We start from the raw sequence: 144,179 nt of genomic DNA, 5'->3' as shown, positions 1-144,179 counted from the left end.
GATCAGTTATAACACTGGATTTGAAAATCCCGACCAATTATAAAACTAGATTTGAAAATCGGGACCTATTATAAAAACTGGATTTGAAAATCCCGACCAGTTATAAATCTGGATTTGAAAATCCCAACCAGTTATAAAACTAGATTTAAAAATCCCGACCAGTTATAGAAACAGCATTTGAAAATCCTGACTAGTTATAAAACTGGATTTGAAAATCCCGACCAGTTATAGAACCTGGATTTGAAAATCCCGACCAGTTATGACACTAGATTTTGAAATCACGACCAGTTATAGAAACTGGATTTGAAAATCCCAACCAGTTATAGAAACTGGATTTGAAAATCCCGACCAGTTATAGAAACTGGATTTGAAAATCCCGACCAGTTGTAAAAACTGAATTTTGAAAATCCCGACCAGTTATAAAAACTGGATTTGAAAATCCCGACCAGTTATAAAAACTAGATTTGAAAATCTCGACCAGTTATAGAAACTGGATTTGAAAATCCCGACCAGTTATAGAAACTGGATTTGAAAATCCCGACCAGTTATAGAAACTAGATTTGAAAATCCCAACCAGTTATAAAACTGGATTTGAAAATCCCGACCAGTTATAGAAACTGGATTTGAAAATCCCGACCAGTTATAAAAACTGGATTTGAAAATCCCGACCAGTTATAGAAACTGGATTTCAAAATACCGACCAGTTATAGAAACTGGATTTGAAAATCCCGACCAGTTATAGAAACTGGATTTGAAAATCCCGACCAGTTATAACACTGAATTTGAAAATCCCGACCAGTTATAAAACTAGATTTGAAAATCCCGACCAGTTATAGAAAATGGATTTGAAAATCCCGACCAGTTATAAAACTGGATTTGAAAATCCCGACCAGTTATAAAACTGGATTTGAAAATCCCGACCAGTTATAAAAACTAGATTTGAAAATCCCGACCAGTTATAAAAACTAGATTTGAAAATCCCGACCAGTTATAGAAACTGGATTTGAAAATCCCGACCAGTTATAGAAACTGGATTTGAAAATATCGACCAATTATAGAAACTAGATTTGAAAATCCCGACCAGTTATAAAAACTAGATTTGAAAATCCCGACCAGTTATAAAACTAGATTTGAAAATCCCGACCAGTTATAGAAACTGGATTTGAAAATCCCGACCAGTTATAGAAACTGGATTTGAAAATATCGACCAATTATAGAAACTAGATTTGAAAATCCCGACCAGTTATAAAACTGGATTTGAAAATCTCGACCAGTTATAGAAACTGGATTTGAAAATCCCGACCAGTTATAAAAACTGGATTTGAAAATCCCAACCAGTTATAGAAACTGGATTTCAAAATCCCGACCAGTTATAGAAACAGGAGTTGAAAATCCCGACCAGTTATAACACTGAATTTGAAAATCCCGACCAGTTATAAAAACTGGATTTGAAAATCCCAACCAGTTATAGAAACTGGATTTGAAAATTCTGACCAGTTATAGAAACTGAATTTGAAAATCCCGACCAGTTATTAAAACTGGATTTGAAAATCCCGACCAGTTATAAAACTGGATTTGAAAATCCCGACGAGTTATAGAAACTGAATTTGAAAATCCTGATCAGTTATAACACTGGATTTGAAAATCCCGACCAATTATAAAACTAGATTTGAAAATCCCGACAAGTTATAAAACTGGATTTGAAAATCCCGACCAGTTATAAAAACTAGAGTTGAAAATGCCGACCAGTTATAGAAACTGGATTTGAAAATCCCGACCAGTTATAGAAACTGGATTTGAAAATCTCGACCAGTTATAGAAACAGGATTTGAAAATCCCGACCAGTTATAGAAACTAGATTTGAAAATCCCGACCATTTATAAAATCTGGAATTGAAAATCCCGACCAGTTATAGAAACTGATTTCAAAATCCCGACCAGTTATAGAAACTGGATTTGAAAATCCCGACCAGTTATAGAAACTGGATTTGAAAATCTCGACCAGTTATAACACTGAATTTGAAAATACCGACCGGTTATAAAAACTGGATTTGAAAATCCCGACCAGTTATAGAATGTTGATTTGAAAATCCTGACCAGTTATAGAAACTGGATTTGAAAATCCCGACCAGTTATAAAAACTGGATTTGAAAATCTCGACCAGTTATAAAACTGGATTTGAAAATCCCGACCAGTTATAGAAATTAGATTTGAAAATCCCGACTAGTTATAAAACTGGATTTGAAAATATCGACCACTTTTAGAAACTAGATTTGAAAATCCCGACCAGTTATAAAACTGGATTTGAAAATCCCGACGAGTTATAGAAACTGAATTTGAAAATCCTGATCAGTTATAACACTGGATTTGAAAATCCCGACCAATTATAAAACTAGATTTGAAAATCCCGACCAGTTATAAAAACTGGATTTGAAAATCCCGACTAGTTATAAAACTGGATTTGAAAATCCTGACCAGTTATAGAAACTGAATTTGAAAATCCCGACCATTTATAAAAACTGGATTTGAAAATCCCGACTAGTTATAAAACTGGATTTGAAAATCCCGACCAGTTATAAAACTGGATTTGAAAATCCCGACAAGTTATAGAAACTGGATTTAAAAATCCTGACTAGTTATAAAAACTGGATTTGAAAATCCCAACCAGTTATAGAAACTGGATTTCAAAATCCCGACCAGTTATAGAAACTGGAGTTGAAAATCCCGACCAGTTATAAAACTGAATTTAAAAATCCCGACCAGTTATAAAAACTGAATTTGAAAATCCCGACCAGTTATAGAAACTGGATTTGAAAATACTGACCAGTTATAGAAACTGAATTTGAAAATCCCGACCAGTTATAAAAACTGGATTTGAAAATCCCGACTAGTTATAAAACTGGATTTGAAAATCCCGACTAGTTATAGAAATTGAATTTGAAAATCCTGATCAGTTATAACACTGGATTTTAAAATCCCGACCAGTTATAACACTGAATTTGAAAATCCCGACCAGTTATAAAAACTGGATTTGAAAATCCCAACCAGTTATAGAAACTGGATTTAAAAATCCCGACCAGTTATAAAACTGGATTTGAAAATCCCGACCAGTTATAGAAACTGGATTTAAAAATCCTGACTAGTTATAAAAACTGGATTTGAAAATCCCAACCAGTTATAAAAACTGGATTTGAAAATCCCGACTAGTTATAAAACTGGATTTGAAAATCCCGACGAGTTATAGAAACTGAATTTGAAAATCCTGATCAGTTATAACACTGGATTTGAAAATCCCGACCAGTTATAACACTGAATTTGAAAATCCCGACCAGTTATAAAAACTGGATTTGAAAATCCCAACCAGTTATAGAAACTGAATTTGAAAATCCCGACCAGTTATAAAAACTGGATTTGAAAATCCCGACTAGTTATAAAACTGGATTTGAAAATCCCGACGAGTTATAGAAACTGAATTTGAAAATCCTGATCAGTTATAACACTGGATTTGAAAATCCCGACCAATTATAAAACTAGATTTGAAAATCCAGACCAGTTATAAAAAATGGATTTGAAAATCCCGACCAGTTATAGAAACTGGAGTTGAAAATCCCGACCAGTTATAACACTGAATTTAAAAATCCCGACCAGTTATAAAAACTGGATTTGAAAATCCCAACCAGTTATAGAAACTGGATTTTAAAATCCCAACCAGTTATAAAAACTGAATTTGAAAATCCCGACCAGTTATTCAAACTGGATTTGAAAATCCCGACCAGTTATAGAAACTGGATTTAAAAATCCTGACTAGTTATAAAAACTGGATTTGAAAATCCCAACCAGTTATAAAAACTGGATTTGAAAATCCCGACTAGTTATAAAACTGGATTTGAAAATATCGACCACTTTTAGAAACTAGATTTGAAAATCCCGACCAGTTATAAAACTGGATTTGAAAATCCCGACGAGTTATAGAAACTGAATTTGAAAATCCTGATCAGTTATAACACTGGATTTGAAAATCCCGACCAATTATAAAACTAGATTTGAAAATCCCGACCAGTTATAAAAACTGGATTTGAAAATCCCGACTAGTTATAAAACTGGATTTGAAAATCCCGACCAGTTATAAAAACTGGATTTGAAAATCCCAACCAGTTATAGAAACTGGATTTCAAAATCCCGACCAGTTATAGAAACTGGAGTTGAAAATCCCGACCAGTTATAACACTGAATTTGAAAATCCCGACCAGTTATAAAAACTAGATTTGAAAATCCCAACCAGTTATAGAAACTGGATTTGAAAATATCGACCACTTTTAGAAACTAGATTTGAAAATCCCGACCAGTTATAGAAACTGGATTTAAAAATCCTGACTAGTTATAAAAACTGGATTTGAAAATCCCAACCAGTTATAGAAACTGGATTTCAAAATCTCGACCAGTTATAGAAACTGGAGTTGAAAATCCCGACCAGTTATAAAACTGAATTTAAAAATCCCGACCAGTTATAAAAACTGAATTTGAAAATCCCGACCAGTTATAGAAACAGGATTTGAAAATACTGACCAGTTATAGAAACTGAATTTGAAAATCCCGACCAGTTATAAAAACTGGATTTGAAAATCCCGACTAGTTATAAAACTGGATTTGAAAATCCCGACGAGTTATAGAAACTGAATTTGAAAATCCTGATCAGTTATAACACTGGATTTGAAAATCCCGACCAATTATAAAACTAGATTTGAAAATCCAGACCAGTTATAAAAAATGGATTTGAAAATCCCGACCAGTTATAAAACTGGATTTGAAAATCCCGACCAGTTATAACACTGAATTTGAAAATCCCGACCAGTTATAAAAACTGGATTTGAAAATCCCAACCAGTTATAGAAACTGGATTTGAAAATCCCAACCAGTTATAAAAACTGAATTTGAAAATCCCGACCAGTTATTCAAACTGGATTTGAAAATCCCGACCAGTTATAGAAACTGGATTTAAAAATCCCGACCAGTTATAGAAACTGGATTTAAAAATCCTGACTAGTTATAAAAACTGGATTTGAAAATCCCAACCAGTTATAAAAACTGGATTTGAAAATCCCGACTAGTTATAAAACTGGATTTGAAAATATCGACCACTTTTAGAAACTAGATTTGAAAATCCCGACCAGTTATAAAACTGGATTTGAAAATCCCGACGAGTTATAGAAACTGAATTTGAAAATCCTGATCAGTTATAACACTGGATTTGAAAATCCCGACCAATTATAAAACTAGATTTGAAAATCCCGACCAGTTATAAAAACTGGATTTGAAAATCCCGACTAGTTATAAAACTGGATTTGAAAATCTCGACCAGTTATAGAAACTGGATTTGAAAATCCCGACCAGTTATAAAAACTGGATTTGAAAATCCCAACCAGTTATAGAAACTGGATTTCAAAATCCCGACCAGTTATAGAAACTTGAGTTGAAAATCCCGACCAGTTATAACACTGAATTTGAAAATCCCGACCAGTTATAAAAACTAGATTTGAAAATCCCAACCAGTTATAGAAACTGGATTTGAAAATATCGACCACTTTTAGAAACTAGATTTGAAAATCCCGACCAGTTATAAAACTGGATTTGAAAATCCCGACCAGTTATAGAAACTGATTTAAAAATCCTGACTAGTTATAAAAACTAGATTTGAAAATCCCAACCAGTTATAGAAACTGGATTTCAAAATCTCGACCAGTTATAAAAACTGGAGTTGAAAATCCCGACCAGTTATAAAACTGAATTTAAAAATCCCGACCAGTTATAAAAACTGAATTTGAAAATCCCGACCAGTTATAGAAACTGGATTTGAAAATACTGACCAGTTATAGAAACTGAATTTGAAAATCCCGACTAGTTATAAAAACTGGATTTGAAAATCCCGACTAGTTATAAAACTGGATTTGAAAGTCCCGACGAGTTATAGAAACTGAATTTGAAAATCCTGATCAGTTATAACACTGGATTTGAAAATCCCGACCAATTATAAAACTAGATTTGAAAATCCAGACCAGTTATAAAAAAATGGATTTGAAAATCCCGACCAGTTATAAAACTGGATTTCAAAATCCCGACCAGTTATAACACTGAATTTGAAAATCCCGACCAGTTATAAAAACTGGATTTGAAAATCCCAACCAGTTATAGAAACTGGATTTGAAAATCCCAACCAGTTATAGAAACTGAATTTGAAAATCTCGACCAGTTATTCAAACTGGATTTGAAAATCCCGACCAGTTATAGAAACTGGATTTAAAAATCCTGACTAGTTATAAAAACTGGATTTGAAAATCCCAACCAGTTATAGAAACTGGATTTCAAAATCCCGACCAGTTATAGAAACTGGAGTTGAAAATCCCGACCAGTTATAAAACTGAATTTAAAAATCCCGACCAGTTATAAAAACTAGAGTTAAAAATGCCGACCAGTTATAGAAACTGGATTTGAAAATCCCGACCAGTTATAGAAACTGGATTTGAAAATCTCGACAAGTTATAGAAACAGGATTTGAAAATCTCGACCAGTTATAGAAACTAGATTTGAAAATCCCGACCATTTATAAAATCTGGAATTGAAAATCCCGACCAGTTATAGAAACTGATTTCAAAATCCCGACCAGTTATAGAAACTGGATTTGAAAATCCCGACCAGTTATAGAAACTGGATTTGAAAATCCCGACCAGTTATAACACTGAATTTGAAAATCCCGACCGGTTATAAAAACTGGATTTGAAAATCCCGACCAGTTATAGAATGTCGATTTGAAAATCCTGACCAGTTATAGAAACTGGATTTGAAAATCCCGACCAGTTATAAAAACTGGATTTGAAAATCTCGACCAGTTATAAAACTGGATTTGAAAATCCCGACAAGTTATAGAAATTAGATTTGAAAATCCTGATCAGTTATAACACTGGATTTGAAAATCCCGACCAATTATAAAACTAGATTTGAAAATCGGAACCTATTATAAAAACTGGATTTGAAAATCCCGACCAGTTATAAATCTGGATTTGAAAATCCCAACCAGTTATAAAACTAGATTTAAAAATCCCGACCAGTTATAGAAACAGCATTTGAAAATCCTGACCAGTTATAAAACTGGATTTGAAAACCCCGACCAGTTATAGAAATTGGATTTGAAAATCCCGACCAGTTATGACACTAGATTTTGAAATCACGACCAGTTATAGAAACTGGATTTGAAAATCCCAACCAGTTATAGAAACTGGATTTGAAAATCCCGACCAGTTATAGAAACTGGATTTGAAAATCCCGACCAGTTGTAAAAACTGAATTTTGAAAATCCCGACCAGTTACTAAAACTGGATTTGAAAATCCCGACCAGTTATAAAAACTAGATTTGAAAATCTCGACCAGTTATAGAAACAGGATTTGAAAATCCCGACCAGTTATAGAAACTGGATTTGAAAATCCCGACCAGTTATAGAAACTAGATTTGAAAATCCCAACCAGTTATAAAACTGGATTTGAAAATCCCGACCTGTTATAGAAACTGGATTTGAAAATCCCGACCAGTTATAAAAACTGGATTTGAAAATCCCGACCAGTTATAGAAACTGGATTTCAAAATATCGACCAGTTATAGAAACTGGATTTGAAAATCCCGACCAGTTATAGAAACTGGATTTGAAAATCCCGACCAGTTATAACACTGAATTTGAAAATCCCGACCAGTTATAAAACTAGATTTGAAAATCCCGACCAGTTATAGAAAATGGATTTGAAAATCCCGACCAGTTATAAAACTGGATTTGAAAATCCCGACCAGTTATAAAACTGGATTTGAAAATCCCGACCAGTTATAAAAACTAGATTTGAAAATCCCGACCAGTTATAAAAACTAGATTTGAAAATCCCGACCAGTTATAGAAACTGGATTTGAAAATCCCGACCAGTTATAGAAACTGGATTTGAAAATAGTGACCAATTATAGAAACTAGATTTGAAAATCCCGACCAGTTATAAAAACTAGATTTGAAAATCCCGACCAGTTATAAAAACTAGATTTGAAAATCCCGACCAGTTATAGAAACTGGATTTGAAAATCCCGACCAGTTATAGAAACTGGATTTGAAAATCCCGACCAGTTATAAAAACTAGAGTTGAAAATGCCGACCAATTATAGAAACTGGATTTGAAAATCCCGACCAGTTATAGAAACTGGATTTGAAAATCTCGACCAGTTATAGAAACAGGATTTGAAAATCCCGACCAGTTATAGAAACTAGATTTGAAAATCCCGACCATTTATAAAATCTGGAATAGAAAATCCTGACCAGTTATAGAAACTGATTTCAAAATCCCGACCAGTTATAGAAACTGGATTTGAAAATCCCGACCAGTTATAGAAACTGGATTTGAAAATCCCGACCAGTTATAACACTGAATTTGAAAATACCGACCGGTTATAAAAACTGGATTTGAAAATCCCGACCAGTTATAGAATGTTGATTTGAAAATCCTGACAAGTTATAGAAACTGGATTTGAAAATCCCGACCAGTTATAAAAACTGGATTTGAAAATCTCGACCAGTTATAAAACTGGATTTGAAAATCCCGACCAGTTATAGAAATTAGATTTGAAAATCCTGATCAGTTATAACACTGGATTTGAAAATCCCGACCAATTATAAAACTAGATTTGAAAATCGGGACCTATTATAAAAACTGGATTTGAAAATCCCGACCAGTTATAAATCTGGATTTGAAAATCCCAACCAGTTATAAAACTAGATTTAAAAATCCCGACCAGTTATAGAAACAGCATTTGAAAATCCTGACCAGTTATAAAACTGGATTTGAAAATCCCGACCAGTTATAGAAATTGGATTTGAAAATCCCGACCAGTTATGACACTAGATTTTGAAATCACGACCAGTTATAGAAACTGGATTTGAAAATCCCGACCAGTTGTAAAAACTGAATTTTGAAAATCCCGACCAGTTACAAAAACTGGATTTGAAAATCCCGACCAGTTATAAAAACTAGATTTGAAAATCTCGACCAGTTATAGAAACTGGATTTGAAAATCCCGACCAGTTATAGAAACTGGATTTGAAAATCCCGACCAGTTATAGAAACTAGATTTGAAAATCCCGACCAGTTATAAAACTGGATTTGAAAATCCCGACCAGTTATAGAAACTGGATTTAAAAATCCCAACCAGTTATAAAAACTGGATTTGAAAATCCCGACCAGTTATAGAAACTGGATTTGAAAATCCCGACCAGTTATAGAATCTGGATTTGAAAATCCCGACCAGTTATAGAAACTGGATTTGAAAATCCCGACCAGTTATAACACTGAATTTGAAAATCCCGACCAGTTATAGAAACTGGATTTGAAAATCCTGACCTGTTATAGAAACTGAATTTGAAAATCCTGACCAGTTATGAAAACTGGATTTGAAAATCCCGACCAGTTATAAAACTGGATTTGAAAATCCCGACGAGTTATAGAAACTAAATTTGAAAATCCTGATCAGTTATAACACTGGATTTGAAAATCCCGACCAATTATAAAACTAGATTTGAAAATCCCGACCAGTTATAGCAAATGGATTTGAAAATCCCGACCAGTTATTAAATTGGATTTGAAAATCCCGACCAGTTATGACACTAGATTTGAAAATCCCGACCAGTTATAGAAACTGGATTTGAAAATCCCGACCAGTTATAAAAACTAGATTTGAAAATTCAGACCAGTTATAGAAACTGGATTTGAAAATCCTGACCAGTTATACAAATTGGATTTTAAAATCCCGACCAATTATAGAAACTGGATTTGAAAATCCTGACCAATTATAGAAACTGGATTTGAAAATCCCGACCAGTTACAAAAACTAGATTTGAAAATCCCGATCAGTTATAGAAACTGGATTTGAAAATCCCGACCAGTTATAGAAACTGGATTTGAAAATATCGACCAGTTATAGAAACTAGATTTGAAAATCCCAACCAGTTATAAAACTGGATTTGAAAATCCCGACCAGTTATAGAAACTGGATTTGAAAATCCCGACCAGTTATAAAAACTGGATTTGAAAATGCCAACCAGTTATAGGAACTGGATTTTAAAATCCCTACCAGTTATAGAAACTGGAGTTGAAAATCCTGACCAGTTATAGAAACTGGAATTGAAAATCCCGACCAGTTATAAAACTGAATTTAAAAATCCCGACCAGTTATAAAAACTAGAGTTGAAAATGCCGACCAGTTATAGAAACTGGATTTGAAAATCCCGACCAGTTATAGAAACTGGATTTGAAAATCTCGACCAGTAATAGAAACAGGATTTGAAAATCCCGACCAGTTATAAAAACTAGATTTGAAAATCCCGACCATTTATAAAATCTGGAATTGAAAATCCCGACCAGTTATAGAAACTGATTTCAAAATCCCGACCAGTTATAGAAACTGGATTTGAAAATCCCGACCAGTTATAGAAACTGGATTTGAAAATCCCGACCAGTTATAACACTGAATTTGAAAATCCCGACCGGTTATAAAAACTGGATTTGAAAATCCCGACCAGTTATAGAATGTTGATTTGAAAATCCTGACCAGTTATAGAAACTGGATTTGAAAATCCCGACCAGTTATAAAAACTGGATTTGAAAATCTCGACCAGTTATAAAACTGGATTTGAAAATCCCGACCAGTTATAGAAATTAGATTTGAAAATCTTGATCAGTTATAACACTGGATTTGAAAATCCCGACCAATTATAAAACTAGATTTGAAAATCAGGACCTATTATAAAAACTGGATTTGAAAATCCCGACCAGTTATAAATCTGGATTTGAAAATCCCAACCAGTTATAAAACTAGATTTAAAAATCCCGACCAGTTATAGAAACAGCATTTGAAAATCCTGACCAGTTATAAAACTGGATTTGAAAATCCCGACCAGTTATAGAAATTGGATTTGAAAATCCCGACCAGTTATTACACTAGATTTTGAAATCACGACCAGTTATAGAAACTGGATTTGAAAATCCCAACCAGTTATAGAAACTGGATTTGAAAATCCCGACCAGTTATAGAAACTGGATTTGAAAATCCCGACCAGTTGTAAAAACTCAATTTTGAAAATCCCGACCAGTTACAAAAACTGGATTTGAAAATCCCGACCAGTTATAAAAACTAGATTTGAAAATCTCGACCAGTTATAGAAACTGGATTTGAAAATCCCGACCAGTTATAGAAACTGGATTTGAAAATCCCGACCAGTTATAGAAACTAGATTTGAAAATCCCAACCAGTTATAAAACTGGATTTGAAAATCCCGACCAGTTATAGAAACTGGATTTGAAAATCCCGACCAGTTATAAAAACTGGATTTGAAAATCCCGACCAGTTATAGAAACTGGATTTCAAAATACCGACCAGTTATAGAAACTGGATTTGAAAATCCCGACCAGTTATAGAAACTGGATTTGAAAATCCCGACCAGTTATAACACTGAATTTGAAAATCCCGACCAGTTATAAAACTAGATTTGAAAATCCCGACCAGTTATAGAAAATGGATTTGAAAATCCCGACCAGTTATAAAACTGGATTTGAAAATCCCGACCAGTTATAAAACTGGATTTGAAAATCCCGACCAGTTATAAAAACTAGATTTGAAAATCCCGACCAGTTATAAAAACTAGATTTGAAAATCCCGACCAGTTATAGAAACTGGATTTGAAAATCCCGACCAGTTATAGAAACTGGATTTGAAAATATCGACCAATTATAGAAACTAGATTTGAAAATCCCGACCAGTTATAAAAACTAGATTTGAAAATCCCGACCAGTTATAAAAACTAGATTTGAAAATCCCGACCAGTTATAGAAACTGGACTTGAAAATCCCGACCAGTTATAGAAACTGGATTTGAAAATCCTGACCAGTTATAAAAACTAGAGTTGAAAATGCCGACCAGTTATAGAAACTGGATTTGAAAATCCCGACCAGTTATAGAAACTGGATTAGAAAATCTCGACCAGTTATAGAAACAGGATTTGAAAATCCCGACCAGTTATAGAAACTAGATTTGAAAATCCCGACCATTTATAAAATCTGGAATTGAAAATCCCGACCAGTTATAGAAACTAGATTTGAAAATCCCGACCATTTATAAAATCTGGAATTGAAAATCCCGACCAGTTATAGAAACTGATTTCAAAATCCCGACCAGTTATAGAAACTGGATTTGAAAATCCCGACCAGTTATAGAAACTGGATTTGAAAATCCCGACCAGTTATAACACTGAATTTGAAAATCCCGACCGGTTATAAAAACTGGATTTGAAAATCCCGACCAGTTATAGAATGTTGATTTGAAAATCCTGACCAGTTATAAAAACTAGATTTGAAAATCTCGACCAGTTATAAAACTGGATTTGAAAATCCCGACCAGTTATAGAATGTTGATTTCAAAATCCCGACCAGTTATAAAAACTGGATTTGAAAATCTCGACCAATTATAAAACTAGATTTGAAAATCCCGACCAGTTATAGAAATTAGATTTGAAAATCCTGATCAGTTATAACACTGGATTTGAAAATCCCGACCAATTATAAAACTAGATTTGAAAATCGGGACCTATTATAAAAACTGGATTTGAAAATCCCGACCAGTTATAAATCTGGATTTGAAAATCCCAACCAGTTATAAAACTAGATTTAAAAATCCCGACCAGTTATAGAAACAGCATTTGAAAATCCTGACCAGTTATAAAACTGGATTTGAAAATTCCGACCAGTTATAGAAATTGGATTTGAAAATCCCGACCAGTTATGACATTAGATTTTGAAATCACGACCAGTTATAGAAACTGGATTTGAAAATCCCAACCAGTTATAGAAATTGGATTTGAAAATCCCGACCAGTTATAGAAACTGGATTTGAAAATCCCGACCAGTTGTAAAAACTGAATTTTGAAAATCCCGACCAGTTACAAAAACTGGATTTGAAAATCCCGACCAGTTATAAAAACTAGATTTGAAAATCTCGACCAGTTATAGAAACTGGATTTGAAAATCCCGACCAGTTATAGAAACTGGATTTAAAAATCCCGACCAGTTATAGAAACTAGATTTAAAAATCCCGACCAGTTATAAAACTGGATTTGAAAATCCCGACCAGTTATAGAAACTGGATTTAAAAATCCCAACCAGTTATAAAAACTGGATTTGAAAATACCGACCAGTTATAGAAACTGGATTTCAAAATACCGACCAGTTATAGAAACTGGATTTGAAAATCCCGACCAGTTATAGAAACTGGATTTGAAAATCCCGACCAGTTATAACACTGAATTTGAAAATCCCGACCAGTTATAAAAACTGGATTTGAAAATCCCGACCAGTTATAGAAACTGGATTTGAAAATCCTGACCTGTTATAGAAACTGAATTTGAAAATCCTGACCAGTTATGAAAACTGGATTTGAAAATCCCGACCAGTTATAAAACTGGATTTGAAAATCCCGACGAGTTATAGAAACTAAATTTGAAAATCCTGATCATTTATAACACTGGATTTGAAAATCCCGACCAATTATAAAACTAGATTTGAAAATCCCGACCAGTTATAGCAAATGGATTTGAAAATCCCGACCAGTTATAAAATTGGATTTGAAAATCCCGACCAGTTATGACACTAGATTTGAAAATCCCGACCAGTTATAGAAACTGGATTTGAAAATCCCGACCAGTTATAAAAACTAGATTTGAAAATTCAGACCAGTTATAGAAACTGGATTTGAAAATCCTGACCAGTTATACAAATTGGATTTTAAAATCCCGACCAATTATAGAAACTGGATTTGAAAATCCTGACCAGTTATAGAAACTGGATTTGAAAATCCCGACCAGTTATAAAAACTAGATTTGAAAATCCCGATCAGTTATAGAAACTGGATTTGAAAATCCCGACCAGTTATAGAAACTGGATTTGAAAATATCGACCAGTTATAGAAACTAGATTTGAAAATCCCAACCAGTTATAAAACTGGATTTGAAAATCCCGACCAGTTATAGAAACTGGATTTGAAAATCCCGACCAGTTATAAAAACTGGATTTGAAAATGCCAACCAGTTATAGAAACTGGATTTCAAAATCCCTACCAGTTATAGAAACTGGAGTTGAAAATCCCGACCAGTTATAAAAACTGGATTTGAAAATCCCGACCAGTTATAAAACTGGATTTGAAAATCCTGACTAGTTATAGAAACTGAATTTGAAAATCCTGACCAGTTATAAAAATTGGATTTGAAAGTCCCGACCAGTTATAAAAACTGGATTTGAAAATCCCGACCAGTTATAGAAACTGGATTTGAAAATCCTGACCAGTTATAGAAATTGAATTTCAAAATCCTGACCAGTTATGAAAACTGGATTTGAAAATCCCGACCAGGTATAAAACTGGATTTGAAAATCCCGACGAGTTATAGAAACTAAATTTGAAAATCCTGATTAGTTATAACACTGGATTTGAAAATTCCGACCAATTATAAAACTAGATTTGAAAATCCCGACCAGTTATAGCAAATGGATTTGAAAATCCCGACCAGTTATAGAAACTAGATTTGAAAATCCCGACCATTTATAAAATCTGGAATTGAAAATCCCGACCAGTTATAGAAACTGATTTCAAAATCCCGACCAGTTATAGAAACTGGATTTGAAAATCTCGACCAGTTATAGAAACTGGATTTGAAAATCCCGACCAGTTATAACACTGAATTTGAAAATCTCGACCGGTTATAAAAACTGGATTTGAAAATCCCGACCAGTTATAGAATGTTGATTTGAAAATCCTGACCAGTTATAGAAACTGGATTTGAAAATCCCGACCAGTTATAAAAACTGGATTTGAAAATCTCGACCAGTTATAAAACTGGATTTGAAAATCCCTACCAGTTATAGAAATTAGATTTGAAAATCCTGATCAGTTATAACACTGGATTTGAAAATCCCGACCAATTATAAAACTAGATTTGAAAATCGGGACCTATTATAAAAACTGGATTTGAAAATCCCGACCAGTTATAAATCTGGATTTGAAAATCCCAACCAGTTATAAAACTATATTTAAAAATCCCGACCAGTTATAGAAACAGGATTTGAAAATCCTGACCAGTTATAAAACTGGATTTGAAAATCCCGACCAGTTATAGAAATTGGATTTGAAAATCCCGACCAGTTATGACACTAGATTTTGAAATCACGACCAGTTATAGAAACTGGATTTGAAAATCCCAACCAGTTATAGAAACTGGATTTGAAAATCCCCACCAGTTATAGAAACTGGATTTGAAAATCCCGACCAGTTGTAAAAACTGAATTTTGAAAATCCCCACCAGTTATAAAAACTAGATTTGAAAATCTCGACCAGTTATAGAAACTGGATTTGAAAATCCCGACCAGTTATAGAAACTGGATTTGAAAATCCCGACCAGTTATAGAAACTAGATTTGAAAATCCCAACCAGTTATAAAACTGGATTTAAAAATCCCGACCAGTTATAGAAACTGGATTTGAAAATCCCGACCAGTTATAAAAAATGATTTGAAAATCCCGACCAGTTATAGAAACTGGATTTCAAAATACCGACAGTTATAGAAACTGGATTTGAAAATCCCGACCAGTTATAACACTGAATTTAAAAATCCCGACCAGTTATAAAACTAGATTTGAAAATCCCGACCAGTTATAGAAAATGGATTTGAAAATCCCGACCAGTTATAAAACTGGATTTGAAAATCCCGACCAGTTATAAAACTGGATTTGAAAATCCCGACCAGTTATAAAAACTAGATTTGAAAATCCCGACCAGTTATAAAAACTAGATTTGAAAATCCCGACCAGTTATAGAAACTGGATTTGAAAATCCCGACCAGTTATAGAAACTGGATTTGAAAATATCGACCAATTATAGAAACTAGATTTGAAAATCCCGACCAGTTATAAAAACTAGATTTGAAAATCCCGACCAGTTATAAAAACTAGATTTGAAAATCCCGACCAGTTATAGAAACTGGATTTGAAAATCCCAACCAGTTATAGAAACTGGATTTGAAAATCCCAACCAGTTATAAAAACTGAATTTGAAAATCCCGACCAGTTATTCAAACTGGATTTGAAAATCCCGACTAGTTATAGAAACTGGATTTAAAAATCCTGACTAGTTATAAAAACTGGATTTGAAAATCCCAACCAGTTATAGAAACTGGATTTCAAAATCCCGACCAGTTATAGAAACTGGAGTTGAAAATCCCGACCAGTTATAACACTGAATTTGAAAATCCCGACCAGTTATAAAAACTGGATTTGAAAATCCCAACCAGTTATAGAAACTGGATTTGAAAATCCTGACCAGTTATAGAAACTGAATTTGAAAATCCCGACCAGTTATTAAAACTGGATTTGAAAATCCCGACCAGTTATAAAACTGGATTTAAAAATCCCGACGAGTTATAGAAACTGAATTTGAAAATCCTGATCAGTTATAACACTGGATTTGAAAATCCCGACCAATTATAAAACTAGATTTGAAAATCCGGACCAGTTATAAAACTGGATTTGAAAATCCCGACCAGTTATAAAAACTAGAGTTGAAAATGCCGACCAGTTATAGAAACTGGATTTGAAAATCCCGACCAGTTATAGAAACTGGATTTAAAAATCTCGACCAGTTATAGAAACAGGATTTGAAAATCCCGACCAGTTATAGAAACTAGATTTGAAAATCCCGACCATTTATAAAATCTGGAATTGAAAATCCCGACCAGTTATAGAAACTGATTTCAAAATCCCGACCAGTTGTAGAAACTGGATTTGAAAATCCCGACCAGTTATAGAAACTGGATTTGAAAATCCCGACCAGTTATAACACTGAATTTGAAAATACCGGCCGGTTATAAAAACTGGATTTGAAAATCCCGACCAGTTATAGAATGTTGATTTGAAAATCCTGACCAGTTATAGAAACTGGATTTGAAAATCCCGACCAGTTATAAAAACTGGATTTGAAAATCTCGACCAGTTATAAAACTGGATTTGAAAATCCCGACCAGTTATAGAAATTAGATTTGAAAATCCCGACTAGTTATAAAAACTGGATTTGAAAATCCCAACCAGTTATAGAAACTGGATTTGAAAATCCCAACCAGTTATAAAAACTGAATTTGAAAATCCCGAACAGTTATTCAAACTAGATTTGAAAATCCCGACCAGTTATAGAAGCTGGATTTAAAAATCCTGACTAGTTATAAAAACTGGATTTGAAAATCCCAACCAGTTATAAAAACTGGATTTGAAAATCCCGACTAGTTATAAAACTGGATTTGAAAATATCGACCACTTTTAGAAACTAGATTTGAAAATCCCGACCAGTTATAAAACTGAATTTGAAAATCCCGACGAGTTATAGAAACTGAATTTGAAAATCCTGATCAGTTATAACACTGGATTTGAAAATCCCGACCAATTATAAAACTAGATTTGAAAATCCCGACCAGTTATAAAAACTGGATTTGAAAATCCCGACTAGTTATAAAACTGGATTTGAAAATCCTGACCAGTTATAGAAACTGAATTTGAAAATCCCGACCAGTTATAAAAACTGGATTTGAAAATCCCGACTAGTTATAAAACTGGATTTGAAAATATCGACCACTTTTAGAAACTAGATTTGAAAATCCCGACCAGTTATAAAACTGGATTTGAAAATCAAGACCAGTTATAGAAACTGGATTTAAAAATCTTGACTAGTTATAAAAACTGGATTTGAAAATCCCAACCAGTTATAGAAACTGGATTTCAAAATCCCGACCAGTTATAGAAACTGGAGTTGAAAATCCCGACCAGTTATAAAACTGAATTTAAAAATCCCGACCAGTTATAAAAACTGAATTTGAAAATCCCGACCAGTTATAGAAACTGGATTTGAAAATACTGACCAGTTATAGAAACTGAATTTGAAAATCCCGACCAGTTATAAAAACTGGATTTGAAAATCCCGACTAGTTATAAAACTGGATTTGAAAATCCCGACGAGTTATAGAAACTGAATTTGAAAATCCTGATCAGTTATAACACTGGATTTGAAAATCCCGACCAGTTATAACACTGAATTTGAAAATCCCGACCAGTTATAAAAACTGGATTTGAAAATCCCAACCAGTTATAGAAACTGGATTTGAAAATATCGACCACTTTTAGAAACTAGATTTGAAAATCCCGACCAGTTATAAAACTGGATTTGAAAATCCCGACCAGTTATAGAAACTGGATTTAAAAATCCTGACTAGTTATAAAAACTGGATTTGAAAATCCCAACCAGTTATAGAAACTGGATTTCAAAATCCCGACCAGTTATAAAACTAAATTTAAAAATCCCGACCAGTTATAAAAACTGAATTTGAAAATCCCGACCAATTATAGAAACTAGATTTGAAAATCCCGACCAGTTATAAAACTGGATTTGAATATCTCGACCAGTTATAGAAACTGGATTTGAAAATCCCGACCAGTTATAAAAACTGGATTTGAAAATCCCAACCAGTTATAGAAACTGGATTTCAAAATCCCGACCAGTTATAGAAACTGGAGTTGAAAATCCCGACCAGTTATAACACTGAATTTGAAAATCCCGACCAGTTATAAAAACTGAATTTGAAAATCCCAACCAGTTATAGAAACTGGATTTGAAAATATCGACCACTTTTAGAAACTAGATTTGAAAATCCCGACCAGTTATAAAACTGGATTTGAAAATCCCGACCAGTTATAGAAACTGGATTTAAAAATCCTGACTAGTTATAAAAACTGGATTTGAAAATCCCAACTAGTTATAGAAACTGGATTTCAAAATCCCGACCAGTTATAGAAACTGGAGTTGAAAATCCCGACCAGTTATAAAACTGAATTTAAAAATCCCGACCAGTTATAAAAACTGAATTTGAAAATCCCGACCAGCTATAGAAACTGGATTTGAAAATACTGACCAGTTATAGAAACTGAATTTGAAAATCCCGACCAGTTATAAAAACTGGATTTGAAAATCCCGACTAGTTATAAAACTGGATTTGAAAATCCCGACGAGTTATAGAAACTGAATTTGAAAATCCTGATCAGTTATAACACTGGATTTGAAAATCCCGACCAATTATAAAACTAGATTTGAAAATCCAGACTAGTTATAAAAAATGGATTTGAAAATCCCGACCAGTTATAGAAACTGGAGTTGAAAATCCCGACCAGTTATAACACTGAATTTGAAAATCCCGACCAGTTATAAAAACTGGATTTGAAAATCCCAACCAGTTATAGAAACTGGATTTGAAAATCCCAACCAGTTATAAAAACTGAATTTGAAAATCCCGAACAGTTATTCAAACTAGATTTGAAAATCCCGACCAGTTATAGAAACTGGATTTAAAAATCCTGACTAGTTATAAAAACTGGATTTGAAAATCCCAACCAGTTATAAAAACTGGATTTGAAAATCCCGACTAGTTATAAAACTGGATTTGAAAATATCGACCACTTTTAGAAACTAGATTTGAAAATCCCGACCAGTTATAAAACTGGATTTGAAAATCCCGACGAGTTATAGAAACTGAATTTGAAAATCCTGATCAGTTATAACACTGGATTTGAAAATCCCGACCAATTATAAAACTAGATTTGAAAATCCAGACCAGTTATAAAAAATGGATTTGAAAATCCCGACCAGTTATAAAACTGGATTTGAAAATCCCGACCAGTTATAACACTGAATTTGAAAATCCCGACCAGTTATAAAAACTGGATTTGAAAATCCCAACCAGTTATAGAAACTGGATTTGAAAATCCCAACCAGTTATAGAAACTGAATTTGAAAATCCCGACCAGTTATTCAAACTGGATTTGAAAATCCCGACCAGTTATAGAAACTGGATTTAAAAATCCTGACTAGTTATAAAAACTAGATTTGAAAATCCCAACCAGTTATAGAAACTGGATTTCAAAATCCCGACCAGTTATAGAAACTGGAGTTGAAAATCCCGACCAGTTATAAAACTGAATTTAAAAATCCCGACCAGTTATAAAAACTAGAGTTGAAAATGCCGACCAGTTATAGAAACTGGATTTGAAAATCTCGACCAGTTATAGAAACTGAATTTGAAAATCTCGACCAGTTATAGAAACAGGATTTGAAAATCCCGACCAGTTATAGAAACTAGATTTGAAAATCCCGACCATTTATAAAATCTGGAATTGAAAATCCCGACCAGTTATAGAAACTGATTTCAAAATCCCGACCAGTTATAGAAACTGGATTTGAAAATCCCGACCAGTTATAGAAACTGGATTTGAAAATCCCGACCAGTTATAACACTGAATTTGAAAATCCCGACCGGTTATAAAACTAGATTTGAAAATCGGGACCTATTATAAAAACTGGATTTGAAAATCCCGACCAGTTATAAATCTGGATTTGAAAATCCCAACCAGTTATAAAACTAGATTTAAAAATCCCGACCAGTTATAGAAACAACATTTGAAAATCCTGACCAGTTATAAAACTGGATTTGAAAATCCCGACCAGTTATAGAAATTGGATTTGAAAATCCCGACCAGTTATGACACTAGATTTTGAAATCACGACTAGTTATAGAAACTGGATTTGAAAATCCCAACCAGTTATAGAAATTGGATTTGAAAATCCCGACCAGTTATAGAAACTGGATTTGAAAATCCCGACCAGTTGTAAAAACTGAATTTTGAAAATCCCGACCAGTTACAAAAACTGGATTTGAAAATCTCGACCAGTTATAAAAACTAGATTTGAAAATCTCGACTAGTTATAGAAACTGGATTTGAAAATCCCGACCAGTTATAGAAACTGGATTTGAAAATCCCGACCAGTTATAGAAACTAGATTTGAAAATCCCAACCAGTTATAAAACTGGATTTGAAAATCCCGACCAGTTATAGAAACTAGATTTGAAAATCCCGACCAGTTATAAAAACTGGATTTGAAAATCCCGACCAGTTATAGAAACTGGATTTCAAAATACCGACCAGTTATAGAAACTGGATTTGAAAATCCCGACCAGTTATAACACTGAATTTGAAAATCCCGACCAGTTATAAAACTAGATTTGAAAATCCCGACCAGTTATAGAAAATGGATTTGAAAATCCCGACCAGTTATAAAACTGGATTTTAAAATCCCGACCAGTTATAAAACTGGATTTGAAAATCCCGACCAGTTATAAAAACTAGATTTGAAAATCCCGACCAGTTATAAAAACTAGATTTGAAAATCCCGACCAGTTATAGAAACTGAATTTGAAAATCCCGACCAGTTATAGAAACTAAATTTGAAAATATCGACCAATTATAGAAACTATATTTGAAAATCCCGACCAGTTATAAAAACTAGATTTGAAAATCCCGACCAGTTATAAAAACTAGATTTGAAAATCCCGACCAGTTATAGAAACTGGATTTGAAAATCCCGACCAGTTATAGAAACTGGATTTGAAAATCCCGACCAGTTATAAAAACTAGAGTTGAAAATGACGACCAGTTATAGAAACTGGATTTGAAAATCCCGACCAGTTATAGAAACTGGATTTGAAAATCTCGACCAGTTATAGAAACAGGATTTGAAAATCCCGACCAGTTATAGAAACTAGATTTGAAAATCCCGACCATTTATAAAATCTGGAATTGAAAATCCCGACCAGTTATAGAAACTGATTTCAAAATCCCGACCAGTTATAGAAACTGGATTTGAAAATACCGACCAGTTATAGAAACTGGATTTGAAAATCCCGACCAGTTATAACACTGAATTTGAAAATCCCGACCGGTTATAAAAACTGGATTTGAAAATCCCGACCAGTTATAGAATGTTGATTTGAAAATCCTGACCAGTTATAGAAACTGGATTTGAAAATCCCGACCAGTTATAAAAACTGGATTTGAAAATCTCGACTAGTTATAAAACTGGATTTGAAAATCCCGACCAGTTATAGAAATTAGATTTGAAAATCCTGATCAGTTATAACACTGGATTTGAAAATCCCGACCAATTATAAAACTAGATTTGAAAATCCCGACCTATTATAAAAACTGGATTTGAAAATCCCGACCAGTTATAAATCTGGATTTGAAAATCCCAACCAGTTATAAAACTAGATTTAAAAATCCCGACCAGTTATAGAAACAACATTTGAAAATCCTGACCAGTTATAAAACTGGATTTGAAAATCCCGACCAGTTATAGAAATTGGATTTGAAAATCCCGACCAGTTATGACACTAGATTTTGAAATCACGACCAGTTATAGAAACTGGATTTGAAAATCCCAACCAGTTATAGAAACTGGAATTGAAAATCCCGACCAGTTATAGAAACTGGATTTGAAAATCCCGACCAGTTGTAAAAACTGAATTTTGAAAATCCCGACCAGTTACAAAAACTAGATTTGAAAATCCCGACCAGTTATAAAAACTAGATTTGAAAATCTCGACCAGTTATAGAAACTGGATTTGAAAATCCCGACCAGTTATAGAAACTGGATTTGAAAATCCCGACCAGTTATAGAAACTAGATTTGAAAATCCCGACCAGTTATAAAACTGGATTTGAAAATCCCGACCAGTTATAGAAACTGGATTTAAAAATCCCAACCAGTTATAAAAACTGGATTTGAAAATCCCGACCAGTTATAGAAACTGGATTTCAAAATACCGACCAGTTATAGAAACTGGATTTGAAAATCCCGACCAGTTATAGAAACTGGATTTGAAAATCCCGACCAGTTATAACACTGAATTTGAAAATCCCGACCAGTTATAAAAACTGGATTTGAAAATCCCGACCAGTTATAGAAACTGGATTTGAAAATCCTGACCTGTTATAGAAACTGAATTTGAAAATCCTGACCAGTTATGAAAACTGGATTTGAAAATCCCGACAAGTTGTAAAACTGGATTTGAAAATCCCGACGAGTTATAGAAACTAAATTTGAAAATCCTGATCAGTTATAACACTGGATTTGAAAATCCCGACCAATTATAAAACTAGATTTCAAAATCCCGACCAGTTATAGCAAATGGATTTGAAAATCACGACGAGTTATAAAATTGGATTTGAAAATCCCGACCAGTTATGACACTAGATTTGAAAATCCCGACCAGTTATAGAAACTGGATTTGAAAATCCCGACCAGTTATAAAAACTAGATTTGAAAATTCAGACCAGTTATAGAAACTGGATTTGAAAATCCTGACCAGTTATACAAATTGGATTTTAAAATCCCGACCAATTATAGAAACTGGATTTGAAAATCCTGACCAGTTATAGAAACTGGATTTGAAAATTCCGACCAGTTATAAAAACTAGATTTGAAAATCCCGATCAGTTATAGAAACTGGATTTGAAAATATCGACCAGTTATAGAAACTGGATTTCAAAATACCGACCAGTTATAGAAACTGGATTTGAAAATCCCGACCAGTTATAGAAACTGGATTTGAAAATCCCGACCAGTTATAACACTGAATTTGAAAATCCCGACCAGTTATAAAAACTGGATTTGAAAATCCCGACCAGTTATAGAAACTGGATTTGAAAATCCTGACCTGTTATAGAAACTGAATTTGAAAATCCTGACCAGTTATGAAAACTGGATTTGAAAATCCCGACCAGTTATAAAACTGGATTTGAAAATCCCGACGAGTTATAGAAACTAAATTTGAAAATCCTGATCAGTTATAACACTGGATTTGAAAATCCCGACCAATTATAAAATTAGATTTGAAAATCCCGACCAGTTATAGCAAATGGATTTGAAAATCCCGACCAGTTATAAAATTGGATTTGAAAATCCCGACCAGTTATGACACTAGATTTGAAAATCCCGACCAGTTATAGAAACTGGATTTGAAAATCCCGACCAGTTATAAAAACTAGATTTGAAAATTCAGACCAGTTATAGAAACTGGATTTGAAAATCCTGACCAGTTATACAAATTGGATTTTAAAATCCCGACCAATTATAGAAACTGGATTTGAAAATCCTGACCAGTTATAGAAACTGGATTTGAAAATCCCGACCAGTTATAAAAACTAGATTTGAAAATCCCGATCAGTTATAGAAACTGGATTTGAAAATCCCGACCAGTTATAGAAACTGAATTTGAAAATATCGACCAGTTATAGAAACTAGATTTGAAAATCCCAACCAGTTATAAAACTGGATTTGAAAATCCCGACCAATTATAGAAACTGGATTTGAAAATCCCGACCAGTTATAAAAACTGGATTTGAAAATGCCAAACAGTTATAGAAACTGGATTTCAAAATCCCTACCAGTTATAGAAACTGGAGTTGAAAATCCCGACCAATTATAAAAACTGGATTTGAAAATCCCGACCATTTATAAAACTGGATTTGAAAATCCTGACTAGTTATAGAAACTGAATTTGAAAATCCTGACCAGTTATAAAAACTGGATTTGAAAGTCCTGACCAGTTATAAAAACTGGATTTGAAAATCCCGACCAGTTATAGAAACTGGATTTGAAAATCCTGACCAGTTATAGAAATTGAATTTGAAAATCCTGACCAGTTATGAAAACTGGATTTGAAAATCCCGACCAGTTATAAAACTGGATTTGAAAATCCCGACGAGTTATAGAAACTAAATTTGAAAATCCTGATTAGTTATTACACTGGATTTGAAAATTCCGACCAATTATAAAACTAGATTTGAAAATCCCGACCAGTTATAGCAAATGGATTTGAAAATCACGACCAGTTATAGAAACTAGATTTGAAAATCCCGACCATTTATAAAATCTGGAATTGAAAATCCCGACCAGTTATAGAAACTGATTTCAAAATCCCGACCAGTTATAGAAACTGGATTTGAAAATCCCGACCAGTTATAGAAACTGGATTTGAAAATCCCGACCAGTTATAACACTGAATTTGAAAATCTCGACCGGTTATAAAAACTGGATTTGAAAATCCCGACCAGTTATAGAATGTTGATTTGAAAATCCTGACCAGTTATAGAAACTGGATTTGAAAATCCCGACTAGTTATAAAAACTGGATTTGAAAATCTCGACCAGTTATAAAACTGGATTTGAAAATCCCGACCAGTTATAGAAATTAGATTTGAAAATCCTGATCAGTTATAACACTGGATTTGAAAATCCCGACCAATTATAAAACTAGATTTGAAAATCGGGACCTATTATAAAAACTGGATTTGAAAATTCCGACCAGTTATAAATCTGGATTTGAAAATCCCAACCAGTTATAAAACTAGATTTAAAAATCCCGACCAGTTATAGAAACAGCATTTGAAAATCCTGACCAGTTATAAAACTGGATTTGAAAATCCCGACCAGTTATAGAAATTGGATTTGAAAATCCCGACCAGTTATGACACTAGATTTTGAAATCACGACCAGTTATAGAAACTGGATTTGAAAATCCCAACCAGTTATAGAAACTGGATTTGAAAATCCCCACCAGTTATAGAAACTGGATTTGAAAATCCCGACTAGTTGTAAAAACTGAATTTTGAAAATCCCGACCAGTTACAAAAACTGGATTTGAAAATCCCGACCAGTTATAAAAACTAGATTTGAAAATCTCGACCAGTTATAGAAACTGGATTTGAAAATCCCGACCAGTTATAGAAACTGGATTTGAAAATCCCGACCAGTTATAAAAACTAGATTTGAAAATCCCAACCAGTTATAAAACTGGATTTGAAAATCCCGACCAGTTATAGAAACTGGATTTGAAAATCCCGACCAGTTATAAAAACTGGATTTGAAAATCCCGACCTGTTATAGAAACTGGATTTCAAAATACCGACCAGTTATAGAAACTCGATTTGAAAATCCCGACCAGTTATAGAAACTGGATTTGAAAATCCTGACCAGTTATAACACTGAATTTGAAAATCCCGACCAGTTATAAAACTAGATTTGAAAATCCTGACCAGTTATAAAACTGGATTTGAAAATCCCGACCAGTTATAAAACTGGATTTGAAAATCCCGACCAGTTATAAAACTGGATTTTGAAATCACGACCAGTTATAGAAACTGGATTTGAAAATCCCAACCAGTTATAGAAACTAGATTTGAAAATCCCGACCAGTTATAGAAACTGGATTTGAAAATCCCGACCAGTTGTAAAAACTGAATTTTGAAAATCCCGACCAGTTACAAAAACTGGATTTGAAAATCCCGACCAGTTATAAAAACTAGATTTGAAAATCTCGACCAGTTATAGAAACTGGATTTGAAAATCCCGACCAGTTATAGAAACTGGATTTGAAAATCCCGACTAGTTATAGAAACTTGATTTGAAAATCCCGACCAGTTATAAAACTGGATTTGAAAATCCCGACCAGTTATAGAAACTGGATTTAAAAATCCCGACCAGTTATAGAAACTGGATTTAAAAATCCCGACCAGTTATAAAAACTGGATTTGAAAATCCCAACCAGTTATAGAAACTGGATTTCAAAATCCCGACCAGCTATAGAAACTGGAGTTGAAAATCCCGACCAGTTATAACACTGAATTTGAAAATCCCGACCAGTTATAAAAACTGGATTTGAAAATCCCAACCAGTTATAGAAACTGGATTTGAAAATCCTGACCAGTTATAGAAACTGAATTTGAAAATCCCGACCAGTTATTAAAACTGGATTTGAAAATCCCGACCAGTTATAAAACTGGATTTGAAAATCCCGACGAGTTATAGAAACTGAATTTGAAAATCCTGATCAGTTATAACACTGGATTTGAAAATCCCGACCAATTATAAAACTAGATTTGAAAATCCCGACCAGTTATAAAACTGGATTTGAAAATCCCGACCAGTTATAAAAACTAGAGTTGAAAATGCCGACCAGTTATAGAAACTGGATTTGAAAATCCCGACCAGTTATAGAAACTGGATTTGAAAATCTCGACCAGTTATAGAAACAGGATTTGAAAATCCCGACCAGTTATAGAAACTAGATTTGAAAATCCCGACCATTTATAAAATCTGGAATTGAAAATCCCGACCAGTTATAGAAACTGATTTCAAAATCCCGACCAGTTATAGAAACTGGATTTGAAAATCCCGACCAGTTATAGAAACTGGATTTGAAAATCCCGACCAGTTATAACACTGAATTTGAAAATACCGACCGGTTATAAAAACTGGATTTGAAAATCCCGACCAGTTATAGAATGTTGATTTGAAAATCATGACCAGTTATAGAAACTGGATTTGAAAATCCCGACCAGTTATAAAAACTGGATTTGAAAATCTCGACCAGTTATAAAACTGGATTTGAAAATCCCGACCAGTTATAGAAATTAGATTTGAAAATCCTGATCAGTTATAACACTGGATTTGAAAATCCCGACCAATTATAAAACTAGATTTGAAAATCGGGACCTATTATAAAAACTGGATTTGAAAATCCCGACCAGTTATAAATCTGGATTTGAAAATCCCAACCAGTTATAAAACTAGATTTAAAAATCCCGACCAGTTATAGAAACAGCATTTGAAAATCCTGACCAGTTATAAAACTGGATTTGAAAATCCCGACCAGTTATAGAAATTGGATTTGAAAATCCCGACCAGTTATGACACTAGATTTTGAAATCACGACCAGTTATAGAAACTGGATTTGAAAATCCCAACCAGTTATAGAAACTGGATTTGAAAATCCCCACCAGTTATAGAAACTGGATTTGAAAATCCCGACCAGTTGTAAAAACTGAATTTTGAAAATCCCGACCAGTTACAAAAATTGGATTTGAAAATCCCGACCAGTTATAAAAACTAGATTTGAAAATCTCGACCAGTTATAGAAACTGGATTTGAAAATCCCGACCAGTTATAGAAACTGGATTTGAAAATCCCGACCAGTTATAGAAACTAGATTTGAAAATCCCAACCAGTTATAAAACTGGATTTGAAAATCCCGACCAGTTATAGAAACTGGATTTGAAAATCCCGACCAGTTATAAAAACTGGATTTGAAAATCCCGACCAGTTAGAGAAACTGGATTTCAAAATACCGACCAGTTATAGAAACTCGATTTGAAAATCCCGACCAGTTATAGAAACTGGATTTGAAAATCCTGACCAGTTATAACACTGAATTTGAAAATCCCGACCAGTTATAAAACTAGATTTGAAAATCCCGACCAGTTATAGAAAATGGATTTGAAAATCCCGACCAGTTATAAAACTGGATTTGAAAATCCCGACCAGTTATAAAACTGGATTTGAAAATCCCGACCAGTTATACAAACTAGATTTGAAAATCCCGACCAGTTATAAAAACTAGATTTGAAAATCCCGACCAGTTATAGAAACTGGATTTGAAAATCCCGACCAGTTATAGAAACTGGGTTTGAAAATATCGACCAATTATAGAAACTAGATTTGAAAATCCCGACCAGTTATAAAAACTAGATTTGAAAATCCCGACCAGTTATAAAAACTAGATTTGAAAATCCCGACCAGTTATAGAAACTGGATTTGAAAATCCCGACCAGATATAGAAACTGGATTTGAAAATATCGACCAATTATAGAAACTAGATTTGAAAATCCCGACCAGTTATAGAAACTGGATTTGAAAATCCCGACCAGATATAGAAACTGGATTTGAAAATATCGACCAATTATAGAAACTAGATTTGAAAATCCCGACCAGTTATAAAACTGGATTTGAAAATCTCGACCAGTTATAGAAACTGGATTTGAAAATCCCGACCAGTTATAAAAACTGGATTTGAAAATCCCAACCAGTTATAGAAACTGGATTTCAAAATCCCGACCAGTTATAGAAACTGGAGTTGAAAATCCCGACCAGTTATAACACTGAATTTGAAAATCCCGACCAGTTATAAAAACTGGATTTGAAAATCCCAACCAGTTATAGAAACTGGATTTGAAAATCCTGACCAGTTATAGAAACTGAATTTGAAAATCCCGACCAGTTATTAAAACTGGATTTGAAAATCCCGACCAGTTATAAAACTGGATTTGAAAATCCTGACGAGTTATAGAAACTGAATTTGAAAATCCTGATCAGTTATAACACTGGATTTGAAAATCCCGACCAATTATAAAACTAGATTTGAAAATCCCGACCAGTTATAAAACTGGATTTGAAAATCCCGACCAGTTATAAAAACTAGAGTTGAAAATGCCGACCAGTTATAGAAACTGGATTTGAAAATCCCGACCAGTTATAGAAACTGGATTTGAAAATCTCGACCAGTTATAGAAACAGGATTTGAAAATCCCGACCAGTTATAGAAACTAGATTTGAAAATCCCGACCATTTATAAAATCTGGAATTGAAAATCCCGACCAGTTATAGAAACTGATTTCAAAATCCCGACCAGTTATAGAAACTGGATTTGAAAATCCCGACCAGTTATAGAAACTGGATTTGAAAATCCCGACCAGTTATAACACTGAATTTGAAAATACCGACCGGTTATAAAAACTGGATTTGAAAATCCCGACCAGTTATAGAATGTTGATTTGAAAATCCTGACCAGTCATAGAAACTGGATTTGAAAATCCCGACCAGTTATAAAAATTGGATTTGAAAATCTCGACCAGTTATAAAACTGGATTTGAAAATCCCGACCAGTTATAGAAATTAGATTTGAAAATCCTGATCAGTTATAACACTGGATTTGAAAATCCCGACCAATTATAAAACTAGATTTGAAAATCGGGACCTATTATAAAAACTGGATTTGAAAATCCCGACCAGTTATAAATCTGGATTTGAAAATCCCAACCAGTTATAAAACTAGATTTAAAAATCCCGACCAGTTATAGAAACAGCATTTGAAAATCCTGACCAGTTATAAAACTGGATTTGAAAATCCCGACCAGTTATAGAAATTGGATTTGAAAATCCCGACCAGTTATGACACTAGATTTTGAAATCACGACCAGTTATAGAAACTGGATTTGAAAATCCCAACCAGTTATAGAAACTGGATTTGAAAATCCCGACCAGTTATAGAAACTGGATCTGAAAATCCCGACCAGTTGTAAAAACTGAATTTTGAAAATCCTGACCAGTTACAAAAACTGGATTTGAAAATCCCGACCAGTTATAAAAACTAGATTTGAAAATCTCGACCAGTTATAGAAACTGGATTTGAGAATCCCGACCAGTTATAGAAACTGGATTTGAAAATCCCGACCAGTTATAGAAACTAGATTTGAAAATCCCGACCAGTTATAAAACTGGATTTGAAAATACCGACCAGTTATAGAAACTGGATTTAAAAATCCCCACCAGTTATAAAAACTGGATTTGAAAATCCCGACCAGTTATAGAAACTGGATTTCAAAATACCGACCAGTTATAGAAACTGGATTTGAAAATCCCGACCAGTTATAGAAACTGGATTTGAAAATCCCGACCAGTTATAACATTGAATTTGAAAATCCCGACCAGTTATAAAAACTGGATTTGAAAATCCCGACCAGTTATAGAAACTGGATTTGAAAATCCTGACCTGTTATAGAAACTGAATTTGAAAATCCTGACCAGTTATGAAAACTGGATTTGAAAATCCCGACCAGTTATAAAACTGGATTTGAAAATCCCGACGAGTTATAGAAACTAAATTTTAAAATCCTGATCAGTTATAACACTTGATTTGACAATCCCGACCAATTATAAAACTAGATTTGAAAATCCCGACCAGTTATAGCAAATGGATTTGAAAATCCCGACCAGTTATAAAATTGGATTTGAAAATCCCGACCAGTTATAACACTGAATTTGAAAATACCGACCGGTTATAAAAACTGGATTTGAAAATCCCGACCAGTTATAGAATGTTGATTTGAAAATCCTGACCAGTTATAGAAACTGGATTTGAAAATCCCGACCAGTTATAAAAACTGGATTTGAAAATCTCGACCAGTTATAAAACTGGATTTGAAAATCCCGACCAGTTATAGAAATTAGATTTGAAAATCCTGATCAGTTATAACACTGGATTTGAAAATCCCGACCAATTATAAAACTAGATTTGAAAATCGGGACCTATTATAAAAACTGGATTTGAAAATCCCGACCAGTTATAAATCTGGATTTGAAAATCCCAACCAGTTATAAAACTAGATTTAAAAATCCCGACCAGTTATAGAAACAGCATTTGAAAATCCTGACCAGTTATAAAACTGGATTTGAAAATCCCGACCAGTTATAGAAATTGGATTTGAAAATCCCGACCAGTTATGACACTAGATTTTGAAATCACGACCAGTTATAGAAACTGGATTTGAAAATCCCAACCAGTTATAGAAACTGGATTTGAAAATCCCGACCAGTTATAGAAACTGGATCTGAAAATCCCGACCAGTTGTAAAAACTGAATTTTGAAAATCCTGACCAGTTACAAAAACTGGATTTGAAAATCCCGACCAGTTATAAAAACTAGATTTGAAAATCTCGACCAGTTATAGAAACTGGATTTGAGAATCCCGACCAGTTATAGAAACTGGATTTGAAAATCCCGACCAGTTATAGAAACTAGATTTGAAAATCCCGACCAGTTATAAAACTGGATTTGAAAATACCGACCAGTTATAGAAACTGGATTTAAAAATCCCCACCAGTTATAAAAACTGGATTTGAAAATCCCGACCAGTTATAGAAACTGGATTTCAAAATACCGACCAGTTATAGAAACTGGATTTGAAAATCCCGACCAGTTATAGAAACTGGATTTGAAAATCCCGACCAGTTATAACATTGAATTTGAAAATCCCGACCAGTTATAAAAACTGGATTTGAAAATCCCGACCAGTTATAGAAACTGGATTTGAAAATCCTGACCTGTTATAGAAACTGAATTTGAAAATCCTGACCAGTTATGAAAACTGGATTTGAAAATCCCGACCAGTTATAAAACTGGATTTGAAAATCCCGACGAGTTATAGAAACTAAATTTTAAAATCCTGATCAGTTATAACACTTGATTTGACAATCCCGACCAATTATAAAACTAGATTTGAAAATCCCGACCAGTTATAGCAAATGGATTTGAAAATCCCGACCAGTTATAAAATTGGATTTGAAAATCCCGACCAGTTATGACACTAGATTTAAAAATATCGACCAGTTATAGAAACTGGATTTGAAAATCCCGACCAGTTATAAAAACTAGATTTGAAAATTCAGACCAGTTATAGAAACTGGATTTGAAAATTCTGACCAGTTATAGAAATTGGATTTTAAAATCCCGACCAATTATAGAAACTGGATTTGAAAATCCTGACCAGTTATAGAAACTGGATTTGAAAATCCCGACCAGTTATAAAAACTAGATTTGAAAATCCCGATCAGTTATAGAAACTGGATTTGAAAATCCCGACCAGTTATAGAAACTGGATTTGAAAATATCGACCAGTTATAGAAACTAGATTTGAAAATCCCAACCAGTTATAAAACTGGATTTGAAAATCCCGACCAGTTATAGAAACTGGATTTGAAAATCCCGACCAGTTATAAAAACTGGATTTGAAAATGCCAACCAGTTATAGAAACTGGATTTCAAAATCCCTACCAGTTATAGAAACTGGAGTTGAAAATCCCGACCAGTTATAAAAACTGGATTTGAAAATCCCGACCAGTTATAAAACTGGATTTGAAAATCCTGACTAGTTATAGAAACTGGATTTGAAAATCCTGACCAGTTATAAAAACTGGATTTGAAAATCCCGACCAGTTATAGAAACTGGATTTGAAAATCCTGACCAGTTATAGAAATTGAATTTGAAAATCCTGACCAGTTATGAAAACTGGATTTGAAAATCCCGACCAGTTATAAAACTGGATTTGAAAATCCCGACGAGTTATAGAAACTAAATTTGAAAATCCTGATTAGTTATAACACTGGATTTGAAAATTCCGACCAATTATAAAACTAGATTTGAAAATCCCGACCAGTTATAGCAAATGGATTTGAAAATCCCGACCAGTTATAGAAACTAGATTTAAAAATCCCGACCATTTATAAAATCTGGAATTGAAAATCCCGACCAGTTATAGAAACTGATTTCAAAATCCCGACCAGTTATAGAAACTGGATTTGAAAATCCCGACCAGTTATAGAAACTGGATTTGAAAATCCCGACCAGTTATAACACTGAATTTGAAAATCTCGACCGGTTATAAAAACTGGATTTGAAAATCCCGACCAGTTATAGAATGTTGATTTGAAAATCCTGACCAGTTATAGAAACTGGATTTGAAAATCCCGACCAGTTATAAAAACTGGATTTGAAAATCTCGACCAGTTATAAAACTGGATTTGAAAATCCCGACCAGTTATAGAAATTAGATTTGAAAATCCTGATCAGTTATAACACTGGATTTTAAAATCCCGACCAATTATAAAACTAGATTTGAAAATCGGGACCTATTATAAAAACTGGATTTGAAAATCCCGACCAGTTATAAATCTGGATTTGAAAATCCCAACCAGTTATAAAACTAGATTTAAAAATCCCGACCAGTTATAAAAACAGCATTTGAAAATCCTGACCAGTTATAAAACTGGATTTGAAAATCCCGACCAGTTATAGAAATTGGATTTGAAAATCCCGACCAGTTATGACACTAGATTTTGAAATCACGACCAGTTATAGAAACTGGATTTGAAACTCCCAACCAGTTATAGAAACTGGATTTGAAAATCCCGACCAGTTATAGAAACTGGATTTGAAAATCCCGACCAGTTGTAAAAACTGAATTTTGAAAATCCCGACCAGTTACAAAAACTTGATTTGAAAATCCCGACCAGTTATAAAAACTAGATTTGAAAATCTCGACCAGTTATAGAAGCTGGATTTGAAAATCCCGACCAGTTATAGAAACTGGATTTGAAAATCCCGACCAGTTATAGAAACTAGATTTGAAAATCCCAACCAGTTATAAAACTGGATTTGAAAATCCCGACCAGTTATAGAAACTGGATTTGAAAATCCCGACCAGTTATAAAAACTGGATTTGAAAATCCCGACCAGTTATAGAAACTGGATTTCAAAATACCGACCAGTTATAGAAACTGGATTTGAAAATCCCGACCAGTTATAGAAACTGGATTTGAAAATCACGACCAGTTATAACACTGAATTTGAAAATCCCGACCAGTTATAAAACTAGATTTGAAAATCCCGACCAGTTATAGAAAATGGATTTGAAAATCCCGACCAGTTATAAAACTGGATTTGAAAATCCCGACCAGTTATAAAAACTAGATTTGAAAATCTCGACCAGTTATAGAAACTGGATTTGAAAATCCCGACCAGTTATAGAAACTGGATTTGAAAATATCGACCAATTATAGAAACTAGATTTGAAAATCCCGACCAGTTATAAAAACTAGATTTGAAAATCCCGACCAGTTATAAAAACTAGATTTGAAAATCCCGACCAGTTATAGAAACTGGATTTGAAAATCCCGACCAGTTATAGAAACTGGATTTGAAAATATCGACCAATTATAGAAACTAGATTTGAAAATCCCGACCAGTTATAAAAACTAGATTTGAATATCCCGACCAGTTATAAAAACTAGATTTGAAAATCCCGACCAGTTATAGAAACTGGATTTGAAAATCCCGACCAGTTATAGAAACTGGATTTGAAAATATCGACCAATTATAGAAACTAGATTTGAAAATCCCGACCAGTTATAAAACTGGATTTGAAAATCTCGACCAGTTATAGAAACTGGATTTGAAAATCCCGACCAGTTATAAAAACTGGATTTGAAAATCCCAACCAGTTATAGAAACTGGATTTCAAAATCCCGACCAGTTATAGAAACTGGAGTTGAAAATCCCGACCAATTATAACACTGAATTTGAAAATCCCGACCAGTTATAAAAACTGGATTTGAAAATCCCAACCAGTTATTGAAACTGGATTTGAAAATCCTGACCAGTTATAGAAACTGAATTTGAAAATCCCGACCAGTTATTAAAACTGGATTTGAAAATTCCGACCAGTTATAAAACTTGATTTGAAAATCCCGACGAGTTATAGAAACTGAATTTGAAAATCCTGATCAGTTATAACACTGGATTTGAAAATCCCGACCAATTATAAAACTAGATTTGAAAATCCCGACCAGTTATAAAACTGGATTTGAAAATCCCGACCAGTTATAAAAACTAGAGTTGAAAATGCCGACCAGTTATAGAAACTGGATTTGAAAATCCCGACCAGTTATAGAAACTGGATTTGAAAATCTCGACCAGTTATAGAAACAGGATTTGAAAATCCCGACCAGTTATAGAAACTAGATTTGAAAATCCCGACCATTTATAAAATCTGGAATTGAAAATCCCGACCAGTTATAGAAACTGATTTCAAAATCCCGACCAGTTATAGAAACTGGATTTGAAAATCCCGACCAGTTATAGAAACTGGATTTGAAAATCCCGAACAGTTATAACACTGAATTTGAAAATCCCGACCGGTTATAAAAACTGGATTTGAAAATCCCGACCAGTTATAGAATATTGATTTGAAAATCCTGACCAGTTATAAAAACTGGATTTGAAAATCCCGACCAGTTATAAAAACTGGATTTGAAAATCTCGACCAGTTATAAAACTGGATTTGAAAATAATCCCGACCAGTTATAGAAATTAGATTTGAAAATCCTGATCAGTTATAACACTGGATTTGAAAATCCCGACCAATTATAAAACTAGATTTGAAAATCGGGACCTATTATAAAAACTGGATTTGAAAATCCCGATCAGTTATAAATCTGGATTTGAAAATCCCAACCAGTTATAAAACTAGATTTAAAAATCCCGACCAGTTATAGAAACAGCATTTGAAAATCCTGACCAGTTATAAAACTGGATTTGAAAATCCCGACCAGTTATAGAAATTGGATTTGAAAATCCCGACCAGTTATGACACTAGAATTTCAAATCACGACCAGTTATAGAAACTGGATTTGAAAATCCCAACCAGTTATAGAAACTAGATTTGAAAATCCCGACCAGTTATAGAAACTGGATTTGAAAATCCCGACCAGTTGTAAAAACTGAATTTTGAAAATCCCGACCAGTTACAAAAACTGGATTTGAAAATCCCGACCAGTTATAAAAACTAGATTTGAAAATCTCGACCAGTTATAGAAACTGGATTTGAAAATCCCGACCAGTTATAGAAACTGGATTTGAAAATCCCGACTAGTTATAGAAACTTGATTTGAAAATCCCGACCAGTTATAAAACTGGATTTGAAAATCCCGACCAGTTATAGAAACTGGATTTAAAAATCCCGACCAGTTATAGAAACTGGATTTGAAAATCCCGACCTGTTATAGAAACTGGATTTGAAAATCCCGACCAGTTATAACACTGAATTTGAAAATCCCGACCAGTTATAAAAACTGGATTTGAAAATCCCGACCAGTTATAGAAACTGGATTTGAAAATCCTGACCTGTTATAGAAACTGAATTTGAAAATCCTGACCAGTTATGAAAACTAGATTTGAAAATCCCGACTAGTTATAAAACTGGATTTAAAAATCCCGACGAGTTATAGAAACTAAATTTGAAAATCCTGATCAGTTATAACACTGGATTTGAAAATCCCGACCAATTATAAAACTAGATTTGAAAATCCCGACCAGTTATAGCAAATGGATTTGAAAATCCGGACCAGTTATAAAATTGGATTTGAAAATCCCGACCAGTTATGACACTAGATTTGAAAATCCCGACCAGTTATAGAAACTGGATTTGAAAATCCCGACCAGTTATAAAAACTAGATTTGAAAATTCAGACCAGTTATAGAAACTGGATTTGAAAATCCTGACCAGTTATAGAAATTGGATTTTAAAATCCCGACCAATTATAGAAACTGGATTTGAAAATCCTGACCAGTTATAGAAACTGGATTTGAAAATCCCGACCAGTTATAAAAACTAGATTTGAAAATCCCGATCAGTTATAGAAACTGGATTTGAAAATCTCGACCAGTTATTGAAACTGGATTTGAAAATATCGACCAGTTATAGAAACTAGATTTGAAAATCCCAACCAGTTATAAAACTGGATTTGAAAATCCCGACCAGTTATAGAAACTGGATTTGAAAATCCCGACCAGTTATAAAAACTGGATTTGAAAATGCCAACCAGTTATAGAAACTGGATTTCAAAATCCCTACCAGTTATAGAAACTGGAGTTGAAAATCCCGACCAGTTATAAAAACTGGATTTGAAAATCTCGACCAGTTATAAAATTGGATTTGAAAATCCTGACTAGTTATAGAAACTGAATTTGAAAATCCTGACCAGTTATAAAAACTGGATTTGAAAGTCCCGACCAGTTATAAAAACTGGATTTGAAAATCCCGACCAGTTATAGAAACTGGATTTGAAAATCCTGACCAGTTATAGAAATTGAATTTGAAAATCCTGACCAGTTATGAAAACTGGATTTGAAAATCCCGACCAGTTATAAAACTGGATTTGAAAATCCCGACCAGTTATAGAAACTAGATTTGAAAATCCCAACCAGTTATAAAACTGGATTTGAAAATCCCGACCAGTTATAGAAACTGGATTTGAAAATCCCGACCAGTTATAAAAACTGGATTTGAAAATCCCGACCAGTTATAGAAACTGGATTTCAAAATACCGACCAGTTATAGAAACTGGATTTGAAAATCCCGACCAGTTATAGAAACTGGATTTGAAAATCACGACCAGTTATAACACTGAATTTGAAAATCCCGACCAGTTATAAAACTAGATTTGAAAATCCCGACCAGTTATAGAAAATGGATTTGAAAATCCCGACCAGTTATAAAACTGGATTTGAAAATCCCGACCAGTTATAAAAACTAGATTTGAAAATCTCGACCAGTTATAGAAACTGGATTTGAAAATCCCGACCAGTTATAGAAACTGGATTTGAAAATATCGACCAATTATAGAAACTAGATTTGAAAATCCCGACCAGTTATAAAAACTAGATTTGAAAATCCCGACCAGTTATAAAAACTAGATTTGAAAATCCCGACCAGTTATAGAAACTGGATTTGAAAATCCCGACCAGTTATAGAAACTGGATTTGAAAATATCGACCAATTATAGAAACTAGATTTGAAAATCCCGACCAGTTATAAAAACTAGATTTGAATATCCCGACCAGTTATAAAAACTAGATTTGAAAATCCCGACCAGTTATAGAAACTGGATTTGAAAATCCCGACCAGTTATAGAAACTGGATTTGAAAATATCGACCAATTATAGAAACTAGATTTGAAAATCCCGACCAGTTATAAAACTGGATTTGAAAATCTCGACCAGTTATAGAAACTGGATTTGAAAATCCCGACCAGTTATAAAAACTGGATTTGAAAATCCCAACCAGTTATAGAAACTGGATTTCAAAATCCCGACCAGTTATAGAAACTGGAGTTGAAAATCCCGACCAATTATAACACTGAATTTGAAAATCCCGACCAGTTATAAAAACTGGATTTGAAAATCCCAACCAGTTATTGAAACTGGATTTGAAAATCCTGACCAGTTATAGAAACTGAATTTGAAAATCCCGACCAGTTATTAAAACTGGATTTGAAAATTCCGACCAGTTATAAAACTTGATTTGAAAATCCCGACGAGTTATAGAAACTGAATTTGAAAATCCTGATCAGTTATAACACTGGATTTGAAAATCCCGACCAATTATAAAACTAGATTTGAAAATCCCGACCAGTTATAAAACTGGATTTGAAAATCCCGACCAGTTATAAAAACTAGAGTTGAAAATGCCGACCAGTTATAGAAACTGGATTTGAAAATCCCGACCAGTTATAGAAACTGGATTTGAAAATCTCGACCAGTTATAGAAACAGGATTTGAAAATCCCGACCAGTTATAGAAACTAGATTTGAAAATCCCGACCATTTATAAAATCTGGAATTGAAAATCCCGACCAGTTATAGAAACTGATTTCAAAATCCCGACCAGTTATAGAAACTGGATTTGAAAATCCCGACCAGTTATAGAAACTGGATTTGAAAATCCCGAACAGTTATAACACTGAATTTGAAAATCCCGACCGGTTATAAAAACTGGATTTGAAAATCCCGACCAGTTATAGAATGTTGATTTGAAAATCCTGACTAGTTATAAAAACTGGATTTGAAAATCCCGACCAGTTATAAAAACTGGATTTGAAAATCTCGACCAGTTATAAAACTGGATTTGAAAATAATCCCGACCAGTTATAGAAATTAGATTTGAAAATCCTGATCAGTTATAACACTGGATTTGAAAATCCCGACCAATTATAAAACTAGATTTGAAAATCGGGACCTATTATAAAAACTGGATTTGAAAATCCCGACCAGTTATAAATCTGGATTTGAAAATCCCAACCAGTTATAAAACTAGATTTAAAAATCCCGACCAGTTATAGAAACAGCATTTGAAAATCCTGACCAGTTATAAAACTGGATTTGAAAATCCCGACCAGTTATAGAAATTGGATTTGAAAATCCCGACCAGTTATGACACTAGATTTTGAAATCACGACCAGTTATAGAAACTGGATTTGAAAATCCCAACCAGTTATAGAAACTAGATTTGAAAATCCCGACCAGTTATAGAAACTGGATTTGAAAATCCCGACCAGTTGTAAAAACTGAATTTTGAAAATCTCGACCAGTTACAAAAACTGGATTTGAAAATCCCGACCAGTTATAAAAACTAGATTTGAAAATCTCGACCAGTTATAGAAACTAGATTTGAAAATCCCGACCAGTTATAGAAACTGGATTTGAAAATCCCGACTAGTTATAGAAACTTGATTTGAAAATCCCGACCAGTTATAAAACTGGATTTGAAAATCCCGACCAGTTATAGAAACTGGATTTAAAAATCCCGACCAGTTATAGAAACTGGATTTGAAAATCCCGACCTGTTATAGAAACTGGATTTGAAAATCCCGACCAGTTATAACACTGAATTTGAAAATCCCGACCAGTTATAAAAACTGGATTTGAAAATCCCGACCAGTTATAGAAACTGGATTTGAAAATCCTGACCTGTTATAGAAACTGAATTTGAAAATCCTGACCAGTTATGAAAACTGGATTTGAAAATCCCGACTAGTTATAAAACTGGATTTGAAAATCCCGACGAGTTATAGAAACTAAATTTGAAAATCCTGATCAGTTATAACACTGGATTTGAAAATCCCGACCAATTATAAAACTAGATTTGAAAATCCCGACCAGTTATAGCAAATGGATTTGAAAATCCGGACCAGTTATAAAATTGGATTTGAAAATCCCGACCAGTTATGACACTAGATTTGAAAATCCCGACCAGTTATAGAAACTGGATTTAAAAATCCCGACCAGTTATAAAAACTAGATTTGAAAATTCAGACCAGTTATAGAAACTGGATTTGAAAATCCTGACCAGTTATAGAAATTGGATTTTAAAATCCCGACCAATTATAGAAACTGGATTTGAAAATCCTGACCAGTTATAGAAACTGGATTTGAAAATCCCGACCAGTTATAAAAACTAGATTTGAAAATCCCGATCAGTTATAGAAACTGGATTTGAAAATCCCGACCAGTTATTGAAACTGGATTTGAAAATATCGACCAGTTATAGAAACTAGATTTGAAAATCCCAACCAGTTATAAAACTGGATTTGAAAATCCCGACCAGTTATAGAAACTGGATTTGAAAATCCCGACTAGTTATAAAAACTGGATTTGAAAATGCCAACCAGTTATAGAAACTGGATTTCAAAATCCCTACCAGTTATAGAAACTGGAGTTGAAAATCCCGACCAGTTATAAAAACTGGATTTGAAAATCCCGACCAGTTATAAAATTGGATTTGAAAATCCTGACTAGTTATAGAAACTGAATTTGAAAATCCTGACCAGTTATAAAAACTGGATTTGAAAGTCCCGACCAGTTATAAAAACTGGATTTGAAAATCCCGACCAGTTATAGAAACTGGATTTGAAAATCCTGACCAGTTATAGAAATTGAATTTGAAAATCCTGACCAGTTATGAAAACTGGATTTGAAAATCCCGACCAGTTATAAAACTGGATTTGAAAATCCCTACGAGTTATAGAAACTAAATTTGAAAATCCTGATCAGTTATAACACTGGATTTGAAAATTCCGACCAATTATAAAACTAGATTTGAAAATCCCGACCAGTTATAGCAAATGGATTTGAAAATCCCGACCAGTTATAAAACTGGATTTGAAAATCCCGACCAGTTATGACACTAGATTTGAAAATCCCGACCAACTATAAAAACTGGATTTGAAAATCCCGACCAGTTATAGAAACTGGATTTTAAAATCCCGACCAATTATAGAAACTGGATTTGAAAATCCTGACCAGTTATAGAAACTGGATTTGAAAATCCCGAGCAGTTATAAAAACTAGATTTGAAAATCCCGACCAGTTATAGAAACTGGATTTGAAAATCCCGACCAGTTATAGAAACTGGATTTGAAAATATCGACCAGTTATAGAAACTAGATTTGAAAATCCCGACCAGTTATAAAACTGGATTTGAAAATCTCGACCAGTTATAGAAACTGGATTTGAAAATCCCGACCAGTTATAAAAACTGGATTTGAAAATCTCAACCAGTTATAAAAACTGGATTTCAAAATCCCGACCAGTTATAGAAACTGGAGTTGAAAATCCCGACCAGTTATAACACTGAATTTGAAAATCTCGACCAGTTATAAAAACTGGATTTGAAATTCCCGACCAGTTATAGAAAGTGGATTTGAAAATCCTGACCAGTTATAAAAACTAGATTTGAAAATCCTGACCAGTTATAAAACTGAAATTGAAAATCCCGACCAGTTATAAAAACTAGAGTTGAAAATCCCGACCAGTTATAGAAACTGGATTTGAAAATCCCGACCAGTTATAGAAACTGGATTTGAAAATATCGACCAGTTATAGAAACAGGATTTGAAAATCCCGACCAGTTATAGAAACTGGATTTGAAAATCCCGACCAGTTATAAAATCTAGAATTGAAAATCCCGACCAGTTATATAAACTGGATTTTAAAATCCCGACCAGTTATAGAAACTGGATTTGAAAATCCCGACCAGTTATAGAAACTGGATTTAAAAATCCCGACCAGTTATAACACTGAATTTGAAAATCCCGACCGGTTATAAAAACTGGATTTGAAAATCCCGACCAGTTATAGAAACTTGATTTGAAAATCCTGACCAGTTATAGAAACTAGATTTGAAAATCCCGACCAGTTATAAAAACTGGATTTGAAAATCTCGACCAGTTATAAAACTGGATTTGAAAATCCCGACCAGTTATAGAAATTGGATTTGAAAATACTGATCAGTTATAACACTGGATTTGAAAATCCCGACCAATTATAAAACTGGATTTGAAAATCCCGACCAGTTATAAATCTGGATTTGAAAATCCCAACCAGTTATAAAACTAGATTTAAAAATCCCGACCAGTTATAGAAACAGCATTTGAAAATCCTGACCAGTTATAAAACTGGATTTGAAAATCCCGACCAGTTATAGAAATTGGATTTGAAAATCCCGACCAGTTATGACACTAGATTTTGAAATCACGACCAGTTATAGAAACTGGATTTGAAAATCCCAACCAGTTATAGAAACTGGATTTGAAAATCCCGACCAGTTATAGAAACTGGATCTGAAAATCCCGACCAGTTGTAAAAACTGAATTTTGAAAATCCTGACCAGTTACAAAAACTGGATTTGAAAATCCCGACCAGTTATAAAAACTAGATTTGAAAATCTCGACCAGTTATAGAAACTGGATTTGAGAATCCCGACCAGTTATAGAAACTGGATTTGAAAATCCCGACCAGTTATAGAAACTAGATTTGAAAATCCCGACCAGTTATAAAACTGGATTTGAAAATACCGACCAGTTATAGAAACTGGATTTAAAAATCCCCACCAGTTATAAAAACTGGATTTGAAAATCCCGACCAGTTATAGAAACTGGATTTTAAAATACCGACCAGTTATAGAAACTGGATTTGAAAATCCCGACCAGTTATAGAAACTGGATTTGAAAATCCCGACCAGTTATAACACTGAATTTGAAAATCCCGACCAGTTATAAAAACTGGATTTGAAAATCCCGACCAGTTATAGAAACTGGATTTGAAAATCCTGACCTGTTATAGAAACTGAATTTGAAAATCCTGACCAGTTATGAAAACTGGATTTGAAAATCCCGACCAGTTATAAAACTGGATTTGAAAATCCCGACGAGTTATAGAAACTAAATTTGAAAATCCTGATCAGTTATAACACTTGATTTGACAATCCCGACCAATTATAAAACTAGATTTGAAAATCCCGACCAGTTATAGCAAATGGATTTGAAAATCCCGACCAGTTATAAAATTGGATTTGAAAATCCCGACCAGTTATTACACTAGATTTGAAAATATCGACCAGTTATAGAAACTGGATTTGAAAATCCCGACCAGTTATAAAAACTAGATTTGAAAATTCAGACCAGTTATAGAAACTGGATTTGAAAATTCTGACCAGGTATAGAAATTGGATTTTAAAATCCCGACCAATTATAGAAACTGGATTTGAAAATCCTGACCAGTTATAGAAACTGGATTTGAAAATCCCGACCAGTTATAAAAACTAGATTTGAAAATCCCGATCAGTTATAGAAACTGGATTTGAAAATCCCGACCAGTTATAGAAACTGGATTTGAAAATATCGACCAGTTATAGAAACTAGATTTGAAAATCCCAACCAGTTATAAAACTGGATTTGAAAATCCCGACCAGTTATAGAAACTGGATTTGAAAATCCCGACCAGTTATAAAAACTGGATTTGAAAATGCCAACCAGTTATAGAAACTGGATTTCAAAATCCCTACCAGTTATAGAAACTGGAGTTGAAAATCCCGACCAGTTATAAAAACTGGATTTGAAAATCCCGACCAGTTATAAAACTGGATTTGAAAATCCTGACTAGTTATAGAAACTGAATTTGAAAATTCTGACCAGTTATAAAAACTGGATTTGAAAGTCCCGACCAGTTATAAAAACTGGATTTGAAAATCCCGACCAGTTATAGAAACTGGATTTGAAAATCCTGACCAGTTATAGAAATTGAATTTGAAAATCCTGACCAGTTATGAAAACTGGATTTGAAAATCCCGACCAGTTATAAAACTGGATTTGAAAATCCCGACGAGTTATAGAAACTAAATTTGAAAATCCTGATTAGTTATAACACTGGATTTGAAAATTCCTACCAATTATAAAACTAGATTTGAAAATCCCGACCAGTTATAGCAAATGGATTTGAAAATCCCGACCAGTTATAGAAACTAGATTTGAAAATCCCGACCATTTATAAAATCTGGAATTGAAAATCCCGACCAGTTATAGAAACTGATTTCAAAATCCCGACCAGTTATAGAAACTGGATTTGAAAATCCCGACCAGTTATAGAAACTGGATTTGAAAATCCCGACCAGTTATAACACTGAATTTGAAAATCTCGACCGGTTATAAAAACTGGATTTGAAAATCCCGACCAGTTATAGAATGTTGATTTGAAAATCCTGACCAGTTATAGAAACTGGATTTGAAAATCCCGACCAGTTATAAAAACTGGATTTGAAAATCTCGACCAGTTATAAAACTGGATTTGAAAATCCCGACCAGTTATAGAAATTAGATTTGAAAATCCTAATCAGTTATAACACTGGATTTGAAAATCCCGACCAATTATAAAACTAGATTTGAAAATCAGGACCTATTATAAAAACTGGATTTGAAAATCCCGACCAGTTATAAATCTGGATTTGAAAATACCAACCAGTTATAAAACTAGATTTAAAAATCCCGACCAGTTATAAAAACAACATTTGAAAATCCTGACCAGTTATAAAACTGGATTTGAAAATCCCGACCAGTTATAGAAATTGGATTTGAAAATCCCGACCAGTTATGACACTAGATTTTGAAATCACGACCAGTTGTAGAAACTGGATTTGAAACTCCCAACCAGTTATAGAAACTGGATTTGAAAATCCTGACCAGTTATAGAAACTGGATTTGAAAATCCCGACCAGTTGTAAAAACTGAATTTTGAAAATCCCGACCAGTTACAAAAACTGGATTTGAAAATCCCGACCAGTTATAAAAACTAGATTTGAAAATCTCGACCAGTTATAGAAACTGGATTTGAAAATCCCGACCAGTTATAAAAACTGGATTTGAAAATCCCGACCAGTTATAGAAACTAGATTTGAAAATCCCAACCAGTTATAAAACTGGATTTGAAAATCCCGACCAGTTATAGAAACTGGATTTGAAAATCCCGACCAGTTATAAAAACTGGATTTGAAAATCCCGACCAGTTATAGAAACTGGATTTCAAAATACCGACCAGTTATAGAAACTGGATTTGAAAATCCCGACCAGTTATAGAAACTGGATTTGAAAATCATGACACGTTATAACACTGAATTTGAAAATCCCGACCAGTTATAAAACTAGATTTGAAAATCCCGACCAGTTATAGAAAATGGATTTGAAAATCCCGACCAGTTATAAAACTGGATTTGAAAATCCCGACCAGTTATAAAAACTAGATTTGAAAATCTCGACCAGTTATAGAAACTGGATTTGAAAATCCCGACCAGTTATAGAAACTGGATTTGAAAATATCGACCAATTATAGAAACTAGATTTGAAAATCCCGACCAGTTATAAAAACTAGATTTGAAAATCCCGACCAGTTATAAAAACTAGATTTGAAAATCCCGACCAGTTATAGAAACTGGATTTGAAAATCCCGACCAGTTATAGAAACTGGATTTGAAAATATCGACCAATTATAGAAACTAGATTTGAAAATCCCGACCAGTTATAAAAACTAGATTTGAAAATCCCGACCAGTTATAAAAACTAGATTTGAAAATCCCGACCAGTTATAGAAACTGGATTTGAAAATCCCGACCAGTTATAGAAACTGGATTTGAAAATATCGACCAATTATAGAAACTAGATTTGAAAATCCCGACCAGTTATAAAACTGGATTTGAAAATCTCGACCAGTTATAGAAACTGGATTTGAAAATCCCGACCAGTTATAAAAACTGGATTTGAAAATCCCAACCAGTTATAGAAACTGGATTTCAAAATCTCGACCAGTTATAGAAACTGGAGTTGAAAATCCCGACCAATTATAACACTGAATTTGAAAATCCCGACCAGTTATAAAAACTGGATTTGAAAATCCCAACCAGTTATAGAAACTGGATTTGAAAATCCTGACCAGTTATAGAAACTGAATTTGAAAATCCCGACCAGTTATTAAAACTGGATTTGAAAATCCCGACCAGTTATAAAACTGGATTTGAAAATCCCGACGAGTTATAGAAACTGAATTTGAAAATCCTGATCAGTTATAACACTGGATTTGAAAATCCCGACCAATTATAAAACTAGATTTGAAAATCCCGACCAGTTATAAAACTGGATTTGAAAATCCCGACCAGTTATAAAAACTAGAGTTGAAAATGCCGACTAGTTATAGAAACTGGATTTGAAAATCCCGACCAGTTATACAAACTGGATTTGAAAATCTCGACCAGTTATAGAAACAGGATTTGAAAATCCCGACCAGTTATAGAAACTAGATTTGAAAATCCCGACCATTTATAAAATCTGGAATTGAAAATCCCGACCAGTTATAGAAACTGATTTCAAAATCCCGACCAGTTATAGAAACTGGATTTGAAAATCCCGACCAGTTATAGAAACTGGATTTGAAAATCCCGAACAGTTATAACACTGAATTTGAAAATCCCGACCGGTTATAAAAACTGGATTTGAAAATCCCGACCAGTTATAGAATGTTGATTTGAAAATCCTGACCAGTTATAAAAACTGGATTTGAAAATCCCGACCAGTTATAAAAACTGGATTTGAAAATCTCGACCAGTTATAAAACTGGATTTGAAAATAATCCCGACCAGTTATAGAAATTAGATTTGAAAATCCTGATCAGTTATAACACTGGATTTGAAAATCCCGACCAATTATAAAACTAGATTTGAAAATCGGGACCTATTATAAAAACTGGATTTGAAAATCCCGACCAGTTATAAATCTGGATTTGAAAATCCCAACCAGTTATAAAACTAGATTTAAAAATCCCGACCAGTTATAGAAACAGCATTTGAAAATCCTGACCAGTTATAAAACTGGATTTGAAAATCCCGACCAGTTATAGAAATTGGATTTGAAAATCCCGACCAGTTATGACACTAGATTTTGAAATCACGACCAGTTATAGAAACTGGATTTGAAAATCCCAACCAGTTATAGAAACTAGATTTGAAAATCCCGACCAGTTATAGAAACTGGATTTGAAAATCCCGACCAGTTGTAAAAACTGAATTTTGAAAATCCCGACCAGTTACAAAAACTGGATTTGAAAATCCCGACCAGTTATAAAAACTAGATTTGAAAATCTCGACCAGTTATAGAAACTGGATTTGAAAATCCCGACCAGTTATAGAAACTGGATTTGAAAATCCCGACCAGTTATAGAAACTAGATTTGAAAATCCCGACCAGTTATAAAACTGGATTTGAAAATCCCGACCAGTTATAGAAACTGGATTTAAAAATCCCGACCAGTTATGACACTAGATTTGAAAATTCCGACTTGTTATAGATACCTAATTTGAAAATCCCGACCCGTTATAAAAACTGGAGTTGAAAATCCCGACCAGTTATAGAAACTAGATTTGAAAATCCCAACTAGTTATAAAACTGGATTTGAAAATCCCGACCACTTATAGAAACTGGATTTGAAAATCCCGACCAGTTATAAAAACTGGATTTGAAAATCTCAACCATTTATAGAAACTAGATTTCAAAATCCAGACCAGTTATAGAAACTGGTGTTGAAAATCCCGACCAGTTATGACACTAGATTTGAAAATCCCGACCAGTTATAAAAACTGGATTTGAAAATCCCGACCAGTTATAGAAACTGGATTTTAAAATCCCGACCAATTATAGAAACTGGATTTGAAAATCCTGACCAGTTATAGAAACTAGATTTGAAAATCCCGACCAGTTATAAAAACTAGATTTGAAAATCCCGACCAGTTATAGAAACTGGATTTGAAAATCCCGACCAGTTATAGATACTGGATTTGAAAATATCGACCAGTTATAGAAACTAGATTTGAAAATCCCGACCAGTTATAAAACTGGATTTGAAAATCTCGACCAGTTATAGAAACTGGATTTGAAAATCCCGACTAGTTATAAAAACTGGATTTGAAAATCCCAACCAGTTATAGAAACTGGATTTCAAAATCCCGACCAGTTATAGAAACTGGAGTTGAAAATCCCGACTAGTTATAACACTGAATTTGAAAATCTCGACCAGTTATAAAAACTGGATTTGAAATTCCCGACCAGTTATAGAAACTGGATTTGAAAATCCTGACCAGTTATAAAAACTAGATTTGAAAATCCTGACCAGTTATAAAACTGGAATTGAAAATCCCGACCAGTTATAAAAACTAGAGTTGAAAATCCCGACCAGTTATAGAAACTGGATTTGAAAATCCTGACCAGTTATAGAAACTGGATTTGAAAATCTCGACCAGTTATAGAAACAGGATTTGAAAATCCCGACCAGTTATAGAAACTGGATTTGAAAATCCCGACCAGTTATAAAATCTGCAATTGAAAATCCCGACCGGTTATATAAACTGGATTTTAAAATCCCGACCAGTTATAGAAACTGGATTTGAAAATCCCGACCAGTTATAGAAACTGGATTTAAAAATCCCGACCAGTTATAACACTGAATTTGAAAATCCCGACCGGTTATAAAAACTGGATTTGAAAATCCCGACCAGTTATAGAAACTTGATTTGAAAATCCTGACCAGTTATAGAAACTGGATTTGAAAATCCCGACCAGTTATAAAAACTGGATTTGAAAATCTCGACCAGTTACAAAACTGGATTTGAAAATCCCGACCAGTTATAGAAATTGGATTTGAAAATACTGATGAGTTATAACACTGGATTTGAAAATCCCGACCAATTATAAAACTAGATTTGAAAATCCCGACCAGTTATAAATCTGGATTTGAAAATCACAACTAGTTATAAAACTAGATTTAAAAATCCCGACCAGTTATAGAAACAACATTTGAAAATCCTGACCAGTTATAAAACTGGATTTGAAAATCCCAACTAGTTATAAAACTGGATTTGAAAATCCCGACCAGTTATAGAAACTGGATTTGAAAATCCCGACCAGTTATAAAAACTGGATTTGAAAATCTCAACCAGTTATAGAAACTGGATTTCAAAATCCAGACCAGTTATAAAAACTGGATTTGAAAATCCCGACCAGTTATAGAAACTGGATTTTAAAATCCCGACCAATTATAGAAACTGGATTTGAAAATCCTGACCAGTTATAGAAACTGGATTTGAAAATCTCGACCAGTTATAAAAACTAGATTTGAAAATCCCGACCAGTTATAGAAACTGGATTTGAAAATCCCGACCAGTTATAGATACTGGATTTGAAAATATCGACCAGTTATAGAAACTAGATTTGAAAATCCCGACCAGTTATAAAACTGGATTTGAAAATCTCGACCAGTTATAGAAACTGGATTTGAAAATCCCGACCAGTTATAAAAACTGGATTTGAAAATCCCAACCAGTTATAGAAACTGGATTTCAAAATCCCGACCAGTTATAGAAACTGGAGTTGAAAATCCCGACTAGTTATAACACTGAATTTGAAAATCTCGACCAGTTATAAAAACTGGATTTGAAATTCCCGACCAGTTATAGAAACTGGATTTGAAAATCCTGACCAGTTATAAAAACTAGATTTGAAAATCCTGACCAATTATAAAACTGGAATTGAAAATCCCGACCAGTTATAAAAACTAGAGTTGAAAATCCCGACCAGTTATAGAAACTGGATTTGAAAATCCCGACCAGTTATAGAAACTGGATTTGAAAATCTCGACCAGTTATAGAAACAGGATTCGAAAATCCCGACCAGTTATAGAAACTGGATTTGAAAATCCCGACCAGTTATAAAATCTGCAATTGAAAATCCCGACCAGTTATATAAACTGGATTTTAAAATCCCGACCAGTTATAGAAACTGGATTTGAAAATCCCGACCAGTTATAGAAACTGGATTTAAAAATCCCGACCAGTTATAACACTGAATTTGAAAATCCCGACCGGTTATAAAAACTGGATTTGAAAATCCAGACCAGTTATAGAAACTTGATTTGAAAATCCTGACCAGTTATAGAAACTGGATTTGAAAATCCCGACCAGTTATAAAAACTGGATTTGAAAATCTCGACCAGTTATAAAACTGGATTTGAAAATCCCGACCAGTTATAGAAATTGGATTTGAAAATACTGATGAGTTATAACACTGGATTTGAAAATCCCGACCAATTATAAAACTAGATTTGAAAATCCCGACCAGTTATAAATCTGGATTTGAAAATCACAACCAGTTATAAAACTAGATTTAAAAATCCCGACCAGTTATAGAAACAGCATTTGACAATCCTGACAAGTTATAAAACTGGATTTGAAAATCCCGACCAGTTATAGAAATTGGATTTGAAAATCCCGACCAGTTATGACACTAGATTTTGAAATCACGAACAGTTATAGAAACTGGATTTGAAAATCCCAACCAGTTATAGAAACTGGATTTGAAAATCCCGACCAGTTATAGAAACTGGATTTGAAAATCCCGACCAGTTACAAAAACTGGATTTGAAAATCCCGACCAGTTATAAAAACTAGATTTGAAAATCTTGATCAGTTATAGAAACTGGATTTGAAAATCCCGACCAGTTACAGAAACTGGATTTGAAAATCCCGAGCAGTTATAGAAACTAGATTTGAAAATCCCGACAAGTTAAAAAACTGGATTTGAAAATCCCGACCAGTTATAGAAACTGGATTTCAAAATACCGACCAGTTATAGAAACTGGATTTGAAAATCCCGACCAGTTATAGAAACTGGATTTGAAAATCCCGACCAGTTGTAACACTGAATTTGAAAATCCCGACCAGTTATGAAAACTGGATTTGAAAATCCCGACCAGTTATAGAAAATGGATTTGAAAATCCTGACCTATAATAGAAACTGAATTTGAAAATCCTGACCAGTTATGAAAACTGGATCTGAAAATCCTGACCAGTTATAAAACTGGATTTGAAAATCCCGACGAGTTATAGAAACTAAATTTGAAAATCCTGATCAGTTATAACACTGGATTTGAAAATCCCGACCAATTATAAAACTAGATTTGAAAATCCCGACCAGTTATAGCAAATGGATTTAAAAATCTTGACCAGTTATAAAACTGGATTTGAAAATCCCGACCAGTTATGACACTAGATTTGAAAATCCCGACCAGTTATAGAAACTGGATTTGAAAATCCCGACCAGTTATAAAAACTAGATTTGAAAATCCCGACCAGTTATAAAAACTAGATTTGAAAATCCCCACCAGTTATAGAAACTGGATTTGAAAATCCTGACCAGTTATAGAAACTGGATTTGAAAATCCCGACCAGTTATAGAAACTGGATTTGAAAATCCCGACTAGTTATAAAAACTGGATTTGAAAATCCCGACCAGTTATAGAAACTGGATTTGAAAATCCTAACCAGTTATAGAAACTGAATTTGAAAATCCTGACCTGTTATGAAAACTGGATTTGAAAATCCCGACCAGTTATAAAACTGGATTTGAAAATCCCGACGAGTTATAGAAACTAAATTTGAAAATCCTGATCAGTTATAACACTGGATTTGAAAATCCCGACCAATTATAAAACTAGATTTGAAAATTCCGACCAGTTATAGAAACTGGATTTGAAAATCCCGACCAGTTATAAAAACTAGATTTGAAAATTCCGACCAGTTATAGAAACTGGATTTGAAAATCCTGACCAGTTATAGAAATTGGATTTTAAAATCCCGACCAATTATAGAAACTGGATTTGAAAATTCTGACCAGTTATAGAAACTGGATTTGAAAATCCCGACCAGTTATAAAAACTAGATTTGAAAATCCCGACCAGTTATAGAAACTGGATTTAAAAATCCCGACTAGTTATAGAAACTGGATTTGAAAATATCGACCAGTTATAGAAACTAGATTTGAAAATCCTAACCAGTTATAAAACTGGATTTGAAAATCCCGACCAGTTATAGAAACTGGATTTGAAAATCTCGACCAGTTATAAAAACTGGATTTGAAAATCTCAACCAGTTATAGAAACTGGATTTCAAAATCCCGACCAGTTATAGAAACTGGAGTTGAAAATCCCGACCAGTTATAACACTGAATTTGAAAATCCCGACCAGTTATAAAAATTGGATTTGAAAATCCTGACCAGTTATAGAAACTGGATTTGAAAATCCTGACCAGTTATAGAAACTGAATTTGAAAATCCCGACCAGTTATGAAAACTGGATTTGAAAATCCCGACCAGTTATAAAACTGGATTTGAAAATCACGACGAGTTATAGAAACTGAATTTGAAAATCCTGATCAGTTATAACACTGGATTTGAAAATCCCGACCAATTATAAAACTAGATTTGAAAATCCCGACCAGTTATAGAAAATAGATTTGAAAATCCCGACCAGTTATAAAAATGGATTTAAAAATCCCGACCAGTTATAGAAACTGGATTTGAAAATCCCGACCATTTATAAAACTGGATTTAAAAATCCCGACCAGTTATAGAAACTGGATTTGAAAATCCTGACCAGTTATAAAACTAGATTTGAAAATCCCGACCAGTTATAGAAACTGGATTTAAAAATCCCGACCAGTTATGACAGTAGATTTGAAAATTCCGACTTGTTATAGATACCTGATTTGAAAATCCCGACCCGTTATAAAAACTAGAGTTGAAAATCCCGACCAGTTATAGAAACTAGATTTGAAAATCCCAACTAGTTATAAAACTGGATTTGAAAATCCCGACCAGTTATAGAAACTGGATTTGAAAATCCCGACCAGTTATAAAAACTGGATTTGAAAATCTCAACCAGTTATAGAAACTGGATTTCAAAATCCAGACCAGTTATAGAAACTGGTGTTGAAAATCCCGACCAGTTATAACACTGAATTTGAAAATCCCGACCAGTTATAAAAACTGGATTTGAAAATCTCGACCAGTTGTAGAAACTGGATTTGAAAATCCTGACCAGTTATAAAAACTGAATTTGAAAATCCCGACCAGTTATTAAAACTGGATTTGAAAATCCCGACCAGTTATAAAACTGGATTTGAAAATCCCGACGAGTTATAGAAACTGAATTTGAAAATCCTGATCAGTTATAACACTGGATTTGAAAATCCCGACCAATTATAAAACTAGATTTGAAAATCCCGACCAGTTATAGAAAATGGATTTGAAAATCCCGACAAGTTATAAAACTGGATTTGAAAATCCCGACCAGTTATAAAAATGGATTTAAAAATCCCGACCAGTTATAGAAACTGGATTTGAAAATCCCGACCAGTTATAAAACTGGATTTAAAAATCCCGACCAGTTATAGAAACTGGATTTGAAAATCCTGACCAGTTATAAAACTAGATTTGAAAATCCCGACCAGTTATAGAAACTGGATTTAAAAATCCCGACCAGTTATGACACTGGATTTGAAAATCCCGACTTGTTATAGATACCTGATTTGAAATTCCCGACCAGTTATAAAAACTGGAGTTGAAAATCCCGACCAGTTATAGAAACTAGATTTGAAAATCCCGACCTGTTATATAAACTGGATTAGAAAATCCCGACCTGTTATAGAAACTGGATTTGAAAATCCCGACCAGTTATAGAAACTGGATTTGAAAATCCGGACCAGTTATAAAATCTGGAATTCAAAAACCCGACCAGTTAAAGAAACTGGATTTCAAAATCCCGACCAGTTATTGAAACTGGATTTGAAAATCCCGACCAGTTATAACACTGAATTTGAAAATCCCGACCGGTTATAAAAACTGGATTTGAAAATCCCGACCAGTTTTAGAAACTTGATTCGAAAATCCTGATCAGTTATAGAAACTGGATTTGAAAATCCCGACCAGTTATAAAAACTGGATTTGAAAATCCCGACCAGTTATAAAACTGAATTTGAAAATCCCGACCAGTTATAGAAACTGGATTTGAAAATCCTGATCAGTTACAACACTGGATTTGAAAATCCCGACCAATTATAAAACTAGATTTGAAAATCCCGACCAGTTATAGCTAATGGATTTGAAAATCTTGACCAGTTATAAAACTGGATTTGAAAATCCCGACCAGTTATGACACTAGATTTGAAAATCCCGACCAGTTATAGAAACTGGATTTGAAAATCCCGACCAGTTATAAAAACTAGATTTGAAAATCCCGACCAGTTATAAAAACTAGATTTGAAAATCCCAAACAGTTATAGAAACTGGATTTGAAAATCCTGACGAGTTATAGAAACTGGATTTGAAAATCCCGACCAGTTATAGAAACTGGATTTGAAAATCCCGACTAGTTATAAAAACTGGATTTGAAAATCCCGACCAGTTATAAAAACTGGATTTGAAAATCCTGACCAGTTATAGAAACTAAATTTGAAAATCCTGACCAGTTATGAAAACTGGATTTGAAAATCCCGACGAGTTATAGAAACTAAATTTGAAAATCCTGATCAGTTATAACACTGGATTTGAAAATCCCGACCAATTATAAAACTAGATTTGAAAATTCCGACCAGTTATAGCAAATGGATTTGAAAATCCTGACCAGTTATAAAACTGGATTTGAAAATCCTGACCAGTTATGACACTAGATTTGAAAATCCCGACCTGTTATAGAAACTGCATTTGAAAATCCCGACCAGTTATAAATCTGGATTTGAAAATCCCAACCAGTTATAAAACTAGATTTAAAAATCCCGACCAGTTACAAAAACTGGATTTGAAAATCCCGACCAGTTATAAAAACTAGATTTGAAAATCTTGATGATTTATAGAAACTGGATTTGAAAATCCCGACCAGTTACAGAAACTGGATTTGAAAATCCCGAGCAGTTATAGAAACTAGATTTGAAAATCCCGACAAGTTATAAAACTGGATTTGAAAATCCCGACCAGTTATAGAAACTGGATTTGAAAATCCCGACCAGTTATAAAAACTGGATTTGAAAATCCCGACCAGTTATAGAAACTGGATTTCAAAATACCGACCAGTTATAGAAACTGGATTTGAAAATCTCGACCAGTTATAGAAACTGGATTTGAAAATCCCGACCAGTTATAACACTGAATTTGAAAATCCCGACCAGTTATAAAAACTGGATTTGAAAATCCCGACCAGTTATAGAAAATGGATTTGAAAATCCTGACCTGTTATAGAAACTGAATTTGAAAATCCTGACCAGTTATGAAAACTGGATTTGAAAATCCCGACCAGTTATAAAACTGGATTTGAAAATCCCGACGAGTTATAGAAACTAAATTTAAAAATCCTGATCAGTTATAACACTGGATTTGAAAATCCAGACCAATTATAAAACTAGATTTGAAAATCCCGACCAGTTATAGCAAATGGATTTGAAAATCCCGACCAGTTATAAAACTGGATTTGAAAATCCCGACCAGTTATGACACTACATTTGAAAATCCCGACCAGTTATAGAAACTGGATTTGAAAATCCCGACCAGTTATAAAAACTAGATTTGAAAATCCCGACCAGTTATAAAAACTAGATTTGAAAATCCCAACCAGTTATAGAAACTGGATTTGAAAATCCTGACCAGTTATAGAAACTGGATTTGAAAATCCCGACCAGTTATAGAAACTAGATTTTAAAATCCCAACCAGTTATAGAAACTGGATTTGAAAATCTCGACTAGTTATAAAAACTAGATTTGAAAATCCCGACCAGTTATAGAAACTGGATTTGAAAATCCTGACCAGTTATAGAAACTGAATTTGAAAATCCTGACCAGTTATGAAAACTGGATTTGAAAATCCCGACTAGTTATAAAACTGGATTTGAAAATCCCGACGAGTTATAGAAACTAAATTTGAAAATCCTGATCAGTTATAACACTGGATTTGAAAATCCCGACCAATTATAAAACTAGATTTGAAAATCCCGACCAGTTATAGAAACTGGATTTGAAAATCCTGACCAGTTATAGAAACTGAATTTGAAAATCCTGACCAGTTATGAAAACTGGATTTGAAAATCCCGACTAGTTATAAAACTGGATTTGAAAATCCCGAAGAGTTATAGAAACTAAATTTGAAAATCCCGACTGGTTATAAAAACTGAATTTGAAAATCCCGACCAGTTATAGAAACTTGATTTGAAAATCCTAACCAGTTATAGAAACTGGATTTGAAAATCCCGACCAGTTATAAAAACTGGATTTGAAAATCCAGAACAGTTATAAAACTGGATTTGAAAATCCCGACCAGTTATAGAAACTGGATTTGAAAATCCCGACCAGTTATAAAATCTGGAATTGAAAATCCCGACCAGTTATAGAAACTGGATTTCAAAATCCCGACCAGTTATAACACTGAATTTGAAAATCCCGACCGGTTATAAAAAACTGGATTTGAAAATCCCGACCAGTTATAAAAACTTGATTTAAAAATCCTGACCACTTATAGAAACTGTATTTGAAAATCCCGACCAGTTATAAAAACTGGATTTGAAAATCCCGACCAGTTATAAAACTGGATTCGAAAATCCCGACCAGTTATAGAAACTGGAATTGAAAATCCTGATCAGTTATAACACTGGATTTGAAAATCCCGACCAATTATAAAACTAGATTTGAAAATCCGGACCTGTTATAGACACTGGATTTGAAAATCCCGACCAGTTATAAATCTGGATTTGAAAATCCCAACCAGTTATAAAACTACATTTAAAAATCCCGACCTGTTATAGAAACTGCATTTGAAAAATCCCGACCAGTTATAAAAACTAGATTTGAAAATCCCAACCAGTTATAGAAACTGGATTTGAAAATCCTGACCAGTTATAGAAACTGGATTTGAAAATCCTGACCAGTTATAGAAACTGCATTTGAAAATCCCGACTAGTTATAAAAACTGGATTTGAAAATCCCAACCAGTTATAAAACTAGATTTAAAAATTCCGACCAGTTATAGAAACTGCATTTGAGAATCCTGACCAGTTATAAAACTGGATTTGAAAATCCCGACCAGTTATAGAAATTGGATTTGAAAATCCCGACCAGTTATGACACTAGATTTGGAAATCACGACCAGTTATGACACTAGATTTGGAAATCACGACTAGTTATAGAAACTGGATTTGAAAATCCTGACCAGTTATAAAACTGGATTTGAAAATCCCGACCAGTTATAGAAACTAGATTTGAAAATCCCGACTAGTTATAAAAACTGGATTTGAAAATCCCAACCAGTTATAGAAACTGGATTTCAAAATCCCGACCAGTTATAAAAACTGGAGTTGAAAATCCCGACCAGTTATAACACTGAATTTGAAAATCCCGACCAGTTATAAAAACTGAATTTGAAAATCCCGACCAGTTATAGAAACTGGATTTGAAAATCCTGACCAGTTATAGAAACTGAATTTTAAAATCCCGACCAGTTATAAAAACTGGATTTGAAAATCCCGACCTATTATAAAACTGGATTTGAAGATCCCGACGAGTTATAGAAACTGAATTTGAAAATCCCGACCAGTTATAAAAACTGAATTTGAAAATCCCGACCAGTTATAGAAACTGGATTTGAAAATCCTGACCAGTTATAGAAACTGAATTTTAAAATCCCGACCAGTTATAAAAACTGGATTTGAAAATCCCGACCTATTATAAAACTGGATTTGAAGATCCCGACGAGTTATAGAAACTGAATTTGAAAATCCTGATGAGTTATAACACTGGATTTGAAAATCCCGACCAATTCTAAAACTAGATTTGAAAATCCCGACCAGTTATAAAACTGGATTTGAAAATCCCGACCAGTTATAGAAACTGGATTTAAAAATTTCGACCAGTTATGACACTAGATTTGAAAATCCCGACCTGTTATAGATACTTGATTTGAAAATCCCGACCAGTTATAAAAACTGGAGTTGAAAATCCCGACCAGTTATAGAAACTGGATTTGAAAATCCCGACCAGTTATAAAAATTGGATTTGAAAATCTCGACCAGTTATAAAACTAGATTTGAAAATCCCGACCAGTTATAGAAACTGGATTTGAAAATCCTGACCAGTTATAGAAACTGAATTTGAAAATCCCGACCAGTTATAAAAACTAGATTTGAAAATCCCGACTAGTTATAAAACTGGATTTGAAAATCCCGACGAGTTATAGAAACTGAATTTGAAATTCCTGATCAGTTATAACACTGGATTTGAAAATCCCGACCAATTATAAAACTAGATTTGAAAATCCCGACCAGTTATAGGAATTGGATTTGAAAATCCCGACCAGTTATAACACTGAATTTGAAAATCCCGACCGGTTATAAAAACTGGATTTGAAAATCCAGACCAGTTATAAAAACTTGATTTGAAAATCCTAACCAGTTATAGAAACTGGATTTGAAAATCCCGACCAGTTATAAAAACTGGATTTGAAAATCTCGACGAGTTATAAAACTGGATTTGAAAATCCCGACCAGTTATAGAAACTGGATTTGAAAATCCCGATCAGTTATAAAATCTGGAATTGAAAATCCCGACCAGTTATAGAAACTGGATTTCAAAATCCCGACCAGTTATAACACTGAATTTGAAAATCCCGACCGGTTATAAAAACTGGATTTGAAAATCCCGACCAGTTATAAAAACTTGATTTAAAAATCCTGACCAGTTGTAAAAACTGAATTTTAAAAATCCTGACCAGTTATAGAAACTGGATTTGAAAATCCCGACCAGTTATAAAAACTGGATTTGAAAATCCCGACCAGTTATAAAACTGGATTTGAAAATCCCGACCAATTATAGAAACTGGAATTGAAAATCCTGATCAGTTATAACACTGGATTTGAAAATGCCGACCAATTATAAAACTAGATTTGAAAATCCGGACCTGTTATAGAAACTGGATTTGAAAATCCCGACCAGTTATAAATCTGGATTTGAAAATCCCAACCAGTTATAAAACTACATTTAAAAATCCAGACCTGTTATAGAAACTGCATTTGAAAAATCCCGACCAGTTATAAAAACTAGATTTGAAAATCCCAACCAGTTATAGAAACTGGATTTGAAAATCCTGACCAGTTATAGAAACTGGATTTGAAAATCCCGACCAGTTATAGAAACTGCATTTGAAAATCCCGACTAGTTATAAAAACTGGATTTGAAAATCCCAACCAGTTATAAAACTAGATTTAAAAATCCCGACCAGTTATAGAAACTGCATTTGAGAATCCTGACCAGTTATAAAACTGGATTTGAAAATCCCGACCAGTTATAGAAATTGGATTTGAAAATCCCGACCAGTTATGACACTAGATTTGGAAATCACGACCAGTTATAGAAACTGGATTTAAAAATCCTGACCAGTTATAAAACTGGATTTGAAAATCCTGACCAGTTATAGAAACTGGATTTGAAAATCCCGACTAGTTATAAAAACTGGATTTGAAAATCCCAACCAGTTATAGAAACTGGATTTCAAAATCCCGACCAGTTATAAAAACTGGAGTTGAAAATCCCGACCAGTTATAACACTGAATTTGAAAATCCCGACCAGTTATAAAAACTGAATTTGAAAATCCCGACCAGTTATAGAAACTGGATTTGAAAATCCTGACCAGTTATAGAAACTGAATTTTAAAATCCCGACCAGTTATAAAAACTGGATTTGAAAATCCCGACCTGTTATAAAACTGGATTTGAAGATCCCGACGAGTTATAGAAACTGAATTTGAAAATCCTGATGAGTTATAACACTGGATTTGAAAATCCCGACCAATTCTAAAACTAGATTTGAAAATCCCGACCAGTTATAGAAAATGGATTTGAAAATCCCGACCAGTTATAAAACTGGATTTAAAAATCCCGACCAGTTATAAAACTGGATTTAAAAATCCCGACCAGTTATAGAAACTGGATTTGAAAATCCCGACCAGTTATAAAACTGGATTTGAAAATCCCGACCAGTTATAGAAACTGGATTTTAAAATCCTGACCAGTTATAAAACTGGATTTGAAAATCCCGACCAGTTATAGAAACTGGATTTAAAAATTTCGACCAGTTATGACACTAGATTTGAAAATCCCGACCTGTTATAGATACTTGATTTGAAAATCCCGACCAGTTATAAAAACTGGAGTTGAAAATCCCGACCAGTTATAGAAACTGGATTTGAAAATCCCGACCAGTTATAAAAATTGGATTTGAAAATCCCGACCAGTTATAAAACTGGATTTGAAAATCCCGACCAGTTATAGAAACTGGATTAGAAAATTGTGATCAGTTATAACACTGGATTTGAAAATCCCAACCAATTATAAAATTAGTTTTGAAAATCCGGACCTGTTATAGAAATTGGATTTGAAAATCCCGACCAGTTATAAATCTGGATTTGAAAATCCCAACCAGTTATAAAACTAGATTTAAAAATCCTGACCAGTTATAGAAACTGCATTTGAAAATCCTGACCAGTTATAAAACTGGATTTGAAAATCCCGACCAGTTATAGAAATTGGATTTGAAAATCCCGACCAGTTATGACACTAGATTTGGAAATCACGACCAGTTATAGAAACTGGATTTGAAAATCCCGACCAGTTATAGAAACTGGATTTGAAAATCCCGACCAGTTATAGAAACTGGATTTGAAAATCCCGACCAGTTATAAAACTGGATTTGAAAATCCCGACCAGTTATAGAAACTGGATTTGAAAATCTTGACCAGTTATAAAAACTGGATTTGAAAATCCCGACCAGTTATAGAAACTGGATTTCAAACTCCCGACCAGTTATAGAAACTGGATTTGAAAATCCCGACCAGTTATAGAAACTGGATTTGAAAATCCCGACCAGTTATGACACTGAATTTGAAAATCCCGACCAGTTATAAAAACTGGATTTGAAAATCCCGACCAGTTATATAAACTGGATTTGAAAATCCTGACCAGTTATAGAAACTGAATTTGAAAATCCCGACCAGTTATAAAAACTAGATTTGAAAATCCCGACCAGTTATAAAACTGGATTTGAAAATCCCGACCGGTTATAAAAACTGGATTTGAAAATCCCGACCAGTTATAAAAACTTGATTTAAAAATCCTGACCAGTTGTAAAAACTGAATTTTAAAAATCCTGACCAGTTATAGAAACTGGATTTGAAAATCCCGACCAGTTATAAAAACTGGATTTGAAAATCCCGACCAGTTATAAAACTGGATTTGAAAATCCCGACCAATTATAGAAACTGGAATTGAAAATCCTGATCAGTTATAACACTGGATTTGAAAATGCCGACCAATTATAAAACTAGATTTGAAAATCCGGACCTGTTATAGAAACTGGATTTGAAAATCCCGACCAGTTATAAATCTGGATTTGAAAATCCCAACCAGTTATAAAACTACATTTAAAAATCCAGACCTGTTATAGAAACTGCATTTGAAAAATCCCGACCAGTTATAAAAACTAGATTTGAAAATCCCAACCAGTTATAGAAACTGGATTTGAAAATCCTGACCAGTTATAGAAACTGGATTTGAAAATCCCGACCAGTTATAGAAACTGCATTTGAAAATCCCGACTAGTTATAAAAACTGGATTTGAAAATCTTGACCAGTTATAAAAACTGGATTTGAAAATCCCGACCAGTTATAGAAACTGGATTTCAAACTCCCGACCAGTTATAGAAACTGGATTTGAAAATCCCGACCAGTTATAGAAACTGGATTTGAAAATCCCGACCAGTTATGACACTGAATTTGAAAATCCCGACCAGTTATAAAAACTGGATTTGAAAATCCCGACCAGTTATATAAACTGGATTTGAAAATCCTGACCAGTTATAGAAACTGAATTTGAAAATCCCAACCAGTTATAAAAACTAGATTTGAAAATCCCGACCAGTTATAAAACTGGATTTGAAAATCCCGACCGGTTATAAAAACTGGATTTGAAAATCCCGACCAGTTATAAAAACTTGATTTAAAAATCCTGACCAGTTGTAAAAACTGAATTTTAAAAATCCTGACCAGTTATAGAAACTGGATTTGAAAATCCCGACCAGTTATAAAAACTGGATTTGAAAATCCCGACCAGTTATAAAACTGGATTTGAAAATCCCGACCAATTATAGAAACTGGAATTGAAAATCCTGATCAGTTATAACACTGGATTTGAAAATGCCGACCAATTATAAAACTAGATTTGAAAATCCGGACCTGTTATAGAAACTGGATTTGAAAATCCCGACCAGTTATAAATCTGGATTTGAAAATCCCAACCAGTTATAAAACTACATTTAAAAATCCAGACCTGTTATAGAAACTGCATTTGAAAAATCCCGACCAGTTATAAAAACTAGATTTGAAAATCCCAACCAGTTATAGAAACTGGATTTGAAAATCCTGACCAGTTATAGAAACTGGATTTGAAAATCCCGACCAGTTATAGAAACTGCATTTGAAAATCCCGACTAGTTATAAAAACTGGATTTGAAAATCCCAACCAGTTATAAAACTAGATTTAAAAATCCCGACCAGTTATAGAAACTGCATTTGAGAATCCTGACCAGTTATAAAACTGGATTTGAAAATCCCGACCAGTTATAGAAATTGGATTTGAAAATCCCGACCAGTTATGACACTAGATTTGGAAATCACGACCAGTTATAGAAACTGGATTTAAAAATCCTGACCAGTTATAAAACTGGATTTGAAAATCCTGACCAGTTATAGAAACTGGATTTGAAAATCCCGACTAGTTATAAAAACTGGATTTGAAAATCCCAACCAGTTATAGAAACTGGATTTCAAAATCCCGACCAGTTATAAAAACTGGAGTTGAAAATCCCGACCAGTTATAACACTGAATTTGAAAATCCCGACCAGTTATAAAAACTGAATTTGAAAATCCCGACCAGTTATAGAAACTGGATTTGAAAATCCTGACCAGTTATAGAAACTGAATTTTAAAATCCCGACCAGTTATAAAAACTGGATTTGAAAATCCCGACCTGTTATAAAACTGGATTTGAAGATCCCGACGAGTTATAGAAACTGAATTTGAAAATCCTGATGAGTTATAACACTGGATTTGAAAATCCCGACCAATTCTAAAACTAGATTTGAAAATCCCGACCAGTTATAGAAAATGGATTTGAAAATCCCGACCAGTTATAAAACTGGATTTAAAAATCCCGACCAGTTATAAAACTGGATTTAAAAATCCCGACCAGTTATAGAAACTGGATTTGAAAATCCCGACCAGTTATAAAACTGGATTTGAAAATCCCGACCAGTTATAGAAACTGGATTTTAAAATCCTGACCAGTTATAAAACTGGATTTGAAAATCCCGACCAGTTATAGAAACTGGATTTAAAAATTTCGACCAGTTATGACACTAGATTTGAAAATCCCGACCTGTTATAGATACTTGATTTGAAAATCCCGACCAGTTATAAAAACTGGAGTTGAAAATCCCGACCAGTTATAGAAACTGGATTTGAAAATCCCGACCAGTTATAAAAATTGGATTTGAAAATCCCGACCAGTTATAAAACTGGATTTGAAAATCCCGACCAGTTATAGAAACTGGATTAGAAAATTGTGATCAGTTATAACACTGGATTTGAAAATCCCAACCAATTATAAAATTAGTTTTGAAAATCCGGACCTGTTATAGAAATTGGATTTGAAAATCCCGACCAGTTATAAATCTGGATTTGAAAATCCCAACCAGTTATAAAACTAGATTTAAAAATCCTGACCAGTTATAGAAACTGCATTTGAAAATCCTGACCAGTTATAAAACTGGATTTGAAAATCCCGACCAGTTATAGAAATTGGATTTGAAAATCCCGACCAGTTATGACACTAGATTTGGAAATCACGACCAGTTATAGAAACTGGATTTGAAAATCCCGACCAGTTATAGAAACTGGATTTGAAAATCCCGACCAGTTATAGAAACTGGATTTGAAAATCCCGACCAGTTATAAAACTGGATTTGAAAATCCCGACCAGTTATAGAAACTGGATTTGAAAATCTTGACCAGTTATAAAAACTGGATTTGAAAATCCCGACCAGTTATAGAAACTGGATTTCAAACTCCCGACCAGTTATAGAAACTGGATTTGAAAATCCCGACCAGTTATAGAAACTGGATTTGAAAATCCCGACCAGTTATGACACTGAATTTGAAAATCCCGACCAGTTATAAAAACTGGATTTGAAAATCCCGACCAGTTATATAAACTGGATTTGAAAATCCTGAGCAGTTATAGAAACTGAATTTGAAAATCCCGACCAGTTATAAAAACTAGATTTGAAAATCCCGACCAGTTATAAAACTGGATTTGAAAATCCCGACGAGTTATAGAAACTGAATTTGAAAATCCCGACCAGTTATAAAAACTAGATTTGAAAATCCCGACTAGTTATAAAACTGGATTTGAAAATCCCGACCAATTATAAAACTAGATTTGAAAATCCAGACCAGTTATAGAAAATGGATTTGAAAATACCGACCAGTTATAAAACCGGATTTGAAAATCCCGACCAGTTATAGAAACTGGATTTGAAAATCTTGACCAGTTATAAAACTGGATTTGAAAATCCCGACCAGTTATAGAAACTGGATTTAAAAATTCTGACCAGTTATGACACTAGATTTGAAAATCCCGACCTGTTATAGATACTTGATTTGAAAATCCCGAACAGTTATAAAAACTGGAGTTGAAAATCCCGACCAGTTATAGAAACTGGATTTGAAAATCCCGACCAGTTATAGAAACTAGATTTGAAAATCCCGACCAGTTATAAAACTGGATTTGAAAATCCCGACCAGTTATAGAAACTGGATTTAAAAATCCCGACCAGTTATGACACTAGATTTGAAAATTCCGACTTGTTATAGATACCTAATTTGAAAATCCGACCCGTTATAAAAACTGGAGTTGAAAATCCCGACCAGTTATAGAAACTAGATTTGAAAATCCCAACTAGTTATAAAACTGGATTTGAAAATCCCGACCAGTTATAGAAACTGGATTTGAAAATCCCGACCAGTTATAAAAACTGGATTTGAAAATCTCAACCATTTATAGAAACTAGATTTCAAAATCCAGACCAGTTATAGAAACTGGTGTTGAAAATCCCGACCAGTTATGACACTAGATTTGAAAATCCCGACTAGTTATAAAAACTGGATTTGAAAATCCCGACCAGTTATAGAAACTGGATTTTAAAATCCCGACCAATTATAGAAACTGGATTTGAAAATCCTGACCAGTTATAGAAACTAGATTTGAAAATCCCGACCAGTTATAAAAACTAGATTTGAAAATCCCGACCAGTTATAGAAACTGGATTTGAAAATCCCGACCAGTTATAGATACTGGATTTGAAAATATCGACCAGTTATAGAAACTAGATTTGAAAATCCCGACCAGTTATAAAACTGGATTTGAAAATCTCGACCAGTTATAGAAACTGGATTTGAAAATCCCGACTAGTTATAAAAACTGGATTTAAAAATCCCAACCAGTTATAGAAACTGGATTTCAAAATCCCGACCAGTTATAGAAACTGGAGTTGAAAATCCCGACTAGTTATAACACTGAATTTGAAAATCTCGACCAGTTATAAAAACTGGATTTGAAATTCCCGACCAGTTATAGAAACTGGATTTGAAAATCCTGACCAGTTATAAAAACTAGATTTGAAAATCCTGACCAGTTATAAAACTGGAATTGAAAATCCCGACCAGTTATAAAAACTAGAGTTGAAAATCCCGACCAGTTATAGAAACTGGATTTGAAAATCCTGACCAGTTATAGAAACTGGATTTGAAAATCTCGACCAGTTATAGAAACAGGATTTGAAAATCCCGACCAGTTATAGAAACTGGATTTGAAAATCCCGACCAGTTATAAAATCTGCAATTGAAAATCCCGACCGGTTATATAAACTGGATTTTAAAATCCCGACCAGTTATAGAAACTGGATTTGAAAATCCCGACCAGTTATAGAAACTGGATTTAAAAATCCCGACCAGTTATAACACTGAATTTGAAAATCCCGACCGGTTATAAAAACTGGATTTGAAAATCCCGACCAGTTATAGAAACTTGATTTGAAAATCCTGACCAGTTATAGAAACTGGATTTGAAAATCCCGACCAGTTATAAAAACTGGATTTGAAAATCTCGACCAGTTACAAAACTGGATTTGAAAATCCCGACCAGTTATAGAAATTGGATTTGAAAATACTGATGAGTTATAACACTGGATTTGAAAATCCCGACCAATTATAAAACTAGATTTGAAAATCCCGACCAGTTATAAATCTGGATTTGAAAATCACAACTAGTTATAAAACTAGATTTAAAAATCCCGACCAGTTATAGAAACAACATTTGAAAATCCTGACCAGTTATAAAACTGGATTTGAAAATCCCAACTAGTTATAAAACTGGATTTGAAAATCCCGACCAGTTATAGAAACTGGATTTGAAAATCCCGACCAGTTATAAAAACTGGATTTGAAAATCTCAACCAGTTATAGAAACTGGATTTCAAAATCCAGACCAGTTATAAAAACTGGATTTGAAAATCCCGACCAGTTATAGAAACTGGATTTTAAAATCCCGACCAATTATAGAAACTGGATTTGAAAATCCTGACCAGTTATAGAAACTGGATTTGAAAATCTCGACCAGTTATAAAAACTAGATTTGAAAATCCCGACCAGTTATAGAAACTGGATTTGAAAATCCCGACCAGTTATAGATACTGGATTTGAAAATATCGACCAGTTATAGAAACTAGATTTGAAAATCCCGACCAGTTATAAAACTGGATTTGAAAATCTCGACCAGTTATAGAAACTGGATTTGAAAATCCCGACCAGTTATAAAAACTGGATTTGAAAATCCCAACCAGTTATAGAAACTGGATTTCAAAATCCCGACCAGTTATAGAAACTGGAGTTGAAAATCCCGACTAGTTATAACACTGAATTTGAAAATCTCGACCAGTTATAAAAACTGGATTTGAAATTCCCGACCAGTTATAGAAACTGGATTTGAAAATCCTGACCAGTTATAAAAACTAGATTTGAAAATCCTGACCAATTATAAAACTGGAATTGAAAATCCCGACCAGTTATAAAAACTAGAGTTGAAAATCCCGACCAGTTATAGAAACTGGATTTGATAATCCCGACCAGTTATAGAAACTGGATTTGAAAATCTCGACCAGTTATAGAAACAGGATTCGAAAATCCCGACCAGTTATAGAAACTGGATTTGAAAATCCCGACCAGTTATAAAATCTGCAATTGAAAATCCCGACCAGTTATATAAACTGGATTTTAAAATCCCGACCAGTTATAGAAACTGGATTTGAAAATCCCGACCAGTTATAGAAACTGGATTTAAAAATCCCGACCAGTTATAACACTGAATTTGAAAATCCCGACCGGTTATAAAAACTGGATTTGAAAATCCAGACCAGTTATAGAAACTTGATTTGAAAATCCTGACCAGTTATAGAAACTGGATTTGAAAATCCCGACCAGTTATAAAAACTGGATTTGAAAATCTCGACCAGTTATAAAACTGGATTTGAAAATCCCGACCAGTTATAGAAATTGGATTTGAAAATACTGATGAGTTATAACACTGGATTTGAAAATCCCGACCAATTATAAAACTAGATTTGAAAATCCCGACCAGTTATAAATCTGGATTTGAAAATCACAACCAGTTATAAAACTAGATTTAAAAATCCCGACCAGTTATAGAAACAGCATTTGACAATCCTGACAAGTTATAAAACTGGATTTGAAAATCCCGACCAGTTATAGAAATTGGATTTGAAAATCCCGACCAGTTATGACACTAGATTTTGAAATCACGAACAGTTATAGAAACTGGATTTGAAAATCCCAACCAGTTATAGAAACTGGATTTGAAAATCCCGACCAGTTATAGAAACTGGATTTGAAAATCCCGACCAGTTACAAAAACTGGATTTGAAAATCCCGACCAGTTATAAAAACTAGATTTGAAAATCTTGATCAGTTATAGAAACTGGATTTGAAAATCCCGACCAGTTACAGAAACTGGATTTGAAAATCCCGAGCAGTTATAGAAACTAGATTTGAAAATCCCGACAAGTTAAAAAACTGGATTTGAAAATCCCGACCAGTTATAGAAACTGGATTTCAAAATACCGACCAGTTATAGAAACTGGATTTGAAAATCCCGACCAGTTATAGAAACTGGATTTGAAAATCCCGACCAGTTGTAACACTGAATTTGAAAATCCCGACCAGTTATGAAAACTGGATTTGAAAATCCCGACCAGTTATAGAAAATGGATTTGAAAATCCTGACCTATAATAGAAACTGAATTTGAAAATCCTGACCAGTTATGAAAACTGGATCTGAAAATCCTGACCAGTTATAAAACTGGATTTGAAAATCCCGACGAGTTATAGAAACTAAATTTGAAAATCCTGATCAGTTATAACACTGGATTTGAAAATCCCGACCAATTATAAAACTAGATTTGAAAATCACGACCAGTTATAGCAAATGGATTTAAAAATCTTGACCAGTTATAAAACTGGATTTGAAAATCCCGACCAGTTATGACACTAGATTTGAAAATCCCGACCAGTTATAGAAACTGGATTTGAAAATCCCGACCAGTTATAAAAACTAGATTTGAAAATCCCGACCAGTTATAAAAACTAGATTTGAAAATCCCCACCAGTTATAGAAACTGGATTTGAAAATCCTGACCAGTTATAGAAACTGGATTTGAAAATCCCGACCAGTTATAGAAACTGGATTTGAAAATCCCGACTAGTTATAAAAACTGGATTTGAAAATCCCGACCAGTTATAGAAACTGGATTTGAAAATCCTAACCAGTTATAGAAACTGAATTTGAAAATCCTGACCTGTTATGAAAACTGGATTTGAAAATCCCGACCAGTTATAAAACTGGATTTGAAAATCCCGACGAGTTATAGAAACTAAATTTGAAAATCCTGATCAGTTATAACACTGGATTTGAAAATCCCGACCAATTATAAAACTAGATTTGAAAATTCCGACCAGTTATAGAAACTGGATTTGAAAATCCCGACCAGTTATAAAAACTAGATTTGAAAATTCCGACCAGTTATAGAAACTGGATTTGAAAATCCTGACCAGTTATAGAAATTGGATTTTAAAATCCCGACCAATTATAGAAACTGGATTTGAAAATTCTGACCAGTTATAGAAACTGGATTTGAAAATCCCGACCAGTTATAAAAACTAGATTTGAAAATCCCGACCAGTTATAGAAACTGGATTTAAAAATCCCGACCAGTTATAGAAACTGGATTTGAAAATATCGACCAGTTATAGAAACTAGATTTGAAAATCCTAACCAGTTATAAAACTGGATTTGAAAATCCCGACCAGTTATAGAAACTGGATTTGAAAATCTCGACCAGTTATAAAAACTGGATTTGAAAATCTCAACCAGTTATAGAAACTGGATTTTAAAATCCCGACCAGTTATAGAAACTGGAGTTGAAAATCCCGACCAGTTATAGCACTGAATTTGAAAATCCCGACCAGTTATAAAAATTGGATTTGAAAATCCTGACCAGTTATAGAAACTGGATTTGAAAATCCTGACCAGTTATAGAAACTGAATTTGAAAATCCCGACCAGTTATGAAAACTGGATTTGAAAATCCCGACCAGTTATAAAACTGGATTTGAAAATCACGACGAGTTATAGAAACTGAATTTGAAAATCCTGATCAGTTATAACACTGGATTTGAAAATCCCGACCAATTATAAAACTAGATTTGAAAATCCCGACCAGTTATAGAAAATGGATTTGAAAATCCCGACCAGTTATAAAAATGGATTTAAAAATCCCGACCAGTTATAGAAACTGGATTTGAAAATCCCGACCATTTATAAAACTGGATTTAAAAATCCCGACCAGTTATAGAAACTGGATTTGAAAATCCTGACCAGTTATAAAACTAGATTTGAAAATCCCGACCAGTTATAGAAACTGGATTTAAAAATCCCGACCAGTTATGACAGTAGATTTGAAAATTCCGACTTGTTATAGATACCTGATTTGAAAATCCCGACCCGTTATAAAAACTAGAGTTGAAAATCCCGACCAGTTATAGAAACTAGATTTGAAAATCCCAACTAGTTATAAAACTGGATTTGAAAATCCCGACCAGTTATAGAAACTGGATTTGAAAATCCCGACCAGTTATAAAAACTGGATTTGAAAATCTCAACCAGTTATAGAAACTGGATTTCAAAATCCAGACCAGTTATAGAAACTGGTGTTGAAAATCCCGACCAGTTATAACACTGAATTTGAAAATCCCGACCAGTTATAAAAACTGGATTTGAAAATCTCGACCAGTTGTAGAAACTGGATTTGAAAATCCTGACCAGTTATAAAAACTGAATTTGAAAATCCCGACCAGTTATTAAAACTGGATTTGAAAATCCCGACCAGTTATAAAACTGGATTTGAAAATCCCGACGAGTTATAGAAACTGAATTTGAAAATCCTGATCAGTTATAACACTGGATTTGAAAATCCCGACCAATTATAAAACTAGATTTGAAAATCCCGACCAGTTATAGAAAATGGATTTGAAAATCCCGACAAGTTATAAAACTGGATTTGAAAATCCCGACCAGTTATAAAAATGGATTTAAAAATCCCGACCAGTTATAGAAACTGGATTTGAAAATCCCGACCAGTTATAAAACTGGATTTAAAAATCCCGACCAGTTATAGAAACTGGATTTGAAAATCCTGACCAGTTATAAAACTAGATTTGAAAATCCCGACCAGTTATAGAAACTGGATTTAAAAATCCCGACCAGTTATGACACTGGATTTGAAAATCCCGACTTGTTATAGATACCTGATTTGAAAATCCCGACCAGTTATAAAAACTGGAGTTGAAAATCCCGACCAGTTATAGAAACTAGATTTGAAAATCCCGACCTGTTATATAAACTGGATTAGAAAATCCCGACCTGTTATAGAAACTGGATTTGAAAATCCCGACCAGTTATAGAAACTGGATTTGAAAATCCCGACCAGTTATAAAATCTGGAATTCAAAAACCCGACCAGTTAAAGAAACTAGATTTCAAAATCCCGACCAGTTATTGAAACTGGATTTGAAAATCCCGACCAGTTATAACACTGAATTTGAAAATCCCGACCGGTTATAAAAACTGGATTTGAAAATCCCGACCAGTTTTAGAAACTTGATTCGAAAATCCTGATCAGTTATAGAAACTGGATTTGAAAATCCCGACCAGTTATAAAAACTGGATTTGAAAATCCCGACCAGTTATAAAACTGAATTTGAAAATCCCGACCAGTTATAGAAACTGGATTTGAAAATCCTGATCAGTTACAACACTGGATTTGAAAATCCCGACCAATTATAAAACTAGATTTGAAAATCCCGACCAGTTATAGCTAATGGATTTGAAAATCTTGACCAGTTATAAAACTGGATTTGAAAATCCCGACCAGTTATGACACTAGATTTGAAAATCCCGACCAGTTATAGAAACTGGATTTGAAAATCCCGACCAGTTATAAAAACTAGATTTGAAAATCCCGACCAGTTATAAAAACTAGATTTGAAAATCCCAAACAGTTATAGAAACTGGATTTGAAAATCCTGACGAGTTATAGAAACTGGATTTGAAAATCCCGACCAGTTATAGAAACTGGATTTGAAAATCCCGACTAGTTATAAAAACTGGATTTGAAAATCCCGACCAGTTAAAAAAACTGGATTTGAAAATCCTGACCAGTTATAGAAACTAAATTTGAAAATCCTGACCAGTTATGAAAACTGGATTTGAAAATCCCGACGAGTTATAGAAACTAAATTTGAAAATCCTGATCAGTTATAACACTGGATTTGAAAATCCCGACCAATTATAAAACTAGATTTGAAAATTCCGACCAGTTATAGCAAATGGATTTGAAAATCCTGACCAGTTATAAAACTGGATTTGAAAATCCTGACCAGTTATGACACTAGATTTGAAAATCCCGACCTGTTATAGAAACTGCATTTGAAAATCCCGACCAGTTATAAATCTGGATTTGAAAATCCCAACCAGTTATAAAACTAGATTTAAAAATCCCGACCAGTTACAAAAACTGGATTTGAAAATCCCGACCAGTTATAAAAACTAGATTTGAAAATCTTGATGAGTTATAGAAACTGGATTTGAAAATCCCGACCAGTTACAGAAACTGGATTTGAAAATCCCGAGCAGTTATAGAAACTAGATTTGAAAATCCCGACAAGTTATAAAACTGGATTTGAAAATCCCGACCAGTTATAGAAACTGGATTTGAAAATCCCGACCAGTTATAAAAACTGGATTTGAAAATCCCGACCAGTTATAGAAACTGGATTTCAAAATACCGACCAGTTATAGAAACTGGATTTGAAAATCCCGACCAGTTATAGAAACTGGATTTGAAAATCCCGACCAGTTATAACACTGAATTTGAAAATCCCGACCAGTTATAAAAACTGGATTTGAAAATCCCGACCAGTTATAGAAAATGGATTTGAAAATCCTGACCTGTTATAGAAACTGAATTTGAAAATCCTGACCAGTTATGAAAACTGGATTTGAAAATCCCGACCAGTTATAAAACTGGATTTGAAAATCCCGACGAGTTATAGAAACTAAATTTAAAAATCCTGATCAGTTATAACACTGGATTTGAAAATCCAGACCAATTATAAAACTAGATTTGAAAATCCCGACCAGTTATAGCAAATGGATTTGAAAATCCCGACCAGTTATAAAACTGGATTTGAAAATCCCGACCAGTTATGACACTACATTTGAAAATCCCGACCAGTTATAGAAACTGGATTTGAAAATCCCGACCAGTTATAAAAACTAGATTTGAAAATCCCGACCAGTTATAAAAACTAGATTTGAAAATCCCAACCAGTTATAGAAACTGGATTTGAAAATCCTGACCAGTTATAGAAACTGGATTTGAAAATCCCGACCAGTTATAGAAACTAGATTTGAAAATCCCAACCAGTTATAGAAACTGGATTTGAAAATCTCGACTAGTTATAAAAACTAGATTTGAAAATCCCGACCAGTTATAGAAACTGGATTTGAAAATCCTGACCAGTTATAGAAACTGAATTTGAAAATCCTGACCAGTTATGAAAACTGGATTTGAAAATCCCGACTAGTTATAAAACTGGATTTGAAAATCCCGACGAGTTATAGAAACTAAATTTGAAAATCCTGATCAGTTATAACACTGGATTTGAAAATCCCGACCAATTATAAAACTAGATTTGAAAATCCCGACCAGTTATAGAAACTGGATTTGAAAATCCTGACCAGTTATAGAAACTGAATTTGAAAATCCTGACCAGTTATGAAAACTGGATTTGAAAATCCCGACTAGTTATAAAACTGGATTTGAAAATCCCGAAGAGTTATAGAAACTAAATTTGAAAATCCCGACTGGTTATAAAAACTGGATTTGAAAATCCCGACCAGTTATAGAAACTTGATTTGAAAATCCTAACCAGTTATAGAAACTGGATTTGAAAATCCCGACCAGTTATAAAAACTGGATTTGAAAATCCAGAACAGTTATAAAACTGGATTTGAAAATCCCGACCAGTTATAGAAACTGGATTTGAAAATCCCGACTAGTTATAAAATTTGGAATTGAAAATCCCGACCAGTTATAGAAACTGGATTTCAAAATCCCGACCAGTTATAACACTGAATTTGAAAATCCCGACCGGTTATAAAAAACTGGATTTGAAAATCCCGACCAGTTATAAAAACTTGATTTAAAAATCCTGACCACTTATAGAAACTGTATTTGAAAATCCCGACCAGTTATAAAAACTGGATTTGAAAATCCCGACCAGTTATAAAACTGGATTCGAAAATCCCGACCAGTTATAGAAACTGGAATTGAAAATCCTGATCAGTTATAACACTGGATTTGAAAATCCCGACCAATTATAAAACTAGATTTGAAAATCCGGACCTGTTATAGAAACTGGATTTGAAAATCCCGACCAGTTATAAATCTGGATTTGAAAATCCCAACCAGTTATAAAACTACATTTAAAAATCCCGACCTGTTATAGAAACTGCATTTGAAAAATCCCGACCAGTTATAAAAACTAGATTTGAAAATCCCAACCAGTTATAGAAACTGGATTTGAAAATCCTGACCAGTTATAGAAACTGGATTTGAAAATCCTGACCAGTTATAGAAACTGCATTTGAAAATCCCGACTAGTTATAAAAACTGGATTTGAAAATCCCAACCAGTTATAAAACTAGATTTAAAAATTCCGACCAGTTATAGAAACTGCATTTGAGAATCCTGACCAGTTATAAAACTGGATTTGAAAATCCCGACCAGTTATAGAAATTGGATTTGAAAATCCCGACCAGTTATGACACTAGATTTGGAAATCACGACCAGTTATGACACTAGATTTGGAAATCACGACTAGTTATAGAAACTGGATTTGAAAATCCTGACCAGTTATAAAACTGGATTTGAAAATCCCGACCAGTAATAGAAACTAGATTTGAAAATCCCGACTAGTTATAAAAACTGGATTTGAAAATCCCAACCAGTTATAGAAACTGGATTTCAAAATCCCGACCAGTTATAAAAACTGGAGTTGAAAATCCCGACCAGTTATAACACTGAATTTGAAAATCCCGACCAGTTATAAAAACTGAATTTGAAAATCCCGACCAGTTATAGAAACTGGATTTGAAAATCCTGACCAGTTATAGAAACTGAATTTTAAAATCCCGACCAGTTATAAAAACTGGATTTGAAAATCCCGACCTATTATAAAACTGGATTTGAAGATCCTGACGAGTTATAGAAACTGAATTTGAAAATCCCGACCAGTTATAAAAACTGAATTTGAAAATCCCGACCAGTTATAGAAACTGGATTTGAAAATCCTGACCAGTTATAGAAACTGAATTTTAAAATCCCGACCAGTTATAAAAACTGGATTTGAAAATCCCGACCTATTATAAAACTGGATTTGAAGATCCCGACGAGTTATAGAAACTGAATTTGAAAATCCTGATGAGTTATAACACTGGATTTGAAAATCCCGACCAATTCTAAAACTAGATTTGAAAATCCCGACCAGTTATAAAACTGGATTTGAAAATCCCGACCAGTTATAGAAACTGGATTTAAAAATTTCGACCAGTTATGACACTAGATTTGAAAATCCCGACCTGTTATAGATACTTGATTTGAAAATCCCGACCAGTTATAAAAACTGGAGTTGAAAATCCCGACCAGTTATAGAAACTGGATTTGAAAATCCCGACCAGTTATAAAAATTGGATTTGAAAATCTCGACCAGTTATAAAACTAGATTTGAAAATCCCGACCAGTTATAGAAACTGGATTTGAAAATCCTGACCAGTTATAGAAACTGAATTTGAAAATCCCGACCAGTTATAAAAACTAGATTTGAAAATCCCGACTAGTTATAAAACTGGATTTGAAAATCCCGACGAGTTATAGAAACTGAATTTGAAATTCCTGATCAGTTATAACACTGGATTTGAAAATCCCGACCAATTATAAAACTAGATTTGAAAATCCCGACCAGTTATAGGAATTGGATTTGAAAATCCCGACCAGTTATAACACTGAATTTGAAAATCCCGACCGGTTATAAAAACTGGATTTGAAAATCCCGACCAGTTATAAAAACTTGATTTGAAAATCCTAACCAGTTATAGAAACTGGATTTGAAAATCCCGACCAGTTATAAAAACTGGATTTGAAAATCTCGACCAGTTATAAAACTGGATTTGAAAATCCCGACCAGTTATAGAAACTGGATTTGAAAATCCCGATCAGTTATAAAATCTGGAATTGAAAATCCCGACCAGTTATAGAAACTGGATTTCAAAATCCCGACCAGTTATAACACTGAATTTGAAAATCCCGACCGGTTATAAAAACTGGATTTGAAAATCCCGACCAGTTATAAAAACTTGATTTAAAAATCCTGACCAGTTGTAAAAACTGAATTTTAAAAATCCTGACCAGTTATAGAAACTAGATTTGAAAATCCCGACCAGTTATAAAAACTGGATTTGAAAATCCCGACCAGTTATAAAACTGGATTTGAAAATCCCGACCAATTATAGAAACTGGAATTGAAAATCCTGATCAGTTATAACACTGGATTTGAAAATGCCGACCAATTATAAAACTAGATTTGAAAATCCGGACCTGTTATAGAAACTGGATTTGAAAATCCCGACCAGTTATAAATCTGGATTTGAAAATCCCAACCAGTTATAAAACTACATTTAAAAATCCAGACCTGTTATAGAAACTGCATTTGAAAAATCCCGACCAGTTATAAAAACTAGATTTGAAAATCCCAACCAGTTATAGAAACTGGATTTGAAAATCCTGACCAGTTATAGAAACTGGATTTGAAAATCCCGACCAGTTATAGAAACTGCATTTGAAAATCCCGACTAGTTATAAAAACTGGATTTGAAAATCCCAACCAGTTATAAAACTAGATTTAAAAATCCCGACCAGTTATAGAAACTGCATTTGAGAATCCTGACCAGTTATAAAACTGGATTTGAAAATCCCGACCAGTTATAGAAATTGGATTTGAAAATCCCGACCAGTTATGACACTAGATTTGGAAATCACGACCAGTTATAGAAACTGGATTTAAAAATCCTGACCAGTTATAAAACTGGATTTGAAAATCCTGACCAGTTATAGAAACTGGATTTGAAAATCCCGACTAGTTATAAAAACTGGATTTGAAAATCCCAACCAGTTATAGAAACTGGATTTCAAAATCCCGACCAGTTATAAAAACTGGAGTTGAAAATCCCGACCAGTTATAACACTGAATTTGAAAATCCCGACCAGTTATAAAAACTGAATTTGAAAATCCCGACCAGTTATAGAAACTGGATTTGAAAATCCTGACCAGTTATAGAAACTGAATTTTAAAATCCCGACCAGTTATAAAAACTGGATTTGAAAATCCCGACCTGTTATAAAACTGGATTTGAAGATCCCGACGAGTTATAGAAACTGAATTTGAAAATCCTGATGAGTTATAACACTGGATTTGAAAATCCCGACCAATTCTAAAACTAGATTTGAAAATCCCGACCAGTTATAGAAAATGGATTTGAAAATGCCGACCAGTTATAAAACTGGATTTAAAAATCCCGACCAGTTATAAAACTGGATTTAAAAATCCCGACCAGTTATAGAAACTGGATTTGAAAATCCCGACCAGTTATAAAACTGGATTTGAAAATCCCGACCAGTTATAGAAACTGGATTTTAAAATCCTGACCAGTTATAAAACTGGATTTGAAAATCCCGACCAGTTATAGAAACTGGATTTAAAAATTTCGACCAGTTATGACACTAGATTTGAAAATCCCGACCTGTTATAGATACTTGATTTGAAAATCCCGACCAGTTATAAAAACTGGAGTTGAAAATCCCGACCAGTTATAGAAACTGGATTTGAAAATCCCGACCAGTTATAAAAATTGGATTTGAAAATCCCGACCAGTTATAAAACTGGATTTGAAAATCCCGACCAGTTATAGAAACTGGATTAGAAAATTGTGATCAGTTATAACACTGGATTTGAAAATCCCAACCAATTATAAAATTAGTTTTGAAAATCCGGACCTGTTATAGAAATTGGATTTGAAAATCCCGACCAGTTATAAATCTGGATTTGAAAATCCCAACCAGTTATAAAACTAGATTTAAAAATCCTGACCAGTTATAGAAACTGCATTTGAAAATCCTGACCAGTTATAAAACTGGATTTGAAAATCCCGACCAGTTATAGAAATTGGATTTGAAAATCCCGACCAGTTATGACACTAGATTTGGAAATCACGACCAGTTATAGAAACTGGATTTGAAAATCCCGACCAGTTATAGAAACTGGATTTGAAAATCCCGACCAGTTATAGAAACTGGATTTGAAAATCCCGACCAGTTGTAAAAACTGAATTTTGAAAATCCCGACCAGTTACAAAAACTGGATTTGAAAATCCCGACCAGTTATAAAAACTAGATTTGAAAATCCCGACCAGTTATAGAAACTGGATTTGAAAATCCCGACTAGTTATAGAAACTGGATTTGAAAATCCCGACCAGTTATAGAAACTAGATTTGAAAATCCCGACCAGTTATAAAACTGGATTTGAAAATCCCGACCAGTTATAGAAACTGGATTTGAAAATCTTGACCAGTTATAAAAACTGGATTTGAAAATCCCGACCAGTTATAGAAACTGGATTTCAAACTCCCGACCAGTTATAGAAACTGGATTTGAAAATCCCGACCAGTTATAGAAACTGGATTTGAAAATCCCGACCAGTTATGACACTGAATTTGAAAATCCCGACCAGTTATAAAAACTGGATTTGAAAATCCCGACCAGTTATATAAACTGGATTTGAAAATCCTGACCAGTTATAGAAACTGAATTTGAAAATCCCGACCAGTTATAAAAACTAGATTTGAAAATCCCGACCAGTTATAAAACTGGATTTGAAAATCCCGACGAGTTATAGAAACTGAATTTGAAAATCCCGACCAGTTATAAAAACTAGATTTGAAAATCCCGACTAGTTATAAAACTGGATTTGAAAATCCCGACCAATTATAAAACTAGATTTGAAAATCCAGACCAGTTATAGAAAATGGATTTGAAAATACCGACCAGTTATAAAACCGGATTTGAAAATCCCGACCAGTTATAGAAACTGGATTTGAAAATCCCGACCAGTTATAGAAACTGGATTTGAAAATCCCGACCAGTTATAGAAACTGGATTTAAAAATTCTGACCAGTTATGACACTAGATTTGAAAATCCCGACCTGTTATAGATACTTGATTTGAAAATCCCGAACAGTTATAAAAACTGGAGTTGAAAATCCCGACCAGTTATAGAAACTGGATTTGAAAATGCTGACCAGTTATAGAAACTGGATTTGAAAATCTCGACCAGTTATAGAAACTGGATTTGAAAATCCAGACCAGTTATAGAAACTGGATTTGAAAATCCCGACCAGTTATAAAATCTGGAATTGAAAATCCCGACCAGTTATAGAAACTGGATTTCAAAATCCCGACCAGTTATAAAACTGGATTTAAAAATCCTGACCAGTTATAGAAACTGGATTTGAAAATCCCGACCAGTTATAAAACTGGATTTGAAAATACCGACCAGTTATAGAAACTGGATTTGAAAATCCTGACCAGTTATAAAACTGGATTTGAAAATCCCGACCAGTTATAGAAACTGGATTTGAAAATGCCGACCAATTATAAAACTAGATTTGAAAATCCGGACCTATTATAGAAACTGGATTTGAAAATCCCGACCAGTTATAAATCTGGATTTGAAAATCCCAACCAGTTATAAAACTACATTTAAAAATCCAGACCTGTTATAGAAACTGCATTTGAAAAATCCCGACCAGTTATAAAAACTAGATTTGAAAATCCCAACCAGTTATAGAAACTGGATTTGAAAATCCTGACCAGTTATAGAAATTGGATTTGAAAATCCCGACCAGTTATAGAAACTGCATTTGAAAATCCCGACTAGTTATAAAAACTGGATTTGAAAATCCCAACCAGTTATAAAACTAGATTTAAAAATCCCGACCAGTTATAGAAACTGCATTTGAGAATCCTGACCAGTTATAAAACTGGATTTGAAAATCCCGACCAGTTATAGAAATTGGATTTGAAAATCCCGACCAGTTATGACACTAGATTTGGAAATCACGACCAGTTATAGAAACTGGATTTAAAAATCCTGACCAGTTATAAAACTGGATTTGAAAATCCTGACCAGTTATAGAAACTGGATTTGAAAATCCCGACTAGTTATAAAAACTGGATTTGAAAATCCCAACCAGTTATAGAAACTGGATTTCAAAATCCCGACCAGTTATAAAAACTGGAGTTGAAAATCCCGACCAGTTATAACACTGAATTTGAAAATCCCGACCAGTTATAAAAACTGAATTTGAAAATCCCGACCAGTTATAGAAACTGGATTTGAAAATCCTGACCAGTTATAGAAACTGAATTTTAAAATCCTGACCAGTTATAAAAACTGGATTTGAAAATCCCGACCTGTTATAAAACTGGATTTGAAGATCCCGACGAGTTATAGAAACTGAATTTGAAAATCCTGATGAGTTATAACACTGGATTTGAAAATCCCGACCAATTCTAAAACTAGATTTGAAAATCCCGACCAGTTATAGAAAATGGATTTTAAAATCCCGACCAGTTATAAAACTGGATTTGAAAATCCCGACCAGTTATAAAACTGGATTTAAAAATCCCGACCAGTTATACAAACTGGATTTGAAAATCCCGACCAGTTATAAAACTAGATTTGAAAATCCCGACCAGTTATAGAAACTGGATTTGAAAATCCTGACCAGTTATAAAACTGGATTTGAAAATCCCGACCAGTTATAGAAACTGGATTTAAAAATTTCGACCAGTTATGACACTAGATTTGAAAATCCCGACCTGTTATAGATACTTGATTTGAAAATCCCGACCAGTTATAAAAACTGGAGTTGAAAATCCCGACCAGTTATAGAAACTGGATTTGAAAATCCCGACCAGTTATAAAAATTGGATTTGAAAATCCCGACCAGTTATAAAACTGGATTTGAAAATCCCGACCAGTTATAGAAACTGGATTAGAAAATTCTGATCAGTTATAACACTGGATTTGAAAATTCTGATCAATTATAAAATTAGTTTTGAAAATCCGGACCTCTTATAGAAACTGGATTTGAAAATCCCGACCAGTTATAAATCTGGATTTGAAAATCCCAACCAATTATAAAACTAGATTTAAAAATCCCGACCAGTTATAGAAACTGCATTTGAAAATCCTGACCAGTTATAAAACTGGATTTGAAAATCCTGACCAGTTATAGAAATTGGATTTGAAAATCCCGACCAGTTATGACACTAGATTTGGAAATCACGACCAGTTATAGAAACTGGATTTGAAAATCCCGACCAGTTATAGAAACTGGATTTGAAAATCCCGACCAGTTATAGAAACTGGATTTGAAAATCCCGACCAGTTGTAAAAACTGAATTTTGAAAATCCCGACCAGTTACAAAAACTGGATTTGAAAATCCCGACTAGTTATAAAAACTAGATTTGAAAATCCCGACCAGTTATAGAAACTGGATTTGAAAATCCCGACTAGTTATAGAAACTGGATTTGAAAATCCCGACCAGTTATAGAAACTAGATTTGAAAATCCCGACCAGTTATAAAACTGGATTTGAAAATCCCGACCAGTTATAGAAACTGGATTTGAAAATCTTGACCAGTTATAAAAACTGGATTTGAAAATCCCGACCAGTTATAGAAACTGGATTTCAAAATCCCGACCAGTTATAGAAACTGGATTTGAAAATCCCGACCAGTTATAGAAACTCGATTTGAAAATCCCGACCAGTTATAACACTGAATTTGAAAATCCCGACCAGTTATAAAAACTGGATTTGAAAATCCCGACCAGTTATATAAACTGGATTTGAAAATCCTGACCAGTTATAGAAACTGAATTTGAAAATCCTGACCAGTTATAAAAACTAGATTTGAAAATCCCGACCAGTTATAAAACTGGATTTGAAAATCCCGACGAGTTATAGAAACTGAATTTGAAAATCCTGATAAGTTATAACACTGGATTTGAAAATCCCGACCAATTATAAAACTAGATTTGAAAATCCAGACCAGTTATAGAAAATGGATTTGAAAATCCCGACCAGTTATAAAATCGGATTTGAAAATCCCGACCAGTTATAGAAACTGGATTTGAAAATCTTGACCAGTTATAAAACTGGATTTGAAAATCCCGACCAGTTATAGAAACTGGATTTAAAAATTCTGACCAGTTATGACACTAGATTTGAAAATCCCGACCAGTTATAGAAAATGGATTTTAAAATCCCGACCAGTTATAGAAACTGCATTTGAAAATCCTGACCAGTTATAGAAACTGGATTTGAAAATCCCGAACAGTTATAAAAACTGGAGTTGAAAATCCCGACCAGTTATAGAAACTGGATTTGAAAATCCAGACCAGTTATAGAAACTGGATTGGAAAATCCCGACCAGTTATAAAATCTGGAATTGAAAATCCTGACCAGTTATAGAAACTGGATTTCAAAATCCCGACCAGTTATAAAACTGGATTTAAAAATCCCGACCAGTTATAGAAACTGGATTTGAAAATCCCGACCAGTTATAAAACTGGATTTGAAAATCCCGACCAGTTATAGAAACTGGATTTGAAAATCCTGACCAGTTATAAAACTGGATTTGAAAATCCCGACCAGTTATAGAAACTGGATTTGAAAATGCCGACCAATTATAAAACTAGATTTGAAAATCCGGACCTGTTATAGAAACTGGATTTGAAAATCCCGACCAGTTATAAATCTGGATTTGAAATCCCAACCAGTTATAAAACTACATTTAAAAATCCAGACCTGTTATAGAAACTACATTTGAAAAATCCCGACCAGTTATAAAAACTAGATTTGAAAATCCCAACCAGTTATAGAAACTGGATTTGAAAATCCTGACCAGTTATAGAAACTGGATTTGAAAATCCCGACCAGTTATAGAAACTGCATTTGAAAATCCCGACTAGTTATAAAAACTGGATTTGAAAATCCCAACCAGTTATAAAACTAGATTTAAAAATCCCGACCAGTTATACAAACTGCATTTGAGAATCCTGACCAGTTATAAAACTGGATTTGAAAATCCCGACCAGTTATAGAAATTGGATTTGAAAATCCCGACCAGTTATGACACTAGATTTGGAAATCACGACCAGTTATAGAAACTGGATTTAAAAATCCTGACCAGTTATAGAAACTGGATTTGAAAATCCCGACTAAATATAAAAACTGGATTTGAAAATCCCAACCGGTTATAGAAACTAGATTTCAAAATCCCGACCAGTTATAAAAACTGGAGTTGAAAATCCCGACCAGTTATAACACTGAATTTGAAAATCCCGACCAGTTATAAAAACTGAATTTGAAAATCCCGACCAGTTATAGAAACTGGATTTCAAAATCCTGACCAGTTATAGAAACTGAATTTTAAAATCCCGACCAGTTATAAAAACTGGATTTGAAAATCCCGACCTGTTATAAAACTGGATTTGAATATCCCGACGAGTTATAGAAACTGAATTTGAAAATCCTGATGAGTTATAACACTGGATTTGAAAATCCCGACCAATTCTAAAACTAGATTTGAAAATCCCGACCAGTTATAGAAAATGGAATTGAAAATCCCGACCAGTTATAAAACTGGATTTGAAAATCCCGACCAGTTATAAAACTGGATTTAAAAATCCCGACTAGTTATAGAAACTGGATTTGAAAATCCCGACCAGTTATAAAACTGGATTTGAAAATCCCGACCAGTTATAGAAACTGGATTTGAAAATCCTGACCAGTTATAAAACTGGATTTGAAAATCCCAACCAGTTATAGAAACTGGATTTAAAAATTTCGACCAGTTATGACACTAGATTTGAAAATCCCGACCTGTTATAGATACTTGATTTGAAAATCCCGACCAGTTATAAAAACTGGAGTTGAAAATCCCGACCAGTTATAGAAACTGGATTTGAAAATCCCGACCAGTTATAAAAATTGGATTTGAAAATCCCGACCAGTTATAAAACTGGATTTGAAAATCCCGACCAGTTATAGAAACTGGATTAGAAAATTGTGATCAGTTATAACACTGGATTTGAAAATCCCAACCAATTATAAAATTAGTTTTGAAAATCCGGACCTGTTATAGAAACTGGATTTGAAAATCCCGACCAGTTATAAAAACTAGATTTGAAAATCCCAACCAGTTATAGAAACTGGATTTGAAAATCCCGACCAGTTATAAAAACTGGATTTGAAAATCCCGACCAGTTATAGAAACTGGATTTGAAAATCCCGACCAGTTGTAAAAACTGAATTTTGAAAATCCCGACCAGTTACAAAAACTGGATTTGAAAATCCCGACCAGTTATAAAAACTAGATTTGAAAATCCCGACCAGTTATAGAAACTGGATTTGAAAATCCCGACTAGTTATAGAAACTGGATTTGAAAATCCCGACCAGTTATAGAAACTAGATTTGAAAATCCCGACCAGTTATAAAACTGGATTTGAAAATCCCGACCAGTTATAGAAACTGGATTTGAAAATCTTGACCAGTTATAAAAACTGGATTTGAAAATCCCGACCAGTTATAGAAACTGGATTTCAAAATCCCGACCAGTTATAGAAACTGGATTTGAAAATCCCGACCAGTTATAGAAACTGGATTTGAAAATCCCGACCAGTTATAACACTGAATTTGAAAATCCCGACCAGTTATAAAAACTGGATTTGAAAATCCCGACCAGTTATATAAACTGGATTTGAAAATCCTGACCAGTTATAGAAACTGAATTTGAAAATCCCGACCAGTTATAAAAACTAGATTTGAAAATCCCGACCAGTTATAAAACTGGATTTGAAAATCCCGACGAGTTATAGAAACTGAATTTGAAAATCCTGATAAGTTATAACACTGGATTTGAAAATCCCGACCAATTATAAAACTAGATTTGAAAATCCAGACCAGTTATAGAAAATGGATTTGAAAATCCCGGCCAGTTATAAAACCGGATTTGAAAATACCGACGAGTTATAGAAACTGGATTTGAAAATCTTGACCAGTTATAAAACTAGATTTGAAAATCCCGACCAGTTATAGAAACTGGATTTAAAAATTCTGACCAGTTATGACACTAGATTTGAAAATCCCGACCTGTTGTAGATACTTGATTTGAAAATCCCGAACAGTTATAAAAACTGGAGTTGAAAATCCCGACCAGTTATAGAAACTGGATTTGAAAATCCTGACCAGTTATAGAAACTAGATTTGGAAATCACGACCAGTTATAGAAACTGGATTTGAAAATCCCGACCAGTTATAGAAACTGGATTTGAAAATCCCGACCAGTTATAGAAACTGGATTTGAAAATACCGACCAGTTGTAAAAACTGAATTTTGAAAATCCCGACCAGTTACAAAAACTGGATTTGAAAATCCCGACCAGTTATAAAAACTAGATTTGAAAATCCCGACCAGTTATAGAAACTGGATTTGAAAATCCCGACTAGTTATAGAAACTGGATTTTAAAATCCCGACCAGTTATAGAAACTAGATTTGAAAATCCCGACCAGTTATAGAAACTGGATTTAAAAATTTCGACCAGTTATGACACTAGATTTGAAAATCCCGACCTGTTATAGATACTTGATTTGAAAATCCCGACCAGTTATAAAAACTGGAGTTGAAAATCTCGACCAGTTATAGAAACTGGATTTGAAAATCCCGACCAGTTATAAAATCGGATTTGAAAATCCCGACCAGTTATAGAAACTGGATTTGAAAATCTTGACCAGTTATAAAACTGGATTTGAAAATCCCGACCAGTTATAGAAACTGGATTTAAAAATTCTGACCAGTTATGACACTAGATTTGAAAATCCCGACCAGTTATAGAAAATGGATTTTAAAATCCCGACCAGTTATAGAAACTGCATTTGAAAATCCTGACCAGTTATAGAAACTGGATTTGAAAATCCCGAACAGTTATAAAAACTGGAGTTGAAAATCCCGACCAGTTATAGAAACTGGATTTGAAAATCCAGACCAGTTATAGAAACTGGATTGGAAAATCCCGACCAGTTATAAAATCTGGAATTGAAAATCCTGACCAGTTATAGAAACTGGATTTCAAAATCCCGACCAGTTATAAAACTGGATTTAAAAATCCCGACCAGTTATAGAAACTGGATTTGAAAATCCCGACCAGTTATAAAACTGGATTTGAAAATCCCGACCAGTTATAGAAACTGGATTTGAAAATCCTGACCAGTTATAAAACTGGATTTGAAAATCCCGACCAGTTATAGAAACTGGATTTGAAAATGCCGACCAATTATAAAACTAGATTTGAAAATCCGGACCTGTTATAGAAACTGGATTTGAAAATCCCGACCAGTTATAAATCTGGATTTGAAATCCCAACCAGTTATAAAACTACATTTAAAAATCCAGACCTGTTATAGAAACTACATTTGAAAAATCCCGACCAGTTATAAAAACTAGATTTGAAAATCCCAACCAGTTATAGAAACTGGATTTGAAAATCCTGACCAGTTATAGAAACTGGATTTGAAAATCCCGACCAGTTATAGAAACTGCATTTGAAAATCCCGACTAGTTATAAAAACTGGATTTGAAAATCCCAACCAGTTATAAAACTAGATTTAAAAATCCCGACCAGTTATACAAACTGCATTTGAGAATCCTGACCAGTTATAAAACTGGATTTGAAAATCCCGACCAGTTATAGAAATTGGATTTGAAAATCCCGACCAGTTATGACACTAGATTTGGAAATCACGACCAGTTATAGAAACTGGATTTAAAAATCCTGACCAGTTATAGAAACTGGATTTGAAAATCCCGACTAAATATAAAAACTGGATTTGAAAATCCCAACCAGTTATAGAAACTAGATTTCAAAATCCCGACCAGTTATAAAAACTGGAGTTGAAAATCCCGACCAGTTATAACACTGAATTTGAAAATCCCGACCAGTTATAAAAACTGAATTTGAAAATCCCGACCAGTTATAGAAACTGGATTTCAAAATCCTGACCAGTTATAGAAACTGAATTTTAAAATCCCGACCAGTTATAAAAACTGGATTTGAAAATCCCGACCTGTTATAAAACTGGATTTGAATATCCCGACGAGTTATAGAAACTGAATTTGAAAATCCTGATGAGTTATAACACTGGATTTGAAAATCCCGACCAATTCTAAAACTAGATTTGAAAATCCCGACCAGTTATAGAAAATGGAATTGAAAATCCCGACCAGTTATAAAACTGGATTTGAAAATCCCGACCAGTTATAAAACTGGATTTAAAAATCCCGACTAGTTATAGAAACTGGATTTGAAAATCCCGACCAGTTATAAAACTGGATTTGAAAATCCCGACCAGTTATAGAAACTGGATTTGAAAATCCTGACCAGTTATAAAACTGGATTTGAAAATCCCAACCAGTTATAGAAACTGGATTTAAAAATTTCGACCAGTTATGACACTAGATTTGAAAATCCCGACCTGTTATAGATACTTGATTTGAAAATCCCGACCAGTTATAAAAACTGGAGTTGAAAATCCCGACCAGTTATAGAAACTGGATTTGAAAATCCCGACCAGTTATAAAAATTGGATTTGAAAATCCCGACCAGTTATAAAACTGGATTTGAAAATCCCGACCAGTTATAGAAACTGGATTAGAAAATTGTGATCAGTTATAACACTGGATTTGAAAATCCCAACCAATTATAAAATTAGTTTTGAAAATCCGGACCTGTTATAGAAACTGGATTTGAAAATCCCGACCAGTTATGACACTAGATTTGGAAATCACGACCAGTTATAGAAACTAGATTTGAAAATTCCGACCAGTTATAAAAACTGGATTTGAAAATCCCGACCAGTTATAGAAACTGGATTTGAAAATCCCGACCAGTTGTAAAAACTGAATTTTGAAAATCCCGACCAGTTACAAAAACTGGATTTGAAAATCCCGACCAGTTATAAAAACTAGATTTGAAAATCCCGACCAGTTATAGAAACTGGATTTGAAAATCCCGACTAGTTATAGAAACTGGATTTGAAAATCCCGACCAGTTATAGAAACTAGATTTGAAAATCCCGACCAGTTATAAAACTGGATTTGAAAATCCCGACCAGTTATAGAAACTGGATTTGAAAATCTTGACCAGTTATAAAAACTGGATTTGAAAATCCCGACCAGTTATAGAAACTGGATTTCAAAATCCCGACCAGTTATAGAAACTGGATTTGAAAATCCCGACCAGTTATAGAAACTGGATTTGAAAATCCCGACCAGTTATAACACTGAATTTGAAAATCCCGACCAGTTATAAAAACTGGATTTGAAAATCCCGACCAGTTATATAAACTGGATTTGAAAATCCTGACCAGTTATAGAAACTGAATTTGAAAATCCCGACCAGTTATAAAAACTAGATTTGAAAATCCCGACCAGTTATAAAACTGGATTTGAAAATCCCGACGAGTTATAGAAACTGAATTTGAAAATCCTGATAAGTTATAACACTGGATTTGAAAATCCCGACCAATTATAAAACTAGATTTGAAAATCCAGACCAGTTATAGAAAATGGATTTGAAAATCCCGGCCAGTTATAAAACCGGATTTGAAAATACCGACGAGTTATAGAAACTGGATTTGAAAATCTTGACCAGTTATAAAACTAGATTTGAAAATCCCGACCAGTTATAGAAACTGGATTTAAAAATTCTGACCAGTTATGACACTAGATTTGAAAATCCCGACCTGTTGTAGATACTTGATTTGAAAATCCCGAACAGTTATAAAAACTGGAGTTGAAAATCCCGACCAGTTATAGAAACTGGATTTGAAAATCCTGACCAGTTATAGAAACTAGATTTGGAAATCACGACCAGTTATAGAAACTGGATTTGAAAATCCCGACCAGTTATAGAAACTGGATTTGAAAATCCCGACCAGTTATAGAAACTGGATTTGAAAATACCGACCAGTTGTAAAAACTGAATTTTGAAAATCCCGACCAGTTACAAAAACTGGATTTGAAAATCCCGACCAGTTATAAAAACTAGATTTGAAAATCCCGACCAGTTATAGAAACTGGATTTGAAAATCCCGACTAGTTATAGAAACTGGATTTTAAAATCCCGACCAGTTATAGAAACTAGATTTGAAAATCCCGACCAGTTATAGAAACTGGATTTAAAAATTTCGACCAGTTATGACACTAGATTTGAAAATCCCGACCTGTTATAGATACTTGATTTGAAAATCCCGACCAGTTATAAAAACTGGAGTTGAAAATCTCGACCAGTTATAGAAACTGGATTTGAAAATCCCGAACAGTTATAAAAATTGGATTTGAAAATCCCGACCAGTTATAAAACTGGATTTGAAAATCCCGACCAGTTATAGAAACTGGATTAGAAAATTCTGATCAGTTATAACACTGGATTTGAAAATCCCAACCAATTATAAAACTAGTTTTGAAAATCCGGACCTGTTATAGAAACTGGATTTGAAAATCCCGACCAGTTATAAATCTGGATTTGAAAATCCCAACCAGTTATAAAACTAGATTTAAAAATCTCGACCAGTTATAGAAACTGCATTTGAAAATCCTGACCAGTTATAAAACTGGATTTGAAAATCCCGACCAGTTATAGAAATTGGATTTGAAAATCCCGACCAGTTATGACACTAGATTTGGAAATCACGACCAGTTATAGAAACTGGATTTGAAAATCCCGACCAGTTATAGAAACTGGATTTGAAAATCCCGACCAGTTATAGAAACTGGATTTGAAAATCCCGACCAGTTATAGAAACTGAATTTTGAAAATCCCGACCAGTTACAAAAACTGGATTTGAAAATCCCGACCAGTTATAAAAACTAGATTTGAAAATCCCGACCAGTTATAGAAACTGGATTTGAAAATCCCGACTAGTTATAGAAACTGGATTTTAAAATCCCGACCAGTTATAGAAACTAGATTTGAAAATCCCGACCAGTTATAAAACTGGATTTGAAAATCCCGACCAGTTATAGAAACTGGATTTGAAAATCTTGACCAGTTATAAAAACTGGATTTGAAAATCCCGACCAGTTATAGAAACTGGATTTCAAAATCCCGACCAGTTATAGAAACTGGATTTGAAAATCCCGACAAGTTATAGAAACTGGATTTGAAAATCCCGACCAGTTATAACACTGAATTTGAAAATCCCGACCAGTTATAAAAACTGGATTTGAAAATCCCGACCAGTTATATAAACTGGATTTGAAAATCCTGACCAGTTTTAGAAACTGAATTTGAAAATCCCGACCAGTTATAAAAACTAGATTTGAAAATCCCGACCAGTTATGACACTAGATTTGAAAATCCCAACCTGTTATAGATACTTGATTTGAAAATCCCGAACAGTTATAAAAACTGGAGTTGAAAATCCCGACTAGTTATAGAAACTGGATTTTAAAATCCCGACCAGTTATAGAAACTAGATTTGAAAATCCCGACCAGTTATAAAACTGGATTTGAAAATCCCGACCAATTATAGAAACTGGATTTGAAAATCCCGACCAGTTATAAAATCTGGAATTGAAAATCCCGACCAGTTATAGAAACTGGATTTCAAAATCCCGACCAGTTATAGAAACTGAATTTGAAAATCCCGACCAGTTATAGAAACTGGATTTGAAAATCCCGACCAGTTATAACACTGAATTTGAAAATCCCGACCGGTTATAAAAACTGGATTTGAAAATCCCGACGAGTTATAGAAACTTGATTTGAAAATCCTGACCAGTTATAGAAACTGGATTTGAAAATCCCGACCAGTTATAGAAACTGGATTTGAAAATCCAGACCAGTTATAGAAACTGGATTTGAAAATCCCGACCAGTTATAAAATCTGGAATTGAAAATCCCGACCAGTTATAGAAACTGGATTTCAAAATCCCGACCAGTTATAAAACTGGATTTAAAAATCTCGACCAGTTATAGAAACTGGATTTGAAAATCCCGACTAGTTATAAAACTGGATTTGAAAATCCCGACCAGTTATAGAAACTGGATTTGAAAATCCTGACCAGTTATAAAACTGGATTTGAAAATCCCGACCAGTTATAGAAACTGGATTTAAAAATTTCGACCAGTTATGACACTAGATTTGAAAATCCCGACCTGTTATAGATACTTGATTTGAAAATCCCGACCAGTTATAAAAACTGGAGTTGAAAATCCCGACCAGTTATAGAAACTGGATTTGAAAATCCCGACCAGTTATAAAAATTGGATTTGAAAATCCCGACCAGTTATAAAACTGGATTTGAAAATCCCGACCAGTTATAGAAACTGGATTAGAAAATTCTGATCAGTTATAACACTGGATTTGAAAATCCCAACCAATTATAAAACTAGTTTTGAAAATCCGGACCTGTTATAGAAACTGGATTTGAAAATCCCGACCAGTTATAAATCTGGATTTGAAAATCCCAACCAGTTATAAAACTAGATTTAAAAATCCCGACCAGTTATAAAACTAGATTTAAAAATACCGACCAGTTATAGAAACTGCATTTGAAAATCCTGACCAGTTATAAAACTGGATTTGAAAATCCCGACCAGTTATAGAAATTGGATTTGAAAATCCCGACCAGTTATGACACTAGATTTGGAAATCACGACCAGTTATAGAAACTGGATTTGAAAATCCCGACCAGTTATAGAAACTGGATTTGAAAATCCCGACCAGTTGTAAAAACTGAATTTTGAAAATCCCGACCAGTTACAAAAACTGGATTTGAAAATCCCGACCAGTTATAAAAACTAGATTTGAAAATCCCGACCAGTTATAGAAACTGGATTTGAAAATCCCGACTAGTTATAGAAACTGGATTTGAAAATCCCGACCAGTTATAGAAACTAGATTTGAAAATCCCGACCAGTTATAAAACTGGATTTGAAAATCCCGACCAGTTATAGAAACTGGATTTGAAAATCTTGACCAGTTATAAAAACTGGATTTGAAAATCCCGACCAGTTATAGAAACTGGATTTCAAAATCCCGACCAGTTATAGAAACTGGATTTGAAAATCCCGACCAGTTATAGAAACTGGATTTGAAAATCCCGACCAGTTATAACACTGAATTTGAAAATCCCGACCAGTTATAAAAACTGGATTTGAAAATCCCGACCAGTTATATAAACTGGATTTGAAAATCCTGACGAGTTATAGAAACTGAATTTGAAAATCCCGACCAGTTATAAAAACTAGATTTGAAAATCCCGACCAGTTATAAAACTGGATTTGAAAATCCCGACGAGTTATAGAAACTGAATTTGAAAATCCTGATAAGTTATAACACTGGATTTGAAAATCCCGACCAATTATAAAACTAGATTTGAAAATCCAGACCAGTTATAGAAAATGGATTTGAAAATCCTGACCAGTTATAAAACTAGATTTGAAAATCCCGACCAATTATAAAACTAGATTTGAAAATTCCGACCAGTTATAGCAAATGGATTTGAAAATCCCGACCAGTTATAAAACTGGATTTGAAAATCCTGACCAGTTATGACACTAGATTTGAATATCCCGACCAGTTATAGAAACTGGATTTGAAAATCCCGACCAGTTATAAAAACTAGATTTGAAAATTCCGACCAGTTATAGAAACTGTATTTGAAAATCCTGACCAGTTATAGAAATTGGATTTTAAAATCCCGACCAATTATAGAAACTGGATTTGAAAATCCTGACCAGTTATAGAAACTGGATTTGAAAATCCCGACCAGTTATAAAAACTAGATTTGAAAATTCCGACCAGTTATAGAAACTGGATTTGAAAATCCCGACCAGTTATAGAAACTGGATTTGAAAATATCGACCAGTTATAGAAACTAGATTTGAAAATCCTAACCAGTTATAAAACTGGATTTGAAAATCCCGACCAGTTATAGAAACTGGATTTGAAAATCTCGACCAGTTATAAAAACTGGATTTGAAAATCCCAACCAGTTATAGAAACTGGATTTCAAAATCCCGACCAGTTATAGAAACTGGAGTTGAAAATCCCGACCAGTTATAACACTGAATTTGAAAATCCCGACCAGTTATAAAAATTGGATTTGAAAATCCCGACCAGTTATAGAAACTGGATTTGAAAATCCTGACCAGTTATAGAAACTGAATTTGAAAATCCCGACCAGTTATGAAAACTGGATTTGAAAATCCCGACCAGTTATAAATCTGGATTTGAAAATCCCGACGAGTTATAGAAACTGAATTTGAAAATCCTGATCAGTTATAACACTGGATTTGAAAATCCCGACCAATTATAAAACTAGATTTGAAAATCCCGACCAGTTATAGAAAATGGATTTGAAAATCCCGACCAGTTATAAAAATGGATTTAAAAATCCCGACCAGTTATAGAAACTGGATTTGAAAATCCCGACCATTTATAAAACTGGATTTAAAAATCCCGACCAGTTATAGAAACTGGATTTGAAAATCTTGACCAGTTATAAAACTAGATTTGAAAATCCCGACCAGTTATAGAAACTGGATTTAAAAATCCCGACCAGTTATGATACTAGATTTGGAAATCACGACCAGTTATAGAAACTGGATTTGAAAATCCCGACCAGTTATAGAAACTGGATTTGAAAATCCCGACCAGTTATAGAAACTGGATTTGAAAATCCCGACCAGTTGTAAAAACTGAATTTTGAAAATCCCGACCAGTTACAAAAACTGGATTTGAAAATCCCGACCAGTTATAAAAACTAGATTTGAAAATCCCGACCAGTTATAGAAACTGGATTTGAAAATCCCGACTAGTTATAGAAACTGGATTTTAAAATCCTGACCAGTTATAGAAACTAGATTTGAAAATCCCGACCAGTTATAAAACTGGATTTGAAAATCCCGACCAGTTATAGAATCTGGATTTGAAAATCTTGACCAGTTATAAAAACTGGATTTGAAAATCCCGACCAGTTATAGAAACTGGATTTCAAAATCCCGACCAGTTATAGAAATTGGATTTGAAAATCCCGACCAGTTATAAAACTGGATTTGAAAATCCCGACCAGTTATAGAAACTGGATTAGAAAATTCTGATCAGTTATAACACTGGATTTGAAAATCCCAACCAATTATAAAACTAGTTTTGAAAATCCGGACCTGTTATAGAAACTGGATTTGAAAATCCCGACCAGTTATAAATCTGGATTTGAAAATCCCAACCAGTTATAAAACTAGATTTAAAAATCTCGACCAGTTATAGAAACTGCATTTGAAAATCCTGACCAGTTATAAAACTGGATTTGAAAATCCCGACCAGTTATAGAAATTGGATTTGAAAATCCCGACCAGTTATGACACTAGATTTGGAAATCACGACCAGTTATAGAAACTGGATTTGAAAATCCCGACCAGTTATAGAAACTGGATTTGAAAATCCCGACCAGTTATAGAAACTGGATTTGAAAATCCCGACCAGTTGTAAAAACTGAATTTTGAAAATCCCGACCAGTTACAAAAACTGGATTTGAAAATCCCGACCAGTTATAAAAACTAGATTTGAAAATCCCGACCAGTTATAGAAACTGAATTTGAAAATCCCGACTAGTTATAGAAACTGGATTTTAAAATCCCGACCAGTTATAGAAACTAGATTTGAAAATCCCGACCAGTTATAAAACTGGATTTGAAAATCCCGACCAATTATAGAAACTGGATTTGAAAATCTTGACCAGTTATAAAAACTGGATTTGAAAATCCCGACCAGTTATAGAAACTGGATTTCAAAATCCCGACCAGTTATAGAAACTGGATTTGAAAATCCCGACAAGTTATAGAAACTGGATTTGAAAATCCCGACCAGTTATAACACTGAATTTGAAAATCCCGACCAGTTATAAAAACTGGATTTGAAAATCCCGACCAGTTATATAAACTGGATTTGAAAATCCTGACCAGTTTTAGAAACTGAATTTGAAAATCCCGACCAGTTATAAAAACTAGATTTGAAAATCCCGACCAGTTATAAAACTGGATTTGAAAATCCCGACGAGTTATAGAAACTGAATTTGAAAATCCTGATAAGTTATAACACTGGATTTGAAAATCCCGACCAATTATAAAACTAGATTTGAAAATCCAGACCAGTTATAGAAAATGGATTTGAAAATCCCGACCAGTTATAAAACCGGATTTGAAAATCCCGACCAGTTATAGAAACTGGATTTGAAAATCTTGACCAGTTATAAAACTGGATTTGAAAATCCCGACCAGTTATAGAAACTGGATTTAAAAATTCTGACCAGTTATGACACTAGATTTGAAAATCCCAACCTGTTATAGATACTTGATTTGAAAATCCCGAACAGTTATAAAAACTGGAGTTGAAAATCCCGACCAGTTATAGAAACTGGATTTGAAAATCCTGACCAGTTATAGAAACTGGATTTGAAAATCTCGACCAGTTATAGAAACTGGATTTGAAAATCCAGACCAGCTATAGAAACTGGATTTGAAAATCCCGACCAGTTATAAAATCTGGAATTGAAAATCCCGACCAGTTATAGAAACTGGATTTCAAAATCCCGACCAGTTATATAAACTGGATTTGAAAATCCTGAACAGTTTTAGAAACTGAATTTGAAAATCCCGACCAGTTATAAAAACTAGATTTGAAAATCCCGACCAGTTATAAAACTGGATTTGAAAATCCCGACGAGTTATAGAAACTGAATTTGAAAATCCTGATAAGTTATAACACTGGATTTGAAAATCCCGACCAATTATAAAACTAGATTTGAAAATCCAGACCAGTTATAGAAAATGGATTTGAAAATCCCGACCAGTTATAAAACCGGATTTGAAAATCCCGACCAGTTATAGAAACTGGATTTGAAAATCTTGACCAGTTATAAAACTGGATTTGAAAATCCCGACCAGTTATAGAAACTGGATTTAAAAATTCTGACCAGTTATGACACTAGATTTGAAAATCCCAACCTGTTATAGATACTTGATTTGAAAATCCTGAACAGTTATAAAAACTGGAGTTGAAAATCCCGACCAGTTATAGAAACTGGATTTGAAAATCCTGACCAGTTATAGAAACTGGATTTGAAAATCTCGACCAGTTATAGAAACTGGATTTGAAAATCCAGACCAGCTATAGAAACTGGATTTGAAAATCCCGACCAGTTATAAAATCTGGAATTGAAAATCCCGACCAGTTATAAAATCTGGAATTGAAAATCCCGACCAGTTATAAAACTGAATTTGAAAATCCCGACCAGTTATAGAAACTGGATTTGAAAATCCCGACCAGTTATAACACTGAATTTGAAAATCCCGACCGGTTATAAAAACTGGATTTGAAAATCCCGACGAGTTATAGAAACTTGATTTGAAAATCCTGACCAGTTATAGAAACTGGATTTGAAAATCCCGACCAGTTATAGAAACTGGATTTGAAAATCCAGACCAGTTATAGAAACTGGATTTGAAAATCCCGACCAGTTATAAAATCTGGAATTGAAAATCCCGACCAGTTATAGAAACTGGATTTCAAAATCCCGACCAGTTATAAAACTGGATTTAAAAATCTCGACCAGTTATAGAAACTGGATTTGAAAATCCCGACTAGTTATAAAACTGGATTTGAAAATCCCGACCAGTTATAGAAACTGGATTTGAAAATCCTGACCAGTTATAAAACTGGATTTGAAAATCCCGACCAGTTATAGAAACTGGATTTAAAAATTTCGACCAGTTATGAAACTAGATTTGAAAATCCCGACCTGTTATAGATACTTGATTTGAAAATCCCGACCAGTTATAAAAACTGGAGTTGAAAATCCCGACCAGTTATAGAAACTGGATTTGAAAATCCCGACCAGTTATAAAAATTGGATTTGAAAATCCCGACCAGTTATAAAACTGGATTTGAAAATCCCGACCAGTTATAGAAACTGGATTAGAAAATTCTGATCAGTTATAACACTGGATTTGAAAATCCCAACCAATTATAAAACTAGTTTTGAAAATCCGCACCTGTTATAGAAACTGGATTTGAAAATCCCGACCAGTTATAAATCTGGATTTGAAAATCCCAACCAGTTATAAAACTAGATATAAAAATCCCGACCAGTTATAGAAACTGCATTTGAAAATCCTGACCAGTTATAAAACTGGATTTGAAAATCCCGACCAGTTATAGAAATTGGATTTGAAAATCCTGACCAGTTATGACACTAGATTTGGAAATCACGACCAGTTATAGAAACTGGATTTGAAAATCCCGACCAGTTGTAAAAACTGAATTTTGAAAATCCCGACCAGTTACAAAAACTGGATTTGAAAATCCCGACCAGTTATAAAAACTAGATTTGAAAATCCCGACCAGTTATAGAAACTGGATTTGAAAATCCCGACTAGTTATAGAAACTGGATTTGAAAATCCCGACCAGTTATAGAAACTAGATTTGAAAATCCCGACCAGTTATAAAACTGGATTTGAAAATCCCGACCAGTTATAGAAACTGGATTTGAAAATCTTGACCAGTTATAAAAACTGGATTTGAAAATCCCGACCAGTTATAGAAACTGGATTTCAAAATCCCGACCAGTTATAGAAACTGGATTTGAAAATCCCGACCAGTTATAGAAACTGGATTTGAAAATCCCGACCAGTTATAACACTGAATTTGAAAATCCCGACCAGTTATAAAAACTGGATTTGAAAATCCCGACCAGTTATATAAACTGGATTTGAAAATCCTGACGAGTTATAGAAACTGAATTTGAAAATCCCGACCAGTTATAAAAACTAGATTTGAAAATCCCGACCAGTTATAAAACTGGATTTGAAAATCCCGACGAGTTATAGAAACTGAATTTGAAAATCCTGATAAGTTATAACACTGGATTTGAAAATCCCGACCAATTATAAAACTAGATTTGAAAATCCAGACCAGTTATAGAAAATGGATTTGAAAATCCTGACCAGTTATAAAACTAGATTTGAAAATCCCGACCAATTATAAAACTAGATTTGAAAATTCCGACCAGTTATAGCAAATGGATTTGAAAATCCCGACCAGTTATAAAACTGGATTTGAAAATCCTGACCAGTTATGACACTAGATTTGAATATCCCGACCAGTTATAGAAACTGGATTTGAAAATCCCGACCAGTTATAAAAACTAGATTTGAAAATTCCGACCAGTTATAGAAACTGGATTTGAAAATCCTGACCAGTTATAGAAATTGGATTTTAAAATCCCGACCAATTATAGAAACTGGATTTGAAAATCCTGACCAGTTATAGAAACTGGATTTGAAAATCCCGACCAGTTATAAAAACTAGATTTGAAAATTCCGACCAGTTATAGAAACTGGATTTGAAAATCCCGACCAGTTATAGAAACTGGATTTGAAAATATCGACCAGTTATAGAAACTAGAATTGAAAATCCTAACCAGTTATAAAACTGGATTTGAAAATCCCGACCAGTTATAGAAACTGGATTTGAAAATCTCGACCAGTTATAAAAACTGGATTTGAAAATCCCAACCAGTTATAGAAACTGGATTTCAAAATCCCGACCAGTTATAGAAACTGGAGTTGAAAATCCCGACCAGTTATAACACTGAATTTGAAAATCCCGACCAGTTATAAAAATTGGATTTGAAAATCCCGACCAGTTATAGAAACTGGATTTGAAAATCCTGACCAGTTATAGAAACTGAATTTGAAAATCCCGACCAGTTATGAAAACTGGATTTGAAAATCCCGACCAGTTATAAATCTGGATTTGAAAATCCCGACGAGTTATAGAAACTGAATTTGAAAATCCTGATCAGTTATAACACTGGATTTGAAAATCCCGACCAATTATAAAACTAGATTTGAAAATCCCGACCAGTTATAGAAAATGGATTTGAAAATCCCGACCAGTTATAAAAATGGATTTAAAAATCCCGACCAGTTATAGAAACTGGATTTGAAAATCCCGACCATTTATAAAACTGGATTTAAAAATCCCGACCAGTTATAGAAACTGGATTTGAAAATCTTGACCAGTTATAAAACTAGATTTGAAAATCCCGACCAGTTATAGAAACTGGATTTAAAAATCCCGACCAGTTATGATACTAGATTTGAAAATCCCGACTTGTTATAGATACCTGATTTGAAAATCACGACCCGTTATAAAAACTGGAGTTGAAAATCCCGACCAGTTATAGAAACTAGATTTGAAAATCCCAACTAGTTATAAAACTGGATTTGAAAATCCCGACCAGTTATAGAAACTGGATTTGAAAATCCCGACCAGTTATAAAAACTGGATTTGAAAATCTCAACCAGTTATAGAAACTGGATTTCAAAATCCAGACCAGTTATAGAAACTGGTGTAGAAAATCCCGACCAGTTATAACACTGAATTTGAAAATCCCGACCAGTTATAAAAACTGGATTTGAAAATCCCGACCAGTTATAGAAACTGGATTTGAAAATCCTGACCAGTTATAGAAACTGAATTTGAAAATCCCGACCAGTTATTAAAACTGGATTTGAAAATCCCGACCAGTTATAAAACTGGATTTGAAAATCCCGACGAGTTATAGAAACTGAATTTGAAAATCCTGATCAGTTATAACACTGGATTTGAAAATCCCGACCAATTATAAAACTAGATTTGAAAATCCCGACGAGTTATAGAAAATGGATTTGAAAATCCCGACAAGTTATAAAACTGGATTTGAAAATCCCGACCAGTTATAAAAATGGATTTAAAAATCCCGACCAGTTATAGAAACTGGATTTGAAAATCCCGACCAGTTATAAAACTGGATTTAAAAATCCCGACCAGTTATAGAAACTGGATTTGAAAATCCTGACCAGTTATAAAACTAGATTTGAAAATCCCGACCAGTTATAGAAACTGCATTTGAAAATCCTGACCAGTTATAAAACTGGATTTGAAAATCCCGACCAGTTATAGAAATTGGATTTGAAAATCCCGACCAGTTATGACACTAGATTTGGAAATCACGACCAGTTATAGAAACTGGATTTGAAAATCCCGACCAGTTATAAAAACTGGAGTTGAAAATCCCGACCAGTTATAGAAACTGGATTTGAAAATCCCGACCAGTTATAAAAATTGGATTTGAAAATCCCGACCAGTTATAAAACTGGATTTGAAAATCCCGACCAGTTATAGAAACTGGATTAGAAAATTCTGATCAGTTATAACACTGGATTTGAAAATCCCAACCAATTATAAAACTAGTTTTGAAAATCCGGACCTGTTATAGAAACTGGATTTGAAAATCCCGACCAGTTATAAATCTGGATTTGAAAATCCCAACCAGTTATAAAACTAGATTTAAAAATCCCGACCAGTTATAGAAACTGCATTTGAAAATCCTGACCAGTTATAAAACTGGATTTGAAAATCCCGACCAGTTATAGAAACTGGATTTGAAAATCCCGACCAGTTATGACACTAGATTTGGAAATCACGACCAGTTATAGAAACTGGATTTGAAAATCCCGACCAGTAATAGAAACTGGATTTGAAAATCCCGACCAGTTGTAAAAACTGAATTTTGAAAATCCCGACCAGTTACAAAAACTAGATTTGAAAATCCCGACCAGTTATAGATACCTGATTTGAAAATCACGACCCGTTATAAAAACTGGAGTTGAAACTCCCGACCAGTTATAGAAACTAGATTTGAAAATCCCAACTTGTTATAAAACTGGATTTGAAAATCCCGACCAGTTATAGAAACTGGATTTGAAAATCCCGACCAGTTATAAAAACTGGATTTGAAAATCTCAACCAGTTATAGAAACTGAATTTCAAAATCCAGACCAGTTATAGAAACTGGTGTTGAAAATCCCGACCAGTTATAACACTGAATTTGAAAATCCCGACCAGTTATAAAAACTGGATTTGAAAATCCCGACCAGTTATAGAAACTGGATTTGAAAATCCTGACCAGTTATAGAAACTGAATTTGAAAATCCCGACCAGTTATTAAAACTGGATTTGAAAATCCCGACCAGTTATAAAACTGGATTTGAAAATCCCGACGAGTTATAGAAACTGAATTTGAAAATCCTGATCAGTTATAACACTGGATTTGAAAATCCCAACCAATTATAAAACTAGATTTGAAAATCCCGACGAGTTATAGAAAATGGATTTGAAAATCCCGACAAGTTATAAAACTGGATTTGAAAATCCCGACCAGTTATAAAAATGGATTTAAAAATCCCGACCAGTTATAGAAACTGGATTTGAAAATCCCGACCAGTTATAAAACTGGATTTAAAAATCCCGACCAGTTATATAAACTGGATTTGAAAATCCTGACCAGTTATAAAACTAGATTTGAAAATCCCGACCAGTTATAGAAACTGCATTTGAAAATCCTGACCAGTTATAAAATGGATTTGAAAATCCCGACCAGTTATAGAAATTGGATTTGAAAATCCCGACCAGTTATGACACTAGATTTGGAAATCACGACCAGTTATAGAAACTGGATTTGAAAATCCCGACCAGTTATAAAAACTGGAGTTGAAAATCCCGACCAGTTATAGAAACTGGATTTGAAAATCCCGACCAGTTATAAAAATTGGATTTGAAAATCCCGACCAGTTATAAAACTGGATTTGAAAATCCCGACCATTTATAGAAACTGGATTAGAAAATTCTGATCAGTTATAACACTGGATTTGAAAATCCCAACCAATTATAAAACTAGTTTTGAAAATCCGGACCTGTTATAGAAACTGGATTTGAAAATCCCGACCAGTTATAAATCTGGATTTGAAAATCCCAACCAGTTATAAAACTAGATTTAAAAATCCCGACCAGTTATAGAAACTGAATTTGAAAATCCCGACCAGTTATAAAAACTAGATTTGAAAATCCCGACCAGTTATAAAACTGGATTTGAAAATCCTGACCAGTTATGACACTAGATTTGAATATCCCGACCAGTTATAGAAACTGGATTTGAAAATCCCGACCAGTTATAAAAACTAGATTTGAAAATTCCGACCAGTTATAGAAACTGGATTTGAAAATCCTGACCAGTTATAGAAATTGGATTTTAAAATCCCGACCAATTATAGAAACTGGATTTGAAAATCCTGACCAGTTATAGAAACTGGATTTGAAAATCCCGACCAGTTATAAAAACTAGATTTGAAAATTCCGACCAGTTATAGAAACTGGATTTGAAAATCCCGACCAGTTATAGAAACTGGATTTGAAAATATCGACCAGTTATAGAAACTAGATTTGAAAATCCTAACCAGTTATAAAACTGGATTTGAAAATCCCGACCAGTTATAGAAACTGGATTTGAAAATCTCGACCAGTTATAAAAACTGGATTTGAAAATCCCAACCAGTTATAGAAACTGGATTTCAAAATCCCGACCAGTTATAGAAACTGGAGTTGAAAATCCCGACCAGTTATAACACTGAATTTGAAAATCCCGACCAGTTATAAAAATTGGATTTGAAAATCCCGACCAGTTATAGAAACTGGATTTGAAAATCCTGACCAGTTATAGAAACTGAATTTGAAAATCCCGACCAGTTATGAAAACTGGATTTGAAAATCCCGACCAGTTATAAATCTGGATTTGAAAATCCCGACGAGTTATAGAAACTGAATTTGAAAATCCTGATCAGTTATAACAATGGATTTGAAAATCCCGACCAATTATAAAAGTAGATTTGAAAATCCAGACCAGTTATAGAAACTGGATTTGAAAATCCCGACCATTTATAAAACTGGATTTAAAAATCCCGACCAGTTATAGAAACTGGATTTGAAAATCTTGACCAGTTATAAAACTAGATTTGAAAATCCCGACCAGTTATAGAAACTGGATTTAAAAATCCCGACCAGTTATAGAAACTGGATTTGAAAATCCTGACCAGTTATAAAACTAGATTTGAAAATCCCGACCAGTTATAGAAACTGCATTTGAAAATCCTGACCAGTTATAAAACTGGATTTGAAAATCCCGACCAGTTATAGAAATTGGATTTGAAAATCCCGACCAGTTATGACACTAGATTTGGAAATCACGACCAGTTATAGAAACTGGATTTGAAAATCCCGACCAGTTATAAAAACTGGAGTTGAAAATCCCGACCAGTTATAGAAACTGGATTTGAAAATCCCGACCAGTTATAAAAATTGGATTTGAAAATCCCGACCAGTTATAAAACTGGATTTGAAAATCCCGACCATTTATAGAAACTGGATTAGAAAATTCTGATCAGTTATAACACTGGATTTGAAAATCCCAACCAATTATAAAACTAGTTTTGAAAATCCGGACCTGTTATAGAAACTGGATTTGAAAATCCCGACCAGTTATAAATCTGGATTTGAAAATCCCAACCAGTTATAAAACTAGATTTAAAAATCCCGACCAGTTATAGAAACTGAATTTGAAAATCCCGACCAGTTATAAAAACTAGATTTGAAAATCCCGACCAGTTATAAAACTGGATTTGAAAATCCTGACCAGTTATGACACTAGATTTGAATATCCCGACCAGTTATAGAAACTGGATTTGAAAATCCCGACCAGTTATAAAAACTAGATTTGAAAATTCCGACCAGTTATAGAAACTGGATTTGAAAATCCTGACCAGTTATAGAAATTGGATTTTAAAATCCCGACCAATTATAGAAACTGGATTTGAAAATCCTGACCAGTTATAGAAACTGGATTTGAAAATCCCGACCAGTTATAAAAACTAGATTTGAAAATTCCGACCAGTTATAGAAACTGGATTTGAAAATCCCGACCAGTTATAGAAACTGGATTTGAAAATATCGACCAGTTATAGAAACTAGATTTGAAAATCCTAACCAGTTATAAAACTGGATTTGAAAATCCCGACCAGTTATAGAAACTGGATTTGAAAATCTCGACCAGTTATAAAAACTGGATTTGAAAATCCCAACCAGTTATAGAAACTGGATTTCAAAATCCCGACCAGTTATAGAAACTGGAGTTGAAAATCCCGACCAGTTATAACACTGAATTTGAAAATCCCGACCAGTTATAAAAATTGGATTTGAAAATCCCGACCAGTTATAGAAACTGGATTTGAAAATCCTGACCAGTTATAGAAACTGAATTTGAAAATCCCGACCAGTTATGAAAACTGGATTTGAAAATCCCGACCAGTTATAAATCTGGATTTGAAAATCCCGACGAGTTATAGAAACTGAATTTGAAAATCCTGATCAGTTATAACAATGGATTTGAAAATCCCGACCAATTATAAAAGTAGATTTGAAAATCCAGACCAGTTATAGAAACTGGATTTGAAAATCCCGACCATTTATAAAACTGGATTTAAAAATCCCGACCAGTTATAGAAACTGGATTTGAAAATCTTGACCAGTTATAAAACTAGATTTGAAAATCCCGACCAGTTATAGAAACTGGATTTAAAAATCCCGACCAGTTATGACACTAGATTTGAAAATCCCGACTTGTTATAGATACCTGATTTGAAAATCACGACCCGTTATAAAAACTGGAGTTGAAAATCCCGACCAGTTATAGAAACTAGATTTGAAAATCCCAACTAGTTATAAAACTGGATTTGAAAATCCCGACCAGTTATAGAAACTGGATTTGAAAATCCCGACCAGTTATAAAAACTGGATTTGAAAATCTCAACCAGTTATAGAAACTGGATTTCAAAATCCAGACCAGTTATAGAAACTGGTGTAGAAAATCCCGACCAGTTATAACACTGAATTTGAAAATCCCGACCAGTTATAAAAACTGGATTTGAAAATCCCGACCAGTTATAGAAACTGGATTTGAAAATCCTGACCAGTTATAAAAACTGAATTTGAAAATCCCGACCAGTTATTAAAACTGGATTTGAAAATCCCGACCAGTTATAAAACTGGATTTGAAAATCCCGACGAGTTATAGAAACTGAATTTGAAAATCCTGATCAGTTATAACACTGGATTTGAAAATCCCGACCAATTATAAAACTAGATTTGAAAATCCCGACGAGTTATAGAAAATGGATTTGAAAATCCCGACAAGTTATAAAACTGGATTTGAAAATCCCGACCAGTTATAAAAATGGATTTAAAAATCCCGACCAGTTATAGAAACTGGATTTGAAAATCCCGACCAGTTATAAAACTGGATTTAAAAATCCCGACCAGTTATAGAAACTGGATTTGAAAATCCTGACCAGTTATAAAACTAGATTTGAAAATCCCGACCAGTTATAGAAACTGCATTTGAAAATCCTGACCAGTTATAAAACTGGATTTGAAAATCCCGACCAGTTATAGAAATTGGATTTGTAAATCCCGACCAGTTATGACAGTAGATTTGGAAATCACGACCAGTTATAGAAACTGGATTTGAAAATCCCGACCAGTTATAAAAACTGGAGTTGAAAATCCCGACTAGTTATAGAAACTGGATTTGAAAATCCCGACCAGTTATAAAAATTGGATTTGAAAATCCCGACCAGTTATAAAACTGGATTTGAAAATCCCGACCAGTTATAGAAACTGGATTAGAAAATTCTGATCAGTTATAACACTGGATTTGAAAATCCCAACCAATTATAAAACTAGTTTTGAAAATCCGGACCTGTTATACAAACTGGATTTGAAAATCCCGACCAGTTATAAATCTGGATTTGAAAATCCCAACCAGTTACAAAACTAGATTTAAAAATCCCGACCAGTTATAGAAACTGCATTTGAAAATCCTGACCAGTTATAAAACTGGATTTGAAAATCCCGACCAGTTATAGAAATTGGATTTGAAAATCCCGACCAGTTATGACACTAGATTTGGAAATCACGACCAGTTATAGAAACTGGATTTGAAAATTCCGACCAGTAATAGAAACTGGATTTGAAAATCCCGACCAGTTGTAAAAACTGAATTTTGAAAATCCCGACCAGTTACAAAAACTGGATTTGAAAATCCCGACCAGTTATAAAAACTAGATTTGAAAATCCCGACCAGTTATAGAAACTGGATTTGAAAATCCCGACTAGTTATAGAAACTGGATTTGAAAATCCCGACCAGTTATAAAAACTAGATTTGAAAATCCCGACCAGTTATAAAACTGGATTTGAAAATCCCGACCAGTTATAGAAACTGGATTTGAAAATCTTGACCAGTTATAAAAACTGGATTTGAAAATCCCGACCAGTTATATAAACTGGATTTCAAAATCCCGACCAGTTATAGAAACTGGATTTGAAAATCCCGACCAGTTATAGAAACTGGATTTGAAAATCCCGACTAGTTATAGAAACTGGATTTGAAAATCCCGACCAGTTATAGAAACTAGATTTGAAAATCCCGACCAGTTATAAAACTGGATTTGAAAATCCCGACCAGTTATAGAAACTGGATTTGAAAATCTTGACCAGTTATAAAAACTGGATTTGAAAATCCCGACCAGTTATACAAACTGGATTTCAAAATCCCGACCAGTTATAGAAATTGGATTTCAAAATCCCGACCAGTTATAGAAACTGGAGTTGAAAATCCCGACCAGTTATAACACTGAATTTGAAAATCCCGACCAGTTATAAAAATTGGATTTGAAAATCCCGACCAGTTATAGAAACTGGATTTGAAAATCCTGACCAGTTATAGAAACTGAATTTGAAAATCCCGACCAGTTATGAAAACTGGATTTGAAAATCCCGACCAGTTATAAATCTGGATTTGAAAATCCCGACGAGTTATAGAAACTGAATTTGAAAATCCTGATCAGTTATAACACTGGATTTGAAAATCCCGACCAATTATAAAACTAGATTTGAAAATCCCGACCAGTTATAGAAAATGGATTTGAAAATCCCGACCAGTTATAAAAATGGATTTAAAAATCCCGACCAGTTATAGAAACTGGATTTGAAAATCCCGACCAGTTATAAAACTGGATTTAAAAATCCCGACCAGTTATAGAAACTGGATTTGAAAATCTTGACCAGTTATAAAACTAGATTTGAAAATCCCGACCAGTTATAGAAACTGGATTTAAAAATCCCGACCAGTTATGACACTAGATTTGAAAATCCCGACTTGTTATAGATACCTGATTTGAAAATCACGACCCGTTATAAAAACTGGAGTTGAAAATCCCGACCAGTTATAGAAACTAGATTTGAAAATCCCAACTAGTTATAAAACTGGATTTGAAAATCCCGACCAGTTATAGAAACTGGATTTGAAAATCCCGACCAGTTATAAAAACTGGATTTGAAAATCTCAACCAGTTATAGAAACTGGATTTCAAAATCCAGACCAGTTATAGAAACTGGTGTTGAAAATCCCGACCAGTTATAACACTGAATTTGAAAATCCCGACCAGTTATAAAAACTGGATTTGAAAATCCCGACCAGTTATAGAAACTGGATTTGAAAATCCTGACCAGTTATAAAAACTGAATTTGAAAATCCCGACCAGTTATTAAAACTGGATTTGAAAATCCCGACCAGTTATAAAACTGGATTTGAAAATCCCGACGAGTTATAGAAACTGAATTTGAAAATCCTGATCAGTTATAACACTGGATTTGAAAATCCCGACCAATTATAAAACTAGATTTGAAAATCCCGACGAGTTATAGAAAATGGATTTGAAAATCCCGACAAGTTATAAAACTGGATTTGAAAATCCCGACCAGTTATAAAAATGGATTTAAAAATCCCGACCAGTTATAGAAACTGGATTTGAAAATCCCGACCAGTTATAAAACTGGATTTAAAAATCCCGACCAGTTATAGAAACTGGATTTGAAAATCCTGACCAGTTATAAAACTAGATTTGAAAATCCCGACCAGTTATAGAAACTGCATTTGAAAATCCTGACCAGTTATAAAACTGGATTTGAAAATCCCGACCAGTTATAGAAATTGGATTTGAAAATCCCGACCAGTTATGACACTAGATTTGGAAATCACGACCAGTTATAGAAACTGGATTTGAAAATCCCGACCAGTTATAAAAACTGGAGTTGAAAATCCCGACCAGTTATAGAAACTGGATTTGAAAATCCCGACCAGTTATAAAAATTGGATTTGAAAATCCCGACCAGTTATAAAACTGGATTTGAAAATCCCGACCAGTTATAGAAACTGGATTAGAAAATTCTGATCAGTTATAACACTGGATTTGAAAATCCCAACCAATTATAAAACTAGTTTTGAAAATCCGGACCTGTTATACAAACTGGATTTGAAAATCCCGACCAGTTATAAATCTGGATTTGAAAATCCCAACCAGTTATAAAACTAGATTTAAAAATCCCGACCAGTTATAGAAACTGCATTTGAAAATCCTGACCAGTTATAAAACTGGATTTGAAAATCCCGACCAGTTATAGAAATTGGATTTGAAAATCCCGACCAGTTATGACACTAGATTTGGAAATCACGACCAGTTATAGAAACTGGATTTGAAAATCCCGACCAGTAATAGAAACTGGATTTGAAAATCCCGACCAGTTGTAAAAACTGAATTTTGAAAATCCCGACCAGTTACAAAAACTGGATTTGAAAATCCCGACCAGTTATAAAAACTAGATTTGAAAATCCCGACCAGTTATAGAAACTGGATTTGAAAATCCCGACTAGTTATAGAAACTGGATTTGAAAATCCCGACCAGTTATAGAAACTAGATTTGAAAATCCCGACCAGTTATAAAACTGGATTTGAAAATCCCGACCAGTTATAGAAACTGGATTTGAAAATCTTGACCAGTTATAAAAACTGGATTTGAAAATCCCGACCAGTTATACAAACTGGATTTCAAAATCCCGACCAGTTATAGAAACTGGATTTGAAAATTCCGACCAGTTATAGAAACTGGATTTGAAATTCCCGACCAGTTATAACACTGAATTTGAAAATCCCGACCAGTTATAAAAACTGGATTTGAAAATCCCGACCAGTTATATAAACTGGATTTGAAAATCCTGACGAGTTATAGAAACTGAATTTGAAAATCCCGACCAGTTATAAAAACTAGATTTGAAAATCCCGACCAGTTATAAAACTGGATTTGAAAATCCCGACGAGTTATAGAAACTGAATTTGAAAATCCTAATAAGTTATAACACTGGATTTGAAAATCCCGACCAATTATAAAACTAGATTTGAAAATCCAGACCAGTTATAGAAAATGGATTTGAAAATCCCGACCAGTTATAAAACCGGATTTGAAAATCCCGACCAGTTATAGAAACTGGATTTGAAAATCTTGACCAGTTATAAAACTGGATTTGAAAATCCCGACCAGTTATAGAAACTGGATTTAAAAATTCTGACCAGTTATGACACTAGATTTGAAAATCCCGACCTGTTATAGATACTTGATTTGAAAATCCCGAACAGTTATAAAAACTAGAGTTGAAAATCCCGACCAGTTATAGAAACTGGATTTGAAAATCCTGACCAGTTATAGAAACTGGATTTGAAAATCTCGACCAGTTATAGAAACTGGATTTGAAAATCCAGAACAGTTATAGAAACTGGATTTGAAAATCCCGACCAGTTATAAAATCTGTAATTAAAAATCCCGACCAGTTATTGAAACTGGATTTCAAAATCCCGACCAGTTATAGAAACTGAATTTGAAAATCCCGATCAATTATAAAATTAGATTTGAAAATCCAGACCAGTTATAGAAAATGGATTTGAAAATCCCGACCAGTTATAAAATCGGATTTGAAAATCCCGACCAGTTATAGAAACTGGATTTGAAAATCTTGACCAGTTATAAAACTGGATTTGAAAATCCCGACCAGTTATAGAAACTGGATTTAAAAATTCTGACCAGTTATGACACTAGATTTGAAAATCCCGACCTGTTATAGATACTTGATTTGAAAATCCCGAACAGTTATAAAAACTGGAGTTGAAAATCCCGACCAATTATAGAAACTGGATTTGAAAATCCTGACAAGTTATAGAAACTGGATTTGAAAATCTCGACCAGTTATAGAAACTGGATTTGAAAATCCAGACCAGTTATAGAAACTGGATTGGAAAATCCCGACCAGTTATAAAATCTGGAATTGAAAATCCCGACCAGTTATAGAAACTGGATTTCAAAATCACGACCAGTTATAAAACTGGATTTAAAAATCCCGACCAGTTATAGAAACTGGATTTGAAAATCCCGACCAGTTATAAAACTGGATTTGAAAATCCCGACCAGTTATAGAAACTGGATTTGAAAATCCTGACCAGTTATAAAACTGGATTTGAAAATCCCGACCAGTTATAGAAACTGGATTTGAAAATGCCGACCAATTATAAAACTAGATTTGAAAATCCGGACCTGTTATAGAAACTGGATTTCAAAATCCCGACCAGTTATAAAAACTGGAGTTGAAAATCCCGACCAGTTATAACACTGAATTTGAAAATCCCGACCAGTTATAAAAACTGAATTTGAAAATCCCGACCAGTTATAGAAACTGGATTTGAAAATCCTGACCAGTTATAGAAACTGAATTTTAAAATCCCGACCAGTTATAAAAACTGGATTTGAAAATCCCGACCTGTTATAAAATTGGATTTGAAGATCCCGACGAGTTATAGAAACTGAATTTGAAAATCCTGATGAGTTATAACACTGGATTTGAAAATCCCGACCAATTCTAAAACTAGATTTGAAAATCCCGACCAGTTATAGAAAATGGATTTGAAAATCCCGACCAGTTATAAAACTGGATTTGAAAATCCCGACCAGTTATAAAACTGGATTTAAAAATCCCGACTAGTTATAGAAACTGGATTTGAAAATCCCGACCAGTTATAAAACTGGATTTGAAAATCCCGACCAGTTATAGAAACTGGATTTGAAAATCCTGACCAGTTATAAAATTGGATTTGAAAATCCCGACCAGTTATAGAAACTGGATTTAAAAATTTCGACCAGTTATGACACTAGATTTGAAAATCCCGACCTGTTATAGATACTTGATTTGAAAATCCCGACCAGTTATAAAAACTGGAGTTGAAAATCCCGACCAGTTATAGAAACTGGATTTGAAAATCCCGACCAGTTATAAAAATTGGATTTGAAAATCCCGACCAGTTATAAAACTGGATTTGAAAATCCCGACCAGTTATAGAAACTGGATTAGAAAATTGTGATCAGTTATAACACTGGATTTGAAAATCCCAACCAATTATAAAATTAGTTTTGAAAATCCGGACCTGTTATAGAAACTGGATTTGAAAATCCCGACCAGTTATAAATCTGGATTTGAAAATCCCAACCAGTTATAAAACTAGATTTAAAAATCCCGACCAGTTATAGAAACTGCATTTGAAAATCCTGACCAGTTATAAAACTGGATTTGAAAATCCCGACCAGTTATAAAAATTGGATTTGAAAATCCCGACCAGTTATGACACTAGATTTGGAAATCACGACCAGTTATAGAAACTAGATTTGAAAATTCCGACCAGTTATAAAAACTGGATTTGAAAATCCCGACCAGTTATAGAAACTGGATTTGAAAATCCCGACCAGTTGTAAAAACTGAATTTTGAAAATCCCGACCAGTTACAAAAACTGGATTTGAAAATCCCGACCAGTTATAAAAACTAGATTTGAAAATCCCGACCAGTTATAGAAACTGGATTTGAAAATCCCGACTAGTTATAGAAACTGGATTTGAAAATCCCGACCAGTTATAGAAACTAGATTTGAAAATCCCGACCAGTTATAAAACTGGATTTGAAAATCCCAACCAGTTATAGAAACTGGATTTGAAAATCTTGACCAGTTATAAAAACTGGATTTGAAAATCCCGACCAGTTATAGAAACTGGATTTCAAAATCCCGACCAGTTATAGAAACTGGATTTGAAAATCCCGACTAGTTATAGAAACTGGATTTGAAAATCCCGACCAGTTATAACACTGAATTTGAAAATCCCGACCAGTTATAAAAACTGGATTTGAAAATCCCGACCAGTTATATAAACTGGATTTGAAAATCCTGACCAGTTATAGAAACTGAATTTGAAAATCCCGACCAGTTATAAAAACTAGATTTGAAAATCCCGACCAGTTATAAAACTGGATTTGAAAATCCCGACGAGTTATAGAAACTGAATTTGAAAATCCTGATAAGTTATAACACTGGATTTGAAAATCCCGACCAATTATAAAACTAGATTTGAAAATCCAGACCAGTTATAGAAAATGGATTTGAAAATCCCGACCAGTTATAAAACCGGATTTGAAAATCCCGACGAGTTATAGAAACTGGATTTGAAAATCTTGACCAGTTATAAAACTGGATTTGAAAATCCCGACTAGTTATAGAAACTGGATTTAAAAATTCTGACCAGTCATGACACTAGATTTGAAAATCCCGACCTGTTGTAGATACTTGATTTGAAAATCCCGAACAGTTAAAAAAACTGGAGTTGAAAATCCTGACCAGTTATAGAAACTGGATTTGAAAATCCTGACCAGTTATAGAAACTGGATTTGAAAATCTCGACCAGTTATAGAAACTGGATTTGAAAATCCAGACCAGTTATAGAAACTGGATTTGAAAATCCAGACCAGTTATAAAATCTGGAATTGAAAATCCCGACCAGTTATAGAAACTGGATTTCAAAATCCCGACCAGTTATAAAACTGGATTTAAAAATCCCGACCAGTTATAGAAACTGGATTTGAAAATCCCGACCAGTTATAAAACTGGATTTGAAAATCCCGACCAGTTATAGAAACTGGATTTGAAAATCCTGACCAGTTATAAAACTGGATTTGAAAATCCCGACCAGTTATAGAAACTGGATTTAAAAATTTCGACCAGTAATGACACTAGATTTGAAAATCCCGACCTGTTATAGATACTTGATTTGAAAATCCCGACCAGTTATAAAAACTGGAGTTGAAAATCTCGACCAGTTATAGAAACTGGATTTGAAAATCCCGACCAGTTATAAAAATTGGATTTGAAAATCCCGACCAGTTATAAAACTGGATTTGAAAATCCCGACCAGTTATAGAAACTGGATTAGAAAATTCTGATCAGTTATAACACTGGATTTAAAAATCCCAACCAATTATAAAACTAGTTTTGAAAATCCGGACCTGTTATAGAAACTGGATTTGAAAATCCCGACCAGTTATAAATCTGGATTTGAAAATCCCAACCAGTTATAAAACTAGATTTAAAAATCCCGACCAGTTATAGAAACTGCATTTGAAAATCCTGACCAGTTATAAAACTGGATTTGAAAATCCCGACCAGTTATAGAAATTGGATTTGAAAATCCCGACCAGTTATGACACTAGATTTGGAAATCACGACCAGTTATAGAAACTGGATTTGAAAATCCCGACCAGTTATAGAAACTGGATTTGAAAATCCCGACCAGTTATAGAAACTGGATTTGAAAATTCCGACCAGTTGTAAAAACTGAATTTTGAAAATCCCGACCAGTTACAAAAACTGGATTTGAAAATCCCGACCAGTTATAAAAACTAGATTTGAAAATCCCGACCAGTTATAGAAACTGGATTTGAAAATCCCGACTAGTTATAGAATCTGGATTTGAAAATCCCGACCAGTTATAGAAACTAGATTTGAAAATCCAGACCAGTTATAAAACTGGATTTGAAAATCCCGACCAGTTATAGAAACTGGATTTGAAAATCTTGACCAGTTATAAAAACTGGATTTGAAAATCTCGACCAGTTATAGAAACTGGATTTCAAAATCCCGACCAGTTATAGAAACTGGATTTGAAAATCCCGACAAGTTATAGAAACTGGATTTGAAAATCCCGACCAGTTATAACACTGAATTTGAAAATCCCGACCAGTTATAAAAACTGGATTTGAAAATCCCGACCAGTTATATAAACTGGATTTGAAAATCCTGACCAGTTTTAGAAACTGAATTTGAAAATCCCGACCAGTTATAAAAACTAGATTTGAAAATCCCGACCAGTTATAAAACTGGATTTGAAAATCCCGACGAGTTATAGAAACTGAATTTGAAAATCCTGATAAGTTATAACACTCGATTTGAAAATCCCGATCAATTATAAAACTGGATTTGAAAATCCAGACCAGTTATAGAAAATGGATTTGAAAATCCCGACCAGTTATAAAACCGGATTTGAAAATCCCGACCAGTTATAGAAACTGGATTTGAAAATCTTGACCAGTTATAAAACTGGATTTGAAAATCCCGACCAGTTATAGAAACTGGATTTAAAAATTCTGACCAGTTATGACACTAGATTTGAAAATCCCAACCTGTTATAGATACTTGATTTGAAAATCCCGAACAGTTATAAAAACTGGAGTTGAAAATCCCGACCAGTTATAGAAACTGGATTTGAAAATCCTGACCAGTTATAGAAACTGGATTTGAAAATCTCGACCAGTTATAGAAACTGGATTTGAAAATCCAGACTAGTTATAGAAACTGGATTTGAAAATCCCGACCAGTTATAAAATCTGGAATTGAAAATCCCGACCAGTTATAGAAACTGGATTTCAAAATCCCGACCAGTTATAGAAACTGAATTTGAAAATCCCGACCAGTTATAGAAACTGGATTTGAAAATCCCGACCAGTTATAACACTGAATTTGAAAATCCCGACCGGTTATAAAAACTGGATTTGAAAATCCCGACGAGTTATAGAAACTTGATTTGAAAATCCTGACCAGTTATAGAAACTGGATTTGAAAATCCCGACCAGTTATAGAAACTGGATTTGAAAATCCAGACCAGTTATAGAAACTGGATTTGAAAATCCCGACCAGTTATAAAATCTAGAATTGAAAATCCCGACCAGTTATAGAAACTGGATTTCAAAATCCCGACCAGTTATAAAACTGGATTTAAAAATCTCGACCAGTTATAGAAACTGGATTTGAAAATCCTGACTAGTTATAAAACTGGATTTGAAAATCCCGACCAGTTATAGAAACTGGATTTGAAAATCCTGACCAGTTATAAAACTGAATTTGAAAATCCCGACCAGTTATAGAAACTGGATTTAAAAATTTCGACCAGTTATGACACTAGATTTGAAAATCCCGACCTGTTATAGATACTTGATTTGAAAATCCCGACCAGTTATAAAAACTGGAGTTGAAAATCCCGACCAGTTATAGAAACTGGATTTGAAAATCCCGACCAGTTATAAAAATTGGATTTGAAAATCCCGACCAGTTATAAAACTGGATTTGAAAATCCCGACCAGTTATAGAAACTGGATTAGAAAATTCTGATCAGTTATAACACTGGATTTGAAAATCCCAACCAATTATAAAACTAGTTTTGAAAATCCGGACCTGTTATAGAAACTGGATTTGAAAATCCCGACCAGTTATAAATCTGGATTTGAAAATCCCAACCAGTTATAAAACTAGATTTAAAAATCCCGACCAGTTATAGAAACTGCATTTGAAAATCCTGACCAGTTATAAAATCTGGATTTGAAAATCCCGACCAGTTATAGAAATTGGATTTGAAAATCCCGACCAGTTATGACACTAGATTTGGAAATCACGACCAGTTATAGAAACTGGATTTGAAAATCCCGACCAGTTATAGAAACTGGATTTGAAAATCCCGACCAGTTGTAAAAGCTGAATTTTGAAAATCCCGACCAGTTACAAAAACTGGATTTGAAAATCCCGACCAGTTATAAAAACTAGATTTGAAAATCCCGACCAGTTATAGAAACTGGATTTGAAAATCCCGACTAGTTATAGAAACTGGATTTGAAAATCCAGACCAGTTATAGAAACTAGATTTGAAAATCCCGACCAGTTATAGAAACTGGATTTGAAAATCTTGACCAGTTATAAAAACTGGATTTGAAAATCCCGACCAGTTATAGAAACTGGATTTCAAAATCCCGACCAGTTATAGAAACTGGATTTGAAAATCCCGACCAGTTATAGAAACTGGATTTGAAAATCCCGACCAGTTATAACACTGAATTTGAAAATCCCGACCAGTTATAAAAACTGGATTTGAAAATCCCGACCAGTTATATAAACTGGATTTGAAAATCCTGACGAGTTATAGAAACTGAATTTGAAAATCCCGACCAGTTATAAAAACTAGATTTGAAAATCCCGACCAGTTATAAAACTGGATTTGAAAATCCCGACGAGTTATAGAAACTGAATTTGAAAATCCTGATAAGTTATAACACTGGATTTGAAAATCCCGACCAATTATAAAACTAGATTTGAAAATCCAGACCAGTTATAGAAAATGGATTTGAAAATCCTGACCAGTTATAAAACTAGATTTGAAAATCCTGACCAATTATAAAACTAGATTTGAAAATTCCGACCAGTTATAGCAAATGGATTTGAAAATCCCGACCAGTTATAAAACTGGATTTGAAAATCCTGACCAGTTATGACACTAGATTTGAATATCCCGACCAGTTATAGAAACTGGATTTGAAAATCCCGACCAGTTATAAAAACTAGATTTGAAAATTCCGACCAGTTATAGAAACTGGATTTGAAAATCCTGACCAGTTATAGAAATTGGATTTTAAAATCCCGACCAATTATAGAAACTGGATTTGAAAATCCTGACCAGTTATAGAAACTGGATTTGAAAATCCCGACCAGTTATAAAAACTAGATTTGAAAATCCCGACCAGTTATAGAAACTGGATTTGAAAATCCCGACCAGTTATAGAAACTGGATTTGAAAATATCGACCAGTTATAGAAACTAGATTTGAAAATCCTAACCAGTTATAAAACTGGATTTGAAAATCCCGACCAGTTATAGAAACTGGATTTGAAAATCTCGACCAGTTATAAAAACTGGATTTGAAAATCCCAACCAGTTATAGAAACTGGATTTCAAAATCCCGACCAGTTATAGAAACTGGAGTTGAAAATCCCGACCAGTTATAACACTGAATTTGAAAATCCCGACCAGTTATAAAAATTGGATTTGAAAATCCCGACCAGTTATAGAAACTGGATTTGAAAATCCTGACCAGTTATAGAAACTGAATTTGAAAATCCCGACCAGTTATGAAACTGGATTTGAAAATCCCGACCAGTTATAAATCTGGATTTGAAAATCCCGACGAGTTATAGAAACTGAATTTGAAAATACTGATCAGTTATAACATTGGATTTGAAAATCCCGACCAATTATAAAACTAGATTTGAAAATCCCGACCAGTTATAGAAAATGGATTTGAAAATCCCGACCAGTTATAAAAATGGATTTAAAAATCCCGACCAGTTATAGAAACTGGATTTGAAAATCCCGACCATTTATAAAACTGGATTTAAAAATCCCGACCAGTTATAGAAACTGGATTTGAAAATCTTGACCAGTTATAAAACTAGATTTGAAAATCCCGACCAGTTATAGAAACTGGATTTAAAAATCCCGACCAGTTATGACACTAGATTTGAAAATCCCGACTTGTTATAGATACCTGATTTGAAAATCACGACCCGTTATAAAAACTGGAGTTGAAAATCCCGACCAGTTATAGAAACTAGATTTGAAAATCCCAACTAGTTATAAAACTGGATTTGAAAATCCCGACCAGTTATAGAAACTGGATTTGAAAATCCCGACCAGTTATAAAAACTGGATTTGAAAATCTCAACCAGTTATTGAAACTGAATTTCAAAATCCAGACCAGTTATAGAAACTGGTGTTGAAAATCCCGACCAGTTATAACACTGAATTTGAAAATCCCGACCAGTTATAAAAACTGGATTTGAAAATCCCGACCAGTTATATAAACTGGATTTGAAAATCCTGACCAGTTATAGAAACTGAATTTGAAAATCCCGACCAGTTATTAAAACTGGATTTGAAAATCCCGACCAGTTATAAAACTGGATTTGAAAATCCCGACGAGTTATAGAAACTGAATTTGAAAATCCTGATAAGTTATAACACTGGATTTGAAAATCTTGACCAATTATAAAACTAGATTTGAAAATCCAGACCATTTATAGAAAATGGATTTGAAAATCCCGACCAGTTATAAAACCGGATTTGAAAATCCCGACCAGTTATAGAAACTGGATTTGAAAATCTTGACCAGTTATAAAACTGGATTTGAAAATCCCGACCAGTTATAGAAACTGGATTTAAAAATTCTGACCAGTTATGACACTAGATTTGAAAATCCCGACCTGTTATAGATACTTGATTTGAAAATCCCGAACAGTTATAAAAACTAGAGTTGAAAATCCCGACCAGTTATAGAAACTGGATTTGAAAATCCTGACCAGTTATAGAAACTGGATTTGAAAATCTCGACCAGTTATAGAAACTGGATTTGAAAATCCAGAACAGTTATAGAAACTGGATTTGAAAATCCCGACCAGTTATAAAATCTGGAATTGAAAATCCCGACCAGTTATAGAAACTGGATTTCAAAATCCCGACCAGTTATAGAAACTGAATTTGAAAATCCCGACCAATTATAAAATTAGATTTGAAAATCCAGACCAGTTATAGAAAATGGATTTGAAAATCCCGACCAGTTATAAAATCGGATTTGAAAATCCCGACCAGTTATAGAAACTGGATTTGAAAATCTTGACCAGTTATAAAACTGGATTTGAAAATCCCGACCAGTTAGAGAAACTGGATTTAAAAATTCTGACCAGTTATGACACTAGATTTGAAAATCCCGACCTGTTATAGATACTTGATTTGAAAATCCCGAACAGTTATAAAAACTGGAGTTGAAAATCCCGACCAATTATAGAAAGTGGATTTGAAAATCCTGACAAGTTATAGAAACTGGATTTGAAAATCTCGACCAGTTATAGAAACTGGATTTGAAAATCCAGACCAGTTATAGAAACTGGATTGGAAAATCCCGACCAGTTATAAAATCTGGAATTGAAAATCCCGACCAGTTATAGAAACTGGATTTCAAAATCTCGACCAGTTATAAAACTGGATTTAAAAATCCCGACCAGTTATAGAAACTGGATTTGAAAATCCCGACCAGTTATAAAACTGGATTTGAAAATCCCGACCAGTTATAGAAACTGGATTTGAAAATCCTGACCAGTTATAAAACTGGATTTGAAAATCCCGACCAGTTATAGAAACTGGATTTGAAAATGCCGACCAATTATAAAACTAGATTTGAAAATCCGGACCTGTTATAGAAACTGGATTTGAAAATCCCGACCAGTTATAAATCTGGATTTGAAATCCCAACCAGTTATAAAACTACATTTAAAAATCCAGACCTGTTATAGAAACTGCATTTGAAAAATCCCGACCAGTTATAAAAACTAGATTTGAAAATCCCAACCAGTTATAGAAACTGGATTTGAAAATCCTGACCAGTTATAGAAACTGGATTTGAAAATCCCGACCAGTTATAGAAACTGCATTTGAAAATCCCGACTAGTTATAAAAACTGGATTTGAAAATCCCAACCAGTTATAAAACTAGATTTAAAAATCCCGACCAGTTATAGAAACTGCATTTGAGAATCCTGACCAGTTATAAAACTGGATTTGAAAATCCCGACCAGTTATAGAAATTGAATTTGAAAATCCCGACCAGTTATGACACTAGATTTGGAAATCACGACCAGTTATAGAAACTGGATTTAAAAATCCTGACCAGTTATAGAAACTGGATTTGAAAATCCCGACTAGTTATAAAAACTGGATTTGAAAATCCCAACCAGTTATAGAAACTGGATTTCAAAATCCCGACCAGTTATAAAAACTGGAGTTGAAAATCCCGACCAGTTATAACACTGAATTTGAAAATCCCGACCAGTTATAAAAACTGAATTTGAAAATCCCGACCAGTTATAGAAACTGGATTTGAAAATCCTGACCAGTTATAGAAACTGAATTTTAAAATCCCGAAGAGTTATAAAAACTGGATTTGAAAATCCCGACCGGTTATAAAACTGGATTTGAAGATCCCGACGAGTTATAGAAACTGAATTTGAAAATCCTGATGAGTTATAACACTGGATTTGAAAATCCCGACCAATTCTAAAACTAGATTTGAAAATCCCGACCAGTTATAAAAAATGGATTTGAAAATCCCGACCAGTTATAAAACTGGATTTGAAAATCCCGACCAGTTATAAAACTGGATTTAAAAATCCCGACTAGTTATAGAAACTGGATTTGAAAATCCCGACCAGTTATAAAACTGGATTTGAAAATCCCGACCAGTTATAGAAACTGGATTTGAAAATCCTGACCAGTTATAAAATTGGATTTGAAAATCCCGACGAGTTATAGAAACTGGATTTAAAAATTTCGACCAGTTATGACACTAGATTTGAAAATCCCGACCTGTTATAGATACTTGATTTGAAAATCCCGACCAGTTATAAAAACTGGAGTTGAAAATCCCGACCAGTTATAGAAACTGGATTTGAAAATCCCGACCAGTTATAAAAATTGGATTTGAAAATCCCGACCAGTTATAAAACTGGATTTAAAAATCCCGACCAGTTATAGAAACTGGATTAGAAAATTGTGATCAGTTATAACACTGGATTTGAAAATCCCAACCAATTATAAAATTAGTTTTGAAAATCCGGACCTGTTATAGAAACTGGATTTGAAAATCCCGACCAGTTATAAATCTGGATTTGAAAATCCCAACCAGTTATAAATCTGGATTTGAAAATCCCAACCAGTTATAAAACTAGATTTAAAAATCCCGACCAGTTATAGAAACTGCATTTGAAAATCCTGACCAGTTATAAAACTGGATTTGAAAATCCCGACTAGTTATAGAAATTGGATTTGAAAATCCCGACCAGTTATGACACTAGATTTGGAAATCACGAACAGTTATAGAAACTAGATTTGAAAATTCCGACCCGTTATAAAAACTGGATTTGAAAATCCCGACCAGTTATAGAAACTGGATTTGAAAATCCCGACCAGTTGTAAAAACTGAATTTTGAAAATCCCGACCAGTTACAAAAACTGGATTTGAAAATCCCGACCAGTTATAAAAACTAGATTTGAAAATCCCGACCAGTTATAGAAACTGGATTTGAAAATCCCGACTAGTTATAGAAACTGGATTTGAAAATCCCGACCAGTTATAGAAACTAGATTTGAAAATCCCGACCAGTTATAAAACTGGATTTGAAAATCCCGACCAGTTATAGAAACTGGATTTGAAAATCTTGACCAGTTATAAAAACTGGATTTGAAAATCCCGACCAGTTATAGAAACTGGATTTCAAAATCCCGACCAGTTATAGAAACTGGATTTGAAAATCCCGACCAGTTATAGAAACTGGATTTGAAAATCCCGACCAGTTATAACACTGAATTTGAAAATCCCGACCAGTTATAAAAACTGGATTTGAAAATCCCGACCAGTTATATAAACTGGATTTGAAAATCCTGACCAGTTATAGAAACTGAATTTGAAAATCCCGACCAGTTATAAAAACTAGATTTGAAAATCCCGACCAGTTATAAAACTGGATTTGAAAATCCCGACGAGTTATAGAAACTGAATTTGAAAATCCTGATAAGTTATAACACTGGATTTGAAAATCCCGACCAATTATAAAACAAGATTTGAAAATCCAGACCAGTTATAGAAAATGGATTTGAAAATCCCGACCAGTTATAAAACCGGATTTGAAAATCCCGACGAGTTATAGAAACTGGATTTGAAAATCTTGACCAGTTATAAAACTGGATTTGAAAATCCCGACCAGTTATAGAAACTGGATTTAAAAATTCTGACCAGTTATGACACTAGATTTGAAAATCCCGACCTGTTGTAGATACTTGATTTGAAAATCCCGAACAGTTATAAAAACTGGAGTTGAAAATCCCGACCAGTTATAGAAACTGGATTTGAAAATCCTGACCAGTTATAGAAACTGGATTTGAAAATCTCGACCAGTTATAGAAACTGGATTTGAAAATCCAGACCAGTTATAGAAACTGGATTTGAAAATCCCGACCAGTTATAAAATCTGGAATTGAAAATCCCGACCAGTTATAGAAACTGGATTTCAAAATCCCGACCAGTTATAAAACTGGATTTAAAAATCCCGACCAGTTATAGAAACTGGATTTGAAAATCCCGACCAGTTATAAAACTGGATTTGAAAATCCCGACCAGTTATAGAAACTGGATTTGAAAATCCTGACCAGTTATAAAACTGGATTTGAAAATCCCGACCAGTTATAGAAACTGGATTTAAAAATTTCGACCAGTTATGACACTAGATTTGAAAATCCCGACCTGTTATAGATACTTGATTTGAAAATCCCGACCAGTTATAAAAACTGGAGTTGAAAATCTCGACCAGTTATAGAAACTGGATTTGAAAATCCCGACCAGTTATAAAAATTGGATTTGAAAATCCCGACCAGTTATAAAACTGGATTTGAAAATCCCGACTAGTTATAGAAACTAGATTAGAAAATTCTGATCAGTTATAACACTGGATTTGAAAATCCCAACCAATTATAAAACTAGTTTTGAAAATCCGGACCTGTTATAGAAACTGGATTTGAAAATCCCGACCAGTTATAAATCTGGATTTGAAAATCCCAACCAGTTATAAAACTAGATTTAAAAATCCCGACCAGTTATAGAAACTGCATTTGAAAATCCTGACCAGTTATAAAACTGGATTTGAAAATCCCGACCAGTTATAGAAATTGGATTTGAAAATCCCGACCAGTTATGACACTAGATTTGGAAATCACGACCAGTTATAGAAACTGGATTTGAAAATCCCGACCAGTTATAGAAACTGGATTTGAAAATCCCGACCAGTTATAGAAACTGGATTTGAAAATCCCGACCAGTTGTAAAAACTGAATTTTGAAAATCCCGACCAGTTACAAAAACTGGATTTGAAAATCCCGACCAGTTATAAAAACTAGATTTAAAAATCCCGACGAGTTATAGAAACTGGATTTGAAAATCCCGACCAGTTATAAAAACTGGATTTGAAAATCCCGACCAGTTATAGAAACTAGATTTGAAAATCCCGACCAGTTATAGAAATTCGATTTGAAAATCCCGACCAGTTATAAAACTGGATTTGAAAATCTTGACCAGTTATAAAAACTGGATTTGAAAATCCCGACCAGTTATAGAAACTGGATTTCAAAATCCCGACCAGTTATAGAAACTGGATTTGAAAATCCCGACAAGTTATAGAAACTGGATTTGAAAATCCCGACCAGTTATAACACTGAATTTGAAAATCCCGACCAGTTATAAAAACTGGATTTGAAAATCCCGACCAGTTATATAAACTGGATTTGAAAATCCTGACCAGTTTTAGAAACTGAATTTGAAAATCCCGACCAGTTATAAAAACTAGATTTGAAAATCCCGACCAGTTATAAAACTGGATTTGAAAATCCCGACGAGTTATAGAAACTGAATTTGAAAATCCAGATAAGTTATAACACTGGATTTGAAAATCCCGACCAATTATAAAACTAGATTTGAAAATCCAGACCAGTTATAGAAAATGGATTTGAAAATCCCGACCAGTTATAAAACCGGATTTGAAAATCCCGACCAGTTATAGAAACTGGATTTGAAAATCTTGACCAGTTATAAAACTGGATTTGAAAATCCCGACCAGTTATAGAAACTGGATTTAAAAATTCTGACCAGTTATGACACTAGATTTGAAAATCCCAACCTGTTATAGATACTTGATTTGAAAATCCCGAACAGTTATAAAAACTGGAGTTGAAAATCCCGACCAGTTATAGAAACTGGATTTGAAAATCCTGACCAGTTATAGAAACTGGATTTGAAAATCTCGACCAGTTATAGAAACTGGATTTGAAAATCCAGACCAGTTATAGAAACTGGATTTGAAAATCCCGACCAGTTATAAAATCTGGAATTGAAAATCCCGACCAGTTATAGAAACTGGATTTCAAAATCCCGACCAGTTATAGAAACTGAATTTGAAAATCCCGACCAGTTATAGAAACTGGATTTGAAAATCCCGACCAGTTATAACACTGAATTTGAAAATCCCGACCGGTTATAAAAACTGGATTTGAAAATCCCGACGAGTTATAGAAACTTGATTTGAAAATCCTGACCAGTTAAAGAAACTGGATTTGAAAATCCCGACCAGTTATAGAAACTGGATTTGAAAATCCAGACCAGTTATAGAAACTGGATTTGAAAATCCCGACCAGTTATAAAATCTGGAATTGAAAATCCCGACCAGTTATAGAAACTGGATTTCAAAATCCCGACCAGTTATAAAACTGGATTTAAAAATCTCGACCAGTTATAGAAACTGGATTTGAAAATCCCGACTAGTTATAAAACTGGATTTGAAAATCCCGACCAGTTATAGAAATTGGATTTGAAAATCCCGACCAGTTATGACACTAGATTTGGAAATCACGAACAGTTATAGAAACTAGATTTGAAAATTCCGACCAGTTATAAAAACTGGATTTGAAAATCCCGACCAGTTATAGAAACTGGATTTGAAAATCCCGACCAGTTGTAAAAACTGAATTTTGAAAATCCCGACCAGTTACAAAAACTGGATTTGAAAATCCCGACCAGTTATAAAAACTAGATTTGAAAATCCCGACCAGTTATAGAAACTGGATTTGAAAATCCCGACTAGTTATAGAAACTGGATTTGAAAATCCCGACCAGTTATAGAAACTAGATTTGAAAATCCCGACCAGTTATAAAACTGGATTTGAAAATCCCGACCAGTTATAGAAACTGGATTTGAAAATCTTGACCAGTTATAAAAACTGGATTTGAAAATCCCGACCAGTTATAGAAACTGGATTTCAAAATCCCGACCAGTTATAGAAACTGGATTTGAAAATCCCGACCAGTTATAGAAACTGGATTTGAAAATCCCGACCAGTTATAACACTGAATTTGAAAATCCCGACCAGTTATAAAAACTGGATTTTGAAAATCCCGACCAGTTATATAAACTGGATTTGAAAATCCTGACCAGTTATAGAAACTGAATTTGAAAATCCCGACCAGTTATAAAAACTAGATTTGAAAATCCCGACCAGTTATAAAACTGGATTTGAAAATCCCGACGAGTTATAGAAACTGAATTTGAAAATCCTGATAAGTTATAACACTGGATTTGAAAATCCCGACCAATTATAAAACAAGATTTGAAAATCCAGACCAGTTATAGAAAATGGATTTGAAAATCCCGACCAGTTATAAAACCGGATTTGAAAATCCCGACGAGTTATAGAAACTGGATTTGAAAATCTTGACCAGTTATAAAACTGGATTTGAAAATCCCGACCTGTTATAGAAACTGGATTTAAAAATTCTGACCAGTTATGACACTAGATTTGAAAATCCCGACCTGTTGTAGATACTTGATTTGAAAATCCCGAACAGTTATAAAAACTGGAGTTGAAAATCCCGACCAGTTATAGAAACTGGATTTGAAAATCCTGACCAGTTATAGAAACTGGATTTGAAAATCTCGACCAGTTATAGAAACTGGATTTGAAAATCCAGACCAGTTATAGAAACTGGATTTGAAAATCCCGACCAGTTATAAAATCTGGAATTGAAAATCCCGACCAGTTATAGAAACTGGATTTCAAAATCCCGACCAGTTATAAAACTGGATTTAAAAATCCCGACCAGTTATAGAAACTGGATTTGAAAATCCCGACCAGTTATAAAACTGGATTTGAAAATCCCGACCAGTTATAGAAACTGAATTTGAAAATCCTGACCAGTTATAAAACTGGATTTGAAAATCCCGACCAGTTATAGAAACTGGATTTAAAAATTTCGACCAGTTATGACACTAGATTTGAAAATCCCGACCTGTTATAGATACTTGATTTGAAAATCCCGACCAGTTATAAAAACTGGAGTTGAAAATCTCGACCAGTTATAGAAACTGGATTTGAAAATCCCGACCAGTTATAAAAATTGGATTTGAAAATCCCGACCAGTTATAAAACTGGATTTGAAAATCCCGACCAGTTATAGAAACTAGATTAGAAAATTCTGATCAGTTATAACACTGGATTTGAAAATCCCAACCAATTATAAAACTAGTTTTGAAAATCCGGACCTGTTATAGAAACTGGATTTGAAAATCCCGACCAGTTATAAATCTGGATTTGAAAATCCCAACCAGTTATAAAACTAGATTTAAAAATCCCGACCAGTTATACAAACTGCATTTGAAAATCCTGACCAGTTATAAAACTGGATTTGAAAATCCCGACCAGTTATAGAAATTGGATTTGAAAATCCCGACCAGTTATGACACTAGATTTGGAAATCACGACCAGTTATAGAAACTGGATTTGAAAATCCCGACCAGTTATAGAAACTGGATTTGAAAATCCTGACCAGTTATAGAAACTGGATTTGAAAATCCCGACCAGTTGTAAAAACTGAATTTTGAAAATCCTGACCAGTTATAAAACTGGATTTGAAAATCCCGACCAGTTATAGAAACTGGATTTAAAAATTTCGACCAGTTATGACACTAGATTTGAAAATCCCGACCTGTTATAGATACTTGATTTGAAAATCCCGACCAGTTATAAAAACTGGAGTTGAAAATCCCGACCAGTTATAGAAACTGGATTTGAAAATCCCGACCAGTTATAAAAATTGGATTTGAAAATCCCGACCAGTTATAAAACTGGATTTGAAAATCCCGACCAGTTATAGAAACTGGATTAGAAAATTCTGATCAGTTATAACACTGGATTTGAAAATCCCAACCAATTATAAAACTAGTTTTGAAAATCCGGACCTGTTATAGAAACTGGATTTGAAAATCCCGACCAGTTATAAATCTGGATTTGAAAATCCCAACCAGTTATAAAACTAGATTTAAAAATCCCGACCAGTTATAGAAACTGCATTTGAAAATCCTGACCAGTTATAAAACTGGATTTGAAAATCCCGACCAGTTATAGAAATTGGATTTGAAAATCCCGACCAGTTATGACACTAGATTTGGAAATCACGACCAGTTATAGAAACTGGATTTGAAAATCCCGACCAGTTATAGAAACTGGATTTGAAAATCCCGACCAGTTGTAAAAACTGAATTTTGAAAATCCCGACCAGTTACAAAAACTGGATTTGAAAATCCCGACCAGTTATAAAAACTAGATTTGAAAATCCCGACCAGTTATAGAAACTGGATTTGAAAATCCCGACTAGTTATAGAAACTGGATTTGAAAATCCCGACCAGTTATAGAAACTAGATTTGAAAATCCCGACCAGTTATAAAACTGGATTTGAAAATCCCGACCAGTTATAGAAACTGGATTTGAAAATCTTGACCAGTTATAAAAACTGGATTTGAAAATCCCGACCAGTTATAGAAACTGGATTTCAAAATCCCGACCAGTTATAGAAACTGGATTTGAAAATCCCGACCAGTTATAGAAACTGGATTTGAAAATCCCGACCAGTTATAACACTGAATTTGAAAATCCCGACCAGTTATAAAAACTGGATTTGAAAATCCCGACCAGTTATATAAACTGGATTTGAAAATCCTGACGAGTTATAGAAACTGAATTTGAAAATCCCGACCAGTTATAAAAACTAGATTTGAAAATCCCGACCAGTTATAAAACTGGATTTGAAAATCCCGACGAGTTATAGAAACTAAATTTGAAAATCCTGATAAGTTATAACACTGGATTTGAAAATCCAGACCAGTTATAGAAAATGGATTTGAAAATCCTGACCAGTTATAAAACTAGATTTGAAAATCCCGACCAATTATAAAACTAGATTTGAAAATTCCGACCAGTTATAGCAAATGGATTTGAAAATCCCGACCAGTTATAAAACTGGATTTGAAAATCCTGACCAGTTATGACACTAGATTTGAATATCCCGACCAGTTATAGAAACTGGATTTGAAAATCCCGACCAGTTATAAAAACTAGATTTGAAAATTCCGACCAGTTATAGAAACTGGATTTGAAAATCCTGACCAGTTATAGAAATTGGATTTTAAAATCCCGACCAATTATAGAAACTGGATTTGAAAATCCTGACCAGTTATAGAAACTGGATTTGAAAATCCCGACCAGTTATAAAAACTAGATTTGAAAATCCCGAGCAGTTATAGAAACTGGATTTGAAAATCCCGACCAGTTATAGAAACTGGATTTGAAAATATCGACCAGTTATAGAAACTAGATTTGAAAATCCTAACCAGTTATAAAACTGGATTTGAAAATCCTAACCAGTTATAGAAACTGGATTTCAAAATCCCGACCAGTTATAGAAACTGGAGTTGAAAATCCCGACCAGTTATAACACTGAATTTGAAAATCCCGACCAGTTATAAAAATTGGATTTGAAAATCCCGACCAGTTATAGAAACTGGATTTGAAAATCCTGACCAGTTATAGAAACTGAATTTGAAAATCCCGACCAGTTATGAAAACTGGATTTGAAAATCCCGACCAGTTATAAATCTGGATTTGAAAATCCCGACGAGTTATAGAAACTGAATTTGAAAATCCTGATCAGTTATAACACTGGATTTGAAAATCCCGACCAATTATAAAACTAGATTTGAAAATCCCGACCAGTTATAGAAAATGGATTTGAAAATCCCGACCAGTTATAAAAATGGATTTAAAAATCCCGACCAGTTATAGAAACTGGATTTGAAAATCCCAACCATTTATAAAACTGGATTTAAAAATCCCGACCAGTTATAGAAACTGGATTTGAAAATCTTGACCAGTTATAAAACTAGATTTGAAAATCCCGACCAGTTATAGAAACTGGATTTAAAAATCCCGACCAGTTATGACACTAGATTTGAAAATCCCGACTTGTTATAGATACCTGATTTGAAAATCACGACCCGTTATAAAAACTGGAGTTGAAAATCCCGACCAGTTATAGAAACTAGATTTGAAAATCCCAACTAGTTATAAAACTGGATTTGAAAATCCCGACCAGTTATAGAAACTGGATTTGAAAATCCCGACCAGTTATAAAAACTGGATTTGAAAATCTCAACCAGTTATAGAAACTGGATTTCAAAATCCAGACCAGTTATAGAAACTGGTGTTGAAAATCCCGACCAGTTATAACACTGAATTTGAAAATCCCGACCAGTTATAAAAACTGGATTTGAAAATCCCGACCAGTTATAGAAACTGGATTTGAAAATCCTGACCAGTTATAGAAACTGAATTTGAAAATCCCGACCAGTTATTAAAACTGGATTTGAAAATCCCGACCAGTTATAAAACTGGATTTGAAAATCCCGACGAGTTATAGAAACTGAATTTGAAAATCCTGATCAGTTATAACACTGGATTTGAAAATCCCGACCAATTATAAAACTAGATTTGAAAATCCCGACGAGTTATAGAAAATGGATTTGAAAATCCCGACAAGTTATAAAACTGGATTTGAAAATCCCGACCAGTTATAAAAATGGATTTAAAAATCCCGACCAGTTATAGAAACTGGATTTGAAAATCCCGACCAGTTATAAAACTGGATTTAAAAATCCCGACCAGTTATAGAAACTGGATTTGAAAATCCTGACCAGTTATAAAACTAGATTTGAAAATCCCGACCAGTTATAGAAACTGCATTTGAAAATCCTGACCAGTTATAAAACTGGATTTGAAAATCCCGACCAGTTATAGAAATTGGATTTGAAAATCCCGACCAGTTATGACACTAGATTTGGAAATCACGACCAGTTATAGAAACTGGATTTGAAAATCCCGACCAGTTATAAAAACTGGAGTTGAAAATCCCGACCAGTTATAGAAACTGGATTTGAAAATCCTGACCAGTTATAAAAATTGGATTTGAAAATCCCGACCAGTTATAAAACTGGATTTGAAAATCCCGACCAGTTATAGAAACTGGATTAGAAAATTCTGATCAGTTATAACACTGGATTTGAAAATCCCAACCAATTATAAAACTAGTTTTGAAAATCCGGACCTGTTATAGAAACTGGATTTGAAAATCCCGACCAGTTATAAATCTGGATTTGAAAATCCCAACCAGTTATAAAACTAGATTTAAAAATCCCGACCAGTTATAGAAACTGCATTTGAAAATCCTGACCAGTTATAAAACTGGATTTGAAAATCCCGACCAGTTATAGAAATTGGATTTGAAAATCCCGACCAGTTATGACACTAGATTTGGAAATCACGACCAGTTATAGAAACTGGATTTGAAAATCCCGACCAGTAATAGAAACTGGATTTGAAAATCCTGACCAGTTGTAAAAACTGAATTTTGAAAATCCCGACCAGTTACAAAAACTGGATTTGAAAATCCCGACCAGTTATAAAAACTAGATTTGAAAATCCCGACCAGTTATAGAAACTGGATTTGAAAATCCCGACTAGTTATAGAAACTGGATTTGAAAATCCCGACCAGTTATAGAAACTAGATTTGAAAATCCCGACCAGTTATAAAACTGGATTTGAAAATCCCGACCAGTTATAGAAACTGGATTTAAAAATTTTGACCAGTTATGAAAACTGGATTTGAAAATCCCGACCAGTTATAGAAACTGGATTTCAAAATCCCGACCAGTTATAGAAACTGGATTTGAAAATCCCGACCAGTTATAGAAACTGGATTTGAAAATCCCGACCAGTTATAACACTGAATTTGAAAATCCCGACCAGTTATAAAAACTGGATTTGAAAATCCCGACCAGTTATATAAACTGGATTTGAAAATCCTGACGAGTTATAGAAACTGAATTTGAAAATCCCGACCAGTTATAAAAACTAGATTTGAAAATCCCGACCAGTTATAAAACTGGATTTGAAAATCCCGACGAGTTATAGAAACTGAATTTGAAAATCCTGATAAGTTATAACACTGGATTTGAAAATCCCGACCAATTATAAAACTAGATTTGAAAATCCAGACCAGTTATAGAAAATGGATTTGAAAATCCTGACCAGTTATAAAACTAGATTTGAAAATCCCGACCAATTATAAAACTAGATTTGAAAATTCCGACCAGTTATAGCAAATGGATTTGAAAATCCCGACCAGTTATAAAACTGGATTTGAAAATCCTGACCAGTTATGACACTAGATTTGAATATCCCGACCAGTTATAGAAACTGGATTTGAAAATCCCGACCAGTTATAAAAACTAGATTTGAAAATTCCGACCAGTTATAGAAACTGGATTTGAAAATCCTGACCAGTTATAGAAATTGGATTTTAAAATCCCGACCAATTATAGAAACTGGATTTGAAAATCCTGACCAGTTATAGAAACTGGATTTGAAAATCCCGACCAGTTATAAAAACTAGATTTGAAAATCCCGACCAGTTATAGAAACTGGATTTGAAAATCCCGACCAGTTATAGAAACTGGATTTGAAAATATCGACCAGTTATAGAAACTAGATTTGAAAATCCTAACCAGTTATAAAACTGGATTTGAAAATCCCGACCAGTTATAGAAACTGGATTTGAAAATCTCGACCAGTTATAAAAACTGGATTTGAAAATCCCAACCAGTTATAGAAACTGGATTTCAAAATCCCGACCAGTTATAGAAACTGGAGTTGAAAATCCCGACCAGTTATAACACTGAATTTGAAAATCCCGACCAGTTATAAAAATTGGATTTGAAAATCCCGACAAGTTATAGAAACTGGATTTAAAAATCCTGACCAGTTATAGAAACTGAATTTGAAAATCCCGACCAGTTATGAAAACTGGATTTGAAAATCCCGACCAGTTATAAATCTGGATTTGAAAATCCCTACGAGTTATAGAAACTGAATTTGAAAATCCTGATCAGTTATAACACTGGATTTGAAAATCCCGACCAATTATAAAACTAGATTTGAAAATCCCGACCAGTTATAGAAAACGGATTTGAAAATCCCGACCAGTTATAAAAATGGATTTAAAAATCCCGACCAGTTATAGAAACTGGATTTGAAAATCCCGACCATTTATAAAACTGGATTTAAAAATCCCGACCAGTTATAGAAACTGGATTTGAAAATCTTGACCAGTTATAAAACTAGATTTGAAAATCCCGACCAGTTATAGAAACTGGATTTAAAAATCCCGACCAGTTATGACACTAGATTTGAAAATCCCGACTTGTTATAGATACCTGATTTGAAAATCACGACCCGTTATAAAAACTGGAGTTGAAAATCCCGACCAGTTATAGAAACTAGATTTGAAAATCCCAACTAGTTATAAAACTGGATTTGAAAATCCCGACCAGTTATAGAAACTGGATTTGAAAATCCCGACCAGTTATAAAAACTGGATTTGAAAATCTCAACCAGTTATAGAAACTGGATTTCAAAATCCAGACCAGTTATAGAAACTGGTGTTGAAAATCCCGACCAGTTATAACACTGAATTTGAAAATCCCGATCAGTTATAAAAACTGGATTTGAAAATCCCGACCAGTTATAGAAACTGGATTTGAAAATCCTGACCAGTTATAGAAACTGAATTTGAAAATCCCGACCAGTTATTAAAACTGGATTTGAAAATCCCGACCAGTTATAAAACTGGATTTGAAAATCCCGACGAGTTATAGAAACTGAATTTGAAAATCCTGATCAGTTATAACACTGGATTTGAAAATCCCGACCAATTATAAAACTAGATTTGAAAATCCCGACGAGTTATAGAAAATGGATTTGAAAATCCCGACAAGTTATAAAACTGGATTTGAAAATCCCGACCAGTTATAAAAATGGATTTAAAAATCCCGACCAGTTATAGAAACTGGATTTGAAAATCCCGACCAGTTATAAAACTGGATTTAAAAATCCCGACCAGTTATAGAAACTGGATTTGAAAATCCTGACCAGTTATAAAACTAGATTTGAAAATCCCGACCAGTTATAGAAACTGCATTTGCAAATCCTGACCAGTTATAAAACTGGATTTGAAAATCCCGACCAGTTATAGAAATTGGATTTGAAAATCCTGACCAGTTATGACACTAGATTTGGAAATCACGACCAGTTATAGAAACTGGATTTGAAAATCCCGACCAGTTATAAAAACTGGAGTTGAAAATCCCGACCAGTTATAGAAACTGGATTTGAAAATCCCGACCAGTTATAAAAATTGGATTTGAAAATCCCGACCAGTTATAAAACTGGATTTGAAAATCCCGACCAGTTATAGAAACCGGATTTGAAAATCTCGACCAGTTATAAAAACTGGATTTGAAAATCCCAACCAGTTATAGAAACTGGATTTCAAAATCCCGACCAGTTATAGAAACTGGAGTTGAAAATCCCGACCAGTTATAACACTGAATTTGAAAATCCCGACCAGTTATAAAAATTGGATTTGAAAATCCCGACCAGTTATAGAAACTGGATTTGAAAATCCTGACCAGTTATAGAAACTGAATTTGAAAATCCCGACCAGTTATGAAAACTGGATTTGAAAATCCCGACCAGTTATAAATCTGGATTTGAAAATCCCGACGAGTTATAGAAACTGAATTTGAAAATCCTGATCAGTTATAACACTGGATTTGAAAATCCCGACCAATTATCAAACTAGATTTGAAAATCCCGACCAGTTATAGAAAATGGATTTGAAAATCCCGACCAGTTATAAAAATGGATTTAAAAATCCCGACCAGTTATAGAAACTGGATTTGAAAATCCCGACCATTTATAAAACTGGATTTAAAAATCCCGACCAGTTATAGAAACTGAATTTGAAAATCTTGACCAGTTATAAAACTAGATTTGAAAATCCCGACCAGTTATAGGAACTGGATTTAAAAATCCCGACCAGTTATGACACTAGATTTGAAAATCCCGACTTGTTATAGATACCTGATTTGAAAATCACGACCCGTTATAAAAACTGGAGTTGAAAATCCCGACCAGTTATAGAAACTAGATTTGAAAATCCCAACTAGTTATAAAACTGGATTTGAAAATCCCGACCAGTTATAGAAACTGGATTTGAAAATCCCGACCAGTTATAAAAACTGGATTTGAAAATCTCAAACAGTTATAGAAACTGGATTTCAAAATCCAGACCAGTTATAGAAACTGGTGTTGAAAATCCCGACCAGTTATAACACTGAATTTGAAAATCCCGACCAGTTATAAAAACTGGATTTGAAAATCCCGACCAGTTATAGAAACTGGATTTGAAAATCCTGACCAGTTATAGAAACTGAATTTGAAAATCCCGACCAGTTATTAAAACTGGATTTGAAAATCCCGACCAGTTATAAAACTGGATTTGAAAATCCCGACGAGTTATAGAAACTGAATTTGAAAATCCTGATCAGTTATAACACTGGATTTGAAAATCCCGACCAATTATAAAACTAGATTTGAAAATCCCGACGAGTTATAGAAAATGGATTTGAAAATCCCGACAAGTTATAAAACTGGATTTGAAAATCCCGACCAGTTATAAAAATGGATTTAAAAATCCCGACCAGTTATAGAAACTGGATTTGAAAATCCCGACCAGTTATAAAATTGGATTTAAAAATCCCGACCAGTTATAGAAACTGGATTTGAAAATCCTGACCAGTTATAAAACTAAATTTGAAAATCCCGACCAGTTATAGAAACTGCATTTGAAAATCCTGACCAGTTATAAAACTGGATTTGAAAATCCCGACCAGTTATAGAAATTGGATTTGAAAATCCCGACCAGTTATGACACTAGATTTGGAAATCACGACCAGTTATAGAAACTGGATTTGAAAATCCCGACCAGTTATAAAAACTGGAGTTGAAAATCCCGACCAGTTATAGAAACTGGATTTGAAAATCCCGACCAGTTATAAAAATTGGATTTGAAAATCCCGACCAGTTATAAAACTGGATTTGAAAATCCCGACCAGTTATAGAAACTGGATTTGAAAATCTCGACCAGTTATAAAAACTGGATTTGAAAATCCCAACCAGTTATAGAAACTGGATTTCAAAATCCCGACCAGTTATAGAAACTGGAGTTGAAAATCCCGACCAGTTATAACACTGAATTTGAAAATCCCGACCAGTTATAAAAATTGGATTTGAAAATCCCGACCAGTTATAGAAACTGGATTTGAAAATCCTGACCAGTTATAGAAACTGAATTTGAAAATCCCGACCAGTTATGAAAACTGGATTTGAAAATCCCGACCAGTTATAAATCTGGATTTGAAAATCCCGACGAGTTATAGAAACTGAATTTGAAAATCCTGATCAGTTATAACACTGGATTTGAAAATCCCGACCAATTATAAAACTAGATTTGAAAATCCCGACCAGTTATAGAAAATGGATTTGAAAATCCCGACCAGTTATAAAAATGGATTTAAAAATCCCGACCAGTTATAGAAACTGGATTTGAAAATCCCGACCATTTATAAAACTGGATTTAAAAATCCCGACCAGTTATAGAAACTGAATTTGAAAATCTTGACCAGTTATAAAACTAGATTTGAAAATCCCGACCAGTTATAGAAACTGGATTTAAAAATCCCGACCAGTTATGACACTAGATTTGAAAATCCCGACTTGTTATAGATACCTGATTTGAAAATCACGACCCGTTATAAAAACTGGAGTTGAAAATCCCGACCAGTTATAGAAACTAGATTTGAAAATCCCAACTAGTTATAAAACTGGATTTGAAAATCCCGACCAGTTATAGAAACTGGATTTGAAAATCCCGACCAGTTATAAAAACTGGATTTGAAAATCTCAACCAGTTATAGAAACTGGATTTCAAAATCCAGACCAGTTATAGAAACTGGTGTTGAAAATCCCGACCAGTTATAACACTGAATTTGAAAATCCCGACCAGTTATAAAAACTGGATTTGAAAATCCCGACCAGTTATAGAAACTGGATTTGAAAATCCTGACCAGTTATAGAAACTTAATTTGAAAATCCCGACCAGTTATTAAAACTGGATTTGAAAATCCCGACCAGTTATAAAACTGGATTTGAAAATCCCGACGAGTTATAGAAACTGAATTTAAAAATCCTGATCAGTTATAACACTGGATTTGAAAATCCCGACCAATTATAAAACTAGATTTGAAAATCCCGACGAGTTATAGAAAATGGATTTGAAAATCCCGACAAGTTATAAAACTGGATTTGAAAATCCCGACCAGTTATAAAAATGGATTTAAAAATCCCGACCAGTTATAGAAACTGGATTTGAAAATCCCGACCAGTTATAAAACTGGATTTAAAAATCCCGACCAGTTATAGAAACTGGATTTGAAAATCCTGACCAGTTATAAAACTAAATTTGAAAATCCCGACCAGTTATAGAAACTGCATTTGAAAATCCTGACCAGTTATAAAACTGGATTTGAAAATCCCGACCAGTTATAGAAATTGGATTTGAAAATCCCGACCAGTTATGACACTAGATTTGGAAATCACGACCAGTTATAGAAACTGGATTTGAAAATCCCGACCAGTTATAAAAACTGGAGTTGAAAATCCCGACCAGTTATAGAAACTGGATTTGAAAATCCCGACCAGTTATAAAAATTGGATTTGAAAATCCCGACCAGTTATAAAACTAGATTTGAAAATCCTAACCAGTTATAAAACTGGATTTGAAAATCCCGACCAGTTATAGAAACTGGATTTGAAAATCTCGACCAGTTATAAAAACTGGATTTGAAAATCCCAACCAGTTATAGAAACTGGATTTCAAAATCCCGACCAGTTATAGAAACTGGAGTTGAAAATCCCGACCAGTTATAACACTGAATTTGAAAATTCCGACCAGTTATAAAAATTGGATTTGAAAATCCCGACCAGTTATAGAAACTGGATTTGACAATCCTGACCAGTTATAGAAACTGAATTTGAAAATCCCGACCAGTTATGAAAACTGGATTTGAAAATCCCGACCAGTTATAAATCTGGATTTGAAAATCCCGACGAGTTATAGAAACTGAATTTGAAAATCCTGATCAGTTATAACACTGGATTTGAAAATCCCGACCAATTATAAAACTAGATTTGAAAATCCCGACCAGTTATAGAAAATGGATTTGAAAATCCCGACCAGTTATAAAAATGGATTTAAAAATCCCGACCAGTTATAGAAACTGGATTTGAAAATCCCGACCATTTATAAAACTGGATTTAAAAATCCCGACCAGTTATAGAAACTGGATTTGAAAATCTTGACCAGTTATAAAACTAGATTTGAAAATCCCGACCAGTTATAGAAACTGGATTTAAAAATCCCGACCAGTTATGACACTAGATTTGAAAATCCCGACTTGTTATAGATACCTGATTTGAAAATCACGACCCGTTATAAAAACTGGAGTTGAAAATCCCGACCAGTTATAGAAACTAGATTTGAAAATCACAACTAGTTATAAAACTGGATTTGAAAATCCCGACCAGTTATAGAAACTGGATTTGAAAATCCCGACCAGTTATAAAAACTGGATTTGAAAATCTCAACCAGTTATAGAAACTGGATTTCAAAATCCAGACCAGTTATAGAAACTGGTGTTGAAAATCCCGACCAGTTATAACACTGAATTTGAAAATCCCGACCAGTTATAAAAACTGGATTTGAAAATCCCGACCAGTTATAGAAACTTGATTTGAAAATCCTGACCAGTTATAGAAACTGAATTTGAAAATCCCGACCAGTTATTAAAACTGGATTTGAAAATCCCGACCAGTTATAAAACTGGATTTGAAAATCCCGACGAGTTATAGAAACTGAATTTGAAAATCCTGATCAGTTATAACACTGGATTTGAAAATCCCGACCAATTATAAAACTAGATTTGAAAATCCCGACGAGTTATAGAAAATGGATTTGAAAATCCCGACAAGTTATAAAACTGGATTTGAAAATCCCGACCAGTTATAAAAATGGATTTAAAAATCCCGACCAGTTATAAAACTGGATTTGAAAATCCCGACCAGTTATAAAACTGGATTTAAAAATCCCGACCTGTTATAGAAACTGGATTTGAAAATCCTGAACAGTTATAAAACTAGATTTGAAAATCCCGACCAGTTATAGAAACTGCATTTGAAAATCCTGACCAGTTATAAAACTGGATTTGAAAATCCCGACCAGTTATAGAAATTGGATTTGAAAATCCCGACCAGTTATGACACTAGATTTGGAAATCACGACCAGTTATAGAAACTGGATTTGAAAATCCCGACCAGTTATAAAAACTGGAGTTGAAAATCCCGACCAGTTATAGAAACTGGATTTGAAAATCCCGACCAGTTATAAAAATTGGATTTGAAAATCCCGACCAGTTATAAAACTGGATTTGAAAATCCCGACCAGTTATAGAAACTGGATTAGAAAATTCTGATCAGTTATAACACTGGATTTGAAAATCCCAACCAATTATAAAACTAGTTTTGAAAATCCGGACCTGTTATAGAAACTGGATTTGAAAATCCCGACCAGTTATAAATCTGGATTTGAAAATCCCAACCAGTTATAAAACTAGATTTAAAAATCCCGACCAGTTATAGAAACTGCATTTGAAAATCCTGACCAGTTATAAAACTGGATTTGAAAATCCCGACCAGTTATAGAAATTGGATTTGAAAATCCCGACCAGTTATGACACTAGATTTGGAAATCACGACCAGTTATAGAAACTGGATTTGAAAATCCCGACCAGTAATAGAAACTGGATTTGAAAATCCTGACCAGTTGTAAAAACTGAATTTTGAAAATCCCTACCAGTTACAAAAACTGGATTTGAAAATCCCGACCAGTTATAAAAACTAGATTTGAAAATCCCGACCAGTTATAGAAACTGGATTTGAAAATCCCGACTAGTTATAGAAACTGGATTTGAAAATCCCGACCAGTTATAGAAACTAGATTTGAAAATCCCGACCAGTTATAAAACTGGATTTGAAAATCCCGACCAGGTATAGAAACTGGATTTGAAAATTTTGACCAGTTATAAAAACTGGATTTGAAAATCCCGACCAGTTATAGAAACTGGATTTCAAAATCCCGACCAGTTATAGAAACTGGATTTGAAAATCCCGACCAGTTATAGAAACTGGATTTGAAAATCCCGACCAGTTATAACACTGAATTTGAAAATCCCGACCAGTTATAAAAACTGGATTTGAAAATCCCGACTAGTTATATAAACTGGATTTGAAAATCCTGACGAGTTATAGAAACTGAATTTGAAAATCCCGACCAGTTATAAAAACTAGATTTGAAAATCCCGACCAGTTATAAAACTGGATTTGAAAATCCCGACGAGTTATAGAAACTGAATTTGAAAATCCTGATAAGTTATAACACTGGATTTGAAAATCCCGACCAATTATAAAACTAGATTTGAAAATCCAGACCAGTTATAGAAAATGGATTTGAAAATCCTGACCAGTTATAAAACTAGATTTGAAAATCCCGACCAATTATAAAACTAGATTTGAAAATTCCGACCAGTTATAGCAAATGGATTTGAAAATCCCGACCAGTTATAAAACTGGATTTGAAAATCCTGACCAGTTATGACACTAGATTTGAATATCCCGACCAGTTATAGAAACTGGATTTGAAAATCCCGACCAGTTATAAAAACTAGATTTGAAAATTCCGACCAGTTATAGAAACTGGATTTGAAAATCCTGACCAGTTATAGAAATTGGATTTTAAAATCCCGACCAATTATAGAAACTGGATTTGAAAATCCTGACCAGTTATAGAAACTGGATTTGAAAATCCCGACCAGTTATAAAAACTAGATTTGAAAATCCCGACCAGTTATAGAAACTGGATTTGAAAATCCCGACCAGTTATAGAAACTGGATTTGAAAATATCGACCAGTTATAGAAACTAGATTTGAAAATCCTAACCAGTTATAAAACTGGATTTGAAAATCCCGACCAGTTATAGAAACTGGATTTGAAAATCTCGACCAGTTATAAAAACTGGATTTGAAAATCCCAACCAGTTATAGAAACTGGATTTCAAAATCCCGACCAGTTATAGAAACTGGAGTTGAAAATCCCGACCAGTTATAACACTGAATTTGAAAATCCCGACCAGTTATAAAAATTGGATTTGAAAATCCCGACCAGTTATAGAAACTGGATTTGAAAATCCTGACTAGTTATAGAAACTGAATTTGAAAATCCCGACCAGTTATGAAAACTGGATTTGAAAATCCCAACCAGTTATAAATCTGGATTTGAAAATCCCGACGAGTTATAGAAACTGAATTTGAAAATCCTGATCAGTTATAACACTGGATTTGAAAATCCCGACCAATTATAAAACTAGATTTGAAAATCCCGACCAGTTATAGAAAATGGATTTGAAAATCCCGACAAGTTATAAAAATGGATTTAAAAATCCCGACCAGTTATAGAAACTGGATTTGAAAATCCCGACCAGTTATAAAACTGGATTTAAAAATCCCGACCAGTTATAGAAACTGGATTTGAAAATCCTGACCAGTTATAAAACTAGATTTGAAAATCCCGACCAGTTATAGAAACTGCATTTGAAAATCCTGACCAGTTATAAAACTGGATTTGAAAATCCCGACCAGTTATAGAAATTGGATTTGAAAATCCCGACCAGTTATGACACTAGATTTGGAAATCACGACCAGTTATAGAAACTGGATTTGAAAATCCCGACCAGTTATAAAAACTGGAGTTGAAAATCCCGACCAGTTATAGAAACTGGATTTGAAAATCCCGACCAGTTATAAAAATTGGATTTGAAAATCCCGACCAGTTATAAAACTAGATTTGAAAATCCTAACCAGTTATAAAACTGGATTTGAAAATCCCGACCAGTTATAGAAACTGGATTTGAAAATCTCGACCAGTTATAAAAACTGGATTTGAAAATCCCAACCAGTTATAGAAACTGGATTTCAAAATCCCGACCAGTTATAGAAACTGGAGTTGAAAATCCCGACCAGTTATAACACTGAATTTGAAAATCCCGACCAGTTATAAAAATTGGATTTAAAAATCCCGACCAGTTATAGAAACTGGATTTGACAATCCTGACCAGTTATAGAAACTGAATTTGAAAATCCCGACCAGTTATGAAAACTGGATTTGAAAATCCCGACCAGTTATAAATCTGGATTTGAAAATCCCGACGAGTTATAGAAACTGAATTTGAAAATCCTGATCAGTTATAACACTGGATTTGAAAATCCCGACCAATTATAAAACTAGATTTGAAAATCCCGACCAGTTATAGAAAATGGATTTGAAAATCCCGACCAGTTATAAAAATGGATTTAAAAATCCCGACCAGTTATAGAAACTGGATTTGAAAATCCCGACCATTTATAAAACTGGATTTAAAAATCCCGACCAGTTATAGAAACTGGATTTGAAAATCTTGACCAGTTATAAAACTAGATTTGAAAATCCCGACCAGTTATAGAAACTGGATTTAAAAATCCCGGCCAGTTATGACACTAGATTTGAAAATCCCGACTTGTTATAGATACCTGATTTGAAAATCACGACCCGTTATAAAAACTGGAGTTGAAAATCCCGACCAGTTATAGAAACTAGATTTGAAAATCCCAACTAGTTATAAAACTGGATTTGAAAATCCCGACCAGTTATAGAAACTGGATTTGAAAATCCCGACCAGTTATAAAAACTGGATTTGAAAATCTCAACCAGTTATAGAAACTGGATTTCAAAATCCAGACCAGTTATAGAAACTGGTGTTGAAAATCCCGACCAGTTATAACACTGAATTTGAAAATCCCGACCAGTTATAAAAACTGGATTTGAAAATCCCGACCAGTTATAGAAACTGGATTTGAAAATCCTGACCAGTTATAGAAACTGAATTTGAAAATCCCGACCAGTTATTAAAACTGGATTTGAAAATCCCGACCAGTTATAAAACTGGATTTGAAAATCCCGACGAGTTATAGAAACTGAATTTGAAAATCCTGATCAGTTATAACACTGGATTTGAAAATCCCGACCAATTATAAAACTAGATTTGAAAATCCCGACGAGTTATAGAAAATGGATTTGAAAATCCCGACAAGTTATAAAACTGGATTTGAAAATCCTGACCAGTTATAAAAATGGATTTAAAAATCCCGACCAGTTATAGAAACTGGATTTGAAAATCCCGACCAGTTATAAAACTGGATTTAAAAATCCCGACCAGTTATAGAAACTGGATTTGAAAATCCTGACCAGTTATAAAACTAGATTTGAAAATCCCGACCAGTTATAGAAACTGCATTTGAAAATCCTGACCAGTTATAAAACTGGATTTGAAAATCCCGACCAGTTATAGAAATTGGATTTGAAAATCCCGACCAGTTATGACACTAGATTTGGAAATCACGACCAGTTATAGAAACTGGATTTGAAAATCCCGACCAGTTATAAAAACTGGAGTTGAAAATCCCGACCAGTTATAGAAACTGGATTTGAAAATCCCGACCAGTTATAAAAATTGGATTTGAAAATCCCGACCAGTTATAAAACTGGATTTGAAAATCCCGACCAGTTATAGAAACTGGATTAGAAAATTCTGATCAGTTATAACACTGGATTTGAAAATCCCAACCAATTATAAAACTAGTTTTGAAAATCCGGACCTGTTATAGAAACTGGATTTGAAAATCCCGACCAGTTATAAATCTGGATTTGAAAATCCCAACCAGTTATAAAACTAGATTTAAAAATCCCGACCAGTTATAGAAACTGCATTTGAAAATCCTGACCAGTTATAAAACTGGATTTGAAAATCCCGACCAGTTATAGAAATTGGATTTGAAAATCCCGACCAGTTATGACACTAGATTTGGAAATCACGACCAGTTATAGAAACTGGATTTGAAAATCCCGACCAGTAATAGAAACTGGATTTGAAAATCCTGATCAGTTGTAAAAACTGAATTTTGAAAATCCCGACCAGTTACAAAAACTGGATTTGAAAATCCCGACCAGTTATAAAAACTAGATTTGAAAATCCCGACCAGTTATAGAAACTGGATTTGAAAATCCCGACTAGTTATAGAAACTGGATTTGAAAATCCCGACCAGTTATAGAAACTAGATTTGAAAATCCCGACCAGTTATAAAACTGGATTTGAAAATCCCGACCAGTTATAGAAACTGGATTTGAAAATTTTGACCAGTTATAAAAACTGGATTTGAAAATCCCGACCAGTTATAGAAACTGGATTTCAAAATCCCGACCAGTTATAGAAACTGGATTTGAAAATCCCGACCAGTTATAGAAACTGGATTTGAAAATCCCGACCAGTTATAACACTGAATTTGAAAATCCCGACCAGTTATAAAAACTAGATTTGAAAATCCCGACCAGTTATATAAACTGGATTTGAAAATCCTGACGAGTTATAGAAACTGAATTTGAAAATCCCGACCAGTTATAAAAACTAGATTTGAAAATCCCGACCAGTTATAAAACTGGATTTGAAAATCCCGACGAGTTATAGAAACTGAATTTGAAAATCCTGATAAGTTATAACACTGGATTTGAAAATCCAGACCAGTTAT

This window comes from Nuphar pumila, chromosome 10 (assembly GCF_984573655.1).
Source record: "Nuphar pumila chromosome 10, dmNupPumi1.hap1.1, whole genome shotgun sequence".
NCBI lineage: Eukaryota > Viridiplantae > Streptophyta > Magnoliopsida > Nymphaeales > Nymphaeaceae > Nuphar > Nuphar pumila.
This window is presented reverse-complemented; position numbering follows the sequence as displayed.